Below are 144,179 nucleotides of genomic sequence, written 5' to 3' on the forward strand. Positions count from 1 at the left end.
GAAAAATGACATTGAATTCTGACTCGGCATACGAAAGACACAGCAGGTTACATCTCCAACAAACACTGCGATGGTGCAGGCTACGTTTATTAAGTTACCTTTAGCCTGAAGTTCTACCTATTAAACAGCCCAAGTAACAGGTTCAGGAGCTCTTGCCTGGTACCCTTTGATGGGAAGGAGTTTGTTAGCAGGTACAGGAGACCTTCCCTTCTCCCTTCCCATTCCTCTAAATCCTTCGTTCCTGCAGTAATGAACACCTCCTTCCCTTCTGGAGAGCAGACTTGGTGTAGGGACGTGACTGCTTCGCAGTGGGCCAGCTGATGAAGCCACTGCTCACTGTACATATTGCTGGAGCCCTGGCCAAAACCCAAAAGAGCTTACATTTTACCATTCTCAGCTGCCAAACCCCACCTTTTTGCTGGAGTTTTCCACCTGCGTAGCACAGCTGAACGTGACTGAAGAGGGTCTGCCCCCTCAGAAGCCATAATTCATGGTCTGATGAATAAACTGCAGGGCGCTAGTCTTACTTGACTTCTGATGCCTCCCACAAGAAGGTAGTAATTTCTCGCAGAGTTTGTACTTCACTGTGAAGTTAAGCTGCTGAAGTGACTGGCACGCCACCAGGAAGTAATCAGATTGCCATTCATGCCCTTCCTCTTTTTGACACGAGGCACTGGGTAGCTGCAGTTTCCTTCCCTGGAACCCCCTCCGTTTTCCAGAGTGGCTTACTGAAGAGTTAAAAAAATTAACATATGGGCACGATAGCAGTAATGGCTCAGGCTGGTATCACGCTTCCTTCCATAGTTCAGACTGACTTCCCAGAAGGTAAGACCGGTGTGTGCAGCCCTGCCACAGTTTCTCGGTCTCTAATACCAAGCTGCGGTGCAGCACTACAAACCCACAGAGTGCCTCTAAAGAATATTGTTGTGAACAAAATCAAGCCCTCATGAGCAATGCCCCATTGAGTCAGACTAATGGTCCATCTAATTCATGGCAATTCAGCTGCTGCTGGGAGAGAGCGAGCGAGCGAGCCGCTTGCTGAAGTCTGTTCACCTTGTTTTTCCTCAGCATCACAGCTGCCTGCTGTGCTGATGTTAGGGGATTCTACTTCATTTAGCATTTTGTTGAACTGCAACAACATGCTTGTTGGTATATAGTTCAGTAGCAACACTGATAACCTCGATAGCATCAGAAGGCATAAGCTACGTAACAGCATTACTTTTCCAGTTAACTGTATTTATCTACCAGTGCTCTCCTTGGTTAGCCAGTCAGGCATGATTCTGTGTTGCCTCGTCCGTCCTCTTTCTCCCGAAGGTTTCTACCACTGACAGCTCAGGGTGGCTTCACCAGGTTTAGCAGCGATGTCAGCTTTACTGTTGGCTCAACACTTCTGTTTTAGCCATTGTGCTGTGTAGACTTGAACTCCACAGTGATGATTGACATTATACCCAGAACAAAGATGATGGCATTTGGGTAAACTTTCCCCTTCACTGCAAAAATCGTGCCAAATATGGGGTAACATAGGGGTGTGGCGTATGAAGGCGCGAACTCTGGTTGTGGGGCAACCAGAGACACTTTATTGTACAGAGAAGCTGATATTTTTATCTCTGAGCCCGGATAGAAGTTCCAGCTGTATGTACAACCAGGCTCGGGGCAGAAAGCATTTGTGCAGTTACGTAGCTATATATCACTATGAGCATGCAAACACCTTTTGACTACTAAATATCCATGTTTATCTTTCTTACTCTCCCTCACAATACCCAGTTGTTCTCTCATCTCCTGCCAGATCAGACATTCTCCATTCTCCTCTCTTACATCTTTCTTCAGATATTCTCTATCCTCCTCTCTCTTATCTCCTACCAGTAATGGTCAGACATTCTCCATCCTCCTCTCATACATCTCTCTTCAGACATTCTCTATCCTTCTCTCCCACACAGGGGAAAGCACATCTATGTACGAGATCGAAAGCCGATCCTTGGTGTACTTGAGGAAGAAATAAAATGAAAGAGCTCCCGCTCAATCCTAGGCACAAGCATCCTCCTTTTTCTACTGGATGTTTGAGAAAAAGACAAACAAATTTATAGCCAGTCTTTTATAGCCAGTACTTTGCACTCAGAGGTATGCAGTCTGCATCGTGCCCTAACGGTTGTCCTGTTAGTACCAGAAGCATCCCTTGCTTCTCCTCGGCACAGCAAGCGACTTACTACTGCAACAGTAGCTTGTTGAATTAATATAAAGGGTCTAGGGCATGGAGATGTTTTTGTTTTCTCCCCTTTGCAGTCCATCAGAGAACTACATCTTTTAGAAGAGACATTTTTGAACTTGTGAGTAGGAAGTGGGGCGGACACACACAAATAAATTTTCTGCAGTGTGATTTTTGGGTCAATGCACTTCCATTCTTAAGTTCTTGGCAAGTACTAATGTCTTGTTCTTCACAGCATATCTTCGAAGAAGATATCCTGCAAAGGGATAACTGATGTATAAGTATTTGCTAGTGGGGGTGGTGATGGGACACACCTGAATTTAGAAACTCAGAGGTGCTAAGTACCTGTGATTGCCAGTGAAAGCCACGGAGCTAGCCATTCAGCTGAAAATAAGAACCACAAAATCTTGATGCTAAGTCAAAACACATCCAATTTAAAGTTGTGATCTTCAGTTTTTATTTGTGAAGTTTGTAAATGGTTTCTGGTTCATCTGAAAATGGCAAATAAAAAAAAAAGATATCTGAAGTTACTTTTCTGCCTCCAAAGAGCAGATCAGTACACCCAACCTCCTGTACCTGGAGAAATCGGTGCTCGGTCAGTATCAGCACACCCTCATTTTTCTTTGAAAACATTTCTGATTGTACACCAAAGCATAGAGTGCCTAGTATGAGGTGTTGCTGACACAGTGGTTTATAATTTCTTGAAACAACAGAAAAGCTTGTTAAGTGTGATCATGTCAACTGGTTCAGCTCCCCCCTGGGGGGCGGTTGAGCAAGGAAAACAAAAATTGGTCTTAACTGTATTACGGGAGTGTAAATCTTAAGACAGCTGACAGAATGAGGCTTACCGTCTGCACGCCTTCCAGATTTGTCATCCTAAATCTTGCCCACATTACCAATCTGCTATTGTCGTTGTGCTGGTGAAGTCTCCCACTGTGGGCATGAAGACAACATACAATTTTCACCCAGTATCTTACACTCTTTCCTTAGAAACAAGCTAAGCCATCGAATACTTTTCAGAAGGCGTTAGCAAGACAGCGTTACTATTAGTCAAGCAGGTAAACTTTCTGACCCAGTCTCTGAAATGACAGTTTTCCAGAAGAATGGGGAGATACATGTTTAAATTGCAACAGCACACGTTAAAAGGATGAAATGGGAGCATACACAGAACCAAGTCAGTCTAGAAAACGTTAAGAGGGGAAAAAGCTGCTTGCAGTTACGTTCACACATTTTGAATTTAGAGCTTATGTTCACCTCTGTTTAACTCACTCTCGCTGCTTCCACTCACTGTACCAATGAGGGAATACAACCTTAAATACAATCTGAGAAAGCGTTTCGTTTTTTGTGTGGTTGGGGTTTTTGTCATTTTTTAAGTGTCCCTGCAGAGCTCAAAAAAAAAATAGTAAGTGGCCCAACCATGATCCAAATCTTAAGGCACAGGCAGAAGTTAACAACAGACACATCATACAGAAGCTTTTCTGGATGCAACCAGCCCTCAAGAGTCAGAAGAGACACCGACACATAACGGAGCTCATGTGATATTAGTTTCAGTGTTCAGGTACTCTATAAACACTTTTTAATTAAAAGTATAAAAATAGATATATAGAGAATGTGACATTTTCCTTCTAACAGCCTGCTCGCCATCATCTAGTAGCCGGAAACAAAAGGCAGTAAACACGTCCCTCTTGCCTTCAGCCCTACCCCCCCCCCCCTCTGATTTGTAAGCAAGGCAGAAGTGGAACGGAATAGCTCCTATCACCCTTATTCCAAGGCACCTCTGCTTCTTTAGATGGATTTGCCATCACGTGCAGAATTTGAAGCACAGCAACATGCTTTACCAAAGCACGTCAACAGCAGGTTTAGGAGTCTGACACAGGCACAGCTCAGCTGCTGCCCTCCTCGCAGCCCACGGAGAGCCGAGCCTTGTCATCCCGGAGCGACCTGGTTTGTCCCCAGCGACCTTTCAGAGGGCAGGCCATGTTTCAGCAAATTCTCAGCTTAAAGTGCTAGAGCAGGCAATGCCTGCAGAGAAGCTTGCTAGACATCAAGCTTTTATTTCTTTATTAGACTTTTAGAGTCTCAGGCTTGCTCTGCTCTTACCCAGTGCTTACTTAGGCAAAGTAGGAAGCGCGAAGAATTCTTCAATATATTCTTCGACATCGGCCAAGGCTGTTCTGTTTACTGTTAGAATACATATAGTTGTTTGAGAACAGCTTATATATACACACCTTCCTCATTACAGCGTGTCTGAACAGGACAATAAAACTCCGCGCTTAGTAATACAGTCAAAGCCACATAGCTGCCAACATTAGAAAGCCATCTTCCCTCCTCCAAACAAAATGCCAAAGTTGTACCTTCACAGAAGGGCACATTAGCTGGTCTGTTACTTTAACTCCTGTCCCCACACATCTCCAACAGACCTCTCAGGGCTTCGAAGACTGAGGAACACCACCACAAAACGCAGAGGCTTGTACACCCATCCAAAGACTTTCTTCTACAGCTGCCACCAGCTGCTAGATCTTCCCCTCTCAGTGCTACGATTTCTCCTCTAGCAGAAACACAGTCCCTCCCCACACCAGATTTTGAAAACCTGTTCCCTTTTCTAGGGCCACTTGTGCCTCCTCTGCTTAGGGAATTGACTTCCCTTAGCCTCCCTCAGCTCATCCCTCAAAAAAATCACTTCACAGAGCTGCACCATGGCCTTTCATACCAGCTGCTTCTAATAAATGATCAGTTACAGCTGGAGGAGGCAACAAGCTCCTTTGTAGGCTGTTGCCATGAGCTGCATTTACTTACACCTTAGCAGAGGTTTCTGCCATCACGGATCTGTGGATCAGAGATTGTTTCTTTCATGCCTCTGGTTGACAAAACTACGCTTAGTCCATAAAGGCAAAACTTAATTGAGACACTGACCCCGTGGTTCCCACGACCCTCGAGCACTCAGTGATAATGAGGATGTCAGGCATTCCTACTTCCTTCCCATACCCCTGAGTGCTCGTTCCATGTCCCTGTGCCACCACGCTCTTGCTTTGCAGTTGTGCCAGTTCCTTGCTGTGCCATTTTAATTATTTTTTTCCTCTGCTGGCTAATTTTTAACCTGGATCAGTTTCCTCATCTGGTTCGTAGGGCAGCCGCACAAAAGATGTGTTAGTGTGACTGAAAGAGCTGACAGGAGTAGAAATAAGTGACCAGAGGAGGAAATGCTTCAAAACAACATTGTTGCCAAATGCTTTGTCATGTAGAAAAGTCTCCAGGCTTCCTTTTATTGAAGAAGAATTGGCCGTTGCTAAAATGCACACCCCGCTTGCTGTAAGCAAGCCCTAATGCTTGTAGTGTGAAGATATCCCGTCCTAGGGCAGAGCCCACCCCTTCATTTTTCACATGTGTAGGCAAGTTTGACCCGATGCTTAGGTCTCTACAGGCTGAATAATAATTTGAACACAGAGTACTGATTCTTAAATAGCTCAAAAAGGCCCCTAAAATTCTGAAGGCCAGAGCTGCTCTGCAAGGGCAGGAGCTAAAGGAGTACCTTGAAGTCACACGTTCTGTCAGTACTACCTTGCTTAAGTGCTTTTTAAGTAGTAACATTAATCACTTGGACTGCCACTGTTATGAATCACAGCTACTCAACTGTGAGGAGGTTCTGACAGCAGCCAAAATATTGCTGGCTCTGATCCATGAAACCAAGGCGGTTAACAAAATATCTGCACTGAAAATACCAGTTAGTCTCCCTGCACGCGATGTGCTACGTTACCGACCTGAAGCAGAGCTTTCCCTAGCACTCCCATGAAGGTTTTTACCGATTACTGCTGCATCGGAGGCTATAATGTGCAGAGGTCCACAGCAAAACTGTATTCGCTTCTGCAATGTTAGTCTTGATATATGCGGGCACCGGAGAGTGAAAAGGATAAAGGAATCGCTCCGGAGTACGCCAGGATACAAATATGCAGTGTACAACCATGGCACACCGCGCATGGGCAGCCAGCGCCAAGCAGGGATGCGCTGTGGTGTGTTTTACTCAGTGGTTTAGACAGTCGCACGTCCGTAAAGTAAAAATGCTTTTGTGCAAAGGCAGGTTTGCTCCACATGGGATGCTCGCTGCCACCCACCTGCTATAGCCATTCCTCTGCGCCCAAGCGCGCGGCCCAGCGAGCCAGGCAAGTGTCTGCCTCGCTGGGGACCACGTAGGGCTGCTCTAAGGGCAAAGAGGCTACAGCCTTCGCGGAAAACCATGGGTGTGCACCACGCTGTCTGAGGTCATTGTGTGTCCCCTCTGGGACCCAGCATGACAGGCATCAGGCAGATAAGATGAACCTTTGCACTTTTTTTGCCCTTTTGGGTTTTTTTTGTAATTTATTCTCTCCCCCTAGATAAATCTTAGGGTTGTTTTTCACAGGACTGGATGGAATTTGTAGCAAACAACTCCAGCTCAGTTTTGGCTGTGTTCTGCCTTCCCAGCGAGGAACAGTGGATGCAAACTCGGTTCTGAGTCGCAGCCAGCCTATCGTTTATGAGCAGTTAATGTGCAGTTCCCATGCTGAGGCTAATTATCGAACTGGCAGAGCTGTGCTGGTGTGAGGACCGCTGGGCCATCCGGGCCCCTGGCTTTGAGAGAAAGGAAGATGGCAGGAACGAGCCAGCCCAGCTCATCCTGTAACGGAGCTATAGGACCCTGGGCATTTATTGCCGTTTCTAACCTGTGACCCATTTCCAGAGCTCCTCTCCGCTGGAGTCTTCATGCTAAATGATGTGTAGCCTGGGAGTCCTGGGCATACCAAGGTTCTGACAGCTGCAAACGTGTAAGAAAAATGGGAAGCTGTGCTTATAGACCGGAGCCCACATTTTCCCTCAGCTGCTTGTTCCTACTCCCTGCCTTGCTGCTTTGGATGAAGGATTGTTTTTCCATGTGAAGCATCACCTTCCACTACAAATCTTCCTAGATTTGCAATATGACCTACTGTCATCAGCCATCTCATTTCTCCCTCAGACGGGCTCTAGGCAGATTAGTAGTGGGCACATCTGTGTCCCTGTGGAAAGAAAACATCTCCAGTGAGACGCCCCCTCGCACCGGCTATACCTGCCGTTTTGCTTGCGCTGTCTTATGGTAGGGGCAGAGCTGCACGACGGGCAGAAAACAGCGCTTCCAGTTTACAGAGGTTTCAGACAGCTGCGTTTGTGCTGGAAGGACGGGTCCTTGCTCCGACCCGCCTGGCCAGATGGAGACGCGGGACTGCTAGAGGGTGAGGGACCAACACCGCCTTCATTGGATACAGTCTGTAGGCACCAGGGATGGTTTTTTCCCAAGAAATTCAAGCCCGGCCATGCTGCAGCCAGCCCCTGGCAGCGTCTGTCCGGGGCTGGGCTCAGCTCCTGTGAATGTTTTCACTGGCCAGCTACCAAGGTGGTGCTGATGGGTATCAGCTAATGTGAAGCAGCTTCACAGTACCTTCAAAGCCAAAGCGATAGTATCTCCGTCCACATCACTGGGATGGTTTGGTAAACATATGAGTGGTCAAAGCAAGTCCCCTGCCCTGCTGCCAAAGCCAGCTGAAATCAGAGATGCAGCTGGAGGATGCAAGTGAGTAACAGTGGTGTAGAACTACAGGGTCACTTTCTTTTAGACCCAACAAAGCAACAAGACCAGCAGCGGAGGTTAAGCTGTGCAGCTTGTTCTCTTTCCATTACTGTAGACCTCTGCTCCAAATTTCCAGATCCCTCCTGTCCAGTTTCCAGCTTTGGCTTTCAGGACACACTGCACACGTCTTTCCGAATGTTGTGGCAGGCAATGTGCTGTGTTGGTATCAGTGTAAATTGCTAAGGAATGAAGAATACAAGGGCACAGGGCAGAGACACTCAAGGTAAATCAAGCTACAAATGCTCTAGGTCTGCTAAGGACCTTGAAGGGAGAAATTGTTCTTCTGGGTTAGGGACATGATGCGATTTGCGCTCAGCTGGGGCTCTGTGCCTCCAAGGCAGTGATTTAATGCTATCTTAGCTTCCTTATCCTCTAGGAGGTACAGTCTTTTATTTCAGTTAACTGTTCAGATAGCTTAATTTCTTAACTGTTTGAAAAGGACTAAGGTGATATTTAAATGGGAGGCGATAGGAAAGGTTAAAGTGCTATCCTGAAATGTACAGGCCATGAGTTTTTGCACTACCCAACAATATCACATCACCTGGCATATACCTTAACTCCTAGGTGGAGCTCATACATTTGGCTGACTTGAAGCTGGACATTTGGAATCAATTACAAAACGTAACCAGCATGAATTACCACTGATTTTATCAAACGTGTTCCGTTGTTCCCACATGGAAGTGAAAAGGAAACTCTCCCTTAGATAGGAAATTTTTGTGTGGGAGATTCCTAACATAATGGGGCTTTTCCAACAAACTTGAGGAGGAGGAGGAGGCTTATATCAGGACGGTGACTATCACCAGCTCTGTCTCGGGCTGCACTGTAAAAGTTCCTTTTCGAAGCCGAAAGTAAGGGATGTAGCCACAAGAGGGAGGCAGAACTCCGATGCCAGTACAGTCACTCCCGCAGGAAACAAACCAGAGAAATAGGTTGTAAAAAATTCCCTCTGTGCTAAAATTGCCCAGTAGCGCTCCCAGTGCGAGCAATGGCTGTTAGCTGTAACTCCTATACAAGCAGGTTCATTATGCACAGTGTACGTGAAAATTAATAACTAGTACATCTTTGTCTTAAACCTAAAAATTAAGTAAGAAATTACTTCAGGACAGATTAAGACTGATTTTCCTGTGCTTTTTGTGGGCACTGGAAAGGAAAACTGTCCCCACGCTGTAAGGGATTTATTTCAAAGGCAGAGTTGTGTTCTTGCCAGGCTCTAATACAGAAGGATCGTTTTGTTGCGGGAAGGAGACTTTTTTTATAACAAATTACTTCTCAGAAAATACTGCACGAGGAGGATGTATTTCAACATTTCTTTTTCCATAGCACCTCAGCAAATAGATAAGGCGCTACCCTCAAAGAGCGTTGTCACTTACCCTGCAGAGCCCATCCCCTGGGCAGCAGGCCCTCTAGGTTGTGGAGGGCTGGGCAAAGAAATCTGGCTGGAGGGGAAGGGCGGGTCTGGTGCCCAGGTCTTGCTCCAAGGACTGTTTCTGTCATTTGCTCAAGAGCATTTCAGCAACTGCAGTCCAGGATGGACAAACCTGGTCGGTACTCCCAACCCTCAAAGCCTCCAGTCCTTCTTTTCAGCCTTGAACTGTCTGCACCTCTGCCCTGGCCCTCCTGGGCAGCTTCAAACAAGGGGGAGAAAGGCAGCCAGACCCCGTTTGCTTACCAGCGTTGCGGCGCTCCCACCAGCCCAGGTTTATAGCACCCAGTGCTCCTCTTGAGCCGGGCAGCAAGGCAGAATCCTGGAGGGAGGGAAGGGAGAACGCCTGGCTTGGCAGCCCGGGCTGGCCTTGGCTGTCCAACCCTCCAGGACTGCGGCGGTCTGCGGCACACACAGGGGCAGCAGGTGTGTGGAGGTGTCTTTCATGACATCTCTGAGAGCTCCGGGGAATTTTGGTACTTCCAGAATGAGGCGGCAGCTGCACGGGGGTTTCCAGACGGGGGTAGCAAGCCTGGCTGCCCGGGCTGGGTCTTAGCCCCAGTGCTGTACCGCGGGGTGCTGGGGTGCCCGGCGTTTAGAAGGGTGGCCAGCAATTAAAAAGGTCAAACTACTGTTCTTCCCATCGTACAGTGCATAATTGTGTAGGCCTCTGCACGCCTGTACAACACACGTGTATGCTTTTATTTTTCAATAGACAGTAGTTAAAAGTTACCCTTTCGCAGCACTTTCTGTTGGAGGTACTTAAAGGGCTTTATGGATGTAAATTCACACTGATGCATGAACGTGCGGGCAGGTAGGTACTCCCTGGGTGCAAAGAGCAGTCAACACCACTGAAAAATTATTTTGTCTGTTGGCCTTTTCTCAGCTAAACATGTGATCAACCAAGGTAGTCGACACCTACACTCAGTTTTGAGATCTGACTGGCTTCCAGTGTGTCAACCACGGCCAAATTCTGCACGGGGCTCACAGTGAGAGCTGTGTGTCGATGCAGCAGGTCAGTAGTCCAGGCAAAAACTTGCAGCGACCACTAGAGAGCAACAGTCCCTTGGCTCCTGCCAACCTAGGGAACACCAGCTCAGCACCCCATCCTTCCAACCTGCAGGTTACTTCTCCAGGTAGGAGCCATACCGCAGACTACAACTTACCCAGCAGAAATGTCACAGTCAGCTCACTTTCAGCCTTCTGAGTCTTTTAGGTCCTCTGGCCCCGTACAATTTGAGAGCTGATGTTGACGATGTGGTTCAGTTTCAAATCCGATTCCATTTGTTCACAAACCTTCCAATCTTTCGTAATACTCGTATTGGGTTTTTTACTATTTTCTCCTTTGTTCCTAGGGTCAGTGTTTGTAGACTGGGACTCCCCAAGTCATATTTTTTGCGTAGTTCCCGACTTGTCACTTCTTAATGTACTAGCACATATTTTTTCTCTGTTGAGATTGTAACTTCAGCGTATCCTATTTTGCCACCCGCACTCCCCTGTTGTTCCTCTCGCGCCAACTGTCACTTCCTGACTGCCAGGGACATTTCTTCCTCCTGGGCAAAGGGTACCTGTAACAGCTTGGGGAAGGAAAAAAAAAAAAAAAAGCAAAAAAAAAAAAGCCGGCTGCCCGATGCAGTGCCATTTAAGCAAGATTTTGATCAAAAGGATGTGGGGACAGCGGATGCCGTAGCGGTTGAACTCCATTAATCTCTTAGTTGAAAAATGTCTGCAATTTTGCTTTTGTTTCTCTTTTCCAGAAGCCACAATTCTGCTACAGTTCTGCCTGCATCTGTGCAGTGACACGAGGTTTTCCCATTTCATTCCCTGTGCTAACACAGTTGCTGAACTGACCCTGCCCTAACGCATTTTTTTGCTTCCATACAGAGGAGTAGCGCTGTCCTTTCCTGTTCTGCATGAGGGAAACCTTTACCGGAGGCTCTCACCTTAGGAAATTTCATTTCAGCTGTATTCACCCTGTGCTCCTCTTTTTCCTGCAGAAGCTCTGTAGGCCAAGTGATCAGTTCCCAGTTTATCTACAGCCCCTGGGCAGTAGCATCTGGGGAGATGGCAGAAGGTCCCGGAGCAGGGAAGGACCAGTCTGCCCACAGCCCTGAACCCCAGCACGGCAGAGCCGCTTGTTGCAGCACCCCAGTGCAGCCACAAGCAGGGGTGTAGTCACCCCTTTCCATCAGGCTTTGCTGTCCCATTATTGAGAAAGACACCTTTCACGGCTGGTGTCTGAAATACTACTCCAACTACATTTTTATATATGGCAGTCGCTGTTGGGCTTCTAATACCCTGACAAAAACAGACAGGATTTTATTCTGGGATTAGCACACTCCACGTTTCAGATGCATCCACAGTGGCACAGACCTGCACCTGGGTGGCAAAAAGGAGCTGCTGCTCTCTCTTTTGCTTTACCTCACCGACCTTCAGCAGCTTCTGTCCTGCTCATAAATTTACAACATATCTGGGTTAGATGGTAAGGGCAATCATGGCAACCAAGGGCACTGAAAGAACAGCCGTGGTGCTTTTTTCTCCCCAAATTGCGCTATCTCGCTCTAGTGATGTCTTTTGTTTGGGTACATGCTGCGCTGGCACTCTGACTTCTGCATCTCCTGTAGGGTGTTATTTTGGCTTGTCTGGAAGGACTGCGCTATTGCCGAGGAACTCTGAGCTCCCCAATTTCAAACTTTCTGCTTTTTCTATAACTCTCTTCTAAAAAACCATTTTGCGTACTATCAAGCTATCATGGTTAATATAATGCCACCTTCTCAATTTGATAGTATCATTTAACAAATGTCACTAAACACATGAATTATAGTAAATAAATTGCTATTACTGACAGCCCCTGAATCTTTCTATTTAACTTTCCTTCTTCTGGCTGACCTGATTTGAATAATGAACATGAGGCATTGTTCCCTGCATACCTCCATTTTCTTATACGGTAAAATTATTGACTTACTGTCAGTTGTGCTGAGGCACACTATGGAGAACCTGCCGAGCTCAGAGCAATAATCTGAGCAGCCCTTACGATGGGGATTTGCTTTTCTTTGGTCAATGAGACTGCCCAGCTCTTTGGGCTGATTCAGGGAGTGCTTCTCAGAAAACCAGCAAGCTGCAGCTCGTCTCAGGGACTGTGAGGGAAGGAGAAAGCTGTATGAAAGATGTTTGGCTTACTCGAGTTTGCAAGAACACAGAGAATAGTAAATAGTTGAGACTTTTATCCTTACACCTGCTTTGCAAACAGATGTTCTGATCACAGGAGGACGCAGCCCTCACATGTACTCCTGGCTTTACTGGTCAGAGAACAGAAGACACCCACTGAGCAGAAGCTTCAATTCTCAATCACCTTTGTTTCAGGATGGCTTCATTCAAATGCTGGGTCATCTTCTATATGATGTCAGCACTGCTCTGCACATCTGTTCTGTGGCTCAGGCTCTAGGCCTGCTCCATTTCCTTTGTGTTCTATTGTTCAAACTGGATGACCAAGTGAAATAATCTTTTTTCTACATATAGTCCCATTAATTCCAAATTATTTCCTTCTTTATGCCATTCAAAGCACTCCCTCTTCCTCTTTTGAATTCAAGACTTCTGACTTATCAGAATATACAGCACATATACAACTTCAATTTCACAGCAAAAATGTGGATATGCTGCTTCATCTTAACATTTATTTAAGTATTCCCATAGTTCAAACAAAACATGACATCCCGTTTCAACTGATAAAATAAAAAGAAAAAATAATAAACCACTTCTACAAAGTTAGCCAGTGTATGGACTTCCTTATTTTACAAAACAAAAAGGTAGGAACACGTTACAAAATAACCATCAAACCAACCAATGTCAATAGTGCAAAGAATGAATTGCAAGTACGGGAGAGAGGGAGGGTGGGTAGGACGGATGGGAGGATGGGTGGATGCACGGATGGATGGGTGGATGGATGGATGGATGGATGGGTGGGTGGGTGGGTGGAGGGGTGGGTGGATGGGTGGGTGGGTGGATGGCTGGCTGAACAAAACAGGAAGGCTAGGAAGAGCTATGCCTGTTACCACACAAACTGTCATATCTTGGACAACCCATGACGTAGATTTCGCTTTAGTGGCAGCAGAGGGCAAGTCCTTCACCAATAAGTGATCTCTGTGTGCTGCAAATTCTTGTGCTGGCCAGTTCTGGAGATGAATACAGCTGTAAACAAGAGCTGCTAAGAGTCACTGAAAGGCATTTTGCACCCTCTGGAACAGAGGTGAGCTACCAAGGACTTGATTGGTTTGTGTGCAGTCAAGGGCCAAGGAAATTATGGAGAATTTCATGCAAGCAAAAAAGTACCTCCAGGCTGAGCTTTGTACACCTCTTCCTCTTGCCTTCATGCTTTTTTTGCAGGCAATTGCTCTCTATTCTGATAGGTGAATGATCAAGAGGGAGCTCTAGCAGCTACAAAGTCACGTAGACAGGTAGATCAGCAGGTCTTGGAAGTCCTGTCAAGTAAACATGTCAGCCAGCAACCCACCAGAAAAGGTAAGTTATTTCCCCAAGTGTTTCTTATGATACTGCTATATCTGTCTCCTTCATAATATAACTAAATTTGAGTCTAAATAAAATAAAGGAGAAAATACCCATCAGTCAGTTACAGTACTTCTCAGCTGGATTTGCCCATTTTGCTAGCAGTGTCCATAGTTAAAGGCATTCACTAAAATAAAGCTCAGCTGCCCAGAGATATTATCTTTACCCCTAGCGATCAAAGACTGTTTATTTTTCCAGGCAAAATTCCCTGCAATGCCTCAAGTCTTACCACAGTACAAAAATGAAACAAAACCATAATGAGAAATAGAAAGAAGGCTGAAAGTGGGAATAGCTTCAGGGAGTAAATGTATGCTTACCTTGAGGGCACATTTACTGCATGGAGTACTTAAGTACTACAAAGCTTTCAAATAAGCCAAAGGACAGTGATTAAATCTTTCTCAAAAGGAGCATTAAAAGGAAACTATTCAAAGATATTTTTCCCCAAGATAAAATAAAAATCATCCCCACTACCGGCATAGCTTGTATCTAAATCACTTCTGCTACTCTAAAACTGACAAACCTCTCAAGCTCTTTTCCCCTCACTCCCATCAACAGTCTAAATTACTACACAACTCCTATGGATAAAGAGTGTATGGTTCGTGTATGTAACACTGAAAAACTGGCATTGTTTAACCAGGCAAGGACAGTGGAAGCCTCAAAAAGGGCACTTAGGATCCCAGTGTTCAAAATGCTCAGCGCTTGTAATGGTGCTGGGCTGAAAAAAGAATTCAGTGGTGACACCTAATGATACCAACACAAGATTTCCTAAAGATTTCGGTTGTTAGTGCTCTTTTGACAAATCAAACTACTTACTCTAGTGCTTCAATAGGAAATAAGATCTTTTGAAACTCTGGCTGAGGTATTCATTCTAAAGTCTTAAAAATTCAGTGGCAGATACATTAGAAAAATATTCTCCAGAGATCAGGATGGATTGAAATAGCTTTTTTTATAAACCAGAACACTTTTCCAGTTTTGTCTGCATAACTCCATGAGGACTGGAGGAGATACATCGGTCGTACACCTAACTACATAAGACAGATCAGAGTCAAGCCCATACTCTTTCTTTCATTCATTAACTTTGAATAAAAAAAAAAATCAGTGATGAAGAGATAAACAAATCAGGTAAATCCAGAAACCTCCAATATGTTAATCTTTTAGTTTCTGGGGCATGAGATTTTCTGTGGCTGGAGTTAAGACAGAGACTGAACAGTTCAAGAATTAACAGAAATGGAAAATTATATTCCTTTCATTTTCTCCCATCTTTAAGGAGTACAACATTTTTTTGGTTGCTATTACTTAGTTGTGTTTTCAAGAGCTGGGGGCAACAGGCAGAGAAATTCAGACACTGAGCCTGCAGACCAGAGGAGGAAAGCTCCCGACTGTTTCTTTCACAAAACATTCTCATGCTTCCTCAGCAACACCTCAGCACTCCTTCAGCTTGGTTTTGTTGGATTTCTTGCTGGTCCTTTTCAGAAACTGTACACTAGGAGCCGCAGTGAAAAAAAGGAAAAACATCCTGAAGTTCTTTGAATGCCTTTGAAGAGTGAATTTTGTAGAAAGGAGTTGCTATGCAACTCATCGCAGCCCGCCTGTGACAGAGCTGAGAATCAGCCCCACGCTCCCATGTATTTCACAACCTATACAAGTTATCCTTTAATAAATAAGTCTTTGCACTTTATCAGTAATTTTAATCCACTGATCTCAAAATGCTTTATAAAAGTTAACGGCACGTCTCCATTTACAAGGACGTTGCAAATACTGGTGCGCCCCAAGGAGCTCCCTGGGCTTCAGTAGGACTACCTGCAGGAGAATGTTACATGCTTATTAAGAAGTCCTAGAAGGACCAAGACTTTACATATTTACAGTGGCATGCTTGTGTAAATACATATCATTAGGTTGGCATGAGCCTGAAATTCAGGTGTATATAAAAAGGCATTCATAAGTTCCCTATAATTTGTTTTAAATTCTACCACTACCAGTTTTAGACTCGATGTAATTAAGCTCATGTTTTATGTGGGATTTTAATTTTGTAGTGATTTTTTTTATAGGAGTCACAGTAAAACTAGCAAATTGAGAGTGTATTAATTCTCTGTTATATGAAATGTAAAATAGAATAAATTTATAAATTTATTAAAAAATTTTAATTTTAATTCATTATGATTTAAAATTACAATGTTAAGGCTTCCAAATGTGTGATTTTAAAGTCAGCAGTAACCTTTCAAAAGGTAAATGATTTAATAATATTTTTTTTTTTTTACATTTAGAATTACCTTGAGACAAAATATTACACAAGCCATGGAAACAGCTACAAAAACTGGGTACCTTGAACACTGCTATCTCTGAAAATATACATGAATGAGTGATTCTTGCCTTCTGCATTTTTATTTAGAAAGAAGTTTTAAGACTTGCTGTTACTTTCAGCTAAGTGGAGATAAAAGAATCTCCATGATGGGAGCTTGTTGTTAATTTATGAAAGGAGATTTGGGGTCCCAGTTAGTGGGGGTTTTATAAACATACAAGTTACCTATATTGGAGGTTCAAGATAGAACATGAAAGTAATATTGTGCTGCACAGAATTCCAAGGATTTTCAGGAAGGCAAGCACACATTGTCTGTTAAAATAACCACGTTCTGACATTTTCAGTAAACACCCACCTTACCCATCCAAGAAAAGATATTAAAAAAACAAACCCAAAACCAAACCCCAATGCTTTTCCCTTAAATACCTTTCTAGGCAGACATGGTCTGATCTTAGCAAAGTCCCTCCCGCATCACCTCTATTGTAACACACATTCCCTGTTACTAGCAGCCGTAACCATGTTCAGACAAGATAACAGAACAGCCCAGACTAACAAAGAAAAACTTTAAGAAATTCCAGAGGCTTTCTTGTAACTTGTGCAGACCCCACGAAAATGTGCACAACGACCTGCTGTTGTTCAGGGGATGAGACAGGAGGGGGTGAACAGAACAGCTACATGATTAACTGTCCTGTCTGTAGTTCATCTGCTTGACCATTTACTATGTTTAAGATGCAGAATTTGTTGATTCTCCAGAATAATGCTCAGAGTTTTCACTCTGTTGTCCACTTCAGAAATGACATTTTATATCATTTTTCACTCCGTGCTCCCTGGGTTTTATTTGGCAGTTCAGAAGGAGGTGAATCTGCCACTGACCAAATCAACAGGCTTACAAAAAAACTGCTCAGCATAGGAGGGCAAAATTGTAAATGAGATAAAGGCTGCTTTCTGGTTTGGCTGTGGTGGTGGCCAGACCATACTTCAGTGCAGAACCTAGATGAAGAGGCAGAAAAGGCAGGCTTGACTGTAGTACGAGTCATTCTGTCTATACCCCAACTGTACTTAAATAGTTCCAGCAAAAGCCCACGTGTTCGCTCCAAACAAACCACTGATGAGCTTCTTCTCAGAGTATGGATCATCACAAGGAAAAATAACACTCTTCAGAGCATTATTTTAATAGTAGTATTCCATACTTTAAAAAAGAAAAAATACCAAAACCCTGCAAGTCCTTTCTTCCAGGTCTGTTAATTTGACCACCCCTCTTGGGACTTGCAGACTGATCTTCCTTCACTGCGTGGCACACTCATTGACATTTGCGGTATCTTCTCCCTTCAGATCCTCATTCAAGCTTTTTTTGTGCTCTATTTCGACCTGGCAGAGGAAAAAGAGGGAGAACATTTGTAATGAGAAAGGAAAACAAAAGATTACAAATATTCCTTAGTGGCGGTTCATGTCCTGCTCAGGTGAAGAAACTCTTGGTAAACTGAGAGGGTTGTGAAGAGAAATAGACTGATGAGGAAAAGCTGGATTTTATTTACTGTAACTGTTTTCAGTCTAATCCAAACAGTATTACAATTCAACTGTGTCACGACATCATTTCCAGAAGAGATAATACGCAGAGTACTGGTCTCACAGGATTTTATATTCATTACCATCCCCAGCTGTACTCTGAATCCAAACCCAGAACCAAATCTGCAGAGAGTAGGTGGCTTCCTAAGTGACACACCAGCCTCAATTTTAAACTCTTCAGACTGATGTATGAGGCAGAGAGATTTAATTTTGAAAATGCATATAGAATCATAGAAGATCTCGAGTTGGAAGGGACCCATGAGGATCATTGAATCCAACTCCCTGCTCCTCACAGGACTGCCTAACGCTAACCCTGCCATCCTCGGGCTACAAATGCCAATTAGTACCGGGACAGGGCCAAGGGGATCGACGTTTGTGTTCTAAATGTCAACATCTCTGAAAACTCAGGGATAATCCAATATTTAATCCTTAAAAGGGATACTTAGGAAGATCAAATACCATCTCCAGGCAAATAAGAGACTAATCACAATTACCATTAAAAATATTTGCCACGACAATCTTCCCACTATGTCTCACCATTGCTCTTAAAGAAGGCAGGTAGGATGCCAATTTCTCTGCTGAGTGATCAGCTAACATGCAAATTTTGGCGTACTGAAATTCTTGGCAGGTGTATACGTAGTGCATTTCCCCATCTGCTCCTCTCTTCAGGGCAGGCAGGAAGAAGAAATATTTAAGCAGAGAAATAATGTGAACCTTTTGTTTGCTGTAGCTGCTGTGAAGGGCAGCAAAACTCCCTGTTCACACTCTTACTGTACCAGCTAACCCCCAGTAGCTGCCTGGCGGTACGTTCCTCCACAAAGCGACTGCAAACAAGCTTATTCCATCTTTGCTGAGGGATAATTCACTGCTTGTTTGCCAAATGAATCAATAGGCTGCACACGGGTAGCTACTGCACAGAGCTTGGCATGTGCTAAATTCCCACTTCAGCTGCCCGTGGTATTTTATTTGTCTGCCCACACTTTTTTCAAGACAATGAAGTATGCAAAGTCACCACGGTGACTGCCACGTGCTCAGTTTTACCTTGTAACTATAATGTGCTGAATAGTTGACCCACTTCCTCACATCGGTCTTGTCCTCAACAGAGATGGAGCGAACAGTGGCTTTGGACGCAGAAGTGGTGGGCATGTCAAATTCCACATCTACATAGCGGACAAAACTGGAAGGCACTTCCCGGTCAGAGCCAAGCTCTAGGTGACAGAAGAAGCAGTGAGGATGGCCAGAAGCTGGAAAAAGAGAGCAAACAGGCCTGAAAGTTGCATTGGACGGGTCAGAAAACACAATATCCAGGTGGAAGCAACATCACAAAACTGCAAGAAGCCGAGAAACTGCCTGGGTGAGCTAGTTCACAGCCAGTGACAATATCTTACCTATTCCAGTGCTGTTGGGAGTTTCCAGAGGAATTAGGCAAACTGCAAATCACTCTAGTTTGCTTTTAGGGGGTGACAATACAAGGTGTAAATTAAGCATATTAGGCTAAAGGTATTTCCCCTCTTCTCATTCCCCCAGTGTATGTAACATGTACGTACATTGTGGCACATCCCCCCGTGTAGGTACATTGTGGCACATCCTTCTGAAATGTCATATGATAGTAAGGAAAGGTGGAATTTGGCAGGTATTTCACGTTTACTTGAAACTGTTAGCCCTGTTCTTACCAAAAGAAAATATACTGCATAAGGGTTCAAAAAGTAAATTTGTGGACAGCTTAGCCATAACTGTTATTCCTTACTCTAACCTATGACAAGGTGGCTAGTCACTAAAGATGCAAGGTGAGGAAGTAATCACGTTTAGCGCTGCCTTCTGTAAGTGATAACCTTTATTATTTTTTCCCCCATGTTTTGCTTGACAGGAGTGATGTTTAAAAATTAAAGTAGCGACTGCTACTCAGGCTAGGTTGGTTTTATTTCTGACTGCTGCGAGCTCCCTAAGCTCTTGAGTAAGTAATTTCAGGTCTGCACCTTAGCTTCTCTGCCTGCAAAATGAGGATGAAATCCTTCAAAGCCACATTGAGCTTTCTGGTTGAAGGTATCCTGTTATCTAAGTGTGTGTAAATGAAAGTCATGTACAAATAAATGAACGAATCCTTGTCTGCCACTATTATAGGCTCTAGGATTTCTGATTGCTTGTTCATTGGGAAAATTCTTCTCCATGCAGCCCAGCAGGGTGTACAGGACAGAGAGAAGGAAGGGAAAAGGCAGACAGAGTAAGAATTGGGTGGCGAAAGCCCAGAAGTTCTCCCTGGCAAGAAGAGGAAAATACCACCTGCAAAGGACCTGCAAGCCTGAGTCTTGAAAAGGAAGACAGCTCCTCATCCAGAGCTTAGCCCAAAAGTCAGCCTTGGTGTGCTGAAGCTTGAAAAGCAAGATGTGGGATTTTGAGATACTGCTTGTCCCAACAAGATGAAACTCAGCAGTCTTTGGATGGCTTAGGGATTGGAGCATCCCAGTTAACCTTTGAAATAGAACTGAAAAAAAAATTCAACTCGGTGTAAATCTGGGTAAAAAATTCATCTGGAGTCAGCCTCATATTTCCAAACAGTGTATCCAGAGTTCATAAACTCATGCCCGTGCAGCAAATCCAACGAGAAACTACACAGTTCAGCAGAGACTGCAGAGATATGCAATGCCGCAGCTGGAGCCAAGTTATGAATGAGTGGGTGCACTATCAAGCAGATATAAAAGCTCAAGTTCTGCAAGCACTAAAATACATCACCTGCTTTTCATCAGGATTAGTTATCCCAAGAAAAGTGCTGATTCAGTTGCCCTCATTCTAGAGCCAGCTGGGACCTCTCTCTGACAGCGCCTCCCAGCTTTTCATACCTGCAGCATACCTTTTCCAGATTAAAAGCAGCGGTGCACAGCAGACCTTTGAGATGATCCCACCCACCGTGGGCTAGCAGCAGCCCCATGTGGCTGTCTGGGAGATCCTTGTGTCCTCCAGCACCGCAGGGCTCTTGCTTCTGCCCAGTGCTTGAGCTTGGCTGTGGTGGGCACACCTGCCATGGGACACTCGGGTGCCACTGCCCACACCTGGGAATCTCTGTTCTCTGGTACTGCGTTATGAAGATGCCTAAAAATGTCATTCCTGGCTCAGAAATTCTGTGTACAGCACTAAGAACTGGCAACCAACTCCCAGTCTCAGGCTCCCCATCCACTCCTCTCTCTTCCCTCACCCTGTACCAGTCTCAGTAGACCCCTCCTTGTAACCCTTCCTGCTCATCTGCTTTGCCCTGCTTTTCCTCGTCTCTGGCTTGCCATGGGTTGCTCCCTCCTTCAGGCTGCCTGGGTTGCAGCAGAGGCCCACAGCAGCCCAGGAGAGGCAGCTCTCTGCTCTGGCGCAAGCCATGTCCACAGCTACAAAATGTTCAGTTTGCGCCACTACACCCCTGAGCTGGCGTGTGCCCAGTGCTTTTGGGATGGACGCATGTGAAGGTACCGCTGGGAAGTGTTTAACTGGGCTTCAGCACACTGCGACAGGTGCTTTGGAGAGCTGAGCTCTGAAACTCTGCATAATTTCAACTGGACACATGGAATCAGCAACCACTCTTCTAACACAGCTGAATATGGGTGGACATTCACCCAAACCTGGTGGATATTCAGGCTCAAAAAAAAAAAAAGCGGGTAGAGGGGAGGTAAAGGGGAAAAAAGCAAAAAAAAAAAAAAATTAAAGAATTAATGTAATGCAACTAACAAAGCAACTTCAATACTTTAATTTCTTCTAGTAGGAGCACCCGCTGACAGAAAACACCATGTACAACACTAAAAAAAAAATGGAAGTTATTAATTTAAACCAGGTCAAGCGTGCTAGGCAACAAGGTGAACTGATTAAAAAGTAACTCCTGCACCAAAGCTATAGCGAAAATACCAAGCACATCAGTGTTCATTAGTGTCCTGAGCATGAGGCGCACAAGGCACAACTTCCACAGACTTTCTGTTTGTTCAACAGGCCCATGCAGAGCTCTTTCCCTGACAGACAGGTACACTTTTTAGTAAAATCCGGATGAAATCAACAGACTGCTTTTGTTTTGCATCTCTTGCTTCCTTGAGCTACTGACATTTCATTCAGACAATCGAGGGTCTGATAATAAAATTCATATATATGCACGGGTTACCGTGATTGGAGGGAATATGTTCTAAACGACTCTGATGTCTCAACATGTTTGCATTAACTGATTTAATTTACTTCAGAAAGTATACCAGGCAGCATGCCTGGGATCCACAGCCAAACTAGAGCAAAGGTCAAATATCCCGATCCAAGGCTCTGCATAGAGGCTACATCCCTGCATCGCTGGGAGAGCGTTTTCCCACGATTGAAGACCGGGTGGATGTTTTCCTAATATTCTGCTGGTGGATTTAAAAACCCCCACCACAAACATGTGGAGCCCAGCCATCTGCAGCTGAAGCTCTGCAGAGCCTGTAAATAGGCTTTCTTCCTCAACTGCTTTGATCATGTTAATGGTGAATATGAGAAGGGTAATAAAGTTTAGCATGCTATTTTGGAAAGGATTTCAGCAATGTGCTCACTAGAACCCAGTCCATATTTTTTTCTCAGATCAAATCATAGAGTACACACAGTCCTTCATGTGTCATATGTTTCTCAATGTCCAGTCATCAGCAGACACTTTGGCTACAAAATAACGCAGACAAGGCTGATAACAAGTTCCTACAGCAAGAGTGCCAAGGGCCCATCCCACTAGAAAGCACAAAGAGAAAACATATGGATAAGACAAGGAGGCTGCTGAAATAATCCTTAACCATTTGGGTGCTACAGCCTGACTGTAAGCAGTGAGCTCGGGGGGGACCGGCTCTCCAGCCCTGTGGGGCTGTGGTACCGGCTGTCACGGCAGACCGCAGGCAGGGCTGATGGAGAGGCAGCGCGATGCCGCTACCTCTCTCCTGCTCTGGAGTCCCGGGCACCAGAGCAGTTCATTAGCAGACCAGGCATTTACAGAGGACCCAGAATGCTCTTAGGGGTCAGTCGCAGGTGCCACAGCAAGACAGCGTGAAGTGCCAGTCAAGGGACTATATTTATGCTTGGTGGGATTCCCTCCCTCTCAGATACCTCATGTGTCCTGGCCAAGACAGTGCTTGCAAGGCCCTTCCTTTCCCTGAAATTACATCTGCCCTGACCGGAGGGGTGAGGACACTCTCTTCCTCTCAGGATGTAAACAAATACTAATTGCCCTGTGTTCTGCACAGTGACACTGATGGATAGATGCTCTGTGGCAGGGCTCCAAGAGCACCAAGTCTGTCATCTGTTTCCCCCTGACACAGGGTATATATGATAAAGCCTCATACTGGGAGACACAAGACCAAGGAAACAAGAGATATGGACCAGCATTGCCCTCAAAGTAGCGGTGGGTAGGCAGAAGAGCCAGTTCTGCCTCTTCTCCTGGTTTGCTATCGGCTTATTCCGTGATTGTGTTCAAGTCTGGGGGCTTTCATTTCCCCAGCTGTAATGTCTATATGGTATACTGAGATCTTTGGAGAGAAGATGCCACAGAAGGCCCAATTTCACAGCATCTTGTTCCCAAAGCTTGTGCAGATGGCACAGTGAGATTTTCCTCACAAGCATCTTATTGCTCATAAACAGCCTGAGGTTAATTTTTCATTGTGATAATTCCTCTTGAGTTCCCAAGCTCTCTCCTCCTATGCCCTGCACTACAGAAAACACAGAGCCTTCGCTTTTGTTGCTGGTATCCCTCCAAATTTGTAACCTGTGGTGTAAGCTGGCGTCCTTAGGCTGAAATGTGATCCAAAAGATTAGAAGACTTGGATCTCGGTTTTGCTGACACTATAGCTCAAATTCAGGAAAAACGTATGTCCTTAGAAAGTGCCAAACCTGGTACAACACTGAACTTTCCTTCAGGGAACACCAAATACAGAAACCCTCCCAGTCACCCAGCTGCAGTATTACTACAGCATTAATCCTAAAAAGTCCATCTCGTCTGTAAAAAGCTAGTCTAGATCAGAGGAATCAAGAAGTAGAATTCACTATGAATAAAAATAAACCTGAGTTGTCCAGCTTTATTGCACACCATGGATGAAAGGCAGGAAGTGGAATGACTGGCAGCGATGGCCAAAGGGAACAGTAGCTTGCCCATATTATTTGAATGTTTAATTATGAACATGTTAGTAGAAATACAAAGACCTGTGGGTTTTATGTTGGTATTCTCTCTTCAGTTTTAAGCTGTATTTACCTGTCTGCACCGATTACGGTAACACAGCCAGAAACTGGAATTTAGAAATTTCTCTTTTTTTAATGGTTGCACAGTATGTTGTCCTCTTACGGTTCCCATTCCAGACACTTTATAGGCATTAGCCGTGGTATATGCATTGAAATATACAGCACTGGCCCAGTACGCTTGGCAATCCGTGGAAAAGAAATCACATGTGCTAGAACTATAGCGACTTATCTGATCCTGTCCATCAGCCCCATAGCGTAGTATCTTGCTTTTGTAAGTTAGCTGAAAAAGCCCCACCTCCAGTAGCAGTGCTAAGCACATAGAGAAGTCTGATGCCCAAGTCCCGTAATGTAAAAGCAGAGACAGAAGGCATATTTTTGCATCTGGAAAACCTAAACCTGTTTTTATGACTAGCAATGTTGTAGGATATGTAAAATTCCTGCAATGAAGGGTCAAGTAAATGCTTATGCATTTGGGATGCTACAGAGGATGCTTTATCCCTCCCCATGTAAACCTAGTATTCCCTATCTTCCCAAATACGTAACTCCTTTTAGTTTACTCCTGCAGAGATGGAATGCACCACTCACCTGAGTTTTTGTCAGGCAGTCGGTTTATCCTCCATACGATGGAATTAAAGGCATGCTCATATTTGGCAGTTCCCAAAGTGACTCTCATTACTGGCTCAGAACCAGACAGACCGGTTGATCCAAAAGTGGCCCCCTTGTTCACCTTGGCTTTCAAAGATTTCTCCCCCAGGACGCTCTCCCTGCGGAAGTTCTTCACCCATTCGTTTGGCACTGGGTAGCGGATCATCACATTTTCACAAGGGACCTGAGTTAAAGGGTCACGGTTGGAAGAGAACCCAGTGGACATCATCAGCCAGCTCTGCACCTCCACCTCAGCACCATTGATGCTGGCAGCTGTCCTCAGGGTAAAAGGCAAAGTTTTCTCAGCAAAGACAGTTCTGAATCGCATCAGTTCAAACCGGCAGGCATCCAAGGGGTTGAACAGGATAATACGGGAGTTATTAAACATATCCTCATCCACACATGAATGGAACCGACAGCTGTATAATTTAATCCACTTAGTGGTAGTAGTGGGCATGATATCCTGCCTTGCAACTATTTCATTCCCTTTGATCAGGATATCATTAAGGCCCAGTCTGCATTCTGCCAGGCCCGAAAGGAAGCTCAGAACATAGATATGGGTCAGCACACTGTGCTGGAGAATCACACTGTCTCCTTTGGCCAAGATGCCATGAAACTCATCCCTGACATCAACCGTGATTTCTTCTTCTTGATAGTTTAGTCCCACTGTGCTCAGATCTGTTGATGAGGCTGGCAAGTTCATCAGTGTGTCTTGCACAGCATTGATGAAGCTAAGGAAGTCTTCGTAATCTGTAGTCCCGAGCTTGATAATTTGCTCTCTCTCTGCTGTGTGAGTAATGGCTGGCTTGGGCTGATACTTCCTTTTCTCCTTGTAGGTTGTGCGGTCCAACCGCACACTGTGTATCCTTCCACTCTCATCATAGTTCTGGAGTTTGCGCTCTGAAATCTCATGATTGATTTCAAGTTTGAATTCTCGGAAAGGTTTCTCCAGTCCCTTCTCATAAAAAAGCTGTATACATCCACTGTCAGTCAGCTTGACGTATATTGGTCCCCAGTGCCTGGATGACATAATATTCTTCTTCTCTGGGATCCTGAGCATCATTGGCCAGCCATCCTTTGGCTGAGCTGGTGACAGGTTAAATAAGGCTGCATCCAGATCATACGGCATCATGGGGTCATCATCAGGCAAGGTAGGGCTGCTCACATGATCTGGGTCTCCAATCTGGAGTTGCTTGAGCTGCTCCACAGCATCTGTGTGGGTTACACTTTTGCCTGCCTCATGGAAACTGATGGTATCAGGCTCTTGGTGGAGAATAATGAGAGATTCTCTTTGGCTTTTGCCTGGAGCGCTGGAGACAGAGGAGCTTTTGGAACGCCTGTCTCGCTCCTCAAAGAATGAGCTGAAAGGATTGATGGGTGAGGGTTGGACATCTCGCAGAGATTCATCTAGGAAGGGATTAGTAGCACTCCATGGTGGTGTTTCAACAGAAGGCAACTTGGTTAAGGAGGAGAGATCTAGTTTTTGAATTTTGGAGAGGTCCCCCAATGTGCTTTTAGGACGTTCTCTTTTAAAGGATGTAGTGAGGTTAAAGTTAACATCTGGCATCTGTGTTTCTGCAGGTGGGGTGTCTGTCTTCAAGGGAGAAAGGTTCTGTGGTGAAAAACTGACTTCATTGTCATCAAAAGTCACCCAGCTGGGAAAGCGAACTGTGGTTGGGGTAGATGAATGCCCATTCATGGAGGTGTTGTTCAGCTGCCAGTTGACAGCCTCCATATCTATCTCTTCATCTTCCTGGAGAGACGAGGAATTGTCTTTAAAAAAAGAGGGGAGGGGAGGAAATTTCAGCAATTTATTCTGATGTTACCTAGTACTCTCCACAAAAAGAAAACCACAGTCTGCACAATAGTTTTGCATGCTCATGAAAGGCCTATTCATATGCTGGCCAAGAAAGATAGTCAAAAGACTTGGCTAAAACACTGAAGAGTCTGGCAAGAATTAATGAAGAAATAGACAGCTGAACACAGAAAAGGAATGCAGGAAGAAATACAAAAGGAATGACAGCAATGATTGTATTGCTCTCATTCCAACATAATGACCTAAAAAAGAAATTTAGCCCACATGTTGCAGTGATTTGTTAAAACTTCCCTCTCTAAACTTTCAGGCTGCATTTCTTCTCTCCACTTATCTTCTGCCACTTGCCTGTTTTGTTCCCTCTTACTCTTGTTCTCATATTTTTTTCCCTTTCTGTCCCCATACCCTTTGCTCTAGAGAAGAATCTAGTAGGGAGAGGGAATGAACACTGAGGAAAAGCACTTCTCCACTCTGTCCCCACATACTCGTCTGAACATTTGTTGTTACCACAAAAGCACGTGGGGATATGGCAAAGGCACCATAAAAGGTGCCTAGGGGGCATTTTTGCCCAGGATGTGTTCAGCAAAGAGACTCTGGCTTACTCAGTGGGAAAAAGTCTGCCAGTTCTGGGATGTCTCTGAAAAATCTCTCGGAGAAGCTGTGATCTAGGGATGGACATTAGGATAAGGAAAAAAATATATTTGCCTTGTATTGTGGAAGCTGTCCTCACTCTCTGTCAGGACATGGCACCTTTGACCACTATTTTCCCAGTCTCAGGCTATGCCAAGACACTTCCCAGTAGCCTGCATCATACCGTGCTATTTCAATCCCATCTCTTTCTGGAGGAGATAGCTGCAGTGGTAATAAGGTGTTTTCCAAAATGAGCATAAATTCTCACAGTTCAGAAACTAAAGGGTTTTCTTCCCATTTTCTTCCCACTGGGTTAATGAATCAGAGTGCTCTTTAAAATGAGCAGCCAGCATGAAATTATACTTTGCAGCTGCACAACGGGTTGGCTCTGCATATGGTACAGTAGTGCTAGCATCTGTGCCTTTTGCTTCTGACAGACATAGAGATCCTGTGTTTTACACAAGTCAGTGTTCTTCAGTACAAGCAGAAAAGTGAGTGTAAAATGTAGCACATTGCTATGGCTGTACACCTGTGGTTTCAGCATATTTTACAATATTAACAATAACAACCTATTTAAGTCATTATTTCACTTGCCACCAGCTACCCAAAAAGATGTGCTTGATTTCCGTTCCGTCTCAACCATGATAGACGATTTGAATTTTTATTCCAGTTACCATTTAGAATATGAAATAGGGAATATTCATGTTAGCCAAAGTCTTGCCATTAGCTCATTATAATGTCTTGGGCAACTTGATTTTCTGGGCCTCTCTTCCCAGCTGTATGGAAGTTCACCCAACCTTTTGATCTAAGGACAAAACACATCATGTAAGCTCTAAGGGTTATTACAATTGAGAGTTATATATGAAGCAGAATGATACCAATTTGTTTTTCAAGCCACAATAATAACAAAGCAATAACAAGAACAGACAGCTTTTACAGACTATTAATGCATTTCAAAGTGTATTTCCAAAGCAGTGGCCCTATCTCAATCTCTCAGATTTTCTTCTCTACCCTGCCTTTTCACTCCTGGCCTTGCACAACGCCTCTCTGTAGTCCCTGCTACTGGTTGCACCACTGGGTATGTAGTGGTGGGTCTTTTACCTATTAAGTTTTGCCACAAGACTATAAATAGATTTGTGGGGGGAAAAAACAAGCCAACATATTATCATCCACAACCACACCCTAAGTGAGAAAGTAATAAAAAACCCACCAGGAATAATCTGACATTCTGATCCTCAGGTCCACACCAATACCTCCTATCATGCCTTTCCAGTACTTTGGTCAGCAAGCATGTAGTCCTTTGAGGCAAAGCAAAGGCAATGAAAAGATGTGGCAAAAGTCCCTGTTTTTATGGTATTTCTGGGAAAACATTACCCATTTCTTTCAGGACTTCTAAAAGTCCTATGTTTTTACCATCAAGGTTTCTTAGGAAAGACCACCTCTTGTCTGCTTGCAATTATAATGTCACCCTTTCCTGTCTCTTAGCTTTTGAATTGCAGAAACTAAAGGTGGTTCCACAAATAAAGTATTAACAGTTCTGATAAATTTGAGAGAGGCAGATGAAAACACCTCCTTGAGAGTCCATGTGAAAAACACACAGAAATCACTTGAAAAATTTCTTTCTAAATTGAACCAGTTTTATAAATTGCTTTTTTGATCCAGATGCCCAGAAATATAGCAGAAGCATTAAGAGAAGATGGTTTCATATATGTAATAATTTGTGTGCCTTTATTTTCTAGAAAATATCAGTAAAGTGTTACTTGATTTGATATGTGGAAGTGTCAAACCTGTGAAGTGAAATAATCTTTCTTTTCCAAACTATAATCAAAAGTAAATTCTTCTGCTGCCAAAGAACCATATGGCTGAGTTTACAATTGTTAGAAGAATACAGAGGTGGTTCTAGAAAAGACAATGTTGTAGCTTTGTCTGTAAGGGAATGACTAATAGCAGGAAGGATAAAAATAACAATATGGTAATGCAGCTTAAGCATACAAAGAAAGCTCCTGAGAACTAGATGAAATAGTGTGTGTATCCCAAGAGAAATATTGGAACCTCTGCTGTAAAGGCAAATACAGCATGGTGAAAAATCTTGATGTTGCTAGAGGATGGCTTAGACAATTACTTCAGGGTTTTCCTTCCTTGACTTTTGAGGAGTTCCTGGACATGGGTGACAAAGTTTAAAATATAAATGTCCTCCAATTTGGCAGCATCCCAGTAGGCCTGGGAGAAGATACCTAAGAAAGGGATCCCCTAGATGAACTTCTTGCAGCCACAACGGTTTTCAACAGCTTGCTGGTGGGGTGTGGACAGTCTTCAACCCAGAGTGACTCCTGACAGAGAAAGACTAGATCTGCATAAAAAAAGGAAGAAGTGATCAAAACAAAGCTCTTGGGGTTTTTTTTCCCCTTCTTGACCGACTGACTTTGCTTTCTGAAGCAAATGACTTCGATAGGCGTGTACTTTGCAAAATTAAAATATCTTTTAATTGTCTGACCTTTCCAGATTCCAACCTGGCAGGTTGCTCCAGCCAGCTACAAAACACAGGAGCTGATTTACCAAGGAGCTGAAGGGGACAGTAGCTCTGTCTTCTTTCCCAGTGCCACCAGCAACCTGAGCTCTGGGGCAAGCAGCTTCAGGCTGCCCACACAACTATGCACCTGCATTCATTGCCCCACGTAAGTGGTGTCTGCAACCAGCACTGGCCATACTTTGCTACATACATGCCTGAACATCATTACGAAGCCATTAAAGAATTTGCAAACCTAAGTCCTCAGTGAACAATAAAATGCCAACCTGCACTGTAAGGTTATTTTTTGTCCACAGGCCTCTTAATGTTTTGTTGGCTTTGCAAGTATTCAGCAGCAAAATGGTTAATCATTTCAGTATGATAAATTGGAAAACAGCATTGTTATAATGGATGTAGAACATCTCGCTGTGACCGGCCTCTTGTGACTTGGTACAAGGAAGGCATTTGTTCTCTTTCTTGTATTGTCTTTTAATTCTTCTATTTAAACTATTTTGGCCAAACCCACCAGGTAGTGAGGATAACAGTTATTGCCTCCACATGCTTCCTGAGTCCCTATGCTATCAATCAGCGTGTGGAGACATTAAGGGAATACCTGGAAGTGCCCACTCCCAGCCTGCAGGACACCTTCCTCCCATGAGCTTCAGAGCAGACTTTGCAGACAGAAGAGGCAATCGCCTTGCCTCCTTGCAAGAGGACTACGGGAAGGGGCTGGAAAGCCCCACACTACTTGACCACCAACACCGGACAGGCTGAAACATAGATTTGTAACCACTCCTACAGATTTTGAGTGTCTCTGCAAGATCCGAGCTGTGGAAGAGATGACTGCTCACACAGTCCTTGCCCTCATACTCCTGCTGCTGAACACACCATACAAAAATTTAACAGCAGTCTGGTTCTCCAGCATGCTGAACTGTTAATATAGAAGTTACATTTTTAACTTCATACTTTATGGCACAGCTAAGAGACATTTCAAAATCATCACAAAGTAACCAGCAGGAGAAGCTGCAAGATGAAAGACTTAAGTCGCAGACCTGTTCTCTATGGTTCCCTTTCTTAATCCTTCTCCTTCCGCTTGACAAAGTTCTCTGATCATGTTGAATGGATTCATCCTTCGATTACTTTTCAGTTCATCATACTCTGCCATATTCTATCACTACATCTCTTTGAACCTGCGTGCCTAAATGTAAATCTGTGGCCTGATTATCCCAAATCTGCACTACTAGTCTGTTCCCAGCAGCAGGTTAATGACTCCTTAAATACGATGCCTGTTGCTTGGTTAACTATTGCAAATTCATCACAAGTCCCAAAAGAAGTTTAATTGTCAAAAGAAGTTAAATCATCTCAAGTTACAAAGTAGTTCTATCACAAAGCTTCCAGCTCTATTTAAAACACAATGAATTTCATCTATGTTCAATTAATTTATCCCCACGAGTCTCTAATCTTTATAAGAACACCTATATTTCATTTTAAATGTGAGCCATCGTGCAGATACTAAACTGACGATGAAATATGAGCAAATTATGACTCAGCCCCTCACTGCTAGATTGCAGCAGCCCTCATACTGCAAGAGAACTGTTGAAAAGGACTGTCCTCCATGTACTATCTTAAAGGACTCCACAAGTTTTTGTGGACTTCGTCGTTGATGTTTTGACATTTTCTTATTATTCTACATCTACAGAAACATATGTATTCAGGGGAAGGTAGAACTACTGTATTTCACACATTCATGCTTATCGTGCTTCACTGCCCTGAATTATTTGCTTTGTGTCTCCTTCACTCACGCTGCCTCTTGCTGCTTGGAGAGGGGAGAGAACGTCTTCCCAGCAACTAAGCCTGACCGAACCATACCAAACTGGTATCAGGCTACCCATAAGAACAGTGGTAGTTGCAGTGGGAAGTCTCATCGCAGCCAGCTATGTACGATGCTATTTGAGTGCCCTTTTTTGTCTCACTTGTTTTCCTCTCCTCTGTTTATCTTTATTCAACTGGAGAAACTAACTAAATGACGACTGAAATTCAATCAGAGCCCTGTCATTACTCCTTGGGTAAAGAAAATGTTAAAGATATCAAAATTAGTTTAAAAGTTAGAAATAATTTCCTGCATGACTTAGTTTAAAATATTTTTATTGTGTTATGTTTATTGAGTCATTAAAACTCTGGCTCATAAAAAAAAATTCAGATGTGGTATGGAATAACTGAAACAGTATTTCAGCAACTATAATCTATGTACAGTTAATTCCCCTTTTTCTTGCACAGATCTTATGCTGTCTGCTCTTGGCTGTAACTAGTTTTATAAAAGTTTCTTACTGTTCTGCAGCCTGTATTGTGCAGTAGGCTGGGTAATCAGAATGGATCTGGCTAGTCTTAAAACAAACCCAAGCATCTGTAACTCACCTCATGCACCCGACTGGTGAATTAAGATTCCTACAACAGATACCTGTATTCAGAAAATGTGCTTTCCAAATATACTGCTTAGGTTTTAGTCAGTAAACACTTAGAAATTAGTGTACTAATAGTCTTCGACAAAATAACAGTCAAGAACAAACACACAACCTATCCAGGAATCACCAAAACATTGCAGCAAAGATACACACACGCACACACATATATGTATACATATAAAAATAGCTTTGAAAGGTAAGTGCCTGGGTCTCCAATTAATACCAATTTATTATTTGACAGTAAATTCCAAATTAGGCATAGTTCATGCAAGTCATGGACAAGGCTGTTAGTGTCTTAAAGAAACTGTTACATCTTCACATCAGGTAGGAATTACATAGCAATAAGTTAGAGGCAATAAGGAACTTTAAAGGAAAAAAAAACTCTCCTAGCAATAGCTGAAAGACATTAAATACCCTAAGGGAAGGCACTCTTTATCACATAAACCCAGCTAGCTTTGTTGTTGGTTTTGTGGGGGTTCTTTTCAGTAAAGAAGGCTACTTTGAAGAGAAATCAAAGTAAGAAGTGGAGTTCTTCTCTAACGTGTAAAACAATGGTAGTGAATGGGTCCCAAAACTACTACAGGAAAGACAGCTTTTTGATTTAAACCCATTTGAGAGTCACAGATCTAGAAAGCACGTGCTCTTCCTGAAGATCAGTTCCTGTGCTTCCATTAGCTGGCCAGAAGGTGGTACATTAAGACTGACAGAAATAGAAGTCGTCTTCAAGATTTTTACAAGATTTAGACAAGACTACGCCTGTTCAAAGCATTCAAAATATATATGTGACATAATACTATTTTATACATAAGAATCATTTGAGCCAAGCTGTGAACAGGTCTCCCATAAGTGGTGGAGAAAGCATGGAAACCTGCTTGGTTTTCCTTAGAACTTATTTCTACTAAACAAACACAATACACTCATAAACATCTTAGCAGCTAAGCATACCTACATGATTCATTACAAAGCAACTTTGTTGTCATCCCTGAAGACATAGCATAGACGCGACTGACATATTTTGAGCACTGTGTCATCTTAACTTTGTTCTCAGCAAGGTGTGCTCAGGCCAGAGGTTACCAAGCCCAGTACTACACCCTAGCTTTAGTCATCATTACTGTGTCAGGGTATGCGTCGGAGTACTTACAGTCCCAGTTTGGCAAAGCTAGGCAAAGCCTGTGTGTGAGGGGACAACGCAGAGCTGCGAAACACAAAGCTGAACCTGTTCCAGCAGAGGGATCGATAAGAGAAGGCAGGTTCTCTGGAGAAGAATGAATCTGTCTGCTTCATCTTTCACCCAAAAGGAGAACAAAGAGCAAACAGGAACAATGGAAGACAGGCACATGGCATTTTTCAAAAGCAGTTCCTTCCAAAGTACATTGGCAAATATAAATGAAGTCGGTTTGCCTCTGAATGTACTTTGGACTTTACTTCTACCCGCAGAGGTCTGCTTCCCTCTCTGATTTTAATCAGCAGTACATACAGCATATCCTAGAATTGTGGAACTGCCACTGAGACGAGACCTTGGAGCTCATGAAGAAATATTCCAAGAGCGAATAAGGAAAGAGAAATGTTCCTGCTAGCCCAGAATGTTTCAGGAAGTTAATGATATTTGGCAAGCAGAACAAACCTGTAGGCAATCCTACAAATCCAAAGACAATCCCACCCCATCTTGGCAGAGCTGATACTAGCATTCATTGAACAAGCTCTCTTTTGCAAAAAGCCATTGCATAATTCTCTCATACACAACTAATATGCTACTTTATTATGCGGTAATTTGATCAGCAATATATGATGGACAAATACAGAGGTTTGCAGACCTCCTAAGTTTTGTCTTCAGTGCTTGAGATGTGACCTTGTGGAATAAGCCTGACACTTGCAGCGCCAGACTGCAGGTGGAAATGTGCCAGCTACTGGACCCTCTCAGAATCTGGGGTCCCATTAAGCAGCATAACCTTTGACTGTAAAGCAACACACTACGGTCTCATGCATCAAGCTGTGGCTCCAAAAGGCAGCTGCAGAATGCATAAGCATGGGGGGCTGGCTCAGCTGAACAAACGTGGAAACGTTCCCATAGCCATAGGAAAACTGAAGGCAGGAGACCATCATGTACGTCAGACACCTGAAATACTCTGGGTCTGCTACTGCCAGTCCATCAGTTCAGAAACTGTACTGGTAGTGACCACAAATGCTAACACCAGCTGACAACAACTTGGTAGTCAGTGCAAAATAACTCACTGATCTCTTAATTCCTAGGTGAGCAGCTTCTGCATGACCGAAGCCAGTATCACCCCAACTATCTGCTCAGTCTTGTGCTGATTCTGTCGCAAAAAAACCCAAGTCAGTACACAGGGATAAGCCTGTACCAGCACTCAATTCACTGCTCACAAAAATAAACACTGATGTCCACCTCTGCATATCATTTGGTAAGAAAAAGGCAGGGCAACATATACCAGGGAAAGAAGGAATGTGTTTTGCTTGACGACTGATGTAAAAAGCTACAAAATTAAAATTTATATTGATAGACAAAGATTTAGACCCTATACCGCAGAGAATAAAGTGTGGGGGGAAGGAGGGGAAAAAACAGACATTGTTATTTTACATCTTCAAAATACACTATTGCCAACACTTCTGGCTCCCCACAACATCTAAAAATAGCAGCAATAACTTCCTCATTCCTGCCCCCAAGGCATTTCCCAGGATCAAGTTTTCTATCATATCAAGTCAGCAGCTCACATCCTGTCTGCCAGATTTGTCTGCATATCTCAGGTTATCCGGGCAAGAGGTAATCTCATATTTATACACTACATTTACCCTGAGCAATATCAAAATGATTTACAAGTTATGCGACTGCTGTTATTTCAAAATACCCAAAGACCTATTTCCCAATTTCTAATGTAGGGCTCTGTGGAAACTTCAACTTCAGCTTTCCATTCATATTTTAAGAATTTAGTTACCTGATGAACTGTAAAGACAGATTAGTTCCATAGACAATACACCTGATGAATACTTATAAATTATGGAAGTTACCAGTGCTCCACTTCTGCCTGAAGCTTATGCTAAATATTTTTTCCCCCTGTAGCTTGTTATGCAAACATTTTCCGTTTGAAGTGCAGGGAAGACCATGTATCTACACGAGGGTAGCCAGTCTGGCCAGTCCTTCTTGACCCAAAGCATATAGGAGCTCCAGGCTACAGTGAAGTTTTATGAATTAACAGGTGAGGTGTTCAATGCAAAGGTGAGAGCAGCTCTAACAAAGCCATGTGTAGGTGAATTTTTTAAATTTTTTTTTTAATTCCTGGAGGGATTTTTGTCTTATAGCACAAAGGACAGAAGGAGACTGGCTGGAGAGTGTAAGAAAACAGGAGCGGACAGCCTGATCTACAGGTAATGCCTGACCCACGCAGATATCACTGAGGATGCACCTGCCAATGCAACACCTCCACCCTCAACAGATAATGATAATTACAGGTGCTTGAGAAGAGCCATGGTGCAAAGGGTATGACATAGGAATGGGCTGCAAGAAGCTTAGGTGCTAATCTGAACTATGTGATTGTCTAAGTGACCTTCAGCTAGCAACCGATATCCTCTGCTCCGCAAGTTTTCTCTCTGTAGCAAAGCAAAAATACTGATGTAATGGAAAGTGTTAATGGCTGTTGCGAAGTGTGTTTGATGAATAGGCTATCATAAGTCATGTGAGAGCTTGTGGGCTTTCTGGAGGCCAGGCAGGATAAATGGAATAAGCAAGGGAGCTCCTGTAGGGAATAAAGTAACTGGAGACAGTAGAAGCTGTGGCCCTTGGCTGAGCAAAACTTAACTCATGCGTGCCAAGGAATTTCCTTGTGCACTGGCTGCTTGCAAGTAGGTGTATCAGCACAAGAACAAAAATAAAGGTAGAAAAGCTGCAGTAAACAGCTAAGACTGGATGCTTAAGTACAGGACTAGCCATGAACTGCAAGGAGAAATGCTGGGCATCAGCTTCTTACTCTTTGTTCCGCTGAGAAACAGAGCACTGTGCCCAGTATTTACAAGCAAGAAGGAATCCACCAAAATATTGGAGGTGAGCCAAAAAGGCCTCTAGTACCAGTCAGCAATAGTCTCACCTGAGATCTAAGTATGACAAATACTATCTTTTCTGGTGAGAGAGTGTATGGCATGGTTCCCTCTGCCAAGACTGACCTGATATTAACTGGGGGCAAAACTGATGGTAGAAAGAATGTATCTCTCCAGCTCTCAATGGAAACTATCACATGAATTAAAGATTTTAAATTCAGTTATTTTTTAATGCATCTACCTTGCACAATGTTGGAACACCAGAAATTATGATCTGGGAGACCTGTTCTTATAGAAAAACAAAATGCAGAAAATATCCCTATTATTTTGTTAGAAAACCCAAAGTATTTCATGCCTCATTTTGCTTCAAATAAATTGCAAGAACAGGGACAAAGAAAGGTCTGAGACACCCAGATCAAGTGGTAAGGTGGGTGGAGCACATTTATAAAACGGAAAGAGATTTGGGTTTTTTTTCCAGGAGCATAAGGTGAGCATGGGGTTGTTCCTCATCCTGGGCTGTAAGGGTGTAAAGACTATTTATAACTGCTATTTTAACTGTGCACCTGAAAGACATAAATATTTTCTTAGGTAGAAATTGGGATGACAAAAGTAGGTTGCTCAGAGATCCCAAACATGAGAAGCTTTATATCGACCAAGAATACTGAGAGAAATCTTGCAGTTTCCAAACACGTACCAAGACCTTAGAAAGCAAACTTGCTGCAATAGAGACTGAAACAGCCTTGTTATACTCAGGTAGGCACCACTTCATTCTGGAAATAAACTTTGTCTTCAAAATCCATATTATGCTCTTGCTAAAGTGTTGCAGGGTAGAGCTAGGGTGCTGCATCGCTGGTTTTCACTGCTTGAGGCCTTTAAAGATGTGTTTTGGATACATGCTGTGCAAGACAGTTTAGGGAGATAGGGTGTAGTAAGAAGAAATATTCCCACTGGTGGTAACCTAACTTCAGCCTCCTTTACAGTGACACCATTCTCTGATTTTGCCCATCCAGGAAAACTACAGTGATGTTACAAGGGCTGTCTCGGAGTGTTTCTAAAAGCATGGCTGTATTGGCAGAGTTCACACCTGCCCTGCCAGTCTGACTAGCGCAACCGTACTACAGCCAGCTCGGGGAACAAACGGAGCTGACCCAGCTCACACTGCATCTGCATATAATGAAAGAACTCCCAAGGGTGGCGGAAGACAGAAAACTTGTCAGCATGTTCATCCAAAGATGGTTTAGTTAACAGCTCCTGCTATACGGCTCTCTGACCCAGTGAGAGTCTTGTTATCATCCCATGGTGCTATCAGCGCCTCATCTCCAACCCCAAGGCAGCTGCTGACCAGCCCGGGAGGCCGTTAGGAGGGAACGGCTTGTTTTACCATGTATTGCTCTGACTGATGAGGCCATTCCCCTCTTTCCACACTCAGCTGTTCCAGGCCTGGGACTCCCTTAGCTCAGCCCTTCCTTCAGGCCAGGCTCCCACCATAAAAGCCCAGCTGTTGCACAGCTATTTACAATTGCAGGAAATCAACAGAACCAAATACTGGGCTGTTATCTATCTTATGTTATTTAGAGTTTTGTTTTTCCCTTTTGTATGTGTGTGCAAAGCCACCACAGTACACGGGATTATTCAGGATTGCTCCACAGAAGCAGCCAAACAGAAATGATCCAACAAGCAATTTCTTCCTCTCTCGCTTGGGCCATGCTGGTGTGATTACAGCAAACACAAAGGCACTGGCCTCACTGTTAAATGTGAGAGTCTGACCAAAAGAGACCCACGTGTGAAGAATGGTGTTATGACAGTGCTCTGTGGTGAGAAGTGAAGAGGAAACCCACACTTCCTTCCTCTCTGCACAGATTGCAACTTCGCATCTTCCCATCTCTAGCAGGCATCTTCCCTCTGAACTACGATTCTGCCTGGGGGCAAAACACCAGGTATCCAGGGCCCAAATTCCATCGTGCTAGTCCTGCATAACTTCTCAGCCATGCCAATTTCTTACTGTCAAGTTTTAGCTTCCCCCATCATCACCTACTCTTGGCTATGTGTCCTCTTTCTTCCCTGAATGATGCTCTCCATTTTTTTGATGGGGATGCAGAGGGGCAGGAATTCAGCTAGTGGCTTTGCCAAGTCATCGCTTTTTCTTTGTAAGATAGAAACAATCGGTGGAGAACATTAAAGTAATCCTGTGGAGAAGTAAAGAAGAGACCCCAAATGTCAGCCACCAGAGTTAGTGAGCCCCTTGCCATAGATTTGTGTACACACACACACACACACACACACAAGAAAGTTGTCAGCTTTAAAGATGATGAACAAGGAACCCTGATAATTTCTGTCCTGGGGTAGCAGGTACCAGGAATTAGGCAGAGTACAGAGGCTTGAAGGGACAGGGCTTTGACAGTGTCAGGGCAATCCCTATACAAAATACACTACAGAAAGCCAAGTGGAAATAAAACTTCTGCATTCTTGAAATGTGGAAGATATAGCAGGTCTTCAGGGTACAGGACAAGATTAGGGAAGGGAAAAAAAAAAAAAAAGATGGACAGTGTGATAGGAAACCTTACTGCCTGTATCACCAAACTGCATAGCTGGTTTGGTGGCAGCGGAGAGACAAGAGCTGAGCACAGAATGTGACCGATTTGAAAGAAAACAACAGGGGCCCCACAGCTGCTGTGCCCTGTAAACAAAGCATGGCTTTCTGAAGGGCCATGTGAGATTTTGCAGAAGAGCCCTGAAAGAATCAAGGTCTGCCCAAAGGAAACAACAGCAATTAGAGAAAGGAGGAATATGGGACAGTAAGATAATATGAGGACTTCATTGAGCTTGAAAAGAAAGGTACCCAAAGTATAAAATGAAAAAAATAATTATTAATGTATTCCTACAAACAGATCAAATAGGCATTCAAGAAATGAACGGCCAACAAACATTAGACAGGTGATTAAAGTACCCTAAAGCAATATCTTATTATATAGTGACACTGACCGCTGGAGATTTGATAGGAGCTGCCTACAAACACCACCACCACTGCTATGGACAAGAATGACTGCCTCAGTTCACTAGTGAGCGTTATATTCTAACATTTCAATAAATAAGCTGATCACTTCCTAGGAAAAGAGATTTTTTTCTCCTCCATGAGATGATGCTGCATGATTGTTTCAGTACTTTACGGAAATGAAGGGTGGGGGGAATTTTTTTGCCCACTGGCTTACTTGTGTACAGTGGATAAAGTATTTAGGTAAAGTGTCAGAAATAGATGTCAGGTGAAAATGTACCATCAGTGGACTTATACTAGGTTAACGAGTCTAGAAAAAATATACAAAGGGGCTTAGGAACACAATGCAATCTGATCTTTTGCACTGCATCTCCCCAGTTCACAGGTTCTCACCACTCATCTAGGTCACATCAAGGTCAAATGGCAGAAACAAAAAGGCCAGTCATGTGGACAAGGACATGCCCCTTATGGAAAGCTTTGAATTTAACATCTCATGTGACATGCCATTTCTTGTAGGATTTGTTAAGAAACACACATATGAGCACTTGAAGTTACGAAGGAGGATTCTGCCCTCGCTCTGGCTAAATGAAAGCGTGTTTCTGCTTGGGACATGGAAAGAGATTGTACTGGAAGGGAGTGTGTTTATCTGAATGAGAATTTTAATGCTTTAGAAATGCTGACAGCTTTGGAGATTAAATCCTGTATTTACTGACTTAGCAGTATCCTCCCTCCTAAATATACCCCATCATCCCTGCACCACAACATAAGGGGGAAGCCCTAGATATCCACTTACCACAAGGCGAAATCTGTGCTTGAGCGATCCGAGCTGCATCTGAACAAAAATGTTCCTTGGGGTCAACTCTGCTGATGATTTTGGATATGAAAATTGGTTCACCCATAAAGCAAACTGAAACCCAACTCTTTTATTATAGGATCCGAGCAGCTGTCAGATGGCAGCAGCCTGACTCTGCTGGGGTAAAAACGGTGCCACACAGCCCTGTGGGCAAGCCAGGCTCCTTGTAAATAGTTTCATGAGGCATCAGGAAGCAATTACTGAATCCCAGCAAAACCTAATTATGCCCCCTTCTCCTCCTTCATGAGCTATCATTTGGGAGAAGCCAGAATTATTTTTCTCTTCTCTCCCCTACAGTTAAAACATAAATTAAGGGGATTCTTTTCCCCTCCCCTTTAAACTTTTAGCCCTGTTTAGTCTCATCTTTGTACCGGGGTCTTTTGTCCTCCTCGGGAAGAGGCTGCTTTGCTGGAAGCTGACGGAAAGACAACTGTCCGGCAGACAATAAAGCTGTCTGCAGAGCAGGCATCTGTGGATGGAGGCAGCGCTGGCCCCGACGGAGGCATTAGGCATTCCCAACCTGTTGCCATAGCAGCGAGGACCGGGCAGGACCGCAGCCCCCCCTGCGCCATCGGGGCTGCCCCTGCGAAGGCATTAATGAATGGGGAGAAATGTTAACCCCTGCCTGCCCTCTCCCAGCAAGGGAAGGAGGCCGGATTGCTGCGCCGGGGATAAATGGTGTCTCCTCCAGATGGGGAAGGCAGCAGAAAGAGCAGCTGTGAAGCACGCTGCTGGTGCAGAGCGGGTGCGGGCTGGCTCCCCCGAAGGGCGTTCCTCTGGAGCATCTGCCTGTACAGACAAGCCTTGGTGCTAATTACAGAATTTTCAAATAGATCAAAATAACATGCACCAAACAGGTTAAAAACGTAGCATGCCTGGAACCTGCATCCTTCTGGGTCCACCAGATAGAGCAGAGAAGAGATGGGACGTGTCCATGGTTGTAGCCATTCTCCAGGAGGCTCCAGCTGACCAGGGATGCTGAGTGGCAGTTTTACAACTTTCACATACAGCAAGAACTAATCCTGCATATTTTATCTCTTCCTCCTGCACACATGCTACAGCGTGAACCATTAGGAAGTCATTTAATGGAAGTGGCAAACACTTCCCGAGCACAAAGAATAAATATAGATAGCATTGGTAGCACTATCCTCTGTGAATTCAGGGTAGAGTTTAACAGGAGGGCAGTGACTGGAATCTTGCATGCTTTAACTCAATTTTGGCGCTCAGCATTGAGTGTCTGTATGTACATGCAGCTCTAGAATATGCAGATTTATATAGCCCACACCTAAGCCTTGCTGTCCAAACTGAAAACTTGTGGTTGCTTTTGTGATAGGCAAGACTGTCTTTTGTAATCTTTGAGGGGGGGGGGGGGGGAAGAGAGAAGAAAAAAGATCAGTTGTTCTCTTATTTCCCTTCTTATACACTGTAATGTCTGGATACAGAAATGGAGGGAACAATGTCCACAGACAAAGCAATTCCCTTCTCAGCCAAGAGCAGCCTTACTTTTGATTTGGTTGGAGGAACAAGGATCCTGCCTGCTGCAGCTGTCTACTCCAACAGTTTGTAAACTACGTTCATATCAGTACACCAAAGTCTGAGTGTTTCTCCATCGTCTTTTTGGCCTGCAAAGCAGACTGAAAATCTCTTGAGAACAGGAGCTCTCATGAGAGTTATCTGAACTTCAGGTCAGGACAGAAAGTCTCCTGGATCAGCATTCCTGACAACATTTCAGTGATTCTCTGTTGGTCCCAGCTGGAACCTGTACATGCTGAGGCAGCTGCAAAACACACAATAAGCTAAGCTCAACTGAACAGCTTCCAGCTTTGGAAGAGCTTTGCAGTTTAGCTTAAATTTGGGAAGGAGAAAATTCAGGTTGATTCTTCTCATCTATGTTACTTCATTCATTTCCTACCAAGGGACCACCTGGAAAGGGGATCACCGCATCTGCCCGTGGGTGGCCAGATGCCAATCAGATTTCAGTACTCAGTGAAGATGCTCCTTGGAGAGTTAGGCTGTCTACACTCTGCACCATGCAGCAGGTGAGAGAGATGTAAAGCGGAACTCCCGTATTCTGCGAGCAGCAGTTTTGCTGAAGAGACAAGAGGGAGCCTCTCCTGCTACACTGAGCCAGCAGGAGTCACTTTTAGACAGAAATAATTTTTGTACATCTCATTTACTGTCATCTGTAAATGTGTTTTACTCTGAATGGTACGTTTGGTAGTATGTACTTAGGAATATGTGCATAGGTTTCACTCAGATAAGGAGGGTGAGAGGGAAGTAGGGCAACGTTATGGGATGGAAGGCACCTTTAGAAGCAGTGATTCTGAAAAAAAATATGGATGATTATCACCTCTGATACAATCCTGAGGCTAAAAGTTCTGATGTAATATTAGGGTTTAGGAAGAGAGAAACGTGAAGCAGAAGGAAAATCATTTCACTTGCGTATGCAGTGTGGCCTGGTTCCTGGTGGACCACTACAACCCCATCTTTTGTCCAGAGTTCAAGGATATAGAAAAACTGAGGAGGGTTCAGAAAAGATCCGCAACAACTATAAAGGAATCAAAACCCTACCACACAACGAAAGACAAAAGCTCAATATATTTAGTCTGCTCCACAGGAGATTCAGAAACAATCAGTCTGTAAGCACCTACACAGAAAATTTTAAAAGAAAAATTGCTGTGATCTAATAACTGGAAGGCAACATGGAGAAATTGAGATTAGAAATCATGCAGAGTTTTAATAGCAAGAGCAATTAACCATTGAACTGATTTACCAAAAACTCTGCGCAGTGAAGTCCCATGTCACAGGAGTGCTTTAGGCAGGCAAGATTATTCTAGTTCTCACAGGAACTAAGTCAGGGATGTGATATGGTTTATGATATGCAGAAGCTCCAGCTACATGAGTGCTTTAAAGTTTTCTGACCTCTTAATCCGCATGGGAAAAAATACAGCAACGGTTATTTAAGTAGCTCCATCTCATTCCCCTGTTGTGTGATGAATTCAGAAATAGCCAAATGAATTTTAGTGCTGCTCCCTCACATAAAAACACTAACGTAACTAGATTAAGTGTGGAGAGTTGACATCGAATTGAGCATTTTGGAATTGGCTGTAAGGAATGGAAAGTAAAGTTACAAAGTAAGCCAGGCCAGTATTCAGGAGGCCAAATGTATCTGTGAGGATGTCCTCACGCAACCTGACCTGAGAGTGCTCAGACATACACGTTCCTACACATGATAATATTGCAGTACAAACTGCTGTTTAAAAATAACAGAGAAAGAAAAAAAGGAATGGCATCAAATTATCCTTTCTTACAGATCACAAGAGTCAGCTGAAATTTGCTTTTTGCACTTCAGAACTCTGTTCCAAATATATGTTTATGTGTAAATCCAGCTGCTTATTGCCTCGTACACAAGGGCAATGAGTTTCTTGTGTTTTCAACAAACACCAAAACACTGAAGTCCCCTAACAATGCAGTGCTTGACGAATCTGAATTGCTCACTCACCCACTGAAATTCTATACAGAGCAGCTCTGAGCTGTTAATCTCACAGCAAAACCTGCTTCCAAACCTTCCCTTTCTTGAACACCTCAGCGGGTACAGACACAGATTTCCATTATCCCTTCAGCAATATTTGGAGAAAATTAATATAGCTCTTTTTGTATGTTTCAGTTTATCTTCTTATACCACAGAGAAGCTTTTATCAACAAGGAAACAGCCTACTTTTTCCTCCGTCCGATCAGAAAAGAAATAACCTCCCACAAAAGTTCATGAACCAATTGCCCTCCTCCCCCACATCCTCCTCGGCTTCAAAACACGGTGCATTTGTACTAGTGCAGTAGGCACTATGAATAAGGCACAGGGGGACATTACATGCTGATTTAGTTGTATACATACAGCTTACAATTCTCTTTTTAAAATTACTTGTTCCTGGAAGACCAAAAGTCAACCCTCTGCCTCATCCTACCCATGTTCACAGCATCAAACTCTTTCTGTACACAAAACTTTCCCAAGCCGGTGGTATCCTGTTAGAGGTTCCCTTGGACTTGATGGGATGAGACGTTTCTTCCAGTCTTCTCCCTCTGTCCATCAGCCATCCTACCCAGCCACTCACCGGCCCCTGCTGCTACAGCACCTTTCTTCCACATGAAGTTGATACGCTCCTCCTCCCACCGATATAAAAAAATAAATCCAGACCACTCAGATGAACGGATTCTCTCCTTGCTGCACTTACCGGGGGCTCAGACAACTTCAGTTTGGCGGTGGCAGCCGCTGGCGTGTCAGTCCGGCTGGCTGCCTCAGCCCGTGTTCATCCATGGCTGCCTGCTGTGGGAGCTGAGTGGGGAGGTATGCACCCTGCGTGCCGGAGCAGGATCGTGGCTCGCCGCCTGCCAATCAGCCCCTCTCCGCTGGGTGGGCAGGGCAGAGAGATGAAAAAATGTGCAGGTTAAGTTCAGATCTGGCACACCCAGCGAAGCAGGAGGTGGGAGATGGACAGAAAGGCTGGGAGCAGCAGGCTGGATGGGTGCAAAACGTCACGTTAAACCCTGCCAAACAAAAACCCTGAGTTTTGTTTTTTTCCTCTCTCATGCAAAAGCAAAGCTCTGGGGCAAAACTAAACCAAACCAAACCCCAAAACATTTCAACTGATCACCTTGCAAGAAATGCAGCAGGCTGCTCCCTGTGTCAGCAGCTGAATCACCGTGTCCAGTTAACTCTTCAGACACCAGTTGGTTTTAGGACTAGGGTTTTCTTTTGTCCCCTCAGGTGAACTGGTTTTGATTTAACAAATTTCAAAGTCAGTCATTTATAATCTCTACTTTTGCACCTCCTTGGAAATATTTTCCTCTGTCTCCCTCAAACTAAAGGACAGAAATTAAAAGGTGGTTTCTGGCCACTGGAAGCAGATGAGATTCTAGTGCAGTCTTACAGAAGGAAAATTAAGGGCATAAAATTCCTGTTTTAAAGACCAAACAAGAGAAATTTATGGCAGTGATAACAGGATACATCCATTTGTGACAGCAGGGGATTAGACGTCACAATCCAGGAAGTTCTCCCTATAAAAACCAAATGAAAGAAGGAAAGCTAACCTACTCCCCAAAGCAGCAGGTCCACCAACGGAGCACTCCACCTGCCAAATACACCTCTAGGTCTTTCCAAATGTCCCATTTTAGCCTACATTGTCTCTGTCCTTGCCCCCTCTCCTGTCCCAAGCAGTTTGGATGTAAGACCGAACACCACAGGGACAATCTGTCAGTGCCTCTGAGGAACAGCCAGCATCCTTCCGCCTCGTTGTGACATTTCTAGGGTTACTCAGGTTTTTCTCATTTCCCCTCAGTGGTTACTATGGAGAAACAAAGTGTACTTGGGATTTTGACACACTAAGGAAAACAAACAGATTGTTTGAAGGGAAGGTTATCCGGATAATTTGGAAATCATGCCAGAAGGTACGTGGCTTACAAATAAATTATTGGTTTGACATTTAACCATTAAAATAAATCAGTATAGAAATAATTTTAAGGACACTGAATTAACTGCAGAAGGTAAATGGCTTTACGGTTTGAATGTTAGAGCATGACAGTATGCAGAATCAACAAGGAAAGACCAAGCTACAACTTTTGGGTTTTGGTCTAATGATGTGAATTAGATGATGAAGGAGGGACTAGATGATGGAATGGATGACTACGTGATTAGGTACTGTAGGGACAAGTGTGTTGTGCAGGAGTCTTTCAGGTGGGAAGGGTGCAGAACAGCATGCAGCAAAGCTGGTGCCTGCCAGCCTGCGGAAGAGACGTGCCTGCCTTCCTAACAGGGTACATTTGTGTTGGCAGGTGAGGGGGCAGATCAGTGGTTAGATGCGTGCCTCTCCTCAGGAAAAAACAAATTAAGAGTGGCCATATACTATCCTGCCTGGTGCCAGCCTCTCCACCTAGCCCGTTGCAAATTTGAACCTATATTACTCATCTGAAATTAGGTAATTAACGGCAGAGCTGGAACATTTGTATTCTAATACCCCCAGCTCTGCCAACCGTGAAGCCGTCCCTTATGTGATGCTGTTACTGCTCACTTCCCTCCTGCACCTTGTTGTAACAGCTTCATACAGCAGATAGGGCTTTCTCTGTAAGTGCAAGAAAAAGCACTTTTTGTTTCACAGAGGCTAGACATTCCCAGGCTCGTAGCAAGTTGAGGCTAAGGCAGAACAAGATGGGGAAATTAGCCCAAGGACAAACTGCTTGAACAAAGACTTTTAAAGGTGTGAGGCTTAAACAAACATGCTGGCTGGAAAAGATGAAAACCCAGACCTGCTCTTGTGACTTTCCAGATGAACAATGATCCTTTTCTCATTTTATTCTTCCTCTCCTCAGCCAAGGGAAACCTTTATGTAGACAAGCTTGTCTGCTGTTCCGTCTGCTGCCTCGATCTTTTTGTGTGAAAGAGCAATGTAAGATGAGCAGAGAGATGAAGTCATCCTCCCCTAGACTCCCTCTTTTGTTTCTTGTTCCCAATTAAAGTCCATAATTAATCTGGCCACCACGACAGAGCACTGCATGGGGTGCTGGGATGTCATGGACATACTGAAGCAAACTTGTTTCTCAGGAAACAGTTTTTTCCTCACATGGTATTTGTCCCTTGACCCTTTGTTTGATACAAAAACTTCTAAAATGTGCACAGCAATTAAGTCAAATTACAAGTAGAATCAGATTCGTGGAGAAAAAAATAATAATCTGCTTTCCAAAAAATGCATGCACTAAAGTGCTGTTGTTATCTCTAAGCTGAACACCTCAAAGACTCTCAACAGCCTTTGTGAAAAAGCAGAAGGATAAACTCACTCCAAAGTGCCTGTTAGGCTGGTGACTCAGGCTTTCTGCTCGGCTGTGGGAAACCTAGGTGCAACTCTGTGCTTGTTTATGCAAGAGCTCAGCTTCACGTCCTTCATCCCAGAGAAGGACCCTACCCACCCTGCTATTGCCAGTTTGGGTCCAGTCTGTCAAAACCCTACCTCGGACCTTGATGGAAGTTCCGTCCAAACCAGTATGGCCACAAAACTTTTCCAACCCCCTGCAGAAAAACTAAAATCAGCTGATCAGTATCGGGTGTCTGGTTCACCTCTTCCAAGATTGTCCTTTTGATGTTTGACACTTCTTTGGCAGATACTGCTGTAGAGAGCTAACCAGTGGAGTTTTTACTGCAGGGGCTGTTTGACAGCCTAATGGATCTCACTGGAGAACAAATCGCTGGAGGGGCCCTAAGCTCTCCCAGCTACCCATGACATGGTCTACTTTTCATCACACCTCACCAGGCTTTACTCATATTCATCCTTACAAAACACGAAACTTGGATGAAAGTCTGTTTCAGCTCAGTTTCCTGAGGCATCTGAAGCCTAGATAACAGATAAGGACTTGCTCTTAAACAGTATCTTGTCACTGCTGGCCTGTGTTCATCCTGCAGCAGTTGAGAAAGAAAGAAGGAACCAAGCCCAGCCTGTACAATTCAGCTCAACACAATCCCATCAGCTGCATTTGGCCTGTGTTCACATGTAATTTGTCTTGCAACCAGCAACTTCTGAACAGGAGCCATTCTAGGATCCTTTTCTTGGGAGGGAAAGATGGCAAAATTAAAGCTCGGTGGCCCAGAATGTGTTTCTAGGGTACCATCCTGGCAGGACAAGATGGAATAGGTCAGGATGTAGCCAAAGCAAAAAAAGCACTTAAGGAATGAAAGGCATCAAGGCACATTGGGAAGAAAGATTAACTGAAAGCCAGCTAAGCCTCAGCTATATAACATGCAGCTCAGTCCAGGCACCAGTCAGAGCTAAATACAGCTTCTATGACTGAAAGCATGAACAGCCAAAGCCACTAATATCCGGGAGCTCTGTGAGGCATGGTCTCGGATGGGCTGCTGCTTGTTACATGTTTCCACATGGCTGAAGCAGTGTTTTGCCAGTGTTTACGGTCTGGGAGAAGAAGAGTGTGTAGAAAAGTTCACAGGCCACAGATTGCTGCCCAGCTGGTCCAGTTCTCATGCTGGGAACTCTGAGAGATGCCCCCTTCACCCCCAAGGGCGTTCTAACTGTGCCTGCCATTCAAATCCACACCAGCTTTGCTGTGGTTTGAAACGGATCCCTTCGGCTGCATCTCCTATCACATGTAACTAAGCCCTTCTCCGACTCCGAGCTGCAGGCAGGACCTCTGTGCCCCTCAAGGCTGGGGCTGGTTCAGAAAAGTCAGAGAATGTTATTTTTCTCATACCCTGGCCGGATGCCACCTGACAGGAGATGGTTCTCCTGGTGCTGTGAAGCGATCTGTGCTGCGGGCTGAGGTCTGGATCTGTATGTGTAGAGGACCAGGGGTGGGCCAGGAACCCGGGGTGGGGGGACAGGGTTATTATTTGTAGCACCATTAAGGCCTGATTCAACAGCCACTGGGTTGGGTTTGTCTGATGCTCACCCACCCCTTCCAACAAAAAACACACAACTTATTTTGTTTGATGTCCTGCAAGGACCTACAAATAAGAGCATGTATACATGCACACACATATAGAAATATGTATAATTATATGCACAGGCACACAGGGAGCACCTTGGCTCACCTGCTGCATGCTTCCACCACCTTGTGACTTTAAGGCACAGAAAAGGGAAAGGCTTCAACCACTGCCTGGGGGAAGAAACCTGAAATCTTAACTCCTGACAGTACTGAATGGAAATCATACCACTCCCTCCAGTGCAGTAACACTGAAAGGAGCAGAGACCTAATTTGAAGAACCAGCAAAACCAGTGCCAAAGGAAATGCATCATCCTCGGGATTTATGATGAAGAAATATAATTTAAAACTCTGGCCTTTCGTTCTTCTGGAGCAAAGCAAACTCCGACATGCTCAGGGAATTACATATTTGTGAAATAGCTCCTAAGGCTTTAATGACTATATCAAAAAAGCTGTCTGCTCTATTTGGTATTGTTTGTAGCAAGTTTATCTTCAAGTGGAATGTGATTTTTAATCAGACTTGTATGTAGTCTGCCATGATACGCAGAAGTCACACCTATTGTAACCTACTCCTGGTTGAAAAAAGAGGTGGTAAGCATCTGGACCACAGTGTTTGGAAGTGGAGAAAAGCCTCAGTCACCCTTATGATAGGCATATTGCATAACTGAGTTTTATTACCAATTTAGAAGAAATTTTGGCCTATTACATTTCCTAGCAGGTTGCCAGCACAGAGTGGCTATGACAACTGGGTGTAACCAGCTTTATCCTCATCTGCCACTCATTTCCATGGGATCAGGATTCACACAACTAAAATCACACGCTGCTGATTCACTTGAAGGATGCTCCAAGCAACTTAGCTTGAGAGCAGTAGTTACACCAAGGGCAGGCGTGACCCTATCTTGCCCAAGACAGCTAGCTGCAGAGCTATTAATTGTGTTAAGAATTCCAGAAGCCAAACAAAGGCTTTTCACATCTGAGGCATCACAGTTGATTGTCCAGGTCATGGCCTGAATGGGTGATGGGGCCAAATAAATTCTCCAGCCCAGCAACATGAAGTTTAATGAAGACTTGTTCAGTCAGCCTTATTAGCAAAGAACTCTGCAGTGCCTAAGGAGGAGGGGCTGCCCTGCTTTCAACAGGACACAAAGGGTGCCAATTTCTAATCTCTGCTCCATTTGATGCTCTTTAAAATTCATAGCCAAATTATAAAGTATGAGAAGCTGAGGAAAACAAACAGTTGATAAAGACAGCCTTTGTACTCAGACTTCTGCAGAAGAAACCACAGAGTAGAAAATTATGTTGAAGGATCTTCACTGTTCCCACCATCTTACCTCATCACAGGAATTAACAGTGACTTTATCCTTATAGTGCTAATAATAAAGAGAATTATCAACAGTCCTGCCATTCATCACAGAGGACAGTGAGATAGCAAGGAACATGCCATGGCTGTAGTTCATTGCCTTAGTGATTCTAGCAGTTATTTTTCAACAGAATTCATATTTTCACCATGTTTACCATTTTGTACAGGTGTTAACTTGAAATTTACTTTAAAATAAACTATACCAGCAGATTCAGCATACAGCTTGGAGACCTTAAACGTGTCTGTATATTCACCATCACGTTTTCCTCCTTTACAACATCTTCCCTTTCAGTTGCACATAGTCAGTGTGGATGCATTGCAAAGCTAACTCCATTTACACGACAAAATACAGAATATAGCATTTTCCAAAAGGAGCTGTGATTTTCAGAGTCAAAGGCTTTTAAGACAGAAAACTAAAGGAATATAAAGGGATAGTTCAGTTCTTAAATTTTTGAGGATAAATAGCGAGGAGTGTTTACCTCCCAATGATTACTATGCAATTAGATTAAAAATGGCACAAGAACCTCTTCTACACTCTCATTTTGGTTACGTGACAGGGTTGGTGTGAGTCTAGCAAATTTGCCTGTATTATGTGGCTCTCCAGCATGCTGCATGGGGCACTGTAGGTGATTAAAATTAAGTGTAGTAATCAGTTACCTCCAAAACTTCTTAACTGACTTGAGTGGCATTTTCCCAATTTACACTCATTTAAGTGGGCCTAGAGTCATGGTGTTAGAGTATAGGAAATAAAAGATTTGGGGGAGGGGATTGAGGGATGACTAACTGAATTTTGAAAAATGAAAATATCCATAAAATTTTCACTCAGAAAATTGAATTTTAAAGATAACACGCTCTTCTCATGCAACAGTAGAACTTCAGATACAAGAGCCAAAGTACTAGAGCAGAATACAGAAAGAGAAAATTACTAGAAAAATATTGTAGGTTCAGATTTCTGTAAGTTACAAAAATTATCATCACTGATGAAATCTAAATGACACTGCAGAGCACTTCAGTATAGCACGAGTTACTGCTGGAATTGGTATGGATTTTCCTCAAAGAGTACCATTATTTCATTACTTTGCAACAGCGCTACTGTAATTATCCAGTCAATGAACAGCAATTTAAGTTATGAAGCAGAATATGAAGAAATTCTTCTGCACACAGAGGGGTCTTCTGTCAAGTAAAGGGAATGACAGCCCCTTTACCCATTTCACCTTCAAAGCAGAAGGCAAGATGCAGCAGGCTGACCCAGCAGGAACAAGTTGAAGCTGCCTGTATCACAATTCTTAAGCATTTAAGTTATTTTAATTTGGAAAAAAATAATGCAGCACCCAGAAAAGGAAAAATTAACAGGAAGAGAGAAAATCCTGAGGTGAAAGAAGAGAAAAGGGATCTTGCAGGTGAAAGAGCATTTCTTTGAGCTAGGTGACGGATTTTAGAGATTTCAAAAATGGAAAGAAAAGTTTTATCTCTGTCCAGAATCTCTCTGCATCATAGGTGTCTAAAAGTCATGTAACACAGCAAAAGAAATCCTGGACCACACTAGAAATGTGGATGAAGCCCACAAAGGTAGAAGTTTTACCTGTCTTTGGTAAGATGGCATTTCAGTCCAGCTTGTACAACAGACAGGCTGTTCAGCTGTTCAAAAAATGTATTAAGAATGCTTTATTAAAATCTGGTAAACGTGCAAGGCTGGCAATTCTGGAGGAAAAGAATGACCTCACTTATGATCTTATCTACCTACAATACAGCAGTTTCCAACGAAAATTATTCCAGGAAGTGCTCTGGACTTCACTGACTTAAATAAAAACTTTGTATCTTGAAGTAACAGTCACCTCTGAGAAAGAATAAAAAGTCTTTCTAGAAGTGTACAAAGATCAGCAAGCAAAAAATAGCCTCTCTCCTTAAAACTGCAAGAACCTGTAAGGAGGCAGTATAATTTACAATTACTGTACCTGAAACAGAGCTGCCTTTCAGCAGGAAGCCTTTGCTGGCTCCCTTTTCTCTTCAGAAAGTGCTGGCAGCCAGGAGGCTCAAGAGCTACTGAGAAACTCTTCTGTGAAGCAGGGGATGGGCTGGAGCATGTACATTAAAGCTGTTCACTACTTAACATAGTAAGAAAGAATTCAAGCACAGAAAAAGTATAGCCTAGCCATCTGTTCTCATATTTCCTTTCTCCTCACTTCTTCCCTGGAAAAAGAAATCAAGAGGCACCTGAGCTGGGTTTCCAGGTCCCGGAGAAGCCTGACAGGACCCGGTCCCATGCTGTTTGACTTGAGATGTCCTTGGCAGCGAGCCCAGGAATTAATGGGTTACTCTCAAGTGCCTTTGCTCGCTGAAGAGCAACTCCTCTCCCAGCCCTCTGATGAGGGAAGTGTTGATTCCTACTGACCTCTTTTCCTTTTACCCAGCAGACAAGGAGCTACTGGCTCAGGCAAAACCCTTCTCCTTTCACACCTGTTTGCTCCATTAGTTCAGGTTTGGGTTCCTCAGACACATAAAACAAACTGGTCTTGTTCTGTGGATGCAGCTGGACTGTCAATCTCAGCAAAGTACAGCTAACCCTTTCGCCCCAGCAGCATCCCAGCCCCCTGCCAGGCCTGGAGCAGCTTGGCAGCAGGATGGAGGGCAGAGCTGATGCCTTAGCTGCAGGCAGCAGCCAGGTCTGCACAGGTATGGGGAAGCCTTGCAGGGCAGGGGGCACAGCTGTGAGCATGCCTGCAGCTCTGCATTACAGCCCCTAGGAACCAGCAGCGCTCGGCATCCTTCGCTGCTCAACTCCTGCAAAATGCACGCAGCCAATGCGAGCACACCCAAGAAAACTGCACTGCCCTTAAGCACCCAAATCTCTTGCTAACTGAACCGCCGGGTGAAAGAAGATCACACTCAAGACACCTTCTCTGCATTTCCTTAACCCTCCTCTTCCTGCCAATAGCCCCCCATTACCACCAGCATCACTCTCACCGGAACACTAGTGTGCCTTGCCTCTGACTCTGCTCCCTTACTGAGATGCCATCTGGTGTTGATGCCTTAACTACTGGAGCACTAACCTGCCTTGACCTTTATGGGAGATCAGTTCACCTGATGCTGTCCATCTCCGGACACATACGTGACTAATCAGGAAGTCAAGCTTTTCATGATGTTTTAACTATGCTGTGACATATAGGCTGGTCCCTGTAAGCTCAAGACACAGAACAGTCAAAGGAGCTGAAGCAGATTTTTGAGGAAAATCATTTAAGTCCTGTAATTTCAAATGGAACAGAGATGGAAAGCATACCTGCAGGGTTTGACCACATCATGGAAAGGCTCTCGTAACACTTGATCATATCTAAAGAATTTGCAGTGGCACAGATTTTAGCAGAGATGTAGGTTCTTAGCAGAGCCCTGAGTACATACCCATGCTGTTAATCCATGTCACTGTGTCTTCGCTGCTTTTGGGGCCATGCTAAATCAAGTGGAAAGCTGCTCATGATTGATGCAATCTGTATTTACCTTGAGGCCAGATTTACCCTGAAAGCCTGAAGTCTACCATCAGCAAGGACTGCCCTGTGTGTACAGAGATAGCAAGTGCACAGCCCCGCTGTCATTCCTCACCTAAGCATGGTTTCAAATACAGCCTTTAAAGCAGTGCAGCTCAGTGGCTTTACCAAGAAAAATATATTCTACTGAGTGAGACGAAGAAACAAGATGAGGACTGTGGAATCCAGCTACCGCATTTGCCAGAGAGACACACCAACATTCAGAGAAGGGGGACAATTTATATGCAACTGCATCAACAGAGTGAAATGCCTTTGTGTCTCTCCCTCCTTGGAGACGAGGAACTCAAAAGGTTTGCAGGGAATCCTACAGGTCTCCCAGGATACACTATAGTCCAGCTAATAATGTGTTGCTGGAGGCAACCAAGCCTGAGCAAACAAATCAATCCAGGGGAGAGGGAGTGTTGGGTTCATGAAAGCAAAGCCTCCAGTAAAGCCCCCCTACTTCTGTGTAAGCTTTCCCACCCAGATCCTCCTCCTGGCTGGCTGGAGAAGGGCCTGCTGCAGAGGCGCTGCAGTGGAGCACCCTCCATCCTCCTCGTGTCCCACTTCCAGAGCCAAGTGGCTGTGCCGGAGACAGCGCTGTGCTGCCCTGAAGCACAGCAAAGCACTGAAGCTGGCGTGGCAAACATTCACACTCCCCACATGCCTGCTCTGCTGGATGGACCACATGCCTCTGTGCCCCATGCGCTGCCATGTCCTCCCTTTCCATCCCCATCCCTCCCGGAGACACATGCCTACCATAAAGATACAAATGCACGTTTAGTGGAGGCAGAACATAGCAGGCACAACTACGTAGAAATCCTTGTGCTTTTTTGCGCTAAACAAACATTTATGTTGGGCTTCTCAGGAGGAGAAAATTTTCAAAAATATTCTTGGTGCTTACACAAGAACATGAACTTACTTCACTTAATTGAAGACTTCCACTCTTCTTACCACGCATTTCTTGTAAGAGCAGCACCACACTCACCATTATGCAACCACATAAAAAATTTTCAGAAAGAGGATTCATTTTAAATTTGGGATATACTTCAAAAAAATTTTATGGAAAATGGCCTAAAGCTTGTCAGCTGCCTGTGCTAGACACCTATTCTTTGTGTAGAGACAGAGTTGTACAGGTAGTTGTACAGATGATTTTACCTACTGTCAGACATCTGCAGTTAATGACAGTATGGCATGTACCCCATCTTTTGCAGACTCACAGATCTACCAGACCAGTCCGAAGACAGACTCAGAGCTACCTTGCTCTCTCCAGCCATGTCAGGGTGCTGTGGAGAACCATCCTCTCCACGTCGCCAGAAAACCAAGACTTAAAGGTCCGTTTTAACATAACCTGGAACCTGGGAAAGTGGCAAGTCTAAGCTTACGCATTATCTGCATTTCAGATAATAATCAAAACAGCTACTTGCTGAAACACCTACTTCAGTGTGTTTATTTTTTATTATGAGTTACCGTGGTGGGTTGACCCTGCCTGGATGCCAGGTGCCCACCAACGCCACTCTATCACTTCCCTCTCCTCAACTGGACAGGGGAGAGAAAATATAACAAAAGGCTCATGGGTCGAGACAAGGCCAGGGAGATCACCCAGCTACCGTCAGGGGCAATACAGACTTGACTTGGGGAAATTAGTTTAATTTACTACCATTCAACCACAGTAGGATAACGAGAACTACAACCCACAACCGAAAAACACCTTCTCCCACCCCTCCCTTCTCCCTGGGCTCAGCTCCCCTCCGGATTTGCTCTGCTTCCTCCCGGCGCAGGGGCTGGGGCAGGGGCAGTGCCTCACGCTGTCCCGGCTGCTCCTTCCCCCTCACGCTCTTCCCCTGCCCCAGGGGGTCCCCGGCGCTGCCCCTCAGCCCGGCCCGCCCCGGCGTGGGCCCCGGGCACCCCCTGCCCCGGGCTGCGGGGGGAGCTGCTCCCCGGGGGGCGGCCCGCCTGGCCGCGGGCTGCTCTGCTGCGGCGCCGGGAGCCGCCCCCCCCCGCCCTGCCCCGGGCCGGGGCCCGCACAGCCGCCCCCCCTCGCTCCGCCCGCCGTGGCCGTCGCACGGGCACTTGTCCCCTCCTCAGAGCCGCCCCCCGCGGCTGCCCCCGCGGCTGCCGGGCTGGGCCGTGGCCAGCGCTGGCCCCGGCTGGGAGCCGCTGGCCTGGGCTCCTGGGGCACGGGGCGGCTCCGGGCAGCGCCGCGCACGGCACACCCTGACCCCAGACCCAGCCCTGTTCCTCTCTGGTAGTAACCACTGATCTCCTCTTGTCCTACACTGCTCACTTTTGGTGTGGAACACTGAAGACACCTAAGCATTAATTTACCTGTTTATGCTGCTCATACATTAAGTTATTCCACTGCTCCAAAATCTGCCTTGGGATGTTGCAGGAAACGGTGCGCTTTGTAATTACCAAGTTTGTTTAAATGGGCAACAAACCTTGGGGCTGGGGCCAGAAGGTGTCTGTTCCAGGCATCTACCTTCTGAGATGCTACCCACACCGAGCCTTCAGCAGTCGGTGGCACCCACAGAGCTCACAATCTCACAGCCCGTGCTCAGGGAGTTTGTGTCTCGTCCGAGTGCCAGCGTGCATGTTTGTGTCTACGTGTGTGCAGCCAGCTGAAAGCAAAAAGCAAATGGCAGCCAAAGGCCCCAGGCTGCCAGGAGCGGCAGATGGCTGGCTGCCCTGTGCCAGGGATGGAGATGGCGTGCTCTGCCTCCAGCAGCTGATCCCTACCTGCCACAGCCCCCTGGTCCTTACCCCAGGCCTGCCAAGGGTGCGGGAGCTTCCCTGGCAAACAGCAGTCCCCACACCCTTAACAGCAGGAGGACCAGAAAGCCTCTGGCTCCTGCTCCTGCTCTTCTCCTCATCTTTCCTAGCCTTGCTTCTCGCCTCTCTGCAGTGGAAACGGACCCTGTCCCACCCCAAGCACAGGATGCTGCGGAGACAGGTCCTGTATCCTCAGGCATGGTGAAGCAGAAGGCAATAGGGAGAGGAAAAGAAGCAGTGGAAGACTGAAAAGGGATTCCTGACCACATCGATAGCTCCCTGGCACATCAGACCCCTCATCCGCATGGAACCCCTCTCCCCACCACCAGATGCCTCTGCCCAGCTCCCCTCATGCTCCTTACCTGAGCAGTATGTGGCAATACGGTTCTGCCACTGTGCTAGTGCAAGGGTTGAAGATTCATTTCTTCCCTTTACTCCTGGATGTTTAGTGATGGACGCACTAATCAGCACATAAACCTGACAGAAAAGGATCCTGCCCTCATCTTTTGATTTTCAAAGGAGGTTTAGCTCCATCCCTAGCCTAATATTTAAGCCACAAAAATAAGGGATATTTTTTTTTGTTACAGAGATTACTTATATTGTCAGTCTCACTGTTTAATTCTCCCCTACAGCTAGAACTCTTATTGAGGATACAAGCTCAATAAAGCCTACACAGGACTAGTTAAACCTGGAAAGCTGGGTCCCAATGGGCCCTACCTTTCTCAGAAGTAATCTTTGGTGGTAATGTTACATACCAGAGCTAAAGCAAACCACGTATATGCATATATAAAGAACAAGGAAGCAGGGCTGTGGTGAGAATTAAACATTAACACATCTAGACATTGTGCCAAAGCTAATGAATACTTTGCCACTATTCTTTAGTAGGAATGATGATGCAGAGCATAATGATAAGGGCACAGGAGGCAGGTTAGATAATTAAAAGGTGGGAGGGGAAATGGAAATTAACATTAATAAGGTAAGAAATCATTTTGGAGAGGTTCCTGTGCTCAGATCAGGAAGTCTGATAAGCTCCCTTCCTAAACTCTGAAAGAACCGACATAAGTAATTACAGCTTCATCACAAGGATTTTAAAGCAATTGGTTCAGAGGGGGATAGCACCATACAGCTGGAGAAGAGCATATATAATAGTAACCATATTTATAAGGGGTAAAAATTACTTCGGAAAATACAAGGCTGAAGTGTGACCCCAACGGTATGCAAGCCTTTGGAAGGAAAAAAGTGAAAAGCGTAAGCTAAAAAAGGGGATGGAAGCTAGCTTTAAAAGAGGTTGTTTGTTCCAGCCAAACCTAACAGATTTCATTGACATTAGATTTTCTAGACCAAAATAGATCTGTCTGTATTATAGAATCATAGAAACATTTAGGCTGGAAAAGACCTTTAAGGGCATCCTCAGGACTGCAAGTTTCACCACTAAACCATCCTTAAGTGCCACACGTACAAGTCTTCTAAATACCTCCAGGAATGGTGACTCCACCACGTCCCTGGGCAGCCTGTTCCAATGCTTGACAACCCTTTCAGTGAAGAAATTTTTCTTAATATCCAATGTAAACCTGCCCTGGTGCAACTTGAGGGTATTTCCCCTTGCCCTGTCGCTTGTTCCCTGGGGGCAGAAAGCGACCCTCCCTGCCCACAGCCCCTGTCAGGCAGCTGCAGGGAGCGACCAGGCCCCCCCCAGCCCCCTCCTTTCCAGGCTGAACATCCCCGGTTCCCTCAGCTGCTCCTCATCAGACTTGTGTCCCAGCCCCATTGCCCTTCTCTGGACACGCTCCAGCATCTCAGTGTCCCTCTTGTAGTGAGGGGCCCCAAACTGAACACAGAATTCGAGGGGCAGCCTCACCAGTGCCAAGTAAAGGGGGCGATCCCTGCCCTGGTCCTGCTGACCACGCTGTTTTTTAGGAAAAACATTTAATGTGATGCCACCTGGAAAGGAGTTAAAATGAAGACTGAGGCCAGTATTAAGACAGAAGTAAAAACCAAGCTAAAAGGAAGATAGCCACTGAGTGTTAAGACAAATCCTGTTAGAGCAGCTACAAGTAGAATTTCTCGATTAAGACTACAGGATTAGCCCTATGTTTGTCCTTATTTTTAAATAAGGATAATGGCACAGAAATGAACATGCTAATGGTATTTGCTGAATGCACACAATTAGGAGGAACTGGGTCTATGAAGGAAGCTTTGAACATCATACTGAAAGGAGTGGTTCATCTTGAGAACTGAAGTAACAGAAATGACATGAAATGCAATTAAACAATAAAAAGTTCACAATCAGGCAATTGTTATAATGAGGGAACTCATCAGTTATGTATGAGAGAAAGTGATCTAGGATACAGAGAGTTAATCTGAATACAGTGAATGGGTACTTGCCTGATGCACTAGCCCAAAAGGAAGTAAGACCCTGGGATGCAACAAGGAGAGAATTCCAGAAGATGGGGAAACAGTAATATTTTGGTACCAGGCTATGGTGAGACCTCAGTCTGCAGTTTTGGTCACTACATCCAGGAAAGATTAATTCAAACAAGAACACGAGCTGAGAAAGGCTTGTTAGGATGAGGAGAAGAATTAAGAACCAGAATACTGAATGCTTGTCTCATTCAGTTTAGCAAATGACAATAGAGAGATATAAAATTACACTGTCTAAATATATTAGCGGGCTTACACTGGAGAGGGCAAAGAGCTATTTGAAAGGCAATTTTGGCACAGGAACACATGGATAGGAAATGGTCGTGAATACATTTACACAAGTGTCCTGGGAAATAGCTTCCATTCCTACGATCTTAAGTGAGTCATGTTTAAAGCTCTGTGAAATGTCTACATGTGAAAATACACCAGCTTCAATAAATTGGTCACCAAAATCTGCACTTAAATAGCATAATTTTCACAAAGCCTGTGACGTGCATGAGGACACGTTGCTACAGGACATATGCTGACATGATCTTTACTCTCCTTTTAGGTGCTAAGCTAAGTAACTAGATTTGGAGAGGAGCAGACTGAGCTGCAGCTAATTTGAAAATTTTGCTGCGCCATAATAGGAATAGCTGGGATGTGACTATTTTGTAAGCAGTTTTAGGTGCCAAACCCAGATGTGGACTCTTTCACAATAGGTGCTGAGCAATTTAGGATTCAATTTTTAAAAACTACTTAAGTGATTAGTTCAAAGTAGTCTCCACAAGATTTACTGCAATACCGCTAGGAAGTTTACGACAAGTAAATTAGACTTGCATCCATGTCACAAAATCCAGGATCACAATTCTCATTCTTGGTAGCCAAGAACAGAATGAAGAAAGTAGTGTGATGTCTCCTCTTCCTCTCGTAATAAGCACGGTCATAATGCAAATACCAGGTTTTATCTGTTCTAAGATTAGGCAGAGGATTTCAGTCTCATCTGTCAAGCACAAGGACAACTAAGACCAAATTGCTTCTAATAACAGATGAAAAAGCTCACTATGCAAGATTCATCTTATATCTGTGCTCTAGCAGTATTTGGTTTGATCAGGGGTAGATCAGCTAGAAAACGGAGATACTGAATTAAAGGCATACATCAGCAATTGCCCTACACTACTCTCATCCAACTCTGTTCGTTTCTGGCTTGAAAGAGCAGAAAGGGTGGCATTTTTTTCCCTAACACTGGGGCTAAATAAAAGAATAAATGAGGCGGAAGTTGTGATAAAAACAGACATCAACAATAATCACAAAAAGTTTCTAAGCACAAAAAAAAAAATAATTATCAACACAGAAGCTGGAAGTTTTGCTTAAATGATTCCTACATTCTTCCTGTTTTAAACAAACCTGCTTCACATGTTATCCCACACTGTTCTTTGAGAAAACGACTCTGTAACTGATCCCCAGAGGCGTTACTTCCCACTTTTCCCATTCCTGTGCTGCATAGTCAAGTGATCTCCTGAGCCTTTTTTAGGTTTCAGATGATACCACAGTAATGGAGAAACAAGCAAATCCATGCATCATGAAAGTTCTCATTCGTACTTGCTGCCTGCTCCTGCCAGCCTTTTCACCTGCTGTTTTACACTGCCAATTCTATTCAGCCCCTTTGTATTCAGACAGGAAATACCACACAGAATTGGGATCTCTAATTAGAATCATAGACTCATTTAGGTTGGAAAAGACCTTTGAGACCACAGAAAATTATTTAGAGCTCCTGTTAATTAGTACTACTGCTGAAACATTGCTTACTTCTCTGCCACGTAGAATCGAGAGTGGAAAATATGAGTTCTCAGATGGGTAATTTCCCCTCATGGTGAACCCTGATGTTGTCCAAGAGCAGCAGAACTGGGTTCCCCCGGGTGCAGCCAGCTCCGTGGGGCACTGGCTACATCACCATGCAGCACGAAGCAGGGAAAGTGCTGCACCACTGCTATCCTATCGCTATAGTGCCATTCTTGCCTCCCATCAGTGGTTCGGCATCATGCTGCCAGGAACTGAATGCAGAAGGAGAGGTAACTCCACTGAATATTACCACTGGCGTTTTCCACTTCGAAAGCACTGGATGTGGGGGGATGCCTTGGTTCTCTTCCCTCCCAGCAGCTTTAAGTTCAGAAGTTATTTAGCATCCTGCAGAACCGCTCAGAACAAACCAAGTCTTTCCTCTTTCAACACAGCAATCACAGATAGCCGCTGCACTTAAGTGTTCCATCTCCAATTATGCTTCAACTTGAAATGTCCTGCCCAGCTGCAAAATCTCCTACTGAACTCGTCTGGCTTATCACATAGGCATGTGGCTTTCTGCACTGCATTAGAGAGCAACTGGAGCCAATGTAAACACCGTGGCTGAGGAATCACAGCCTTACAAACACAAACAGAGGGCTTCTTACCACCTAGTCTGCCTCACTGGCATGAGATAGCTACAAAGCATCTACCCACATCTATTCTCTTGGGGTACTGCCGACATAAAAGGTGATCAGCAGGTCAGTTCCATGACTGGGGCTGGAATTCTGTCCACTTTCCTTCCAGCTGGTCTGACTATATAAAACCGTCAGTGAAAAGGTGTGGAAAGAGTGAAATTCATCAGGAACACCATGTAGGCTCAGCACTTAGCTCTTTTATGACAAAGTATAACCCTGCTACAAATCCACAGTTACTGTAGCCTGCACTTCAGAGTGCACCTGAACCAAGGGATGCTCCTTTAGTGCTTTGCAGCACAGGACCAATGACATGAACGAAAGCAGAACTGATTCTATGCTGGCATGCTGGTAAGAAAACGCTCCATTAAACAGCAAAATTACTATATTGTTTATATTTGAAAAAAATAAAATTGTTTTTAATTAAAACATGTATAAGCAATAATGAAAATCAGACTTACACCTTTCATGTTCTCCTCTCACACTATGCCTCCTCCCTATCTTAGACCTCATGTTCTCAGAATGTGGAGGAGCAAGGGAGGCTTGATTAATTGACACAAGTAAGCAAGATAAGACACTGCCTAGTAAGAATTAGTAGCAGCAGACTCTTTTGAGGTTTCTTCTAACTCCTTTCTTGCTCTGAGAGCAATGTTATATCCCCTCCTCCTGCACCCTGAAATTCCTCATCACTCCTGAAGAAAAAGCAAGAATCTGATATTCTGAAACAGCAGTTTCAACCACACTTCTTTGGGAGGCAGGGTAATAAAGAAGATAAACTAATCAGTGTTATTTTCTGGGGCACAGAAGAGGCAAATACTGAACCTTTAGAGACTAGGTACTACATTTATCCCCAGCTGATGACACAAGCTGGCAGAGCTGAGCTCTGTGACATCTCAGTTCCACTTTAAGTATTATCACTAGGACAGTCCTTTTTAAAAATGAAGTTTTGAATGGTTGGAGATGGCTGAACGGGGGCAAACTTTGCTGCAGTTGATGTTAATCAGAAAAATATTATGGAGATGTTTGCTCAGAATATGCTATATATCTCAAACTGAAGTTATGAGTTTGGTGCAGGAATGACTGGGTGAGGTTCTTTGGCCCGAGACATGCAGGAGGCCAGATTAGATGATAATAACGATATCACAGTCCTCCCTTCTGACCTTAAAGTCATGAATCAGACGACTACAGCCCAAGTTTATTTTGTAATTCTTTCTACCAAACAGACAGAAATAAACTTTTGCTTATTGTTGTACCTGTTCTTTCCTCATTCTAACATTTCTTCCCTCCCCTTGGCAGATTTTCTGTGCCTTTCCTTCCTGCCATAAGGAGGGACTGAGACAGCGACTCTGTTCCACTGCTTACACTTGCAATCTTCACCTGCTTCAAAGAGCAAGACTGCCAGGCTATACTGCAAAGGTCTTTTCTACTTCACCTAGGTCCAGCCTGCACAACTGAGCTGCAGGCTCCCCTACAGCAAAACAGGGAGGAGGATTCAACACTGCTGGAGAGGTCACTGGGATAGTGTGGATTCCTTAAAGCAGCCATAAAGTGCTGAAAAGGAAGCAGATTCCAGTACACAGATCTGACACTTGGGATCAGAACTTTCCTAGTGCTGTGAATCACCAAGACCTAGCTTCCCAGTTCTGCCCTACAAATGCAATACTCTTAAAGAACCTAGAAATGCCTTGAGAAAAATAGGGGATGCCAACCAGAGTATAAAACTCCTGAATTGCTAGCTGGTGGCTGTTATCAGGCATAAGGAAGAAAAAAAAAAACCCTGCCTCATGCTGGATTTAGCCCTTACAGGTTGGAGTTGTGCAAGAACACATTTGAGGTGCTATTTGCTCATGGTATTCTGGAGTCCCCTCCTCCCTGAAGAAATGGTTAGATGTTCCTCTCTGCAGTTTCTCCTGCTGGCTTTGGTAGGATCTCACATACAAATTTTTCCACGTGTATGGGACTGGCACACCAGGCCAAGTTGGTTAATAGTTATACAGCATAACTGAAACGCAGTTCTGGGTGGAACCAAAAGTTACTGGTGGTAACCATCAGAGCATGCTATTTTCCCCCTTGCTCTGGTAATTAACACGGAGTATCTTCAGAGCTTGTTTCTGGTATTCAGTGCACAGGTGTATAATCTGTTCAAAACTGCTTGTTTGAAACCTAAAGAACACCATTCCTGTAACTATCAGATCGGGACTTGGTACCTAGCTGGCTACAGTTACAGAAAAAAATATTTGCAAAAGAAATACTGCAGAAAAGCATCAGGAAAAGGTTTGAAAAGTTCATATTTTCCCTCCATTACTTTCAAGAAGTAGCTGGAGCTCAAGCTTGCCAGAACTGTCATCTCTAAGTTTTAAAACAGAAGCAGCAGAACGCCCTTAAACCATGCAATTTACTTTGAAAATAACAACATTCTCAGAATTAATTCCTTGTGCTATTTATTAACTTTCTGGATTTTGAGCAGTTAGGGGTCACACATGCAACCTTTTATTTCCAAATATGCAGATGTTTTCAGAAAACAACAACATAGCGATTTCCTCAGTATCCCAATAGTCCCAGAGCTTCAAGAGAATGCCAAACAGAACAACTGGTCAGCAAACTGAATCGTCCACAGCAAACATGGCGTAGCTGCAGCTGTCCTAAGATACAAATCACAACAGAAACAACAACAGAACTAACATCAACACACCTAAAATAGCTATCACAAAACTCGTCTACAAGGCTCATCAGCTTTTTATATACGCACGCACACAGAACATTCTTCTATTACGTAGATTATAGTCTATTAAATTTATAATACAACATGTAGTTTATATAAGCTATATATTTGCATATATTGTATTTTATTGTATGTGTATTGATAATATGTAATAATTTTTATTTTGTAAGTCAATATTTAATTCTTATTTATAAAAATAAAAATTAATTTAGAGATGAATGATGAAACGCAGAAATCCCAATCATTCTGGAAGGTATTTGTGCACAACCTCAGAACAGATCCCAGCGCTCCCAGATCTATAATCACAGATACAAGAAGGTCTTTCCCTTGCTCCTAAAATAGCGCACACACACACACCCCCAACAAAGATGAAGATAATATAAATGGCTTCTTGGTGCCAGAGCTTGAAGTGTACATCTTCCAGCTACACTTAGATTGAAAAGCAGATCTTCTGTTTCAGCTCTGCTCGTGCAATATTTACCTTCACCGCTTGAACTCTGCTACCTTCACAGGGTGTCACTGAGCTTATCCCAACCTCCTCAGTTGGGAGGATTTCTGTAGTTCCCCCACCGTAAGGGTAAAACTCTCAGGCTGGGATCATTCAGGTCTTTACCATCTTTCTCAGGTATCTTCCCAGGTCATATCTTACATAAACACATGTGCCAGATGAAGCTCAATCCCATGGAATTGTTTTACACTCCCATCTTGTGTCAGTTGTGAGAAAGTTGATTCCTGGCCAGTTTCACCTGCTTGGAGCCCACCAGCCCTGAGCACCAAGATGTGCATTCTCACTGCTGGAACTCTGCTCCGTGTGTACCTGCAGTCAGAGCCGCCTCAGGCACTCACACAAAACCCCATGCCCTGAACTTTGACAAGCAGTTCATGCTTAAGCATTTTACATGCAGGATAAATTCAAGCCAAGTCCTGAAATTATGGAACAGAGTATTCTGTATTCTCTTCTGTGTGGTTCAGGCAACAAAAATTCACCATGGCTAAAATAGTTATTTTACTCAGTCTCTGACTGCTGAGTAAAATTTTTCACACTTTTTCTCACTTGAAACAATATTAAACCCAAGCTATTCTTATAGACCCGACTCTTTACCATCACTAAGTGGATAAAAAATAAATTATTTCTTATTTTCATTGGGTTTTTTAATAGTGAAATGAATCTGCTGGTTTTTTCCCTCCATCAAGCTTGACCTTGGAATCAACATACTGGCTAACAGCCAATGTGACTTCACCATCACATAGAGCGTGAGGATTCCTCTCTTTTCCTTCATGGGAAAAAATACATGTTATTTCATTGCTTTGATGGAGCCTTCAAACTCCACTACAGATTGAGGCAACCAGTCTTTTGAGAAGAGAAATGCAAATCAAATGCTTGAATCAAGTCAGGCTTGAATAACTGAGTTTCTGGAGAGGGACAGAAAGGAAGGAGAGAAGAAAGTTATCGTGCATTTTTGTCCACTTATGCACTGTGAGGGTGGGATGAAGGTGGAATGAATATCAGAAAAGCAGCCAGAACTGTACAGCAGTTCCATGGCCACCAGGTCCTCAGCTCCCCCACCTCCACAAACCTTGCCTGATGCCAGCAGGCACCTTGTAGTGTGGGCTGTGAGCCGCTCCATGAACAGGAACAAGCAGATGCACTTCGTTCATGGTGCCCTTGTGCAAACTCCATACTTAGTGGTAGGAAGACTCAATGTATTTCTTATTTCAAGTTCCACTACCACTAAGATAGTGTATCTTATGTTTTAGCTAATGACACAGCCTTGCCTATATTACCTACTTCTTTACTTTTAAAACATTGTAAGTGATTGGAATGATTTTTTGTACCTGTTTTGCTAACAAATGTGTCAGTTTGTGACTGACTGGGAAAGAAAGAAGAGTAAGAAGGCTGCACATAAAGCTTTTACTGAAGTATCAACCTCTCTTTTGGTCATATATAGTAAATAATTCCATATGTATGCCTGTGATATACAGCAGCACTTTTGCTTTTCATTTCTCTATATGATGTGAAGTTATATATAAACTGTGCCTCCGTCATTTCCCTTGCCCACGTGGAGACAGTCCCAGTGACAACAGCCACCCTTTGGCAACCTATACCAAATCAACAAACCAAAACTATCCAACACATACCCCAGATGAAAACTCTTACTACACTTCACCCTAACAGACATGAGCTCGTCAGGATAGAACTGATGCCCATGCTGGCATCCAAACTGCTGGCACACGATGCCAGCTTGCGTATTCTACCTTTCTACCAGCGGTTTCCAAACTCAGACACACAGACGAGTATGCTAAAATAAAAACAGTCAGACAGACTTGTGGTAACTATTATCTGAAGAAAGAAAGGTCTCTACTTTTCCAAAGAAAATACTACTTCTCCACAAATCTTTTGTCTTAAGCACCCAGCCAGATACCTACTGTGCTGCTGAGTATGAACCTGCCTTGATATCCAACCCAGTTTCACTGACCCATCAATATTCTTTTCAGGTGATGTATGCATATGTTTCTCACAGAAGGGACATACGAACTCTCTGGGGCTTAAGAAGTCCATTCTCCCCAAACAGATCTTATTTTGCACATATTATATTCACCACCTGAGAAAAAACATATTAAATACCTCCCATGTCTGAGCTATCATGACACCAGTGAATCATTTCTCATCACCAAGCTGGGTAGCTACTGACCTTCCTCAGCTTGACGTGAACAGCTTCCAACATACTGCAGGTGCTTCCTCCTGGAGCTGTGTATTTTTTCCCTTTTTATGTTCCGACATGCCAGCTCTTTTTAAGCTCTGTGAAAGTCTGCTTTGTCATTTAAGAGTTCTCATCTGTCCAATTCTGCATGACAGGGGTAGCATCACTCTGCTTTTTTCTCCCTGCTTCAGAGACCATCTAGAGTACATCCAGGGAGCAATGAGCTACAATGCCATGCAGCACTTTTTTCCACCACAGTCAGGATGCCATCTGAATAGATCCCTACAAGGTCAGATAAAGGATCCTTAAATGATCAAAATTTGCTGCTGAATCACCCTCTGTCATCTCTTACACTCTCTCTGCATTACCTTAAAGTAACAGTACAAAGCACAGTGCAAAGAATACATCCAGCAGCCTGGATCTGTGACTTGGCACTCACTAAAACAGAGAGGGGCATGCAGAGCTAGACCTGCCTCAGCTGAATACAGTGGTGAATTCAGAAAACTGCTGCACAGAAGTTTAGGAAGGGCATCCAGCCTCTCCCACAATACAGTGAGACCTAGCTCCTAGATAAGATGATGTGGTATGTGAAAACCTGAAATGCTCCAACATATCACTCGGACAAGTCCACCAACAGGTACACAGTCGCATTAGGATCTCACTTTGGGAGCCTGCCTATATCAGGCATGTGTCAAAACCAGGTGGGACTTTTTGGGAATTGGACTAGAATGAAGTGTTAGTCTGCCTAATCCTTCAGTTTATTCTTTATGCTTTGGATCTGTTCCCTGTAGCTCACTTCTGAGCACTGAGTTTGAGCAACATCAAAAAGGTCAAGATGGAAGCTTGAAGGCTTCCCTCTTACCAGCTGAATCTGCTGCAGATGTTCTACCACTGGTCAAGTCCTCAGTATTAATTGACTGCAGATCTGTGTAGGAGGGAGCAATGCTTGGGCTGCTGGTGTCCTCCGAGTTGGTTGTCCAGCTGCTCTCTGAGGCACGGGCTTGCCTCTCAGAAGAGTTGGAGGAGGGAGAAGTCCAACTGGGTGCTTTCGATGGAAACACTGGATGCAGAAAACAGATAGGTATTGGTTAGAGACTTACCAGGCAATCTTCCAGATCACAACTATTCCAAAGACACACTGTAGCAATGTATTGAAACTCTGTAAATATAAATTCCAACACCCACAGCAACACAGTTATGTTCTAACAAACACACAGAGCTTCACCAGTGCCTGGCATCATTACCCTCCAGTACTTCTTAACTGTCTGCCTTAGATCCCATACTGCTGGCAGCCATATGTGTTCCTGTTCAAGTACTGCAGAAGCTGTGACTTTTCAGAACAGGAAGATTTCATGTTTCTGCCACAGCTGACAAGATCTGAATATCTGTGTTGTGCAACACACTGGAGTTTTTATAGTACCACATATTTTTATAAAGTGATTTTACTGTATTTAATTAAGCATTCCCTATCTGTGACACCCACTCAAATGCAGTCAACATCTCAGGAATGCTCCACATGGGAGGAGCAGTATAAAAATAAACTGAGATCGACCTATTGATGTGAACTAGAAATGGCTTTTGTTTCTGAACATGCAAGATGGAGTGCCCAGTCTGAATAAACTGCATAATATTTCTGCTCAGTGTCGGGCAAAAATCCTGTTCTACTCACTTGCCAGACTTGTATGTCAAACAGTTAAGTCCTGCCTAATCATCATCCAGAGCTCAGAACACAATATTATACATCCATTGTTATGAATTTGTATTGTATACTCTTTGCCCACAATATCACTCAAATGTTAGGAAGAATGGGTGACTCCAGTGAAGAAATTTTTTTTTAAATAAAAATTAAAAAAAAAATCTGGTAAAAAAATAATCTTCCTGAACTAAGGAAAGGTGTATTGGTAGAGACTAATACTAATTTAATGTCAGCATAACTGTTTTCTAAGTACATCTTTTTTTTGTTTGTTTATCTTTTAAATTAACAAAGATCTCCATGCACCCCAAATCTTGCAGTTACAGCACAACTACTAACAGAGAGGTTCTCTTCTCAGCACGTAACACATAAACAACCCCTCTTAAGTTGACAGATACTTTGGAAGAAAATGGCAAATTAATGTTAAAGGAGGATTTGGCACACTCTACTCCAACCACGTCGTGTGATGGGACACCACCTCATTATGGAAACCTTGCTGTTTGCACAGAGGGAATATCCAGTGCTCTCTGCCTTGCCAGTCGAGAAGTGCAAATTTGTTTTATACAGCTGCATTGTTACCCTCAGGTAAGCTGGCACTAATACATTTATATTTGTACAGCTGTAAGCCAATGTACTAAGCTGCTTCTGAGTCGAGTCATCCCTAAGGATAAGGAACTGAAAGTCAGGAGATCTGTCTCATCACACACATTGACAGTTGTGTCAGTGACATGACCAAACCCCCCTCATTTCTCCCTCCAGTAATTCTGCACTGTGTCGTGCTCGATGGCTGCAGAGAAAGGATGACAACTGTACAATTACAATCTGTCAGTCCCTTTCTTAGCCCTTTTGTTAAACATGGCATGAGGCATCTGAAAAGCCACCCTTAAAACTTCACCTGAAATTGCTTTGACAGAGTGTTTTATTAGGACACAGAGGACAAGCTTAAAAGCTGAGCTCCATACCTGAACCAGTAGCAACAGCCAAGTTATTCTGAAGTGAGGTTTATATCTGGAATTCTAGAAATTGTAGAATCATTTTAGAAAAACATCTTAGATTTGCAGTGGTTGGGGTTTTTTTTCATTTAAAGTCAGTCACAGCAATATGAAAAACACAAGCTAATTATGAAATGTTATGTGTTTCTAAACTCACATACTGTCACAACTTGTTTTGTGCTTTCCAAAAGCAATTTTTGACTAAGAGGGAGACCGACTGGAATAGTGTTGCAGAATACTTCTTAATAAGGGCAAATTAATTTTATTCCATGGAAGCGGTGCCACTTTGAAAGAAAAGATTTATTCTTTTTCTAAAGAAAGAGACTTGCACTTTGGAAAACCATAACCATGGACAGGGTTTTTTGCCACATTTGTTCTTTAAAATCTTACCAGTTGACTTCGCTCTATAACTGTTCTAGGTTCCCCAACACTAACTCTTGGAACTAGTAAAAGAGCATTTTCCCCTGCGCTGAGCCAAACAACTGTATCAATCTCAAAATGCAAGACAAGCAAAACTAAACATCTACAAACGTTTAGGTCCTCCTTCAGATGCTCCTGCTTTCCAGATTCCTGGAAATGCTCAAATTCCTAAATAATGTAAGGGTTTTTTTCCCCTAGAAATTTGGAATTTGGTATCTTATGCCAATAGATGCAGACTCACAGCCTTTCAGCTGCAGGAATTTCTCAGAGATCTGTTTATGCTGAAAGACCAGTGCCAGAACTGTCCCTAACATGCAAATCCTGTAGCATCCTGAAAATCAACTCGTTGTTTCCCAAGCTGAAAAATGTTTCCTTCCACATGCATTCTACTTTTCTTGAGTGTTTGTTCCTAATATAATGGATTGGCTTTTAATATGCAGATTTACCTTCAAGCACTCATTCCTCTCTGATGTTTTGAGGACCATTCCTTGATCCTTACACTGTATTACAATCAAACTTGTTAGGATCATTTCCTATCGCAGAGGACTTCACATTTTTCTGATTTTAGGGCAGCATCATAGTCTAGTTTTCAGCTGCTGATCTCATGTTGCATGTACGTCCTATTTTCAGACAGAACAACATAAAATGGTTAAACCGAGATTTGCCTTACTGTGGGATAGCCTCCCAAGGAACATGGTAGGACTCCAAGTTACTTGAGCCTTTTAGAACCAGACAAAGCTCTTGGGAAGAAGCGGGGGGAGCTGGGGAGGGGGTGCGTGTGGAACAGATGATGTAACAGATCTTGCCTTGCTCTAATTTTGGTGCTTTGCTGAATACCTCATTGAATTTAAGAGTGCAGCTAACACCGATACAAGTATGAGACTGCGAGCTGGAGACCCATTGTGTAACAAATGCAAATGTTGTGTCACCAGCTGACTGTGATCATTTTACAGATTATGTAATGTTTGTGATAGGAACTTCTGAGGGACCCTAAAAATCTCATTTTTCACTTCTGCAGTATTAGTTTGATGAGTTTGACTGCCCTGATAGTAACTATGAGAAAAATCAAATTTCTTCTTTTCCCAGCAAAATGAAATGAGGAAGAGGGCACCACAATGCATCATTTCTGTGACTAAATATTTCTGTGGCGTTGCTCAAGAGTTACTGCTTCCCAGGGAGAAAGCCATATGATTTCACAGCTGTCAGTTATCTATGCATATAGCTGAAAAGCAGAAATATTTTGAAAGAAATATTTTGCCTAGCATTTACTCAGGTTCAGGCAGAGAATTACAAGAATGTCCTAAATGATTTCCACTATGAGGCTTACAATGGGTGCTTTTCATTTATATATCTCAGGTTTTGACCTTTCTTCTCACCTTCCAAATTCTTTGCCTGTGTTTTCAGCCCTGTTTCTTGCTATCAGTCCCCCTAATTTCTGCTCCCTTAGTAACATCTTCATTTTTTCCAGGACAACAAGGGTCCAGCACCAGCCTTGGTTTTCTTTTGAACGTGCTTCCTATAGGATAACCACTACATGGCAATTGTCTTTAAATTACTGTTCTTTTAGACTGTGAGCGCTTTGGGACAGAGACTTTCTTTCAGAGGAGCCTGCACAAAAATACTTTAGCCTTAAGGTCAGAGTAAGACAGCACATCTCTCTTCTAGGCCCCATCCTCTCCAGTCTCACAGCACTCTGGAAATGCCACTTCGCAAGCCCTTTTCAAAATGTGTTTCCAGGCAGCCTGGCCATCAGCCTGGGTAATTATCTAGTCAGCAGTGCAGCTGCTTCAGCATGGACAGAGAGACAGATGATTTCCTAACAGTGTGGGAGCCCCAACAGGAACACGGCCGGGGATGCTGAGCCGTCAGGACATTGCTCTTCACAGCTGCCTGCACAGGAAACAGATTTCAAATGTCTCCATCCTTCTCACACACCAATCTGTCTGTCTGTACTTGGCCTTCATACTCTTCGCCTCCACATCTGGCTATTTGCTGTTGTTCTTATGTGGGCTCTTTGCTACTGAAAATGAATAACTGCTGTCACCACAGGCTTTCCACTGCGCGTGTCAGTGTGTTGTGGTTATAATACAAAGTCTCCAGCTTTGCTGCCACCCACAGAAAAAAAGACATGGCCTGTGGATTAATTGAGAACAAGAAGGCTGAAGTTTATCCTACCTTTTGCTGTCAAATATCCCTTAGAGTAGAGGGCCAGAGACAAAAAGCTGTCACCTCTTCTGCCCCACCACCTCCCCTTTAGAGGCTGTCAGTTGCAATGATCTGGCCATTTTTAATACAGGGTCCAGAACAGGAGCGGGACTAACTCATAAACAAGGATTTTAAAGTATCAACATCACCATCACCTCCTTAGGGTTCCTGTGTAGTTAGAGAGTAACAGCCTCCTACACAAGAATTACATGGAGTACATCCTGATCTGGCTGCCGGGGGAACCATCCTCCTCCAAGAATCTCAGTCAGATGTTAGAAGTTAGTGTGTAAATACTCCCACAGTGGCACGGATCACTTAGGACAAGACTTTATGCTGGCACAAATTAGTGTCTTCTTCAAAACTGCAATGCTTTTGGAAAGACTCCTCTGATCACCTCTTTTGGATATCCTAGACCTCTGCCTACAACCTAGCATCCCCTGTGACTGAAACCAAGAGGCAGTGCTTCTGCTAAGCACATACCTTAAGACTGGGCCGCATCCCTTTAAGGATGGGAAATCAAGTAATAGACCGTGAAATTAGTTTTACAGAAGTCTCTTTGTTATGACTAGCTTTGTTTAGGCTGAGAAAATATTTTTCCCCCCATTTAATAAGAAGGTGCACTTCAGAGTTTTCCAGTCAACAAGGACATCACAACATCAGGAAGAACATACAGTGTCAGAGTAACCAACAGCTCCATTTGAAAAAGTATGTGGCTGTATGAATAAAAGTAAGGATTAAATTTAGTAATAGAGAGGTAGAGCACCTCAGTTTTACAGATTTAGTTACAGGTGCTCTTCCTTTTCTCCTCATCACCAGGATCGGTAACATTTACAAGTTAGAAGAATAGCCAACAATAAAGATAAGATGGTGTTAAGCAGATCTTAAGAGAAACATCTTTCTGCTTGAAGATTCACCCACTTCTCCTGCACAAAGGTCTAACCACCATCTCAGACTAGCCTGTAGCACCCATAAAAAGAGCAGATGGAAAACTCCTCAGTTTTACCCAAAACGCAACCCAAAACCACCAATCCAAGTTTTCTGACACAAGTACTGTTCATGTCACGGGGAGTATCTGATAGACTCAGTGAGCAGAGTAAAGCTGCAACTCTTTAAACTACTTTAATAACTAGTAATGAAGTGGAATTAAGAGCAAATCTCAATTTAAACATGAAAAAGTAAACTAATGTTTTTTTGAGCAATTACTTCGTAGCCTGATGTGAGGAGGGACAGAAGTCTGTTTGTACAGAAAAGCTAGAAGTTCATGTAGTTCATTATCTGTTAGCATAAGCTGAAGAGGCAAGCCAGAGCCTTTGCATGTGTGTTTAAATTATATGAAAGAACTTTTACATTTGAAGAAAAGTGCATGCAGTCCTGGAATTCGGCTTAATTTCAGTTGTCTTTGCAATTATCCAGCTGCTAAATCATAGCATGAAAGGACAGCAGAAAGTACCGATGGGCACTGGCACACTAGTTGTTAGTCTCGTTAAGCTTCTGGCAAAAACCGCATGGGGACTATGAGCAGATAAAGACTATGAACACGGAGGTCAGTGATCACCGTTCTTTCCGTTCCAGATTAGAGGGACAAACATGGTTCAGACTGTTCAGATGGCTGTTCATACCTGCATGTAAGAAATGTCACTACTGAAAACACAACTATGCTGTTTTCCCATGAATGCATTTTGGCAGTCTCCAGGGTCAAGGCATAGGTGGAATGAATCATAGAAGCCTTTCGTTTTCTTCATGAAAAGAGAAGTTCAACCCAGAACAAAATTATGAGCCCTTTTTGAAACTCTGATAACATCAATTGTGTTAAAATACAGTACAAACTAGTCAAAGTTCAGCTTTTCAGAAATCAAAGAGCAAGGAAAACATCCTGTAGCCTCTCACTGTATTCTGTTATGTTACTGGAATGACATTTTCATGCATTTGCCTCACCTGCTTGTGTGTTGGTCGATGAAACACTGGTCCATGGTGCATCTTCAAACTGAACCCAAGCACTGATGGATGACGACAGATCAGTGCTGGGACACACATGGTTCCCAAGCAAAGCAGCATCCACCTTGGGTTGGTCAGCTGCATCTTCTAGCTCTGTGTGGGAGAGGTCTTGACATTCTCCATCCACGTTGTGGTTCTCTTCTGAGGAGGTTTCTGAGGAAGAAAAACATTTCTCCAGAGGCTCCTCAGCACTGCCTAAAATAGAGACAAAATAGAAAGATAGGTAGGACTCACCGTTACTTCATGGGGTTTTTTTATTGAAATATCTAAAGTTTTCCATTAAATGTAGGTAGAAAAATTTCCTTCAACTAAGGTAGTATTTAGACTAACACTGGGTATAGTTTTACACTCGACTATAATAGGTGCGACTTCCTCTATGATTGGTTGGATACTGCCTTGAATCTCAAAGGACAGATCCAAACCCTGTAATAGACCTATGCTAAGGAAATCTCACATTAAAAGAATATTTTACATTTTTGGCCCAAATTCTATTATATAGGGACAGCAGGAGATAATTATACCTGTGCACATACTGCTTCCACTTAGAAGACAAGCTCTGTGAAGCTAGATACATGACAGCAGATGGTCTAATTCAAACAAGGTCTCACAAGGTTCAAAGAAAATCAGATAGCTTACCTTGGGGGGTAACAGGGAGGAGCAGCTCATCAGCGAAGGACACCCACTCAGACTGGTGGGAGGCAATGACACTAGACAGAGACGTCATATTCGCAGCAGGCTACTCATCTTCACTTGGGGATTGTAAGGAGAAAGCAGAATGGAAGAGGTACGGTGAAGATGAGCCGCTAAGGGAAAACACCTCCTTTGCCCTTCCTTTTCTTTTCAAGTGCTGTTAAGATAAGAAAGGAGTAAACTATGTCTTTCAGAAAATTAAATGGGAGAAATGAGTGCCACCATTTTAATAATACAGAATACTAAACCAATTTATATACCACAGGCACAGTACTGTCAAAAGTACTGCCACCTTTGAAACAGGAATGTCACCTGCATCCAGGAGGGCTACACTTGAGCAACTCTTTGATTAAAGTACTGAGGGTCTTCAGACATCCTCATGTTACAACAGTCGAACACTAAAAACAATGTTTTATTCCTTATTCTGGGAGCCATGCTTCTCATAACCCCAGCAAGTGAGGTGATGAGGAGATTCTCCCAGTTTTAGCAAATTTGGTTATGATGTAACTCAATCCCATCTCCAAGACATCAATCAGCATGTCCTTGCCCACCTTGCTACTTAAAATGTCTGATCCTTCTCAAGGGCAAGCAATAAGCTGCATGGCTCATTACCAGTAATATTAATGAAGCTGGTTCCGGGATGGGTTGCCCATGATTCTCACCATGATCTGGGTATGAAGGGATGACCCTCTCAGCTAGCTGCACTTACAACTCTGCCCGCATGACTGGAATTTCACGTTTTCATTTTAAAAACCAGCGTCTTAGATCTTGTCTGGAGGTAAGCATGATTTTGCTGTTGCTCAGCAAATATTTTCACATGCACAGCAACTTTAATTAGCATGCACTCCAATAGGACTTACTCCACACAGATCTAGGAATCTGCTAGGTGGAATGGGGCACTGCAGAGTGCTCTGGTTGTTGGCCAGTAACTGGGAAGATCAGGTGCAGGGAGAGAAATTCCCCCTGACAAGCACCCATGACTGCCTCAGATTTGCAGACCACTTAAAAACTCTCAAGAGGACTATTGCCTCCTCCTAGGGAAGCTGTGAATTCCATCCCCTATTATCTCAAGCATTGAAGCTGTTGTTGCCATGGTATTCAAGTACCAGAAAATACTAAAACTCAGACTTGGTTATTTTCAAGAGCTTGAAGTGGCATCTCTTGGCCTGCTGTCTCTCACCTAACTAAAGGTGGTTTTGGGAGTGAAATCATGTTGGTGTACAAGAACGAATACTTCACTGAGACTTCTCTTTACCCTACATTAACAACATTTAGGTCCAAAGAGCAGACTGATATTTAAATGCATTCACTCTTTAAGAATTTTCTGCAGGAAGTAGATCATTAAATGGCTTCCAATATGATTATTCTCTTCAGGGTCACAAAGTTGTTAGTCTGCTGAAGGCAGGTCAGCAAATAAAAGCTGCATGAAAAAGCTGAAAATTTCAAAAGTGTGAAGTCACAAACCAGCCTGACACCCAGAGAGAATTCACGGGTTCATGTTCATTGTATGAAGATTAATCTTTTCAAGCAGAAAATGTACAGTTTTCTGCAAATGCAGAAAAGGATTCCTGAAGACAATCCTGATGGTGAAGTGCAATTTGCCAGAAGATTGAGCCCCTCTCTGTAGACTTCCCAGAGCCTATGGCCATCCCACAGCCAGTCAGTCACCTTGCATCTCTTTCCCTTGTTACACAACCAATTCCCAAATGCTGGAGGAACAGCTGCATTGAACCTCATCCCCTTTTCCTCCACTCCCACTCCTTCACGTGGTGTGGGCAAACACCCTTGCCCGCCTCGCACAGCACCCATTTTGGGTGCTATTAGCAGAAACTACAAAGCTAAACATTGAGGCAAGCTAAGAAAAAAAGAATAATCAGATGTTTAGGGTCACTTGGATACCATAGGAGGGATGAAGAGGATGACCTCGGTAACTTGCTTTCTTCTGTGACCAATTAAACTGTTTGTTTTGGGCATGTTTAAATAGCTGTAACCAAGCCTTCTTTTCCCAAACAACTGAATACTGACGTCTCCTTTCTCCTGGAAAAGTCCTGACAGAATCATGAAATGGCAGGAAATGAAAAAAGAAAACAGTTTATTTTGCCCTTAATGCACAGGGACTGCAGTAGAGCTCCTTTTCTTTAAATGTCAAGGGGAAAAAGCCCCATGAAAAGCAGCAAGAAAATGGCCTGCCTGAGTTGTTCAAATATGTGGGAAAATTACACTATTATTTCAGGATGAATTTGCTCTTTTACCCTACTGCCCTGTGACAAACTTATTTTTCTAAATCCACTCAGTACCAGACAGCAAAACATAACACCTTAACATGGACAGTGAGAACCACGAACCCAGACAAGCATCAGAGCACTGTGCAGTGCAGCACAAAGCACATACTGCAGCTATACAACTTCCCCACAGCTGGAATTTTCTACAGACTTCCCAAGTTTGGTAAATAAAAGATTGTGTTGACTTATCAGGGTTATCACAACTTTTAGACAAGCAGTCTGAAAGAAAGTCAGCCTGAGTAGATCATAATATCAGAGATGCTCAGAATAGAGGCACTCTGAGGATGCATATATTAGGATAAAAAAAAAAATATTTAAAGGACAGACTTTTGCATTCTGTCTGCTCTCACAAAAAAGCATCAATCCCACCCCCGACCTAAATGTCTGTACAGAATTATGAATCATGTATAGCTAACTCCTGTGCAGACTATGTGGAAAGGATACAACTTCACCCCCACATTATTTTTCACCTCTCTTCACTTTCCAAAATCCTCCTTAGAAAAAAGCCTAAGCCAACCCCACTGTGAACCAAGGAGCCTTACCCAGCACAATACCAACAGCATCATGTATTCAGTTAACACAACTGAATCTGCAGAACTACTACAAAAGTACACGTCTCCAGACTCGTACGTTTGTACATCTCCAGGCTCCATATTTGACACTGTGGATAAACCCGAATCCTCTCCATAGCAAAGCAATCAACACCTGCTATTTCAACACTGCATTGAATATTCTGCAAGTAAATTCTGAAATCTTTCTTCCTGTCCTTCAGACTTCTCAAACATCCATGGCTATTCCTAAAGAAATAGATTTCAGAGCCTACAAGTACTAAGGGAACAAATGGACCCTCTGTAGTCCAAGTAAGCTACAGTTAAAGCAAAAGTTTATGCTGTAGAGCCCAAGCAAAAGGAGGCAGAAACACCTTTCTTGGAACAAGATATTCCTAGGCCAGGCCAGCATTACATCTTTCTACATTAACGGGATTTGGATCTGTTTAGATTTTGTTACTTCTGGATTTGTATTATTAATGTGCATTAAACTTTTGGTGCTGATTTGGTTAAAAACAAAAGTGAACTAATTTATCAGAGTTTTGGTAAAAAAATTGTGAATCAAAAGTTTGTTTGTTACTATTACACAGTAAATACAAGGCAACGCAGATGTCATGCATGTTGACCCCAACGATCCCCACCATCAATTCCAGTGCAGTGACTTGACCATGAGGCAATGAAACTCTTTAAGAAGCTGAAATTTCTGCTTCAGGTGTCCCTTTTTTACATTACAGTTTCACAGTGGGACATGTAAATCTGAGTGACAAGGGGGTGTCAGTTATTTACAGTTCTCCAAAGGGCAGAGATCATAGGCATTTCTTCTTTGTACAACTCTACTCCAGCAACAGATGAAAAGATGTATCACCACCTCTCTCCCTTTAGTTTGCCAAGCCACATGTGACACAACTATCTTGTGCCAGAAGTCTCACACTCAGCACCTTGTACAATTAGCCCTCTCTTTAGGTGGGACTTTTACACACCAGATGAGTACAAACACCAGCAGTAGTAACGGCTCACAGCACTGCTGTGAGACACTTCAGAAGTATCTGTATGGAACGGTTTTTGTAAACATACCATTTAAAGTATTTAATTACTCATGTTTGGATGGCAAACTCGAACATTGTTTCTCAGTATATTTCAACTCAGTTTAAAAGAAACAGCTTAGCACAGTTAACCATTTTAAGCACTAAGGGCAATTTCTCCAATTGCTTCAAGTTAGATACATATAATGCATGCTGCAGTAGGCTTTATGACTGCTGCCCAGAATCAGAGATTACAGTTGCACGGAAAAACAGAAGGAGAAAAAAATAGAATAAAAATTGAGCGGATTAAATTCAGGTTTTGTTTTGCAAATGTAGGCAGCATCAATAGCAAGTTTGTGCTAAATTTATAGACTAAGTATATTGCCTTACGTGGCAGCAGCACACTGGAAAAAAATCCCATAATCCATACAGTGATACTGGTTTTCTTGCTTATACATGCCCTTAAAACCCTGGGGACCTAAACATTAGTTGGTTACTGTACTTTGCATTTGGTTACTGTAGGAGACGATGGAAGAGTAAACAACTAGACAAGCTGTTAAGTTCCACATAGCAGAACAAGAAACTAAGACAAAGGGACAGTAAAAAATGAGCCTCTGACCATGGCTTTTGTTGTAACAATCAAGTTTCACTAACACCAGGAAAGTCTCAAGGAAAAATATGTAATTTTATCTTGATCACGTGTTTGGCAAACCTGTACAGACAAAACAAAGTAGCATGAACTGAGGAATGATTGCTGCCTTGGGCAAATCTCCAAGTGAGAGAGAGCTCACAGCTCTTCCTCTCAACTTGGCGTGTAACAAGCACTGACCATCAGCACATCATGACCTGAATAATAAACAAACTCCAAACTGGAAATCGGTTCTCAAGCATCAATAGAAAGTCCCAAGTACTTCAGGGTGCCACAGCAAAAACAAACCCCAGTGACAAACAACAGGAAAAAAACCCCAAAATTTGAGAAACCCAATGAAATAAAGGAACTGGATTTGGATTTTATTATTATTTCTGAATTTAGGCTCAGGCCTAAATGCCTGCGCTAAGATTACCTTATGAATGACCTAGATGATGACAGGAATGAAGTCATATTCGGTTATTCAGTTATTGCATTCTTAATATTGTCAGTCCTATTTTTTCCATGTGTACAGTTCCCCCAGCTTACAAATTGCCCCAAGAAAACCTCTGGTAACATCAGGTTTTAGACCTTATACTGGTTGTAGCTACTTTGATTCATATGTGCCTTTATGTAAACTCCATGACTATAGATGTAGCTTAAGGAGCTCAGTCGCTACCTGGTGCACGTCATGCTCACTTGCATGAAAGCTCTCAATATGTAAGGAAGAACCAGGGCTCAAAGGGACATCCTTTGTGAAACTCCTGCAGCCTCTCTGGAAGCAGGGATGGCTTTGCCCATTACAGGTTACACCTAAGTGTATGGTAACGAGAGCTTTGATAGTGCTCTGTCCTCCAAGCCTGGTCAAACCCACTTTGTGCCATTACCAGGTAGGTCATTACTGCTGTCCCCTGGCAACTTCAGACAGAGATGGAGTGAGGCAGAGTGTGGTAGTAACAGTGCCTAGAGCCATCTGGCATGCTGGACGACAGAAAAGGGGTGAGGGTCTCCCTGAGCACAGGACCCAGTGCAGCCACACCAATTAATGGCCATAACCAATTATTCCAACAGATATGATCTGTTTAAATCCACACTGCAGGTCAGTGGCAGCAGCAGCGTTACAGCTGACGTGACCTGGAATGCCCTTATTTTCTCTAGGCCACAAGAACCCAACCACAAGTACACATCCCAGCTTTGCTAGAAGCTCACATTTCCTGAGAGTAAGAGGAGAGAGCCTGCAGGGGATGTGTTGGTAAGAAAGTGATAAGCATCTCCCTCAGGAATATTTGTGTCAACGCTACTATCTGAAAGGTCAACAGCTGCTGTTTTCTCTATGCCACAATTTGCCTGCCACAGAAGCTCCTCTGTTTTCCAGACAGACACAGGGAGAGAGGGAAAACACCAAAGATGTTCTCCTGCAGGCAGTACCAGGGTATTTAGGCAGTTCAGAAGGCAATGGTCTCTCTCCTTCTGCCAAGGCCATGCCTCGGAAATACTTCATGGGTTCTGGATGCCTCCTAATGACAGCTGGTCAGACAAGATCCTGTTTAGAGGGATTCAAAACCTGATACTGGAGGAAAATTGTACAGCCTCTTTCTCTATTCCTTGTACTTCCCAAATTTGAGAAAGGTAGAAAGGCACTATAAAAGAGCAGCAATACAGGAAAAGAATGGGAATCTTTTTTTTTTTTTTTTTTTTTTAATTAGAAGTAATGTATAACAGGCAGAAACCAAGAAAGCATGCCAGACAAAATGTTTGGCAGTGATAGTTCACATCTCCAGTCACATCAGGAAAGTAGAAGCTCTACATTTCAGGACTACAAATGTAGCTCACTGTGGGTCCATGATGCATTCAAAGTGTAACTGAAGCCTCCAGTCATGCATTAAATCTTGAAGGATAATTTCCCAAACTACCAGCCTTCCAACTCAAACTGAGGCAAAGATCAGTCAAACACTTCTCTTACCATATAGAGCAACAGTGCTTTAGAACTAGACTGGGAAAAGATCACTGAGGGGGCAACATGCATTGTTTAGCAGAACATTTGCATCTCTAAAATCTCGGCTTTTTTTCCTAATCAGTATTGCACAAATAGGAGAAAAAATAAGCAATACACTAATTTAAGGGCTTGACTTCCAAAAGAAAGTCCCATTAATTCAGAATCACTTCACAGATCATTTTTTTCCTTGTTCAGCAAAATCCTGTTGGTAATAACAATAGGCAACAAGAAATCTAAATGCAGTACAGGGGAGGGAAGTTGGTAGCATCCCCTTAGGAAAGGGTGGGTGCACGATCGTCACTACTCCTTGTCTTCTCAAGGCCTCCATGAGGCAGGACTCCAAAGCAGCATCCTGATCCCAGAATTCCACACCTGACCATTACATGTGTCACAGCTTTTCTTTGCTTCAGGATGGTGAATTTGCAATAGTCACAACTACTGCACAACGCAATGCTACAGTAAGTGACATTCCAATCCACAGTATGGAGAAGAACTGGGTTTAAAAACTGGCTGCTTCTTTCAAACCTGAAAAAGTGAATCATACAAGGAACATGTTTTTCAGAAGAAAGCTCCCACTGAGCACCCTGGTTTGCACATCTGATATCGATGCTTTCATATGTTCTTGTCTAAATCGTGCACAGACAAGCCAATCACATGTATTCCATTTACCAAACCCTCCAAAGCTATTGTACTTTACTTGCTGTTGTGATGATTATCAAGGTGTGTTTTTTGTTATCTCACTGACATAAAAAGCATAACATTCTACAATTAATCACCCTTGAACCAACTATGTCACTGCAGCCTGGCATCACTGAAGACAGCCATCAAGAGGTGAACCCAGATCACAAAGGCTTGTTCATATCTATCCTTCTTCTAAACCACAACTAATGACAAAAGAAACAGGGAAGCGAGTGAGCGATCGTAAGTTTACTGGAATATTATGCCGGATGATAAACACTCTTCTAGTAAACACACATCCTGGCTTGTTTGAAACGCCATCCTGTTCTGCCAGGTACTAACATTCCAGCACTGCCTGTATGTGTTGCAACAAATCACTGCTTTACAAATATTCACCGTACAACTCGAAACCAGATCCTGCCTCCATTAGTAAAAAGAGAGCCAGCATAATTCTTCCTATGCCTGAGGACTGGTTTCAACTGCACAGATGAAATCAGGGCTTTATCTTCTGAATTACAACAAAGTTCATGCTAGAAGTTAGGTGAAAAATCTGCACTGAAAATGGAGGGCATAATTAGTTACCATCAACCAGCATCAGTTAAACTCATTTTATACTAAGAAAGCTGGGGGGAGGGGAAAGAAAAAAAAACCACCACCAAAGAAAGAAAGAAGTCAAGCCCTCAAACACTAGTTACATTCAAGACAAGGGAGAAACTGGATTCTGTAGACAGAGATGCTTCACTGGAGGCTGTATGCCTACAGAGAGGATAGGCATTCATCTAGCTGAGCTGTGAGTACGCACAAAACGGGAGAACAGATTCAGAGCAGTGAAAAAACCACAGAATCCAACTGTGAAAGCATCAGGAAGACAAGGACTATTGAGGAAGTGATGCAGCCCTGAAAGAGCGAAAAGAAATTTTCCTGTGCTGAATGTCGGCTGGAAAGGGAGATTAGGAACACTGAGCAAGAAAGCAGTTTTCTGTTCAAGCCTTCTTTGTATTTCCATATAACTAACAACCAATATATATATATGTCTAAATAGCTTCTATATAACTGTACTTCTATGTAACATCTTTATAACTTCTAAGCTGTATCAGCAGCACCTTTCCAAGGAATAGATTTTAAAAAGGGATTTTCATTATATATAACAATCTAAAAAGATCTCCCTTATAAAGGCAACCTTAAAGTGTGAGGCTATCTCCCAGTTTAGGGAAGTCCTGCTTGATTATTTAAAGCCAGACAAAAAAACAGTACTCTGGAAGAGGTATCACAGGGAACAAGCCTGCCCTGGCAGAAAATTCCTTGGATGATCCAACTGGTCTTTCCTCGTTTCCAGTGTCTGGGAGAGTCAATTGAGATTATGCAACATAGTGTGACACCAGGACACTGCAGCCCTTCAGGGCAACCCACAAATATCATGTTTGTTGTCACTCTCTATTTTAGACACTCTAAATATAGGCCCATTAGACTTGATGGTGCTGTTAGTTCAGCATGACTACCCCTGTTTCAAAAGGATGAGAAGCAACTCTAGAAAAAAAAAAAAGCTTGAGCAAAGATTGAATTTAAAGGGACACAGTATATACATATATATACACATACTACTACAAAAACTATATATGAAATAGAAAAAAAGGTCTTGACAAGTCAATTTCATACACAGTACAAAATAGTTTGTTTGCAACACTGTTGTCTTTTGTGTCTAATTGTATTTGTCTAATTGTCAGAACAGAGTAGGAATGCACGGTATACTAGCATGATGTAGAACAGAAGGTATGAGAAAATCCTTCATTTTCTGTTGTTTGGGTTTATAGTTTTGTTTGGTTTCTTTGTTTTTACTAACACAGGCTAATAAGTGGTGTTAGTAAAAACAAATCACATCTCGTGCCAGAAAAAAAGCAAACCTGTTTTGTAGTGTTTCTGTCAGCAGGTCCATACCTAGAGAGCAGGGTTAGTAAGATGACAATAAAGGTAATATTCATTCCTGAGTGTTGCTTGCTCATCTCTGGAAGTTCACAGGGAACAGAACACAAGAGGTGGCTTTCCTCTGGTGCATAGAGGGAGGGCTCTTTGCTGAAAACAAAGTTCAGAATACTCTGCTTTCTAACTACCAACGCTTTGGCATCATCTGGTTCAGCAAGCAGCAGCTGCTCATCTTTATGGGACTACCCCACTGACAGCTAGCTGTGCCCGTCAGACAGCAGGCAACCTTGTACGTTCCAGAAGAGGAATCCAAGATACATTGCCATCCATCTACATGAGATCATGCAAGTGCTGCTGGGGTACACAGTGAGAAGCAGACCCCTGCGGCATATGGAGGCAGCAAATCACTCGTATTTTGTTACACACTTGGTATTTTGCTGTGGAAGCTACAAGAGGAGCCATGACAAGTCTGAGTATCAACAGCAGGAAGCAAGACCAGTTGCACCTCATGCTCAACAGCATGAAATAGTTAATACCAACATTATTGTACTGCTTCTGTGAGATGTTAGTCTTTTAATCTGACACAAAAGTCCAGATACAAAGCATTCAGGGTGCTGACAAATATGCAGTATCATACATTGAAATTCATATGAATCAGCTCCACAGAGTGTATCACAGTCCTTGGTTTCACAGTGCCTGAAATGGCTCAGTTAAAGTCACTGCACCAATGCACTCGTGAGGCTATCAACCAGCAGGTCATAGAATGATTAAGAATTCAAAAAAAGACATGGACAATGGCTAATCACTCAACAGTTGGGGCATATTGTCAAAGTAAACTGTCAAAACTGGAATAGCAAGGAGCACTGCACAGCAGGTACACCGACGGCTGTGCAGACACGCTGGGGAGAAGGTGCCCCGCAGACCAAGCTGTTTGCTGGGGAAGCTTCTGCGAGGGCAACTCCTCATATACCTGGCTTGAGCCAGTGGCACATAAGTGCTGTAGGTGTATGTACTTGCACATGGTACATAGAATCTAAACCTAAACAAACTGCTATTTATAGGTGAATGAAAAAAACTCCAGTTTTCACACAGAAAAAGGAATGTGATTTGATCTTTCAAAATCCCATTTTTTGAGGATATAGAATAATTTAGCTGGCTACATCAAATCAGTACTCTTAAAAAAACCCCAAACAAATAACAAACAAACAAACCAAGGCAAAACCTACAGTGAGACATTTCACTATTGTTTCCTTCTCAGACAACTAACTACAGTTTCAAATAGCAGACATTTATTCTATCATTAAATCGCGTACAGTTTAACTGCATTAGGTGACCAGCTACTGTATATATCTGGAAGTATGCTCTACTCACCTACACTTCCAAATTATGCATGTGGAAACTAAAAGAGTAAGACAAAAATCACATGGTATGAGAAATGAACTTATGAACATACTCAGCTCTCAGCTGGACTTGGGTAATGCAGTATCTTTTCTCCCAGATTTTTAGACAAGAATTTCGTTCACGTTACATTTCTGAGTGCTGTCAAACGTTGTGTAATCCAAAGCTAATTTTCTGTAAAGGAAAGCACCAAGTCTGGTTTATGCTTCACCTGTTGTGTGTCATCCATGTGCTTTAGTAGACTAAAAACCCCCCAAACCCCCCCAACTCCAGCCCTCCCTTTCCCACCCAAGCCCCCAGAATTTTAAAGCAGGGTTACTGTTGCCTTGAAGGCTCTGGAGTCTAGTCAGGAAAACAAAGCAGAAAGAACATTATGAAGACTTCACTCACGTCATTGAAAAATCGGTATAAAGCACTGCAGACAGAGACAGGTGGTGGGCACTCCAATAAATACTGGCAAGACCTTTTTTCATTAAAAAGTTTGGAAACCAAATATCCTTCTCTACCCGTGCCCTCTTACATAAGGCAGGGCTGCATGTTTGACAGCATGGCTGCTTTCTGAGCCCGCGCTGGAAACACAAGTAACACGGTCAGGTCACCCCACCTCTCCAGCCAACCCCCTGTAGCTGTAAGCGACCATGGTTATGCTGCTCCTCAGCCCACAACACGCCTCAGCTGCGCAGCATTGTGATATGTGGAAATACCAGTTCACAGCAACATTAACGCAGCACTGCAGCTCTCTTGCCAGCTCTGGGGAAGCTGAGTCCAGCTAACCTTTGGCAAAGCAGACAAATTTTGGAAACGGGATACAGATAAGTTGACTTTAGAATATTTGGGATATTTACCTCCCTCTTTCATAAAAGCACAGACCCACAGAGGGACTGGGACTTTCTGTTTCTGTTACCAGGACAGGCGGTGACTCACTGTGGCAGAGTTGTAAATCTGACACCAGCATAATTCACACAGACACAAACAAAAGCGTGTTTGTTACAAACTACTGAAAATTAGCAGAATTAGAAGAATTTCAGGGGGTTTTAAGACAAACTTCCTGAAAAGAAGTGAGTATTGCTTGAAAGTTAGGGCCTGTTTCAGGGTCACTGAAGAGCTTAATGCAGCTGTTTCAGAGCTGCAGCTCCTAAAGATCTGTGGTCACCCTCAATCAGTCTTAGCTCCAAGCATATTCGTATCAATAACCTGGACTGAATACAGGGAGGATTTGCAATCTGAGCACACATATAGTGTGGTAAACTGATACCGCTACCTCTGTTCAGAGAGACTTCGACAATTAAACTGCAGAGGTCAGAGATGAGTTACTTAGGAGGGGAAAGCCCAGATCTGCCTCATCTTATTCTACCCTCAGTTTTATCCCCTTCAGTAACATTAGATATTCTGGCAGTGAATATCCCCCAAAAATCCATACTCCTATCAGCTAAGAACTTACTCCTCATGCTGAACTCACGCACGTTATACTTTGGAAGGATGTTTAGGAACATGCACCAGATGTTTCCACCACATATAATTTTTATACATGGGATATGATTTTTAGCCAGGTAAACATCAGAACTGCAGTGAACAGGAAACAGCGCTGCAAGGATCAGAGCGAAAGAAGCATTTTTGGTGGTAAGTGTCTGTCCTCAGAGGCAGCTAGCAATTAAACAGCAATTAATCATTAAACTTCATAGGCCAAATTCTTCCCTACAGCTGTTCCATTGAAACCACTTCATTAGAAAATAAACTGTCCTTGTGCTGTGGAGCTTGACCAGCTCGAGTTTCAGTTATGCAACTAGTAATACCTTTTCTCATCATCAAAAATGCTTGGTTGTGCTTTTTCCATGTGTTTCCATCACCCACACAACCACAAAACCACCATGCAGTTCTGTAAAGTGGTACCTTCTGTTCACAAGAGGCCCCTTGTTCAGATAGCAAGAGAAGAAAATTACTGCATCGTATACCCGCCCCTGTTTTCAAAAGTAAATTAAAGATAATTCTTTCATTTCATTTCACAGCTGGCAAACCCAAGAGCCCACAGAGAGAATTAGTTTCTATAAATATTCATGTCTATAAATGCCAACTAAAACTTGGCCTAAGAGTGCAATGAAACAAGAAACACAGCTCAGCAAAAGACATCCTTTCTCTCCAGCTCACCAGGCAGGTCTGCTGCCCTTGGACCAGGAGCTCCACTTCGAATGTCCACTCCAAAGCACGCTGCCTGCTCTTCAAATATTAGGATAGTTTTGTGCTGCTAGAGCACCTTCGTAGGCTCCTGAAGTGTACTGGTCAGTTCCATCCTCTGTTGCAAGCCGAAGGAATTGTGCCAAGACATTTAGTTCAGTTACCTTAATAAAGCAAGATGAATCACATCTCATTTAACACCGGAACCCCAGTTAGATATCTGAGATAGTCACCTGATGCTCTGTTTATAGTCAATAGAAGGAACACACCACCTCCGGAGGATCCTTCGTCTGATCTATTTTCGAAAGAGGTGAATCCCCCTCCAGAAAGACTATAGCAATTAACATAGGCTTGCATGTCTTTTTTCACACCAAAATTAAGGCAACTGAATCACAGCCAAAAATAACATAAGACCTATACTCCCCCTTTCACCGATATGCTGTGCTAGTCTAGATCCTCCCCTCTTCCAGGAAGTCTAACTCCCCAAACTCTACAGCGCACACTCCTGATCCCACAGAACTTCTATGCAGGGATATATTGTTATTGCCAAATCACCTACACAGACACACACACACACTTTCAGGTTATTTTCCCATGCTGCTTTTTGGCTCCCTCGTTCGGTACTCCTGGGGCTGCTATTTGTTTCTTTCAGGACTCTTTCTAAAGAGTTTCACTTTGTTCTGTCTTCCCGGCAGGAAATGTCTGCAAGAATTAATATTCAAGATAATTTGTTGTATCTTATATCTTGTTGCATTTTATGCAACAAAACACATCAGTGGGATCACAATGTGTCTATCCCACGTTCCCTGTCAATATCAAGCAGGGAACCACGCCTTACTCTGCAAAGAATGAACAAGAGACACTTCAGCAGTCGTTTGTTACTTGAAGACTTATTTCTCCTTTCATACAAATGCCCCTGAGCAATATGAGATGAAATCACAAAGTGCTGAAATAGCACAACTAATGAAGATGTTCCTATAGCATTCATCTTCCAATAAATAAAAATGTAAATTTCAGGAAAGCCTTACACACATTTCTAGGCATTTCACTGCAGTAGACTGACAGACCTTAATGTATCATTGCTGAGAAAATATTTTCATTCATTTTAGGAAATATTTACTGTCAGAAAAGTACCTGTTGAAGGGTTTTCAGGATGGGTAAGCACAAAAGCTCTTTAATGTTATGCTTGCCTTTCATGAACTGTATCTCTATAGAACTGATATTTAAGAAACCTATATATTTCAGTAACCTACTTTCTTTATGAGTATTTTCTATTAATAAGGCACTATTTATTCCCGTGGTTATCCAAGGGACACATGCATTGATGCCTTCTCTCAACTTTTTTAACATCACGCTATGATGTTTATATTTTCCCTTGTATCTTTTCTGTAAATATATACCAAAGATTGTTACATTTAAAAAATTGGTAACAAGTTGTCAAGATGCTATCTCCTAAGTTTACACTAGCAAGCAGTGCAAAACCTTACCGATACGAGCAGAGCTGTAGGGTGAAACACCTGGCACTAAGGGCAGAGCTTTCACAGCACTTTTTTGTGGCTTTTACTTCCAGTTATTTCCAATCTCATCCTGTAAACTGAATTTGCATTAGCACTTGGAGTACATTAAATGAGCTCCTGGAGTTCTTCTGACTCAGTTTTATCCCAGACAAAATTAGTTTATGTGCTCTGAGATGCAAACTGAAGTGCCGTAAGTGCAAATGATCAGAACATTCATTTCAAGTGCGTTCCTGCTCTAACCAATGCACTAATGTATTTGCATCCGTAGTTATTCAGAAAAGAAGGGAATCCTGAAACCCTGATGCTTGTCCCCTGCTACCTCCACAGGACCACATTTTCTCAGTTTTTTCAGTCTCAGTCTCTAAAATTTTACACCCTTGAAGTCTGAAAGAAATAGAGCCTCCCACCCCATTCACCTTATTTGCACATTTAGAAGATGGTAAATGTTGATGGCAGAAGTCAAGATGTGATTCATAATCCCTACCTGGGAAGCAACCTTATCCATACAGACACCTTCAGATGGATTTCTGGCCCTGTTTAAGATCCTCGCAAAACTTTCACCATCTAAAAGAGGCAAAGATTTAACCCCTAATGTTTCCAGACATATCAGCCGAGCTGTAAGGCTTCTAGTTATGTTTCCTAGGACTCAAATTCATCTGGTCATAGTTACAGCCATAGTCCTGAAGACACCACATGCTCATACTCAATGTATACAGACAGGCATAGCTTCCTTGAGGTTAACCACTTGTCAAATTATTACATCCATTAGTAGAATTTGCAGTCCTTTAAGAAACCACCCAGCATGGTTGGACTCCAAAGAAAACGTATTAAGAAATCAGAGGACAAGAAAAAAATTATCTAATTTTGCCACTGAATAATTTATGATTTTTTTTTTTATAATGCAACTACCCATTCAGACAAATTGCCCAAGAATTGCCTTCTGAAGGCTTTCCTTTCCTAGCTGACTGCAGAGTAAACTTAAGTAATTAGCTTAGAAACATGCAACTTTCAGATGGCCAAGATTACCTTAGAAGATTGCCATCAACACACGAATCATTACAGTTCTATAGCTTATTTTCTGATTGTTACTTTTTCTAGCTTTCCAACTTTCAAAAGGAAAGCTAACATTGTTGCAAAGCTTCTGAGGATAAAACCTTTACTTTCAGTCTGCCTTTAAGAACAGGGCTTTTCAACAACTCAAAATGCACTTATTCTGCTAGTTTATTGGCAAAGACCATGACAGGTGCTTTGCCCAAAGCCTCAGTGCAGTGCTCGGGCTAAAAGATGCATGAAGAAAGGGTACTACCAGGAGCAAAATGTCAAAGCAGAAGAATCCACAAGCTGTGATCTTGTAGCTGATGCCACCTTGGCAACTGCCTCATTGACTGGAAAAGTCACCATTTTCACAACACTGGCAACAGAAGCGTTGCAGAGCAGAACATCTTGAGAGATTTGTGACACACACAGATACCATTTCTCATCTTCATTTGCGGATGCTGACTTCAGATAGCTGAAAATAAAGGACTCTATGAACATGATGTATTCAGCCCACTCATGGTATGGTTTTAACCCTCTCAGAGTCTGGATTTCTCAACCAGGGAACTGTACCAACTGCTGATTCTTAACAAGATAGCTGCAAGGTAGCCACAAACAAGGACTGGAGATGGGGAGTTCGCCACTATTGAGATGTAGCTGTTGCTTTGTTACTTTGTGTCCCTTGGACTGTTATCTAAATCAACCACACAGCTGAGTTATCAATTATGCCACTGATGTAGCAAGGGATTCAGGGAACTCGGGTAACAGAGAGATCGGCTGTTAAAGACCAAGGTATGCTGTTAAGTCCTTAATGATAATTAAGGACATGAATTGTGAGAGAGTACAGCTAGTCAGAATTGAGATACAGTGCAAATTGCAAGAGCAGGAAAAAAGCTGACTTTTCTCTCTACTGGAAAGTTTAATGGTCATGCTCTTGATGGCATTCATATTTTTAAAATAATTTAAAAGCTACAACTATAAAAAAGCAGCAATCACTAAAGTTGCCAGCTGTACTCCTGTATCTAAGGAAACTCTGCTTGGGAGTTACTGCTACTTGCTTTGTACTTGAGATCTGCTTAGGGGTAACATGAAAAGCCTTTACTGTTATACCGAAAAAGTCAAAGATTTACCTGACAGAAGCATGACATAACAGATTAAGCATAATTCACGGTGAATACAGCTTTATGTTATAATCAATCAAACCTGAAAATTCCTGGAGAAGAGAGAACCTAGCCATTTGGAAACTAAATAATTAGGAAGGTCATAAGTGTTGCATAATCCCATGTAATGCATCTCACTGGAGATGGGGAAAACCACTCTCCAAGCTGCTTCGTGATAACACAAACTTGGCTTACCAACGTAAACGTGTTTATGTGGAAAATATTAAGGCAAAGTTCAGAGCTCGCTTGTCTGCACGTCAGAAGGTATGTTTCAATCATGTCAGCAGAGAAAAAAATAAATAAATAAAGGAGAAATCAGTCATGTGTCACAATTAGCAAACATAAACATTTTGCAACCAACCTGTAGCTTGAAATTTACTTGCCCAAACTAGTAAGTTTACAAAACGCACGTTCCATGGCAGACAAGAATGATTCACAGCCGATTCACAAGAAACGCAACGTCTGCCCGGTTTTTGCCTTGACAATACTAAAAATGCCCTCACACCGATACTGTGGAGTTGTTGCCAGGATAATTCCCAGCGAAAGGCGCGACCAAGCCGGGGAAGCGGGGAGCTGTAAGGCATCGCCCTGGCGTCTCAGGCACCCAGCATTATTTTTTTTCCCCCACTCGTTTCTCTCTGAAAAACTGAAGTCTGAAAAAGGATTAAACCATGGGGGAAGAACAAAATAAATAAACCAGAAAAGCTGAGTCTGGTCATAGGCAATTAGTTAACGAGACAACAAAAACCAGCAGAGAAAAGCCGAGCTGCAGCACGGAAAGGGTATTTCGCCCACCAACCAGGCAAACTCCCAGGGAAGGGGCTGCCTGGCCGTACAGCAACACAAAAACGCACTTTGCACGGAAACGTGCCGGCTGAGCCTTTTAACCCCCAATTTACACAGCGCAGACACACGCCCGCCAGCCAGAGGAGCGGCGGCTCCCCCTCGCCCGGCGCTATCCCAGCCGCAGAAACCCGTTTCACAACCGGCGCGATTCCGCGGACTGGTGAAAAGAAAACCCCAGCCCGGAGTGCCGGCGGGGAGGGCGGGGGGGTAGGTGACCACCGGCAGCTTGCACACGCCGTGACGGCCCGTTAACCCCTCGGCGGCCGCTGCCAGGCGGGGAGCGCTGCCGCGGGGGAAGATGGCCGGGGGTTGCTAGGCTGCCTGCCGTAAACAGCCTGCACCGCGCCGGGCGCCGGGGGAGGCTGTGAGGGCCGGGGGGTGCAGCAGGGGCCGGCCGGGAGCCCCGGCCAGGGAAAGGCGCCGGAGAGCCGAGGCGAGCCCCCAGCGCCGCAGCGAGCTCCGCGAGGGGGGCAGGCTGCAGCCCCAGCTCCGGCACCTGCCTTCGCCTCAGCTTTCCTCAGCTCCGGTCGCCCCCCGGCCGGCAGCCCCCTTCCCCGGCTGCCAGGAAGGGAAGCGCGGGGCCGCGCACCCCCCTCCCCCGCGGAACCTACCTGCGGAACCGCTCCGCGGGGCGACGCTGCCGCCGGCCGCGCTGGCGGACAGCGCGCTGAGGGGAGGCGGTGGCGGCCCGCCCCCCCCCGGGCAGCGGCAGCGCGGGGCCGCCGCCATTGGGCGCTGCCCGGCGGCGCGGGGCCACGGCGGCGCCCCATTGGCCGGGGGCGGCCCGCGGGGCTGGGCGGGAGCGGGCGGCCGGCGCTGAGGGAGCCGCGGCGGAGGGCTGAGGGGACGGCGGCCGCTCCCTCGCCGCCCGCCTTGGCCCGGCCCGGTGGGGTCGGGGCCTGCGCTTACACACGCCCGAGTCAGCGCTGTCGCCAGGCTCAGGGACAGCCGCCTCGGAGAAACGCAGCAACGTGTAGGTGAAAAATTATAATGCGAAAAAAAACCACAAACCCCACAATCATTTTGCTGTGCGTGTGTGTGTGTGTGTGTGTGTGACTCAACCGGCATTTTCATAAATAGCGTCGTATTTTTGTAAATTTGTTTGCATTTATTTATTGGCAACTGACCATTTTGTGTTCCCACTTTCAATAGAAATTAATAGGCGTCTCCATCCTTCCCTCAGACCCTGATGAAGCCCACAGACCACCAAATACCCCCGTAGTGCGTATTAGTAGTTGATTTTAACTGTTAATGTTTAAAAAACTAACTGCCATGTCTGTAACCCAAACCATTTTCAAGCCGTAGTAGCATTATATATAGTATACTATATATGTAGTAATACTGTAGTGGTATTACAGTATTGCTCTATACTATAACATACAGTATTACTAGCAATGTACATCTAAAACACTACTCTTACTTCTGCCCTCAAAGATCTCAGGCTGCAACTTGCACATGCCAAGATATTTATGGAGGCTTTAATTTCTAACCCTACTACAGCTTCAAGGCTTCTGCTGCCAGGCGGGCTGTGGGGGACAAACGCGTGCATCACGCCTACGATGGCGAGCGAGCGCAGATGGGTACATACGCACCCGCACCCTCGGCACATCAGGGAGCGACTCGGGATTGCTGGGGAAACGTGTCACCAAAGAGCTTCCTAGAAAAGTGAAGCCTGCAAGCTGAGAAATGTTAGTAACCTTAACAGCTGCATGCCGTTATCGTAACAGCCTTAATTAGTAGTGTGGGCTGACTGTCAAGGAAAAAAAAATGTACACAAGTGTATCTCTTCCAGGTGAACTGGTTAGAAAGTGCTCTTGTAAAACACTGGGAAAATCTCAAATGGAAAGCGCAAGATAACCACGCCATTATAACTGGTGACACACTCGGCTGCTGCGCGTAGCTGGTTCATCTGATTTTGTCTTGACGGAGCTTCCAAAGGGGTCTGAAGGTTTAGAATTGGTGCGTGCTGATCTGCGGACATGCATGAAGCAGCACACCGCCACCCCAAGGAAATACCAAAGCCTCCGGGATACGAGGCGGGGGGGGGGGGTGGTGGGGCGGAAATCTCCACTGGCACAAAACACTGACACGAGTGCCAGCTAGAGGTGGTTGCGAGAAGATAACACACAACTCAAAAACACTCCCCAACAGTAGTCGTAGGTCATGCATAGTGTTATCCAGCAGTATAAAACGCCGATTTCCCAAACCAAACTAGGGATTCAAGGCTGGTAGCTGTACTCATTTACACGTGTAAAGGTTAACTACAACACAAGGACACCGGGTAGTTCTGCTCAAGTACAACTGGTGTCTTTGTTTCTTCTCATAATTATTTTATGAGCCAGGAGAACTACAGATCAGTTTCCCAGTTGTTTCCCTCTATCTTCCCCATCTTTAATAAATCCTGCATGCAGGATAACATCATCGACCTCCACTGTGCTGGCCTGGGAGAGATCCTGACTAGAAAAAGACTCCAAGGCCATCAGCCCTTTCCTGGTTTCGGTCAAGTCCTGAACCCCATTTCTTCTTTTCCTTTTTTTCCCTCGTTTATTTTCTGAATAGCAGCATCAGGATCAGCCATTACAGAGTAACTCTTCCCAACAGCGCTATGACCCTGTAGTCACAAAGGCAGCTACAAATGCTGTCACAAAACAGTCCAGCAGTGGCAGTGGTTGCTATATCTTGCATCACTTAAGCATACAGTATGAAATTTCATCGATCAGGTTGTAATTAAGACTCAGCACCAGAAATACAAGTTACGTTTTCCATCTGTGCTGTCTTTTTCCCCACCAAGCATGTTGACTAATAGCCTTTAGATAGTTTAGAGGTTTAGGAAAGGGATGTTTCTTCATTTAAAAACTCATTAAAGGCAAAAGGCTTGCACATAATGTATTGCTCTTTTAGCACTTTTTCCTCTTCTTAAGCTGGCTGTAAGCGCTAATTACTTTTGCTGATATTAAGTAAACTGCAGTTGCATTCAACATCCTTTCAAAATGGGGAGGGGGGGGAAGATGATTTAGAACATTCGGTTCTCTTAAACTATTTATTCCATCAAAGTTATTACACCATTACCACAGCATCAGACAGCTCTGTTTAACATCATTATTATATTTGGACTTGTAAGAAATGTTTACTTTTTTGTTTCTGAAATACTTTTGCTATTAAGATCTAGAATGGAGGAGCTAGCATATGACAGATTCTTAAGTTTTCCTGAGTCTTCTCAGAATTAAAAACACAGAGAACACTTTTGGTCAGCCCTGAAGCAGTCAGGCAGTTGGACCAGATGATTGTTGTAAGTCCCTTCCACTGAAATATTCTATTCAGAATATTGAATATTGTCAGAACGTTTCACTATTTCAGTATTCTGGCATCAAGAGTCAGAAAAAAAGGTACTCTGTTTCAATGCTTGCACATTAAATTTCTGGTGGAAAACTGCTATTCATACAATAGAAAGGGAAGCTAGAACATATTCAAACTTCGTTCTCCCCAAAGTAAGGAGAGGAAAAATTATTTTTTTTAAAAAAATCAAATACACTCCAGAGAGTCTGGTTTGCCCACTTCAAATATTTTGGATTTAAAGAACAAAAATTATGTCCCTCCATTTTCTAGAATATGACATAATGGTGCATATTAACCATAAAAATACAGCATTCTATTGCAAGTATTCTGACCTATGTTGAAAATATATTTATGATGGGACTCTAAAGGGTTCAAGCATGTGAGATCATAACTATAAATACAGGTACTGAATAACTAAAGGCTAGAACAATCCTGATTTTAATGTATTTTGAATATAGACATCACCTGACTTTTTGTTCTTTCAACTTGACAGGGTTTTTAACGTTAATATTTCATTATAAAGACAATATCAATAATTCATTACATCTTGAGAAACTCTTAATCATGCTACCTTATTCTAACATGAAACAATGATTCTCATGCAAGCTTTACTGCAGATTTGACTGAAATCATCAGTTAACAGAATTCAATGTATTTCATTGTATTAAATGAAGTGAGGAATCGTGATTTAATCCTTCATGATATCGCAACAGAGGCCCAATTCAAAAGTGTACAGAAGCACTTCCAGAACTTTTTATCCATCTGGACCCACTTCCATGATGAAGTCTGTACTTCACATACTTCTTTATGCCTATCACAAAGTACAGCCTCACAGGGGTGTTTGTTCATGTGTGCTCCTCTGCCCATGGGTTGATACCGACACAACACAAAGAGCAGTAAGAGAAAAATAAACGCCTTGTGCCCAAAGATTGTTTGCTTAGCTTCCTTACCTCATAGACATGTGGATGCACACAAACAGACTTGGCTTCAGCTGACACAGCCGAGCCTGAAACATCACGCGTCAGGAGAGAACTGTGTGTCTCGCTTATGGCAAGACTAGTTTGAAACCAATAGCTCTGGGACAAAGACACTGTTTCCAGCATGGTAGGTCATCACCTTCATTTCCCGTTCATAGACTGGGCATTTTCCCCAAGGAAAGAAATTGCTCAGGTGTCTGGGTACCTTTGTTTTGCCATGTAACAGCAAACCAATGCAATCAGTAGCTGCAGAGCACATTCTGCCAGCAATTCGAGTAAGTGAAGAGTTTGTAGAACAGCAGTGCTAGGAGTGTTATGGCTAGTGGAGGAATCTGAAAGCATCAAATGCTTAATGTGAGAAGCATATGCAGAGTTAAAGACCTATCAAACATGTTCATTTACGTAATTTGAAAACTTCCTTTTCTGTAGCTGCAAGATTTGGCATGTAGAAATTCTGAGGAGACAGTGGAAATGAGTATTTTGTCATGCTTACATAAGGAATAGTATTTGAAATTTACAGTCTATCTTTTGTTCTAGCATCTTTCACAGTATCAAAGAGAAGACTAACGAGACACTAATGTGAAATGTTAAAAAAGAGGATTTTTTTAAAAAATATTTTTTTTTAGTTTACTTCTCTGTTCATTTTCTGTATTTACCATAGATTCTTCAGTTCTCAGCCAAAGGGTTATTTGCAAACTGTTTGCTCTAAATATGAGAGCTGTATTCTATGGTGCTGAACTGGCATCACCAGAAACATTTAAAAGTATTTCCTATCAATCTATATTTTGGAACCAAACTGACAAACATAGTGAGGAGCTAACCTTTGGGGGCTTGTAAACTCAAAAGTAATAATTAGGCCCCAAAACAGTAACAGAAAGAAATTTTATATGTGCAAAATCATATAAACAGTTTTTCTGTCTCTGTGGGGCTTTTCACTGAATATGCAAGATACCAGAGTAAGCAAACGAAGTTAATAAATTGCACTCGCTAAAGTGTTTGTTAGTTGAGAGGTAATAAATGAAAGCAGGTAGTACATGAAGCAACCCTTCTTCCTGCTCTATTTTGAAAGGTTCCTACCTACCTGCACCCTCTTTCTTCCACAGAGTAAAAGATCAGACTCCTAGTAGGAAACAGAGTAAGACTGTTTGTTTAGCAAAGGGGCAGAAAAAGCCAACACAGCTGCATGCAGTGAGATCACCACATTTATCTCACTGGGTCTGAATTCTCTTACTGCAGTCACCTCCCTTCTGTGCAATGTTTCCCAGGTTTCAACAATCAAGTCAGATTTAAACTTATTTGTAAGAGACATGAAATCCTTTAGTTACCCCCTTACATTTAACACTACACTCTGGATTCCACAATAAAATGTATACGTACTTTGGTGTGGGTGTTCCTCCTAATGGACTATGCAGTCCTATAATCAACGTGATGAAAACCAGAGATGAAACTAAATGGAACCTGGAAAGAATTAACTCAAGTCCTCTCGATCTCACAGCACCAGTAATGAACATAATCAGCTACTGGAAAACTCACCAAACATGTAGATTTTCAAGCCTTTAGCCTTTGAATTCAAAGGTGGATGATTCTCCAAGAAGTATCGTTTTATTATCCAAAGTTATAAGCCTCAGAATGGGACATGCCACATGATTTGTTAGTTTTAACATTAGCTAGAATAATGACTTTAGGGTCTACGAAATGTATTTGATCTGCCCCCCTCCCCCAATCCATTTTTAATACTAGTAATGCAGCAAGCTTTTCCTTTAAACTTGTTGTTGAATAGACCTGGGGAAACTTTCCAAATAAAGTTTTATTTAGAAGCACTTAAAATGCCATTAATGGAATTTCAGTATATAGCAAAGTCCAGAACCTACTGGACATAAAAAAATACTGTAAAATATTGTAAAATACAGATTTCAAGTTATTTGGATAGCTCAAATATTCCATCAAATGGTCTCAGTGAAGAAGTGATTTTATAAGACATCTTTGTCACATGTTGCTAAACATTTTCACTTGCTTTAGTTGGAAAGAATTTGTACTTTAAGAAAATCTGGATTGAACTTTGCAGAAGTAGCCAGTCCTGGAAGCTATGCCCAACCAATCCACGTTTTATCTGTGCATAATAGCGCAAAGTGTGTTGCAAGGCAGACTAGTGTGACGGAAGGTTGGTGGATATACATACTAAAAAAGCTTTAACAGTCCAGGGAAGGTAATTCTTTACCAGGTCTTTCCAGAAGCTACAGTGATTTTTGATTTTGGAATTCTGCTCTGCAAATACATGAGAAATGAGAGTACTGAATTATTTCATTTTGATAAGTAAGTTTCTGAAGCTCCTGCAACCACTCTTTTCTCTCTCAATGTATATGTGTGTCTATATATATACACACACACACGCATACATACATCTCTAGATACACACACACACATCTTCCCACGATGTGACAATGACTAGAAGTGTGGAAGTTACTTCTTTCCTAATCTTTGAGATCTAAAATACTTTTTAGCAAGTCCGAGTCACCATTTAGCGTCTGGTGCCACCTTGTGGCTGCAAACACACATCGCCGGTATAAGTTTTTTTGCAGCAGAAGCCATTAATTAGAAGTAATAAAAAGAGAAAGATTTTTATTGAATCGTGTACAGAAATGGAGCTATATTCATAAATAACAGATGGAAAATGGAACATCTGATTTTACAGTACAGTTTATGCCTATGTTTAGGAGGAGGGATCGGTATGAAGAAAAACAAGCATGGGGGAAAAAAAAAGAGGAGGAAACGGGGAAAATGCCTCACAACAGAACTGGAGAAATATAGTTTAAGTGTCTTGCGAGACAAAAAGTAATATTATGCCAAAATATTTTCAAAAATCTGGAATTGCAACTTGTGTTATGTAGAAAGCCCAAAAAGCTGGGTAGCAAAGAAATAAAAAGTGCGAGCAACTTATCCCTTAAGTGGAGGTCTGCCTGAATGCTGCTGCACTCAGCAAAGCTTACCAAAACAAGCAGCAGCAGCACTGATACCTTTCAGGGTAAAAACATTCTGTCTGTGACTCGCTACAGATTTCAGTTACTGTGCTGTGGAGCTTAAATCACATTTACCTCTTGCTACATGAAAGGCAACTACAATGGTGCTCCATCTCCACTTTTTTTCTCTCTGAAAACAAAAATTAAGACTATACATTAAAGTATTCATCACATGGATAGATGGTACAGCACCCCCCTTCAACATAGCTTTGGAAGAAAGTAATTTACAAGTCTTCTGAATTTTTTGTTGCAGAATACAGTGATTTTTCCTCAATTATTCTTTATAAAAACAGGAATTGAAGTCAGATTTCAGAAATGCTATTAAGCTCATGGTCATTTAGAGATGAGGAAGAATTTTTTGGCGTTATACCAAATAACACATTCTAATCAAGCAGGTGCTGCAGGTTTGCAAACTATAATTTTAATATTTTAATTTTAAATGAAGTGATTTAGACTTAGCAGAATAAAACAACATAAAAACCCCCAATAAAAACAGACAATCCAACAACCAAGCCACAAAACCAAAAGAAATATATGAGTTATCAATGAACGTTATTCAGTGGCTTCTTCTTTTTAATAAGCCAACCAACCAACCACAACAAAAAAAATCCCAATACAAAAAACCCACCCACAAACTAAACCCAAACCACACCTTCCCACCGCAACCCCCCCAATCATTCATAAACCTGGTACTCCGTTCCAACCGTAGCAAACAACTCCCTATTGACCACAGGCTACAAGTAAAACAAGGTTTTTGGCACTTCTGACCCCACCTCACTTGAGCACATCAAATATCAAGCCAGCAGCTCTTTTGGAAGGTGAGGGATGCCCTCACTACACTTAAGCTACATTAGTCAGACTGAAGCTGGGTTTAGTACCTGCAGTTCCTACCTGCAACAGGTGCTATTGGCAGCAGCAGAAAACGTGGGAAGCCTCCAAATACTTCAGAAAACTACATAACATGGGCTGATAACCGAGACAGTTCCCTTATTGGTGCCTTCCATAGCCATTACCATTGCTCCCTCACTCTCCTTGTCCCTGTTTTCTTCCAAATCAATAAACACGTTGGAAAGCAAGGCAACATAATACATTTATGAGAGAGGACTCGCTCCCAACAGGTGGAGCCTGAAGGGATGAGTGGGTTGGAAAAGGCCTGAGAAGCAAGCAAAATTGGCAGTTTGGAGTAGTCTCTCCCCCAGTACGTTTCTAGTCACTGTATTATCTTTGCATTAGTATTGCAAGTGCAATAGTAATCCTAAAGCTACCGGCCACTGTTCTTGAATCACACAGTAGTTCTGCATCTGCCACACACGGTACAGATGCTGTAGATGCTGAAGAAGGGGTCACACACATACACAACACACGCACACAGAGGGCAAATTTCTGGCACAACTGAAGATAAACCACATAATTTTCCATTCCCCTTTCTATGCCACTCAAATTAAGAGATTTACTTTTCGAAGAGGAATAGAAGTGAAAGAAGTGTGAGTATAGAAAGGGATGCATTTAGCAGCGGCATGTATCAGTGCATATGACTGACAACTGACATCCTCTTGTATCATAACCACTGTGAACAGAGGGTAACCACACAGGTGGTATCTTTATTTCACAAGATTAAAGATACAGTACAAAATGAATCTGTACATCTTTCTATTAACAGAATTTGTTTACACAATTATATTACATTTGACCAGCCTTTATACTGATTTTAAATACAAAATAAATTTACAAAACTCCTACAAGACCCTTTAAAGAACTGCAGCTGATAAAAACAAAGGGTTCCCCCAATAGTCCCTATTTGCCATATGCATTTGCAGTAGTTCAAATCAAACTAAATCTTTTTAGTTTAATATTCTCTGAAACAAAAATAGAATTTCAGTTCATTGTTGCCTATATAAAAAGGAAGCAACTTGCAAAGGTGAGTGTGATCCCCTTTTATAGGCCAAAACTAGCATATAATCGGTGGAAACTAGATAATGCATAGTCTTAAAAGTCCTTTCACAACCCATCTTTTAATATTCTTCTCTGAAAAGGGTAACAGTTGATAGTTTTTATTTTTTATTTGAATAAAAGTAGTGGACTTATGGAAGATGCCTAAAAAAAATGAGTAAAACTGTCTTGCAAGTGTCTCATTGGGATGTTTGTATCAAAGGCCTTTTCTACTACGCTGTCCCATAGTGGACAATACAAAGCCAGGAAAATTATTTCAACAGACAGTTCTGGGACAAGTTTCAGAGTGATGAACTTGAATCCTGTTTTCTCAACATTCAGCATTTCTTTCAACCAGCAAGAACAGCCAGTGCGTGTGATTAATAATTTGAGGTGCAGAACAGTGTTTCCCCCCCTGACTTTCCACAGTTTTCCTACATTTAGAACTCCTAAAACCAACAGTTACTGCTCTGCAGTTCCATTCTCTGTGCAGGGAGAAAAAAGCATGTGTCCAGGAAGGTCAAACAGGCAGGCTCTGGCCTATGTTACTGTAGACAAAGAATACATGTTTTTCCATTCAAAGCATACTGAACATACCCAGAAAGGCTTCTCTCAAATCAGGTTTCCCTTCTAAAATGCTCCTGCATGTACACTGTAAGACAACCCGTGTGCTACCAAATGGGAATAGTACTTCACTGCAGTAAACTGAGCAACCCAGCTCCTTCAGGAAAAGAGCTGCTTGACAAACTGAGTGCACGAGAAACGTATTGCTAGTAAGAGTTAAATATACTCCCTTCGAAATGCAAGTTTCAGAACAGGGTAGCAAGGGATTGTCACAAAAACTTAAATCATGTTGTAGACAACTGATTTAGAAAATGTACTCATTTCTTTAATCCCTGAGTTAACTCGCCATTACTTATGGTAAATACCTTTTTACTACTACCACTTCACTCAAATGAATGTCATCTGAAAAAGTTAGTGGTAGTAATTTGGTGGAAAGGAAAAAAGCAGGATAGACTTCCTTATTGCTTCTTCATAAAAGCAGTTCTTTAAAGTGAAATAACTTGCTGATCTTCAATCGTTTTCTTCTGCTGATTTCTTGGATGTAAAAATGCATCAGGTTCAGTGAAAGTCAGCTGTAAGGCTGTCACATAGCAGCAATGATGAGAGGTTCTCATGCAAACAGAATTTAGTTCTAGTAGATCAAACAACCAAAATATTTTAATAATGCAGTAAAAAATTTGTTAAACATCCTAAGAGACCAATACCAATGAACCGATGGTATTTAACTGGAAAACGTTTTCCATATAATCTTTAATTTATTCATGCCAAGCTAATAAAAGCTATTAAGTGACAGAGGCAAAAATACTTCAGAGGGAGTGTTCAGAAGTCACAGATATCTTAGAAATGCAGCTGGGAGTGCTGTACATTTTAGACACTACATTGAAGTTCAATACTGTTCCATCTGCTAATGATGATGAAGTCTGAACAAGACATTCCTCTATCACATGCTGCAACCCTCCACACTAAAATGAAAGATTTGTCTTCACATAACCAGCATAAGCATTCTGAAGTATTGAGAAGTTCTACCTCTATTTCAATACCAGTCATCCATGACACTTCAGTTTACAAAAGAGTGGATTGCTTCTTTCCCAAACAACAGATCTATTTGCAGCACTCTCCTTACAAATGTACTAAGTATAAAACCATACCAAAAATCTCCATTCTAAATAAAGCATATTGATATGTTGCTGCCAATCCACTGGAAAAATATTTGCAGGGAAGGAAGCCCTTAATCCTTTAAACACAACAGCTTTTGTCAGAAAGCAGCTAAAGCCTCTTCATTTGTATTTCGTTCAGCTTTATGACAGTATATTCAGAGGGTTTAATGCTAATACAGAAACAAATATTTAACCGCCACTGGTAAATAAGAACAGAAACTTCTGCATTTCTTGCTTCTAAACTACTCCCCCACTGCTTCCCACTCCCAACCCCTGAAATTATAGTTCAATGAAAATCGTTACTAAGTGAATATTCCTCTTGCAGTCTAAAAACATCAGTCCACAGGTCGTATTCTTTACATTCACTAAAAGGCCTTTGCACTGACCTGGTGGTATCAAGAAGCCGTAAACGATTAGTCTTCTTTCTCTTTGGATTTTCTTGTTACAAGAGATCCTTAGGATAGCGCAGCCAGAGACGTTACTTTGACTTTCTCATGTATGCCAGGTACAAGAAAGGTTAGTGACAGCCAGAGCACTGCTGTGATTGAACGTAGGATTGTTATCAGTCAGCCAGACTTTGGAGGAGCATCACTGGCATAAGCCCAGGCCTTTTTGTAGAGAGTATGCATCTTTGGGGCCCTTTGTTTGGTCAATGCATTAAACAGATGCATGCATGAGATGCCACACACGTTGCCCTCTTGCAGTGCACATCACCTACAGGACTGCTGAAAATTAAATACAGAACTTTCACCTCTAAAAAGAAACAAAGAAAAAGGTAAGCTAATTCACTCACCTTTCTGGCTCTGTCCTTTTTTCAGTGGCCATAATAATACTGGTGCTTTCTGCAATCTAGACTCAGCCTCTTTGTAAGAGCAAGTTTAAATAATTTAGGAACACTACCAATTTGGTTTTAAGTCATGAAGTATTGCAAAGTACAGAGGCTCCAAAAAAGTTTTAGAAGGATGCGAGAACTAGGCACCGTGTAGCTAGTTTTCAACTGATGAGCTTTACAGACCCAATATGTCCCAACCTGCCTCCTGGGCTACATACTGTCTGCTGAGAACTGTCTAGTCTAAGGGGAATGGAGGAAAATACTTGAAACAAAAAAAGCACAAATGGAGAGTGGCATGTTTGCTGGCTTAGTTTTACAGAGTTTATAAATAATCCATGTTAAACCATCCAAGACAGCATAAAAGACCCAAACTGTAAGAAATACTAAGAAATAACAAAATAAGGATTGTAGAAATACTTGGGATGTGGACCAGAATATAAGTTCATACAGCTCTAGTCTTTTTAGAGTTTGAATATAGTTCAGCTTCTTGGACTTAAATTGGCCATGAAATTATTATTACTTTTATATAGGGCAACTGCTATCAAGCAGGCAAAAACCTTCCAAAGCTAGCCTTCTGCTCTCTCTAGCAGATGAAAAGGACTGAATAAAGAGGAACTAGATACAGCAGGCAACATTTTTGTAGTAGCACTCTTGTGTTTCCATGAAAAAAAGCCATAGTGTTATTCCATTGGCACTGAAATAACATTCAAATCAGTTTCAAAAGAATTTTCTTATCCCTGAAAAAAGGCATCATTCTAAGCAGCTTTCAGACTTTTTTTTTTTTAACTTCTTTGCGCCTCTTTTGGGGGAAGGACAGTTGATCCAAAGTCCTAAATCACAATGAAAATTGTTCCTTTTGGAAAAATCCAGTTCTTTCACTGAGGCTCTTGTTGCTATTGCGGTGGTTGATGCTCTGGTGGTGGTTCTTGTTGAGGCACAGCTGGCCGCAGTCCTGCTGGTCTGGGAATTGCCTGATGCTGCCTTTGTCTGTAAGCTATAATTGTTCCCAGAAGCAAGGCGATGATGGTCATAAGGTAAAGGTCCCATTCAGGCCCCAGCAGCTGGTCCATATCAATATGTGAGAATACCTCCCTTATCTAAGAAACAAGAAGTTTACATCATCATGTCAAAGAGCAAGAATGGGAAGTTACTTTGATTTTAAATTTGTCTTGTAACATTTTTTCATGTACAAGTACCAGTTTTAAAACTTCAGTAGCTCTCTTCCTCTCTGAAAAAACAGTACCACATCAGTGACATTCTTAACAACTAAATGCCATTAAGACTAAGAGCCATGCAATACAGTATGAGCTATCCTATTTTCTGTTTTAGAGATCAAGGTTCACGATACATAGCTTTATGGCTTTCACAGAGCATTGAAGTACAGAGTTTAAATCAGAAGGAGGTAGGTATGTAACCATACCAGTTGTCTTAAAGTTGAGCAAGTACTACAGACACAGAGGTAGTGAACTGCTCAAGCCAGCAGGAGGCTACCATGAATGACAGAACATTAAGCCCCGGGATGCTTATGTGGCACAATGCTGAGGTTTGTGCAGGTATGGTACGGGGAAGGTAAAGTGACTTGCTGTTAGTTTTTGACTGAACTGCCTTTTTATCAGACTTCCATTCACATTAGCATTAGCCAACACACAGTTTATGCTTCATTACTGTATCTGATGGCACTACAGAGTCATTGCCAACTTAAGTTTGCATCAGCAGATTTAAAACTTGGAATATCTGTGTTCTGCATACTAGCTTCTGTGAGTGCTACATGGATGTTTGCTCAATTGATTTAGAGTATTTCAACTGTCTGCTCCTGAAAGTCCCCTGTCTCAAGACTATTAAATTCTGTCAGACTTACCTGGATTGCTTGAACTTGCCAGTGCTGTAAGTGGTAATAACTTCTGTATCATTTGAATTTATTAAGTAAACCAAAAGGCCGGAAGATGTCAGAATACTGACAAATATTTCAGATACTATATAGAAAGAATTTACCTAAGTTCTAGACAAATACTTTTTTTCACTCAGTAGAAGCTCTGCACAATGGCTGAACCATCTAATACAAATAATAATTTTTTCCCCGACAGAAATTAAAGTACAACTCAAGTGGGATTGTTACAGCTGAATATAAAATAGCATCAGAATTAGGGCTACAAAAAAGTATTTATTTTCTTGAACACTGATTATGTCATTGTAATCATCTCCTTAACATTGCTAGCAGATGGTCATGGATAAGAACAGTCAAACAGGTTAGGGAAATTCTTTTCAAGGGAAGAACAGCACAGAAGAGCACAGGCTGTGCATATTTCAGTTTCACACAATTGCACAAATAATAGGAATCACAGCTTCAGTAATTCCCTTAATATGCAACAATACAAACACAACTATCCTGTTTTCAGAAGGTTCAAGTAAGACTTCTGCTTCAGTAAGATTACAACTCATGTTTCTTTGAAAACTAGCCATTTGTTGTTTTTCCTTTTAATTCTGGAAGACTTACATTGATATCTCGTACATACTGCAAAGAATAAATCACTCCAAGCTTGCAAAGTGCTAGGAAGACTGGAACCTGAGCATCTGGGCTTGCTTCAGCTGCCATGTCATAGAATCGTTTTGCAAGATGAATATCCTAAAGTTAAGAAAATACAAAGCTTAATTTTGAAGAAATTGAAAAATTAACCATAAAATCTAGAGCTTTTTCTAGAAGGTATTGTATACTGTCATTTCAATACAAGGGTTTTGGTCAAGTTCAACTCTTTCTTCCATAGTGGAGCTATAGGAGAGGGAAGTATTATTCACCTGCATAAAGCATGGCTGCATACACCCATTGTGAGCCCCTGTGTACTCATTTCAGCTACCTATGTGTAGCCATCCCTGCTTCGGATTGGAGAATACTCTGTGCAAACGATAGCACTAGGACTCACTTTTCTCAAATTCTTAGCAGTTACAGTAAACATGATGGAATAACATTTTTCATGTTTTTATTACTTGCTCTGAATTGGGTTGATTTCAAGGCAGAAGCAAAAGTATAAGTCCATGCCTGAAAGGATTTTTTATTTTTTTTTTTTAAAGAAAACATCCCAACTTTAGCACTGTTACTTTTAGCTGCAGGCTCACTTTCAAAAGTTAACTAGTTTTGAGGACTCAGTTAAAAAGAGAAAACAGTCCTACAATAAAATCTGAAGATAAACTTCAGAAATAATTCTGTTTGCGTACTGTATTTTCACTTCTACAGCTAGGTGAGCATGCAGTTTTCAAATGCTGATCGCTTGCCGCTGCCCAAGTACCAATACTGAGCTAAGACTTGCCCTTCACTGCTCTGACCTTTTGCCAAGAATTTAGGGGAAAAGAAGCAAAAATTGGTCTTTTACTGAACCAACACAATTAAAAGGTGCATACCTAGCCAAAACTCAATGTTGAAGCTGACTGAAAATAAGAAAAATTAAACCATTTCTTACAGTTTCAGGTCACCCAGAAGATATTACTAAAATCATACATTAATTGCATGAATTAATGATACATTAAGGTAAGGTAGGCTGCTCAAAATTAGTATGCAAATACTAACTACATTCTTTTGACACATACAAGAACATGGTGCTCTGGATTCCCTGTTTTAGTCAATTACTGACAGCAATATGCCATGGGCTTCCTTGGAGGACCAGATATACTGCCTTCTTTTAGGCAACATAGTTTGTAAAGGGAATTGTGGCCTAGCCCGATTTGAAGATCCATAGCTAAAAATTGTATTGTTGTTGGTGCTTATGGCTTGTTACTTGAAGATGCTCAGAACTTGTTTGCAAAAGGTCACGATACAGAAAACGAATTATCAGCGTTTCAGAGGACGAGAACAATCTTGTGCCAAAACACTCTGAACCTGGAGCTGATGTACATTAACTTCATTACACTTCAAAGTCTTGAAAGCATTACTCGAGCATATGGCACTCTTTTTGCCTATCTTCACAACTGTGGGCAAATAGCTTTTTTCCCCGTCTGTGCCTTATTTCTTCACGTAGGTAAGCGTGAAATGGATATACATATCCATCTGCTACTGGAGAATGTATTGGGAGACATGCTAACTCCTACAAAGTGGTTATATAGTGCCTAAAGCCCAGTAGTGGTTATGGACTTAATCTAGTATTAGTAAATGCACTGCAATGGAGCAGACTATTAGCCTACAGCTTACTCACCTGCTTGATTCCCAATCCCTTCTCATGCATGTAGCCCAGATTAAACATTGCTTGGGCACTGTGCTGTTGCTCTGATGCCAGTCGATAGTGAATAAATGCAGTTTCGTAATCAACATCAGTACCAAATCCATAAAAATGGTAATCTCCAAGTTTAATTCTTGCAACTGTATATCCTATAAACCAAGAAACAACAACAAAAAAATAGCTAGGCAAAGAAAGCCTGATATGGGCTTTAGTATTACTTTCCACAGTTTGCATGAACTGTTTCCCTTTTTTCCTCTCACATAAACTCTTTATAATTTATTTGGGTTTTTGTTTTGTTTGGTGGTTTTGTTGTGGGTTTTTTCTTTTTTTTGTTTTTTGGTTTTTTAAATTTGGTTTAGCTAACCAAAATGCAACCAATTTCTGTTTTCAGGGAAGTCCTTTTCCCAGTAATGCTACCAACATTTTTATTGCTATTTAGTGGGATAAGTTGAAAACCTGTGTCATGTTGTTCATAGCCACTTATTACAGGAAAACTTTTCATTTACTATATAGCCATTAAAGGCTTCAGCTTTGTCTTTAAAACAGAGACACTGCAAACCTGAAAAATAAAATTTTTCATCATCATTTGGTAATTGAATACTTAGCCATTCCATCCTCTCGATTTCTAACTTCCTACTAAAAGCCAAGTAGGTCTGAAGATTTTCAGACAAAACCCTTGGGATCCACTGCATGATACACTTGCTCTTAAGCAAAAAGCTAGCGTCGAGACATTGATGTAGATGCACCCATACGAAAGTTAGAGACCTCACACTGAGATATTTAATTATTAAGTTTAGTTTTACTTATTTTAGGATAGATCACAAGCACCAGAGTTTAAACTTGGGTTGGCTGGACACGAAGATATCACTCTTCATCACTGAGCTTTGCTTGCTTTGAATAGGAAACTGCATTTCTTATAAATGATGACAAGTACTAAAATCCTAGAGAATACTTTGTACCTATTTTTCCAAATGGATTTATTTTTAGAAAAGTCAGTGTAAACATTCCTTATGCTGTTTAACACTGCTCTATAATTCCATATGGAATGATAAAAGAAACACACCATACATTGTTTTAGTCCCTTTAATCTTCAGGATCTCAGAACAGCTCAGAACTGCAAGCCTATTGCAATGACTTTATAGCTAACAGTGGAACAAAGAACAACTACCCTATGTGGAATATAACTAATGTTGAACAGAAGGAGGTAAGCTTTCCTTCCTTCCTTCCCTGTTTCATAAAACCCATGAAATTAAATGTTAATGGCTCTACTAAAAATAAACTGTAATCAGAATTGTGATGTATGGAACATACCTTGAGAGGCTGCTCTATTCCAGTGAAGCAAAGCCCGAGGATAGGTTTCATTTTCTCCTACTATGCTAGCTTCTTCTAGAGAAGAAAGTAATTCAGTTAAATAGGAGCATGGCACACACACACAAGACCACAAAAAACCCCCACGCTCATACTCAGACTGCTGAAAGGAATTAAAAACTTGAAGTAATCTGTGCTATAGCACAAACAAGATTCAACTCAGCTGAAACTTTTAAAAACCAATTCATTTATTTGGTTTTTCCACATATCCGCCCACATAAGAGCTAGGAACACACTGTACCATTTCACCCTGAAATACTGCTTACCAAGCACCTCTCCTATTCCTGCTGTAGGAGATTCTGGGGCATACTTGAGGAATGCCAGAAGATGCCAGTCTTAAGAGCACACAGTTTGGGATCTGACAAAGCTGCACTCAAATACAAGGCTAAAGTATAAGCTATTTTAGTTTGAACGTTTAAAAAACAAGACTAGTGAAGTAAAATGAAGGCTTAAACTCCTTAATCAGCCAGAGCATGCATATTTGACACAGCAGTGCTACAGCTACTTCAGAACAGAAGTTACTTTACTTGTCCATAAACCGAGGGTTGCTGAAGTATCAGAGTTCAGACAGCTCAAAGGATTTGTAACTTCTTCACTTCTAGTTTAAAGTATGGTTTCAGCTATACTATCTCAGAGTTGACATACAGATTTTCTGTATAAACTGTATGAAGTAATTTTAAATTAATCTCCAGTCGAGATGCAGACACATCTGAGTAATGACAATCAGAATTTTAACCCAGGGAAAGACACTATTTCTTTGCAAGAATGCACTCCCAGCCAAGACTGCCATTGTTGTAAGCTCTTCTCAAGATGAACCACTAAGACACCTTCAAAAAACATTAACTGGAAATTAAGATAAGCAATTAAGACAAGCCTATTAGCCACCAATAGCTGATTTTTATATACAAAGCCCTAAAGCTGGTAATGAGACACCTAGATTTCTGGATTTGAGATCCAGAAAGTTTAATACACTGGGTTTTGTAGTTTCTAGAAAGATTTGTCACTTGTATTTCCATTGTTTCCCTGTGACCTCAAACTCTTAAAAAAAAAATAATATCCAAGCTCTAGCCATCTAGTTGCAATCAGAGACCTGGGACAAGTTTTTTCAAATATAACAGAACCAACTACCCAGCTCTTCATCCCTGCTTCAAGAGTAGTATGAGTAAAGTTAAAAAAAAAAAGTTTGGAAGAAAACAGTGCTCTGAGAAAAGATGCTACAAAATAAAGAGCAAAGGAAACTGAAGCTTATATGCATAGTAAAGGCTAAAGGTAAAACTAATGTAATTCCTACTTCACAGATTTAAAAATAAAATGTTAAGGCTGTGTTTCAGAAGTCCAGGGAAGAGAATTTTCACACTGTACAAGTTTCTAAAGCATTCTCTCCCTACCCCATAAGTCAGAATTTAAGTGTATTCTAACTTTTAGGCCAGAAAGTTAAGTGAAAATTAAAACTGACTGCTTTCCAGTGTGAAGAGCAGGAAAGAGGACAAGAGTCTCACTGAAATTCTGACTGAACAAGAGCTATGTAATTGTATCTTCAAGCACTCTAGCGTTCTACTAAATGGAGGCCAACTCCAAAAAATCCCAAAATACTTTCAGTACAAATTCAGGTCCTTACTCTGATCAAGTATGAAAGCAGCATTGCTTTGTGCAACTTCGTAGCCTTGTTCTGCCAGAAGAAGATACTGAACCACAGCAGAATTTGAATCACCATCTTTATAGCTGTTGTAGGCAGTCATCAGTCTTTCAGACCAACGCCCTCGTTCACATACGTTCTTAAACAACTGCATAGGAAAAAAAAACAAAGGAGGAGAACACTAGTCAAGAACTTTGGAAATTTCAGTTTTGCAAGAGGTAAACCTTGTTCAAAATGTTTACATATCAGAGGAAAAACCTGACAGACCAACTCACTACTTAAGACAGGGTTACTTTAAGATACAGGTTACGAAGCAAATACATGCCACGATTCAGATGCTTTTTCAGACTTATTCTTAATATCAGCTTTTCTGTTACACTCAAACTCATATCTAAATGAAGAATTCAGTACTTATAAAATACCAATGTTTGCTATTACATTCTTTTGTTTTTCTTCTGTTGATAAAGCAAATACAAACCTTCCTTATCAACATAAAAATATTTTTCTCATGAGATACAAAGAGTTTGATAATAACCACTTTTCCTTTTGATAGCCTTGCTCTGCAGTCACCAGTGGATTTTAGCTAGGACAAATTTCCTATATAAGCTGATGTGGTTATAGCCAACCTTTTGCAAGTCAGTATCATGTGATCTTTATAAACAGATGACCTTACCTCAACAGCAGTATGACAGGATCGCATCACTCCAGTGCCAGTAGCATGCATCTGAGCCAGATTATAAAATGCCAGAATGTGGCCACCCTGGGAGGCCAAATTAAAATATTTCAAAGCTTGTTTATAGTCTCTCTTGACTCCAATGCCATCTAAAAGAAAGAGCAAGTCATTGCTATTCATTCCTTTTGAAAAGCAGAGTTGTAGAAAATGCATTGTGTACTTTCTCTTTAAAATTATTAACGAAAAACGTTGTGAAAGTGTTAGGAAAAGCAGAACGAAATAGAAATTCAATGCTGTAAGGCCACCCCACGTGCAGTATATATGCACTTCTACCGCCACCTAGCGAACAGTTACCGGAAGGGCAGATGCTTAGACCCAGCAAATCATTTTCATACCACTTACTGTAATACATGGAACCCAGTTGAAGTTGTCCATCAACCCATCCCTGTTCTGCAGCCTTCTGGAAATACTTCAGTGCTAGCTCATAATTCTGCAGAAAGATTTGGTCCAGTCGTTAAAGCCTTGCAATACACCCCAATTTCAGTAACAAAAGAAAATATGTGTGCACACATATGTGTAAGTGTAAGGACAGATCTAAATTACAGAAAAATTACAGCAAGATATATAGTGCTAAAATATTCACCTGGTCAAAACATGGAAACAAAAACCCCCAACCAAACAGTCTGCACTGATATTAGCATGTCTTAAATCTGTAGCTGTCTCAAAGCTGGCATCCACATAAGCATTGCTATAAATAGTTATGCTTAACAGAACGGATGCCCTCTTTATTTCTAGAACAATTGTTTAACTTATTTCATCAGCTTTGGGCTAATTAACTTCTGAATATCTGTTTGCATAGCTAAATACAAAACATTTGACAAGAAACCTTCTTGTGGGAAAAGCAACAAGGCAAATGAACTAATTAAAAATTTCAAAGTGTTCCTCCACTGTCACAAGAGACAGAAAACGGGGACAGTTAGGACTGGTTTTAGTTCACAAGAAAACTAAAGCCAAGTTCAAAACTGCTGCTAAAAATTCACACTGCTATAATAGCTAATAGCTGCTAATTCCATAATGATTTTTTTATTATTATTATTATATGTATTACAGATTTCCTCATGGAGTTTTCAGTTTAACAGAAATATTCACAATTCAGTACTTCCCTCCAGAGAAAGTCTTCCAACAACAAGAAATTACACAATCACCTATGATTAGAAAAACAACCGTCAAAAGCTTACCACTGGAACACCTCTTCCGTAGAGGTAAGCCATTCCTAATCCACTCTGTCCAACTGGATTACCCTGAAAACACAGAAAAACAATTCTGCAAAGAATGGCAAAACCTGCAGCTACGTCTTTCAAATCTGGTATGTCTCTAACATCACTAAAAATAAATAACAATGTTTCAGATAGATTTGCTTTGTAACTTTGCTCCAAGTAAATAAGTTATTTAGGGAGAAAACAGCATCTTTGGTAATTTTTATTCAGTAACTACACAGGTGGTTAACAGGAAAAAGAAGCACTTTCAGTACTGGTTATGAAAGTCTACTGTGCACTCTCAAAATGTTGTACAAGACATAGAACCCCCCACAGCCCACAGAAAGGTGGGGCATTAACAGCTTATTCATCCGTACTTTTTCCAAGTTTATGATTTTCCGGATGCTACAGAAGCTTCAAAAACAACTACAGGAACTCCAAGAATCTGTCTTAAGGCATATCGGTGGCTGTTCTGTAGGCTGCATTACTGACCGCTGTCCCTGCGAACCAGGACAGGCAATCGGGCACATCAGAAACCTCCAGTTAATGCAGGAAATTAGCAAGCTGAGAGACCCTTACTCTAGGACAGAGATGAAGAACAGCAGTCTAGTTGTGGAATGCAAGAACCATGAAGACAGTGATCTTAGAACAGTCCCTGCAAAATTTCATCTACTATGTTCCACATGCTAAACATCATTCCTGGAGGATACTCATGCTTTAACTGTACATACACCACCATAAGGGATAGGTCAAAGACAGACACAAGGGATTAACAGCTCAAAACCAAACACTCCAGTGAGATGAGAGGTATAAAACCAAAAACATTACCTATTCCCTGAGCACCAAACAGAACCAAAATAACGTTGTATCAGTGCATTGCAACTTCCTGTGACAAGGCAACTTCAGATTAATGAAAATTAACACTTAACAGAATGCAGGCTACTCAGGTGGACAGTATTTCATACTGATGCCAGCATTTATGAGAGACTCCTTGTGCTGAACACAACTTCACGAAGCGCCGCGATCAGAACTGCAGGCAGTTTCTGACATCTTAGACAATGAATGTTTAATTATGGGCTAATCTGGGACAGAAGTTGGGAGTAGGTGTATGCACACGGAAGCAGACAAAAAGAAGCACTTCCAGCATTTCTGGACTAATCAACTGTTTAGTGCATCTGCTGTATTTCTAGCTTACAGATAATCATACCATATCAGCAGCTTTCTTGAAATACTGAAGAGCTGTTTCATTGCTCTGAGGTACAACATCACTTCCTTCCGAGTACATCTGAAAGAGAAAGGCATTATTGAAGAACAGCTGAAGGAGTTTAGGATGAAGACCATGGAGCATTTTCACTTTGCCTATGAGAGGGAGTCTATTGTACTTCAGATGAGTCTGACTACTGCTCTACTAAACAACCATTAAAGAACTTGCCCAGGAGCAGAAGACATGTCTACACTGTAAAATTCAGATTCAGAGTGTTTAACTTCCTAATGGAGAATGATCTGCCCATAAAATTAAAAAGTTTTCAAGACAATACCTTTCATTTTTAGGTTCTACCAGTGTGGAGTAAAGATGACATAATCAGGCAAAAATCTTCTAAGACCAGTGAAAGTCCAACTGTATTAGCAGTTACAATACTTGAAAATAAAGCAAAAATTGGCTGCTAAGCCCTGCTCATTTCAGTATTTATTAGATACTAAATACTCAAGCAGAGACAGCAGGAACCAGCAATTTCTCCTGTCAGATGCCTTGACCAGTGCTTTATGCTATTTTTTCATGCTCTACGGACAAATTTGGCATCCTCTACTGCAGGGGCAGCCTGAAAAAGATGAGCTAGAGCTGCTGCTTATTGCAGCCTAACCTTAAAGGGTACTCAAGTTGAATAATCAGGATTTAGCTCCTCACAGGGTGAAGGTAGCCTGCAACCCAGATCTCAGGCAAGTGACCTTCTAAGCAGTAACACATTAGCATTGCTAATAGCGGCTTGTCAATCATGTTTTAGATTAGAAAAAAGGACTTAAATCTGAGAAAACTGCTATACAGTAGCCTGCCTTGCAGATAGACTCAGGCTTTGGTTCAGAGCAGATGCAGACCTGCTGGCAACTCTGACTCAAGACACCTCAGTGTTCTACACAGAATAAGAATATAGATGGCTTTCCCCTTTCCTTCCTGAACTTAGTATTTCCCACTAGGCAAAACTTCTGAGAAGCCTAGCTTTCCTCACACACTGTATGGAAAAGCATAATGGCCTACTCCAAGTTTTGAACTCCACCACAGAATAAGAACATTTAGGCATTCAACCACTTTTAAAAAAAAATAAATTAAAAAAATCTAGTTCAAGCACTATCTGGAAAAAACAAAAGTTCCTAAAGTGAAGGAGCAATTTAGACTAGACATAATAGACTATGACACTCAAATCTTGCAGGACAATTTAAAACAGTAGCAAACCAGAAGTACTTAGATTCCAGCATTCAAGTTTTAGACTGCCTGATACCAGAAAGTGGGAAGTATTTGTTATTTTTCTTTGAAAGGCAGTCAATTTTCTTACTTTTAAGACTCTTCATATCTTACCTTTCCTAGAAAAGCCATGGCATGTGAATTGCCAGCATTAGCTGCTTGATTGAAATACTCAAATGCTCGCTGTAGGAAAAAATACAAAGTGTTTTAGCCACCATGACTATGATTTGAGTACCTTTTCTTGCAAATGGAACAGAGGTAAGTACGTTGTTTGCCAAGTTACCAGGTTCTTCTGGGAATAGGAGTTATCAATCCCACCTAATTCAATATATGTAACAGGGTTTCCCACTTAGAATAGGAATATTGAGCAGCAGTCCCTCTCAACAGTGGATTCCAGAAAACAGGAAAAAAAATATGACAACTGCTACTATGCACAAGCTACACAGGTGAATCCTACTTCTTTGTTGTACCTCCAAACCTTGCTTAGAAGAGGGGAGATCTGCCAGTACCTATTCCAGTTTTACACAGAGCTTGGCTATACTCGTTCTGACTACTTGATATCATCTCTGAACCCCTCTAGAGCTGTCACTTTAAGGTATTTTAAAAGTCACGACCATTAAAAAATTTCTGGTTGGTAGCAGAGTCTGAAATAATCCTCAGGATGCACATCCTCAGCTGTCCATTTTTTCAATACATATTTTAAGAAAAGGTTAGCTATGTTAACTTCTATAAGCAGTAGCTGGGTTGGCTTATATCAGCAGAAGTTCTATTTTCTGTGCACACTTAATATCCTTAGTGTTGAAAGTTGCACTGTTTTGTGTCTACAGAAGCAAAATATCCTTGCAAGCCACAGAAACTGGACTAATTACTAATGCATACACAATGTGTCATGAAGACTCTACTACATGCACAAAAGCTCAGCCACTTTCAAGTACTACTTGATGAAAACCTGGTCTTTGTTTTTGAGTTCCTCATTTCTGAGATGATTAGTCTTAAACTAATTGTGTAAGAAAGCCAGCTCCATGTACTAGTCACATAAAGATTAAGTTTTATTGAATGAATTAAGTTTTACTGAACAAGACTGAAGTCTTTTATTTATTTGGTTTTTTTACTGAATTTACTGAAGTCATTAAATACCTTGCAGTGGTACTTAAACACTTTTGCTTCACTGTGGTCTCAGCTATACTTCCTCCTTTTCTGCCAAGTGTAAGACGCATCAGAGAGATATAAAAAGGGTACCTGATGATTTTGCTCTACTCCTCTTCCTCCATGCAAGTGTAACTGTCCAAGGCCAACCTAAAAACAAGTTTTCCATGACAAATAAGTCACTGTTCTCTAGGGACTGTTTTTTCTAGTAGTACAGATACCAGTGAGCTAATTACACGCAGAAAGACAGACCCTATTAGAGTTAAAGACACCACAAAGTCAGAAGACACAGATTTGCTTCAGTAACTACAGTACAGTCCTATTTTTCCACATTAGCTTAAGCAGAAATTTTACCCTAGATAAGAGTGATGTGACTGTCCTAGATACAAAGTAACTGTTCATTCAAATTCTGCCTGCCTAATTCTTAATTCACATATAACCAAGCTGAACTGTGACAATTTGCCTGTACCGGCATCCTCCCCTCCTGCACTGCGTAGAAGAGGTCAAGCCTGCAGCATGCAAAAGTCATGTAAGAGCAGAAGCAGCAAGAAATTCAGGTCCCCTGTCACGACCAGTTCTTTTGATCAAGGCTTCCTCCACAACACCTAAAGACAGCTATCTTAAGCTAGTGTGGCTGGTTTCTAGTGAAAGTCAAGATCCTCTTCCCTAAGATACTAAAATTGTTAAGTTTTATTTTCCACAAAATTTGAATTTACTGTCAAAGTTCTATCTTAAACACTCTAAAATATAAGCCCCTTCTCATAAAAACTTATCAGGAAACAACAACCAGGTTGCTTTAGGAGGAAGAGGAAACTAATACTCCAGCATCTTTCCCTATTTCATAAAGCTGTTCCGGTAATTCCTGAAAACCTCTGCATGCCAGTAGGTGAACTTAATCTTACCTGTGCTTGTACATCTCCTTTCTCTGCTAAAAACTGGTAATACTGAATCAAGTCTTCCTCTAGCATCCCACTTGCCATTCCTGGATTTTCTACTTCATCTGCTAAGCGAATTCGCTGAACCACTGTGCCACCAGTCAAAGAAATGTCACTAGCAACTGGAAAACAGATAAGATAAATTTTCAGAGAGTTCTGTTCCATACAAATATTACACTGCAACTTAGTAAAAACAGATCTTTACAGAGCTTCAGACTGTTACTCAGAGCGAATTAATTATTTCGACACTCTCCAAGAATTAAAGACATGTCAATAGCGATGAAAACAGGGTATCATGATTCAGGGCCAGATAACAGCAGGAATTCTCTGGTTTTATACTGTTAGTGTTGATAGTACTTCTAGTAACTTCTAGGTGAACAATACAGAAATATATAGAAAGTCAAGAACATTAGCTCAGTAAAAAGTTTTTACCGTGATTAGCTACAAGTCGGTAGTGAGTGAGAGCAGATTCACAACTCTGAAGGACTCCTATCCCAGCCCAGTACCGGTAACCCTAGAAAGGAAAATAAACACATATGGGACTATTAGTTATTTGACAACACACTGCTTCCCAGTTTACAAACTTTTTTTATGTTACTTGAGCAAGATTTGACCGACACCATAGGCAAAACAAAGGCCACAAGTCCATCGTGTCCACATTAAAAGCGACAGACTGATACCATTAAAGGTTAAGCGTAGCCAGTATACTTCAGATATTACTGAGGAAAAAGCAAATAAGCAGAATGATACGAATGGGTGAAAACCTAAAGCCTTTTACTTACACACGTTGCACTTTGTCTTAAATCTCACAATACTGATTAAAACAGCATCTTCTGTAAAGATCTCTGGATTTCACAGTTCTCATTAGCCTATAAAAATTAAAAGTCTGACACTTCTGCTTTTAGAGATGTAAATATGGTCCATCTAAATTCATAGTAGTATACAGCTTAAAACAAGCAGACTTTTCCTTAGGTTAACAAGAAGTAATAGGAGTCCTACTGCCCACCCAATGCATGCATGATGTTCTAATATTTGGCCAGTGTATGCAAATCTCACATAAAAAATTTAAGAGTATAAAAAAGTTCTTGCATGTATAAAGTTTATTAACTACATTACTTACCAAGATCATATGGGCAATCAGATTTCCTCCTAAAGCTCCAAAAGTGTAATACACCAGGGCCTTTAAAAAAAAATAATCATTGGTTATCTAACATCTGCCTCCAAGATAAAATACAAGAGCACACACTGAAGATTTATGAGTTACCTTAGCTTGACTAGAATTGACTCCTAGACCAGATGCATATAGAAATCCAAGAGCCTAGAAATAAAATGAAGTTTGTTAGCACACCCTTTGACAAATCCAGAATCAGTTTTCTTGGAATACATAAAGAAGTCGAACGACAGTTCAAAGTTGCAAATAATATACCAAGCTCTACCTTCACTTTGGTACCTCCTACATCTAGGCCCTTCCCTGCCCCTTTTAACGTATGGATTTTCTAAATTATTCAGTTGCCTAGGACACTAACAATAAACACATCTCACCAGAATTCACTCTAGTGGATCGAATGCCAAAAAGAAACTACTGCTTCCCTGAATGAAAAAAATAGATCCAAAGGCCCTGAACAGTAAAAATATCCCAGTTTAAAGACCCTCAAGTGAAGATCAGCAACATCTGTCAGGTTATTCACGTGTCCTATCTGACTTGTACACCAGGGCAAACACAGATGAACCATGACCTTCTTTGGATTGGTCTTACTGCTTGATTTACTGTCTAACACATCCTATGAATTTACTGTTTTGCATCTGTCCTGCCACGGGTTAGTTGCATTTATGACTATAAATATAAGCAGTTAGAATGCACAGAACTGTTTGGCTGAGGTGTGGGTTGTTTTGGTTTGGTTGCGGTTTTTTTTGTTTTTTGTTTTTTTTCCTTCTCCAAAAGTTATTTTTGATCTTAAAATTTACATAATTATTGCTCTATCTGTAACACCTGTTACAGCTGCGTGGTTCAGAGGAGAAACTAGTAGCACAGAAGGTAACAGCGTATATATAAAGCTGTCAGATTTCATGGTGTTCACACACCCCCTGAAAAAACCACCTCATGCAGGCAGTATGGAATTCTAGACCAATAGAAGTCAAGGTCTTCACCAAGATACAAAGTTTCTAGAGAAAACACCTTCCTGCCTTCTATGATAAATCAGCACTCCAACATTAAACAGGCAACAGCATGAGATTTGGTAGCCTAAGAACTAAATGAAACTGGCTAATTCCTAAAGAAGCTGACACTTCCAAATAAACAGTAAGTACATGCAAATATTGAGGCATTAAAATTATTCACACCCACATTTTATGATATTACACATGATCATTTATGTTTGAACAATTCTATAATTTTCAAAGGCAAATGGACAAAGTGAGTCCCGTTCCACTAATCAGCTTTCAAGATTCCTAAGGAGTTTATGATTTCCTAGATTAAAACCTTGTGTGTATCTACCCATCTCAAAGATAAAACTGCAGATGAAAAGCTGCAATATCCCAAACAAACCACAAGAAAAGACACAGAGTTCAGCTGTTTGCTGTCTGGAGTCACCTGTATCTACCTGTTTTCTGACTTACACATCCAACCTAGTCAGTCATACAACAGAAAAGAACTTAAATGAAAAGACCACCACCATACCATATTGCTGGTGGTTTAATGCCGGGTTTTTTTTACACTCACAGAGAAGACTTGTTTCCATGTGTCTTCCGTGTGTTTACCTTGGGGTGCAGGTGACATTTGTTACTGCACCCTCAGTAATGCCAGCAGCATGCAGAAGCAGAAGCATTTGGGGGACAATCTTTGAACAAAAGCAAGGCACTGGTGAAATTCAAAAAGGTAAAGGCAATCAGTAGCCAGGATTAGGAAATGCTTAGGCCAGAATTAATAAAATTTATTTCTTGAACCAGAACCAAACATTTTACACCAAGTTTTCAAACCATTTAAAAGAGCAGTACTCTGCCCCTTTTTTTTTTTTTTTTTTTTTTTGACCAGGCAACAGATAGCACTTACTGTTCTCATTCTATTCCGGACACAAGAACAATTTATATAACCACCTTAGAGTAAGCACAATCTATGAAGCCATTTATAAACCTATCAAAACTTCCGTAGAATCTACGGACATACATACCATTTGTCCTTTAGGAGAACCTTCTTCTGTTAGTTTTTCAAATAGTTCTTTCGATGACTGGATGTTCTGCTTCAAGTAATCCCCAAACAACAAAGCATAAGACACTTTCTCCATTGCCTTGGTATGATTCATGTCAGCCGCTTTCAGAAGATATTGATATGCTCTTAAAAGAAAACAATTTCTAAGTCACCTTGAGGCAAAGATGCAGATTCCATTCATAAGCCTGAAGATCTGGGGTGTGTGTGTGTTTTGCTCCCCTGTTTTTGCTTCTATTTCCCACAAATACATCTAACTACTGTAATTTGTTCTACTCCAAATCATCAATCTATGCAACAACCCATATGATTTAGCTAACAAACTGCATTTTAATGTTCACTCTGCTCCATACCCAAAGCAATGTGCATTTCCTCCCCTGTAAGACAGATGAAAAGTTTAAGGACAAATGATTACGGTTTTATAGCAACAATTTTAAGCCCCGTACTAGATATCTAGTAGGACCGCTAGTTTGATAGCTTCACAGATCATGACCGAAAAAAGAAGCCTGAAAAAAAAGACTATGGAGTCTCTTTGATTTGTTGAGCACAAAATCATTCCAAACCCCAATGCTGGGTCCAAGACAACTATATACATGATCAATTTTGTGATGAAAAATGAGGAAAAGCATTGTAACAATGAGAAAGTTCTCTGGAAACTCCTCCTTCTACTTCAGCCTCAGAACTTACAGTAGTCCTCCAAAATAGGTTCACAGCAATTAAAAAACTGTCCTTAAACATTGACACAAGCACGGTACTGTCAAGCATGCTTCAACTCGTTTTCTCATGGACCTTTGATACCATTCCAAGATTCTTATTTACTTCTCCCTTCTATTCTCAGATTTGATTTCTTTCTTTAGGACAGCCTGAGGCACACCTGGTTTCTCATATAATTTTGTCTTCTAAGAAAAGTGTAAGGTGTTCAAGAGAACCAAGATCTATTATTGTTTTACAATTCCTACATTATTTTATATAAAAGAATACTAAGCAGAGTCTAACAGATATTGTTTCCCTTTGCCTTCACCAAGGTGTGATGGACAACTTCAGTTTCCCTGATACATAAAGTAGAAATACACTCCCTTATCTCCGTGAACAAGTTTAACATGGTAATAGCGCTCACATAATAATCAGCAGCCTGAAGTCACCACTTACTGATGAGAATGTCAGTGTGAGTACCAGGGAGTTCTAAATTACATAGCTACTCTTAATTACAGTGGTAAGCTGACAACTATTTCATCAGTAGTTGGATATATACAGAGTAGAAAACAGACCAGAATGAACAGAACACTCATTTAATTCTCTTTTTTGGTTCCACCTAAAAGCATTACCCTTTTCTCTCATACAACGTTAATTATTAGTGTTTTAACAATTTGTTGAGATCAAGTTTAATACTATCTTTATGATGACTGAAAACATTAGAAAGCAGGAACAAAACCAGAGCAGGACAAGAAATGCTGATTTTGCCCACTTAATCTTTGAAGCAGAAGGAGAACCAGACCGTAATAAACATTTGAAAAAGGACAAATAAGTGGTATCATGTTCTCAGTTTTCTTCTGGGCAGTTGCCACATATAAATTGTGGCTAGAGAACTGCAGTGCCATCTTGCATTAACTCAACGTTTTGATCACCACTCTTCAGAAATCAATCTTACACAAATTTTCGTGAATTCAGAGGAAAGCAGGCATAAATTTGTTTTTCTAAACACCCTGAAATTACTATTTATGTTCAGTGCTATCACTGCATAGTTTGATTCTAAGTCCAATGAAGTGCAAAGTGTCAGGGCAACTCATTTAAGTTGTTTTTCAATTAAGCCAGAGTGACCAGCCATGTCATCATTCTCTTGTGGGGGTGGAGGAGGTAGACTTACTCTTTCTTCTGAGCCTTTTTATTGCTTTCATTAAGGATTTTCATTCCGGTCTGATAAACATCCTCAGCTTCTTGCATCTGCCTTCTCTTATTAGACTGCTCTTCAGCTAAGAAAAAGAAAAGAGTACATTAAGAGCTCCAATTACACAGATCAAGGCTATTCTCTCAAAATTCCTATTGGTTCTAAAGGGAAATTACAGCCAGAAATATGTTTCTGGAACCAGTAAACAAACCAAGTGATTATAAAAAGCTGTCTAAAGGAGGTGTTGGATATCTTGGTAGACAGTTTCTTCCCACGTGACGTTTATCATGTACAAGTTTGCTGTTAAAATGTAATTTTCATTGCTCCAAAGCAAGCTGTGCAAGGAAGAAACGTTCTTTCGGGAGGATGTTTCCTAGAGAAGGATGGCCTTTGTGCAACAAATCAGCAAGTATAAGGGGAAACACTGTCAACCCCCTACATTCCTACAGCCTCAGAAACTAAGAGTTTTACAGATGCCTCCACTGCAAGACTTCCCAAATAGCTTTGGGAATTGGCATTAGCATTGTAATCTTCTAGGTCATTAGAACTTTGCCTTTATAATTACTTGTGTATCATAGTACAAAGTGGCCATTAATGTATAGCAGGGCATTAAGAGGACTGAAAACACTAGCTTAAGAAAGCATTCCTTGGACCAGAACTAGAGATCAAGGTACTTACTTTCACAGAAGCCCCACTTTTGGTCTTTCTTGTAATCATAGGTTGTTGCACACCAAAGCCTGCCATCTTCCCTCCCATCGGCAGTGCACTCTGCATACTCCTTCTCCATAAATAGAAAGGGGAAGTGGCAAGGTTCACCATCTGCTGTGCCTCCAATAGCTGTCAAAACTGAAAATACATTTCCGGGAATTAGGCTGCTTTCCTTTATTCCACAAATTAAAATCATCTACTACATACAGGAAAGCACTCTTATGTTGGCTTTAATTCCTATGAACTGCATTTAATAAAAGTTTTCAGTAAAATTTCAGATTTACAAAAGCCTGGAAAGCAATTATTTTTCTAAATAGCACCTGAAAAAATACTGTTCTTATTTTTAATTAGGAAACGAAACAGAAAGTATGTGGTTTCTAAATTTCCTTTGTTCTAAGCAAAGAAAACATTTTTGTTTAGATTGGAGGCAGCAAATCTCAGTTATATTTTTATTGCCTACCAAAATAAACAACCCTTCCTTTCACTTGCTCTTCCCTGCACACCCTTCCTCATGCAAAAACTATCCTTGAAGAGCATAACGGTGCATATATTCATTTTAGCCCCAGGGTTAGACACAGTCATGACAGAACTGCTCACATCACCAAATGCGACACAAAGTACTTGAATATCAGCAGGGAGTACACTTAGAACATACAACTATAAGGAAAGACTTAATGAAATCATTACGACTCCAGTCATATTCTATTGTTGCAAATACTTATATTGAAAACTTTATTTCACTTTGCCAATATATTTGGTACATTCAAAGTTATTTTGAACAGCACGATTTATCATTTCTCATGCACCAGAACATCAAAATTTACTGATTCCAATATTGCAACATTTTTAAATAAAATCAATCTTCTATGAAGACTAAGAATTATCATTGCTTTTTGAAAATGAATTTATTTCAAATACCCTTTTATAAAGGTTTTTCTCTGCCACTAAGCTAAATCCACCCGTTGTTTTCCGCTTCGTTTGAAGACATTAGCATAGTCATGCAATTGAGAATGTCAATTATACAGTGTTTTTTCAAGTTAAGTTTGTAATTCTTGTGGTTATAGATAAAGTTAGTTCTTTTTTCTAGGGTCTATAATTGTAAGGCTGGAGATCATACTAATTAAAAAAATTTCATGTTGATTTTTTGAAGCATAATGAAGTCTCCAGGATTAGTTAGCCTGTTCAAATTGCTCTTCATAATTTGATTTCTTGGCAGATGTTCCACCACACCACTCCAAGTTAATTATCCCGTAACACACAAGGAAAAATGTTATTTTCAGAAACTGAATTAAAAAATAATGTGCCCAGATGCAATTAGCCCAGAATCCCTTCAGATGCCTGTTAATCAGAGTAACGTACAAGCTCACGCTAAGGTACATACAACTACAACTGACGAGACCTCTTATCGCTGTCATTTGAACAAACTCCAGGTCCAGGAGTTTAACACCACTTGAGAAGTTCAAGTTTTAATTGTATTGTTTAGTACTCGTCTCCTGTATTGAAAGCAATTGGACACAAACCATTTACACGCTGCTCTGCACGACAGTTAGCTGTACGCTAAAGCTAGGAAATTACTCTGCCCCAGTCCTCCCTCTTGCCTTTTTAAAATTCTAAATTCACCTACAATGCTGTCTCCCCGCCACACACACCAGACAGAAACAAATACTAACCCCTGAAGCAACACAGCAATATGATCACAGGATAAAATGCTCACCAGTTATTTTATCATGTACCTAAAGAGTAATAAATACAAACTGAGGCAAATATTTTACTCTAAGGATAAACGGCTTTTTGTCAAACTGAGCACGCAAGTAGCAATTTACCTGTTTTAGTATGTCTAAACAAAGTATATAGTATTTTATTATTGTATTTCATTCTTATTTACTTATATCTCATCTCATACTTTACCCTGCAGGACACCCATATACAAACTGCTTATAAGAACTGGTTACATTCCTGTAAGACCCCTCCAAACAGGAAAACAAACACAGCAGGTATTTCCAACTCTGTATAAACTCACGGGCAGTTTTCAGCAAAAACTGTTAGTATGGAACTTTATTGTTACAAAAACATACAACACAAAAGATAAATAACTAAAACAACCCATTTTACCACACAAGACCTCCTGACTAATCAGAAGAGACCAGGACAACTTCTTTCTTAGACGGTAAAAATCCTTAGTAGTACTAATTTTAGTAACTTAAGATTAATTTTTTTTTTCTGCTCAATATCCTGCAAAACACATGTGGAAACCTGAAGAATATTATTTTTTCCATGCAATCTCATGACCATACACAGGAGCCAAACTGTGTTTAGAAAAGCTTTAATCTCCTTAATGCAGTCCTGTCATCAGTAGCTCATTCAAGTGCTATAACATCTGTACCAGAAGTAGATTCCTGTCCTGCTTAAAGAGTTTGCCAGTAAAGCTGTCCTTAGTACTTTTCCTTCAGAATTGCTTTTTAGAAAAAAAACAGCAATCATTCCATTTACATCACTTATTTGCTTCATAAGAGGTTCCAAAAACTGCACCAGACTTAAAATTTATGGTTTTTGAAAGTCACTTGCAGTACTTTGACAGGTGCAGCACAAAACCTTAGCTGCCAAGCAGCAAGCCATCTGGTTACACCTTTTTGATGCGAGTTTAAAAGTATCCTAAAGTTTACTTTTGAAATAGACTGCACTGACTAAATACGGTGCTTAGCTCACTGTTTTGTGGCAGCAAGCTGTTTAATGGATTTTGTATACCCTTTTCCTGTACAACACCACACCTATCAACAGCAATAGTTAATCCCATTACTCAGTTTTTACAAACTGTATACTAGTTCTGCATTAATAAGGAAGGCTTATTAGAAAACCCTGAAAGTTAGTATATAACAGAGCTCATTTCGTAACATCTGCTTTTTTTTTTTCACATTCAAATCTGAGTTTAGAAGATAGACAAATACGAATATTACCCAAGTAACTATATTTTTTCAGTAAAGTTGAAGATTTACTTTTTATGGACAAGTGAAAAGGAAAAGTCTTTGCTGCACAGGCTAGGGTACTCAACTGTGCCATCTAGTTATCATCTACTACTAACTGCAGTCAAAAAAAAAAAATCATACTAAATTTATATTTTTATTAATAGTAGTAAAAAGGAAATACTAGAACTTCCTGGGAATTTAGGCACAAGGACATAAAGTTTACCTACGTTTAAAAACTTTCTGAAGTTTATGCGCAATTTAGTTGCTCTAAGGCTCCCAATGCTGTCCTAGGAAGCCTGTCTTTGCATCACAGTTTGTTCCTTCTCTGCCAACTGACTCTCCAGGCAAACAGCCAGTAGGCTAGAAGACTGAGGCAATTTCTTCTTCTACGGTTGGTACACATACACACAGCATGGTATGTGCACTTGAGCCCTTTTTTAACAACTCAGGGCTTTCTCCACTCGACAGTTAAAGCTTTCCAACAAGATGGAAACCACGAGAATTATGGAAAACCCTTGCAAATGATCTAAAAAACCCCACTCAGATTGCAATCACAATATATTTGCAAACGTTTTGATGTTACTTTCTAATGGAAAAGGCAGCAACTACCATTCCATTTGAGAAGGGTTAAGACACTAGTTATTTCATATGTTCAAAATTACTATTTGTGTTCATCCACGTGCCAAAGCTACTCAGACGCATCTTTCTTGCCACTTATTCAAAAGTCTGTGAGCAGTTATCTGTGAGCAGTTACCTGGACTCTGTATTTCTGCTTCTTCCAAATCCTTATTTAATAGATTTGACATTTCTAGAGAGTTCAACTCTTCCAGCGAATTCCCTTTTTCCTCCTCTTGACCGTGAAAGTTCTCTTCATTCTCTGACTGAGAGTCAGATTTCCCTGATTCAAGGAAGATCTGACCTGCTACCACTCGAGTTCCTGTGGAATGGTCCTTTACCTGGTCCTCTGCAGATAAAGTCTGAAGGAAAGCAGCCACATAATTTAGAAGATTAGAAACTGAACAGCAGCAGCTGCCAAACCCCATGTTACTTTTAAAGACATAATGACTTACCACACAGTTTCAACAGTAGCATCAAAAGTAAGCTGAGCTACCTCTACCAGCTCTCACTGACTCTATCCCTTTCAGTTCTTTAAAACTGTACTTCAAAGATACAACATTAATTCTTCTGATGTACAGAAGAAATCAATGAGACAGCAAGAGCTACAGAACAGTTTAAAACAGGAATCAAATCATAGTTCTGAATTTCAGACCTTTGTTCTCACTCCACAAGAAAACCAGAATGACTAAAAACTTATTTCCTTACCTTTGACTCCAGTGATTCATCTTGATTTCCCTCTTCATCTAGAAGAGATATTTTAAGTCAGTAAAAAGCTTCTCCATGAGTAATTTTCCCAAAACTAAAAATAAGTTCAGCTACAATATTGTACCATGGTTCTGAAATATTCCAGTGTACTAAGTTGACTAATGCATTTCAGAAAGACCTTCCTGACAGGAAGAATCAAACGTTTCAGAGATGATCTTCCTCTTCCTTAAATTATGCCAACACAACTGTGAGCCCAATAGTGGAAAAAAGTGTGGATTTTTTTTTTTAAAAAGCTAAATCAATCCTCTAGATTACTACACAGTCTGAAAGCGTTCCAGTCCAACTACACTGCTCAAGTGAAAAGGGCCTACGGAAACTAAGGTTTTTCATCACCACATCAGCTTTAATATAAACAGCTTCAGTAGCAATCAGAAAATGACATTAACACCACTCCACTCACAATTAAATGTTCTTTATAGATTGCCAATTCATTCTGCCTGAACAGCATATTGAAACCTTGATATAAAGGTCTCTTTGGAACCATGAGAAACTGGTTTGTCTTTAAGATACTGTTCAAGAGCTTCAAGCCTTGTTTAACTGCCACCTTTCTTATCCAAATGGGCTATATTTGATTAGAAAGACTGGAAAGAGAAGAAATGGTAAAGAACAAAGGCTATTAGGCAGAAAGCTAAAGAAATAGAAGTGAAAAGGAGGGAGAAGATAGTAAAAAAGCTTATTCATTACAGTTTTACCATTGTTTTGCAGAATTGTGTCTCTTATTTTCTTTGTTCCTGTAACTTAAATGAGCTGCTCACTGTGCTTCAAACAACTTGGTTTGTACTGTCACCTCAGCTGAAAGCCTCTAAAATTATCGCAGCCAAAATGTGACTGTTCTCAGTCATCAGTATCTGATACCACCTCATTTAGGCAAACACTCCGAGCCCCATTTGTAAGAAGATGCTACAGGCCTCCGCCTCTCCAGTACACAATTCACTTAAACGGAAATAAAAGCTCAAAATGTAAACAGATGACTAAGCAAAGCTGCCACTAACTCCTACATTTTAGAAATCTCCCCACCCCTTCTGACACTCTGTGGTGTGTAATGCCCTATTGCAGTGGTAAGGTGTTGGCAGGCTGGAGACCTGCACTGTGACTAGTACCTGAAGTGCTAGAAGTGAGCGCCCTGTACATGAGATACACCATTCAGTGTGTTGTGGTTAGCTATTAAAGGCTACCTGCACAACTACTGAACGCCAACAGAGCTCTCCAAAACTTTACAGAACTCCACTGACTTTCAGTAAGTGTTTGGCCACAAACAAAACTGGCATAATTTTCACCCCCACTCAAGTAGAAGTGTCTGACCAGAGATAAATAATCTCTGAAGTGTCAAACTACAAATACGACACTTTATTAGTTCATGTTTTGAAGACTATTATTATAACAGAGCAACTGCGGCTATTTGCAATGAAAGGGCTAATCTTGGAAGCCAGATTCCAGAAAGCGATTTCATGTTGTTATTTGAAGTATAACCTTTGATTAGAACAAGTAAAAGGATGAGGCTCAACTTCTAAGCTGTAACAGCATAATATTTTTTTTAAAAAAATCATTAAAAAAATGCTAAGACTTATAAGTGAAGCTGCAAAACTAAGGTGACAAGAAGTTTGACAGTGCGGGTGAGACAAATAGATGATAGTCTGTTGAGATACTGAAGAGGATGTAAAGCTCAAAAAATGTGACTGCCAGCAGAAACAGGCTTAAAGAGGATCTGGAACAGTTGACACGGGTAAGCAGCTGTACCCTGCAGGTCCAAAAATGAAAGCATGTAGCGCCCTTCAGAAAAAACTAGTGGCAACAGCAAAGAACACTCCAGATGAAAAAGACTCTGCAAGCAGCAAACAAGAGAGCATAAGAACAAGCACCAATTTGGAAAAAAACACTGAAAGAGGCATAAGGAAAAAACAAGGCTAGCTGCATTTTTGGTAGAGACTACCGTGCTTCTCAGCTTGAGAAATCTAACAGATAAGGCTAATTCTCCTGTCATAAGAAGTTCTACCACTGAACTTCAACACTTCAGATCACCATGTAACAGTTGGCTTTTAAATACAGTAAAAGTACATATGCATTTAGGATACTTGCTAGTCATTTCTATTTTGAAACTATGAGACAAATGTGAATGTACCCTATTTCCCACAAATTACATTCTACTATCGTAAATAATTTTGATCTAAAACCGAATGCCACCCCTACAACTTCAAACTCCAGAGCAGATTCAGACATGCTTCCGGGGTGAGGGAAAACCAAGACAGGGTTAACCTACCCAGCAGCTTATATGCTGCTATGAATATGTACAAAGCACTTACAGAGTACCTGTTACTGTAGTAACAAACATAAAGTTATTTTTAACAGCTATACCAGCTAGGGTGTCTGCTCAAAACCAGCCTATATGCCTGACAGCACCAGACCATTCTAGCTTTTTGGTAAAGGCCCGAGTAACTGATTTCAATTTGTGAAAAGTTGACTTCACAATAAAAGACCACACAAGGTCAAATGTAAATAGGGTATACTATCTATGCACACTTATGAAAGAACAATTTTATTGTAACTTCATATGCAAAAGGTTTACTAAATTGAAAGTCAAGAGATGTCCCAGCAAGGTAAGGTAGAGCTGATTAAAGCGTTTGCTTTTCTTCCTTGTAAGTAAATAAATCTATTTCATTTCTATTGCATCATGTAAATTCTCTCTGAAGGAACCAGCTTTGTTACTAAGAAGTTGTACTTGAAGAATAGCTTTCAAAACAGTGGTTCCAAAATAGGACTAATGCAACAACAAAATACTAGCTTAAATGTTCTCAGTTGTGGGACTTCCTTCTAAATTAGTCAGCTGAGGTTGCAGTGATGACTGATAACGTGATCAGAGGAGGGATCATTTACAGCCTTGTTATTTCAGAGAACTGCTGACTAATATGCCCCCGCTACTTGCAGAAGTGTGTCTACCTCTAAGAAACAGTTAATAAAACTATTCTGAAAGTGTTAATGAAAGACCGATGGAAGGTCACAGTATGACCCAAGAATGACTTATTAGTCAAGGCTCAACTACTGAACAAAGTCACAGATGTTATGTTTGTGCACCTGCTTGAGAGATTAAAGCTGATAGTTTAGTTTGTTTTTCCACTGTTAAATTAAAAAAAGTTACTGACTTTTTTTTTTCCAATTTGGGTCTGTTACCAAGGCTGCCTAATTCTGTAAACCTCTTCTGAAACTGACAACTGGAAATTAATCCCACCATTTGTTAAACAAATTAGGAAGATGCAATGATATATTAAAAGGAAGAAGCAGGCAAAAATACTTGTGGCTGAAACAGGCACTGCTGTACAGAATGCTTCACTTACAAACAGTGCTGAGCTGCAGACACTGCTGGGTGCTCTCGTGCCCAGCTAAGACTCTACAGCACTTCACAGAGCTAAATACTTGTTTCAACCATCCACCAGTTCATATATAATTAAAATCTGCTTCAAAACACATTCATTTTTCCTCAATTAGAAAGACCATTTTTCAATCAGTCTATTTAAATATAGCAAAAGTACGCTGACAGCCTATGCTAGACAAAAAGATCCTACCGTATGCTGGATAAAGAACCTACCATTTTGTGAGAATTCCCATTTTCAAGAGAGCACTCTGGAGAGAGGGGCAGAAATTGGAAGAGCTATGCGGTGTGATTCAGCGAGAACAATGTCAGCAAACACTTCCGAAGTTTTTCTGTATTAGAACAAATCAACTGACAGCCTATAAAGCTAAATACTGTTACTACCAGACAAGAAATACTATTAGTTTCAAAGTTAGAACGGTCACTCACCTTCGGGAAATAGCCAGCCAAAAATTCAGTATGTGCAAGCAGTTGGCAATCTCCCAAAGCTCTGATGAATGACCTATCTGATCACAGTAGTCAGTTTCCTTCCAGTTTTTGCCAAGCCCTTCAAGCTTCAAACACTATCACAGCAAAGCAACTAGTAAGAGTTTGCACGCTCCAGAGCGGTGATCTCTGAAGTGGGGTGCGTACATCCCAGGGGGCATGCTGGCAAACCCACTGGGGGTGCAGGAAAAAAATACTTTTTGTACCGTTAATAAGTAAAACTCTTCTTAATACAGGGTTTATTTCATCTTTATCTCATTCTTTTTTTCATTTCTGTTTTTGTGCACATTTTATGATGTACATAACATGTTAGTACAGTGGTACAGAATGTATATTTTTTACAAGTTAAACATTGAAGATGCATGCTCAATTTTTTTTTTTTTTACTGAGGGGATGCATGAACTGAAGAGGTTTGCCAATGACTGCTTTAAAGCAAGCATCTGAGATTTTCCGTGGTACCTTTAGTTATTCCTTTCAATATTCTTTTTGCACAAGTGACTGCTTAGACTTTGAAAGAGAATGCAAACCCTGTTTATCCTGTTCTTGCAGGAAAAAAGGAAATCTTAAGAAAAAAAAAATCATCTCAGATTGCTTCTCATCAAGTTTTCAACTGTTAAATTTGGCACAAAACCAGACTCCATAGCACAGATTCTATTCCTATTTACATGAACCTCTAAAACCTGCAGTGAGTTACACAAAATCCACAAAGTTGCACCTATACAGCAAGACTAGTTTCAAAGTATCCTTGGCAGCAAGCAAATCACTCCCAGCTATGATCTGTGCAGCACACTCATTTTAGCACAACTACAAGTCTAAGATATAGGTCAGCCCTTGCCCCGAATACAAATCATTTTTCCAGTCTCCTTGCAATTGCTAACTATTTACAAAACTTACTCTCCCACAGTTCCTCTGTAGGAATTGAGAATCCCTATCAGGCAACAAGTTTGGGGAATGTTTTTCAGTTAGGTAAATAAAATCAGAAGGGTCAGGGAAAGCAATTAAGCTCACTTTTGAGAGAACAGGGACGTAAGTTTCCTGTAAGTATATCACTGTGCTCGCTGGTCCTACCAGTTGATGAGACAGTATGGAAATCTGTGCCTGTCACTGAAGTTTGCCACAGAAGGTGCAGGATAGAGGAAGAATCACTTCCTCTCTTCGGGCAGAATGACCGAATTTCTACCTTTTAGTCTGCAAAGTAGGGAATAAAAAAATCGCAGGAATCAAATAACACTGGCAGTCAAAAAAAAAAAAAAAAAAAAAAAAAAGCAGAAGATATTTTCCAGTGTTCTTAATGAATGATCAAAAGAAGCAGAGGGCCACTGCTGCTGTGATAAGCAGAAACAGGCAGCTTTGGCTGGCACACACACAGAGTTACCATTTCTTAGCTGCTTTAGCCAAATACCCATGGACTCCATAATATTCCTTCCCCAGCCCCCAGTGTTCAACTTCTTAATAATCTGTATTAATATTATACCTTTAAAAAAATAGCAACCATTTCTTTAGGCCTGTGTTTTCTTGCATTCACCTCAACTTTTCAATAAATTGATTCAAGCAAAGTTTATGACTACAGAGTTAGGGTTTAAAGCTATAGTTAAAAGACTCATTACTAAAAAAAATATATATCCGCATTAAAAACATCTTCTGAAGTCATGAAATGTAATGCTTGCACCATTTTTACTCATCCTTCTTAAAACCCCTCCCTTCAATGTACTCACATTCCAGATGACTGTTTCCAGATCAGACATTAGGAATGAACAAATATTCAAGGAAGCATTTTACATGCAGTCTCTAGGCTTGCACCAGACTCTAATGAGTCCTACTGCTACTGTAGGAAATCAAAACATCAATGAAGTGATGACAGCTTATTCTATTTCAGAGTGATTCTTGACAAAAATTGGAGCAAGGTAGGTCTTCCTATTATAATCTGCTGCCAAAACCTGGTCTCCAAATACCCTCTCCTAATTAGTTCTGGGTATTAACGAAGAGTTTTACCTCACAGTAGCAATATAAAGTTTGCCAACAGCTCCTAATCCTTCATGTACTGCACCATGTGCTTTCTTGGGTCTACTATGTGTATCAGTTCAACTGACTCTAAACATACAGTTTTCAAAGGCTGAATTAGGCTATCAGAACTTCACAGTCACAAACACAACCGTGACAGTGGACAAGCAGTCAGGGCGTCAGAGCTGCACGCTAGCACAGCCATAGATGTGTGCTGGAACAGCTCTTAATGTTGTCACCCAACTTCCACATGAACAACAGATAGTTCATCTGACATGAACAGTCTCATCACACCTTAGCTTTTTGCTCTACATACACTGTCAGCGAGAACATACTATTCAAAGTCTGGGTACATCTCTCTGGATCCGCAAAACTTCTATCTTCTCTACACCTTGGGAAGTGCCCTGCTGGCTTATGCCACCACCTACAAAGTGCATATAACTGTGCCTGGTATCTCATCTGAACTCCAGTAACATCTTGAAATTTCAACTTCCTACTGCGTACATGAAAATGAACCTCAAACCACAGAACTCACCTCTAGAGAAAATGTAAAGTTACCTTCCTGAAATATCACTGCCAGCCTAAAAGCACATCCCCAGTAGCACTGGAGAGGGCTGCTGACTATTAAAGGAGCGCTCGCTGGCTTTAGAAACACTATATAAATAAATGCAGTGCACATCCCCCCCTCCCACCCGCGGTGCGAAGAAGCGTGTGGGAGGTAGAAACCCCTGGAAAGGAAGTAGATGACAACACATGAGAAGCACACTAGCCCCAAGCTGCTTAAGAAGAAGCAGGGGGAAAAAAAAACCGAAAAAAAAAAAGAAAAAACTATTTAGTAGGGCCATAATGCAATCCCTAGAAATGCTCTATGTATATTTGTGTGAGAAAACCGTCCTAGCAACGCTAACATCAGCGCCACCGGCTCCCCGGCAAGAAGACGCGTAATAGGGAGGGGGAAATACCTCACCGGGGTTCTGAGCAGAGCAAGCGTTACCGAGCAGGCTCCAACCAGCTGCTCGGAGGCAGGAGCCAGATGGAAAAATGCGTTGGCCCCCACCGGGCCTACCGAGCAGCCCCCGGTGCGGCAGGGCCGGCGGGCAGGGAGAGCAACGGCCCCGCCGCCCCCGGCCCCGCCGCCACGCAGCTGACAGGCGCCCAGCTGCCCCCTCCCGCCGCCGGCCCGGCGCTGCTCCCAGCCCCCCGAAGCCCCAGCAAGGCCACAGGCTGCCCTCCCCCGCCGCCGCCTCCGCGCCCCGGTGCGGACCCCCGGCGGCAGCGGCCCGCACCCCCTCCCCCGCAGCAGGCCACAGAAGGGGGGGAGGGGGCGAGGCCGCCGCAGAGCCCAGGCCCAGCGAGGCGCGGGGGAGGGGCAGCCCCGGTACTAACCGGCCGCCGTCAGCCCTCCGGCCCAGAGCGCCGCCAGGCACAGCACCAGCCCCAGGCGCGCCCGCCGCCCCATCCCGCCGGGCTCCTCAGGGGCCGCCGCCACCGCCGCCGAGGGGCCCCGACTCCGGCTGCCTCGCCCCGCCCCCCGCGCCGCCGCCACCAATCCGCTGGGCCGCGCTGCCGGCCAACGACCGACTGCTGGCGGCGGCGCACGCAGCCCCCCAGAGAACGACTAGTTCTACATGGCCCGCTCCGATTGGCCCGCCGAGGGGGGTATGGCGCATCCGTCACGCCCTCGTGTTGGCCAATGGCCTTCAGCGAACAGCCGGCGACGCGGACACGCCCTTCCGAAACGACGCCTCCTATTGGCTGATGGGGCCGTTCCTACAGCACCCACAGTGCCTTGCGGGAAGCGCCGGCGCACAGGCCTCGCTGGGAGCCGGGGCGGGGCAGGGCCTACATCACCCACAAGCCCTTGGGCCGTGCCGGTAGTGGCCGTTCCGTTCAGTGCCGTTCCGCCCGCAGGCCGGGCCGTGAGGGGCCGGGGCTGGTCGGAGCTCTGCGCTCGGCCCCGAGCTGGGCGCTGGTGCCTGGCTGCAGCGCCAGCCTTCCTGTCGGAAGCGTTGAGGCCGGCTGTGGAGCGGGGTGGCGGTTCCCTGCGGTGGGGCCCGTGCCGCTGCCACCGAGGGGCGGGCGGCCTATCGGTGGCCGCTTGTAGCGGTTGGAAGTGGGGGGCAGTAGTGAGGGGTGGTGGGGGCGTCATCCCCCGAAGCGCGGCTGTTGCGTGCCGCGGGGAGCCGGGGAGGGGAGGCCCGGGCTGGCGGGCGGTGGCCCCAGGCCCTCTGCTCGGGGTGGGGACTGGGACGGTGTCTCCTCGCCACAGGTTCGGCAGTACAGAGCCGGGCTAAGCCAGAGCCGTACCGCTAGTCTTTGTGAATTTAATTAATCACCTTCCAAATAAAAAAACCCTAGATAATATTGCAGACTGAGTTTGTTGCAGTTAATTTGATGTACACTGTACTTCTTAAGAGTGCGATAAATTTATTGCTGCCTTTCTGTTAGTGTGCAGTGGCCATAAAATTCCTATTGCTTTCCTTAATCAGTTTCGCATTTTCTCCTATGAAGCTTTAGACAGAGGCCAAGGTGGCTTTGCTGTGTTCCTCCTCTATGCCAGAATGTAGTGGCCTTTGATGCACCAGTCCAAGTGAGCAGACAAATAGTAAGGACTCAGACTGCATTCTTTGTGTTTTAGGTACACTTAGATTTAGTTACTGAAAGTGTTACCTGAATTTTCAAGAGGTTTTTGAATTGGACTTGTTTAAATACTTGTATGGCATCATTAGTCATTCCCAAGGTAGGAGAATGGAAGTGTGTAAGTTTTGAGTAGTTCAGCGATATGCATAATTTTCTGAGTATTTCTCATACTCTTGCTTGTCTTCTGTCTCAATAGTTTGATCATGTAACTTTCTGCTTTAGAGCAGGACTGCTTTTTACTTTGATTGTGGAAATGTTCTTGCCTGACTTTTTTTTTTAATGTAAAACTGCAGAACCAGAGAGGTATGAAGCTTGGTACATTCTGAGGAGCAATTTCCCAAGAATCATCCTTGCAGAATATTCTCAAAATTTTTTTGGCTTGCTTTTAAAAAAAAAAAAGGGACAGGCTTCAACCACTTCTGGGGGAAGACTTCTGTCCCAAAATAACACTGGCTTTCTGACAGATATTTTTTTTGACAGAAAGGACATGTACTTTTATTTTATGAGTGCAAAATATACAGTTTTAGACAGGCTACTTTTCATAGCTTTCTAATAATTTTTTTTACTTTGTTTTAGTATGTGTTTCTGGACACTTATTTCTGAGAAAACAATTAGAAGGTGATTAATATTCCTAAATCTCCAGTGTTTGTGGCTGAAGGAGGGTTATAATTCTAGCAAGGCCCACATGCAAAGTAAGAGACTTAGCAGAAATGTTAATTAAGTAACCTGAGGGAGCACAGGTGAAAATTACCAAGCTTAATATCACCTGATCGGTGACAATTAGGTGCCCAATCACAGGGAACGAGGGAGAGAGGAAAGAATATTCTTCTGTTTTATGTTAGAAAATAAGTTGTTGGCATGGCTTTCATGAGAAATTTAGTCAGGAGGAACCAGAAGGATGTAGCTTTAAGACCTGTCAGCCAGTCAAGACCAGTTACAAATTGTAGAGGTTAATTAGCCAACATCATGAACTACCAGCAGTGACCTAAAGCAAATGCAGATAGCCCAGTCCTGTTTCTCCTCTCTAGCTGGTAGGGGTTGAAGCTCATTAGTGCAAACATCAGCTCTTGCTCTCTAGCTTCCCAAATACACAGATCTTTCCAGTACCAGTGTGGGCTCCAATATCCCTGCCGAGGCCCTTGCCCTTTACCCAGTATGCAGTGCCTCCCCTGCTTACCAGGTAGTTTGACTTGATGTTCGGTAGTGAAACAGATGCACACACATGCACTGCTCTCATGCATCCCTCAAATATTAGCTCACCAGGTGGTGATCTCATGTCCATGCATGGACCTTGTGCTACCTGGTTACTGACTCAATCCTGGAGTCTTTCCTGGCTAGTGCAGCTTAAGGTTTAAGGCTAGCAAAGTATGTGTCTGTGTGCACACAATTCAATTCCCTAGGGAAATATAAACAGCCTGTTTTCTTTAACTGCTGACTTATGGGCCCTGTGAGCCACAGTCCCTGCCCCAGTTGCTGGCACTTGGACACCAGCAGCACACACCCCACTCCCAGTGGTGCATGATCCCTGCCCCAGCTGCTGGCACCCACATCTCTGTTGTGTTCTGGTCTCTCTGTTGCTGGCAGCCATATCCACAGGCCTGGTGACCCGTCGTCTGTTCTCCAGCTGCTGGCAATTGGACATTGCGGCACTTGCATAGGATAGAGTGAGATTACAAAGGCAAAGTCAATAATAGGATTTAATAAGATCAGATACACTCTGTTGATCAGGCTTAGGTCTCAGACAAATGTCCCATGTTTGTTCCTGTGCTATCCATCCTTATCCCTTACTTTCCTTGCCTTTGTCACATAAAGATCCCATCATTTTTACATAACGCCACAAGTTCTTTCTAATATTCCATGGTTTTGGTACACTCCCACAAACTCCTTCAACTATCCCATCACGCTCACAAAAATCTTCATCTCCCCCTACCCAGATTATGCCTGAGTAGTTCCTTTTAACAGCCCCTCAATCTGACTGAAGAGTTAGAGTTCTGGTCTTTGTCTGCCTTATAACCTGCTCATTAGCATTTGTGTGTCTGTTTGCTTTATTGCTTTATCACTTTCCTTGTTCCTTGTTATTTCTATTACACTGAATAGTCCTTAACTAGATAGATGCTCTTACACTCCACATAGTCTTACTGTGGCATAGGGACTAATACCCTTGTTTGTTTAAGGTGGTGGAATCGTGCTGCTTTTTGTATTGGTTCTGGTTTTACCTCTGCCATTGAGTTACTGCTATCACTTGCTTTTTTTTACTGCTCATCTTCTCAAGGGAAAAACTCCAGTTATCTTCAGTGAGATTTCCTACAGGATTTAATGAAACCTGAGTATTACAAGCTTACCAGAGTTGTAATGTTACATTCCCAGGGGCGTGAGTTACTTGCTTGTATAGATTTCTTAGGTCTGAATTGTGCTAAGAGCTTCAGCTCTCTGCCTAGTGTTGAAACATTTCAGCAAGGGCAGTTGGTGTGCTTGCACTAAAAATAATGTTATCCGGCAGGCGGTGTGCTCAAGGTCCTGTCTTTAGATGAAAATGAGTAGCAAACACAATGAATTTGCAGTGTGTTACAGCTTATCTAGAGGTAAACTGTAGTGATGTCAGGCTGATCTGTGTACAAGTATAGTGAAAAAATAGTATTTATAATTTTTAAAAACATTTTAATTATTGAAGTAATGCTGCATAAAATCAGTAGAATTCTGTTCTAACCCCTGAATTTCAGAAGCTGGGCAAAAAGAGGAAAATAGTTTTGTTATAGAAAAATCATAATCTAAGATTTAAGGGTCTATAATTGGAAATCACAAGAGCTAGTCTGTTCCTTTTCTGTACTGCTGCACATGCATGTGAATTTAGGTATATTAGAATGTCTTGGACATGATTTCCTGAGTTGCAGTGCAGATGTGGAAGGAAATTAAAACTAATGCTTTCTGCAGCCTAAAAATTTCATATATGTGGCACTTGCACTTATGGATGTAGTGGTGTCAGTTATATTAATGGCAATTTCTAGAATAACTTGAATTACTTTAAAGTAAGAAAAGCTCAAAGGGACTGAAAGCCTTCAAGGTAAAATAGAACAAGATAACTAGTACAGCATGGAGAGTTCAGGGGTAAGTAACCTGGATGCGATGTTTGACTTTCCAGCTTGTGAGCCCTGGTTCTTGAAACATTCTGTGCTGACTGCAGCCCCAGGACCAAAGCAAGAGCTCTGGTCCATGATCAGGTGGGCGGGCAAAGATGTATGCAGGATGTTCATTAGGGGAACAGGGTTGGGTATTAACTGGGAAACATCCCCAGAACTGTAATTCTGGGAGGAGTGCAAAGCCAGACGAAGGCGAGTACATCTCTGAGAACATGGTGTTTTGCCATTTTGGCTGTCCCTTAGCTTTCTGTGAACTCTTGGGTATCTAATTTGTGTTTACATCGTGGCAACTGTAATTTACGCTGCTTTTTCAGACTTAGCTCGTAAGTATCTTTACTATTCATGGTACTTTGCTTAGAAAATTTGAGTCATTCAACTGGAAGAACAGAAAACAATCACAAGGTTTAAACTATTAATCATAAATAAACAATCTTACCACTCATGCAGGGTGTAATTTATTTAGGAAAATGATTCAACAAACACTTGCAAATAATGAACATGCTTGGGGGAGTCACTGTTTTCTGAGGTGATTTGGGGACAGGAAATGGTAAAAACTTAGCAGCTGTATATGTTTAGAAACTCGTATGTAGATATAACTTGCACCTAAAAGAACCTAAGACTTGATAGAGTAAGAGGTCAATATGTGGGACAGATGTCAGCCCACCCAGGATTGTTTGAAGCCCATCATCAGAGAAATAACGCAGGGTGTAAAAACTGGGACTAGTAGGAGGCTGAGAACCAGCTTGCTCTGAGGTTGGGCTCTGCCCCTCAGGGATGGAATAGCAGCACAGATTTTTCCAAGGGATATTCAGAAGGGTTTTGAGGACTTCCCCAGTGCAGGATTAGCCTGTTGTCATGTCTGGGTTCTGTAGCTGCCACGAGTGAGGTGGTGTGACTAGTTGTGTGGCCATTGGGCAGAATGGGCCACTGGACTTTGAAGAAGGCAAGAAGAAAGTCATTGGTTAGTGGCAGGTGTGCAGTTGTATTTTATAGCTTTCAGCAAAGCCTGCACCAGTCTTACCTTGCCACCAAATGATATCATCACATCGATTCGCACAAAGTCTCTTCTGCCATCAGTTTCTTTGCCTTTCCCTCTCATGTCAGGCCCCGATGTACTAACGAACAGGCCTCTTTACTGTGTTCAGACATGTTTCTGGTGGTAAACACATGGTAGGGAGCAGGGGAGTAAAATCAAGCAGAGTGTTGTGCTTTTTTACCTTTGTTCTGGCTGTGAAAATCAAATGTTCAGTATACTAAAAGCCATTAAAAAGGCATTTCTCTGATGAAACATCCGAGACTTGAAGGAAGGCTGGCCTGTTGTCCTCGGGGGGAAATAGTTTGGTGATCAGATATCTAGTGAGAGGTTAATGGAAGAGTATACAACCTATTTCATTTTAAACATACTTGCTTTGGTGAAAATGCTGTTTTCTCTAATGGTTTAGCTGCTTCTGTCCATGTTTTACCTGTAGTTACAAGTGTAAGCTGCAAAGTGAGAGGGTCTCACATGCAGAGTGAGAGTGAAATATGATTGAGTTTATACTGAATTTGACGTCCATGGATTCATATAGTCTAATAAAGGGCTGAGTAGCTTCATTTTCACTGCATGATGCTCATAGGCTCAAGAGACAACTTTACATAGTTCTTAACTAAAAAAGTCTCATGGGAGGGAAGTAGAAGGCTCAAGGACAAAAGAGAAATCAGTAATTGAACAGGAAAATGAATAAAGGAAACAGCAAGGGCATTGACAGCAATAATAAAAGTATTTGGGAGAAGAATGTGGTTGGGGAATGATTGCAAGAGCTGGAATAATGTGGGGGCAGATAGCTGTAAAATTCTTATAGGAGAGACTGCCCAGGGGGAGTGTGGGGGTGTGGAGGTAAGGTAGGGAGGATTTACAGAAGCTTCAGCTTTCCACTGCTTGGTGTCAGCAAGCGTGCCACAAACTCCTGTGTCGCATGGCTTGGCTGTAGCCCTACAACAATCTTTGAATTTTCTTTGATAGTTCTCTCAATATGTCAATTTTGCGTTCAGCAAAAATAAGGCAGATTGAATATTCCAATTTCCTAGGAAAAGAATAGAATATAAAAGGGAATGCATGTGTAAATCTTTACATAGTTCTGTTCACCATATCTTAAAAAGGATATAGAGGAAACTACATGGACTGGAACTTTTTGTCTTGGGAAAGAGGCAGCTGAAAAACATTTTTAAAGGTTTATGAAATTAGAAGTAGTATGGGGAAGATATGTAGAGAATGTTTACTCACCATGTCTAACACAGGAGGTTCAGCAGGTACCCAAAGGAATAATGAGCAGGAGAGAGGTTTTTTTTTTACCCAGTGTGGAATGACGGTTAGTGGAATTTTTTTTTTTTCCCCATAAGTTCTTGTGACAAAAGTATGAGGAAGGTTGTAAAGAGCAAGTCTATTGTTGGTGATTAGACTTGATGACCTGGATCTGCTCTTCACCATGGATAGTACACACTTCTCTGGTCATAGAAAGCTCAAAATGGTGAAGAGAAGCTCTCTTACTGGTAACTTTGTTCCTTAGGCATTTTGTGCAAGCCAGTGCTGAAGACAAGTTATTGACCTCCGCAAACAGCTGAGCTTGCACAATGTGGTTCTTGGTGTATTCATATATTCTTGGTGTGTTAGTCTGTTCCAGATGATTCTCCTTGACAGGTCAAAATTCTAATGCTGTAGAGCCATGTGCACGTAAAGTTGGACAAATAGGTCAACATAAACAGTGACGTGTGGGATCCAAGATGCCGAATTGGGAAGTAAAGCCTGCTCATGGTTTCTATCCTTAGCTTAAATTTTTTTAATTGTTATTAGTTTTTTTTTCAAGGGATCCAAGAGGTAGCAGTACATCAGAGGCTGAAAACACATTAGCGAGTTCAACTGAGAACATGCAGCAAAGACGCAGTTAAAGCCTGTTATAAAAAGACAAGGGACAAGAGGCTTGCCATAATTTCAGCTGGCTACAAAGTGAACTTTCTGTAGTTGATTGAGTAGAATTATCCAACTCGCAAGCCTTCAGGATAATATGGCAATTAATCATAGCAGTAGAAACAGGGAAATAGGCATATTAAATGAAAGAAATTTGGGCTCTGATAATTATTTTATGTATTTATTCCATCCTATCATACAGTTTCCTTGGATACTGTGAGTGTGTTTTAAGTAAAAAATAAGTTTGTTGTTGGCTATATGGATGATTTCGCCACTAAAATGTGTCAGTATTTTGGGGTATTTTCACACACCACTATTTCTATGCTGTCCTTAAAAGCAAGGGTTTAACCCACAAAATGTCATGGTGAAACAGAAGGTTCAGTTTGGGCCTGGGGGATGGGGGGACTGAAAGTAGTCACGGGTAGGGTATAAACTGTCTGAAAGATAATTTAAGTACCATAAACCTAATATGATAATAATAAACATAAAAAAAAGAGGATGAAGGTCTTCAGTAATCCCTGTTTGTTTATCGTCAGAGCTCTAATAACCGTATTTCTCAGCAAATAATGGCCTTAATGACTTTGAATTATGACTCTCAAATTTCTTGAGGGTGATGATGGTGTGCCCATGGAGCACTTCAGTCACTCTGCAAATGGTTGCTGGGATCAGCATTGTAACTACCTCCTGAACAACAGAAGCTGAAAAGCTGGAAGAGTAACTCAGTAGTGGAATAAAGTAGTGGCTACTAACCTGTGCTGTGGGTCATGCGATAGGTGCAAAGCTTCTATTTCAGATTATTGCAGCAGGTAATGTTTTCATAACATGGATGCCAAGCAGAAACAAAGCTGGATATGTATGCTTTTGGGTTTGGATTCATTAGAGTATAGACAGGCTTAAGAGTTGGGGTTTGGGTTTGTTTGTTGGGTTTTTTTTTCTTTGTTTTTGCTGGTTTGGTTGTTTGTTGTTTTGTTGTTTTGTTTTTTTTTTTTTCTCAGAGTGTGTGTCAGATTCTGTATGGAACTCGAACTGGTTTTTGGTGAGACAAGCTGCAAAAAAAATGCATGACTATAGCTTGAAAGTAATGACACTTTAAAAACGTAGTTGTGGTATCACCTCTACTTGCTTTTTGGCCCTGTGGAACGATTCATAATGTTTTCATGCTTTTGCTGCTGTGGTTAGAAACTTGAAGAAAATTAAAATAAATTCAGGATGCTAATGTCAGAGGTGTCCAGCAACTGGAGATTTATGATACATAATTAATCTCATCAGATTCTGATATTTAGGAATGAGCTGGAATCCTGAATCTGAACTTCTGGTGAAAAAGGTAAATGAAAGTTTGAGCCAAATTCTCTGGCTCATGTTTCTGATACTATTTATATTTTTATGCTAGTGAAGGCAACAGAAATTGCCACATTGCTAATACTGGGGAGTAATGATACCCTGCATATTCTCATAGAAGGTATATCTGACCTTAACTGGCAAAGCATATTTAATTGGAGGAAGTGGAATCAATTTTCCTCATTTATCAGTAACAGTTCTTGCAAGTGCCAATTGCCTGATTAAGTTTAGAAGGATCTCCTGTGCTCTTGATTTCCCCTGCATTCTGCAAGGATTTTTTTTCTTAATGTAATATACTCTATAATGTAGGTCTTCCTGTGTTTTGGTGTAAAAAAAGTCTTATTAGGCACAGAGCAGATAATTCTAAGCTATGTGTTAGCTCATTAAGGCTAAATGCCCTGTCTGCCACCCCACATAATCTGGAGAATTTACAAATTCATGCCTCAGCAGAGAAATTCAGTATCTCTGGAATAAAGTAGGGAAACATTCTTTTTTTTTTTTTTTTCATTTAATGGACTTCCATTGGTGCCTGAATGAGGTAAGCAATATGTAGATGCTTTTGCCTAGTGGAGAATCACAACTGTATCTCCTACCAAGCACATGAGTGACAACAGCAATGTGTACATGCTTCTAGTCCATTTTGATGGGCTGTATTTCCTGTAACAACCCAGTTACTTTTGAGCAAGACAGAGAATTGTGCCAGTGAATCAGGCTCCATTTGAGTATTCGGCATGTTCTAAGGAGACAAATTAAAGCCAACTGAGGTCTGGAAGACGTATAAGGGTACTGTTATAACACTGTGTTTGGCTTCGTAAGCATGGCCTTTATTGAGATCATTCTCATATGGTTACAGAGCTTTTGGCTCCTAAGTGGCTCATGTTTTTGTTTTTCAAAACCAGTTAGATGCTATGTCTGTAAGAGACAGCGGGGAAATAAATTTGAATTCATTTTGCTTGTTGCTGTGTGCCACCTTGTAAAAATTTGAGCTTTGTTAAAGGATACACGGGTGTTACAAATAGCTGTAGAGTTACGGTGCTCAGGTGAAGGCATTGTCGGTCAGAGATGACTGAAGACAGGTTATTCATCTCCTGCTGCAGGAGTCTGAGCTTGCGTACAGATGCAGCGGGCCGAGCATCTATCAGCTCATGCCATGGACACTGATTCTCACAGCGCGAAGG

The 144,179-nt window shown here is 42.1% G+C and overlaps 2 protein-coding genes and 1 long non-coding RNA gene across 6 annotated transcripts; 1 reads left to right on the plus strand and 2 right to left on the minus strand.

Annotated features, from left to right (window-relative positions):
* Positions 1–12,893: 12,893 nt before the first annotated feature.
* STON2 (stonin 2) lies at positions 12,894–92,148 on the minus strand. 3 transcript variants are annotated; one of them, XM_037395436.1, is made up of 8 exons: positions 92,073–92,102; positions 84,787–84,905; positions 74,206–74,416; positions 73,510–73,764; positions 67,127–67,324; positions 24,479–26,311; positions 18,731–18,933; positions 12,894–17,491 (listed from the first exon to the last, which is right to left on the minus strand). In XM_037395436.1, the coding sequence occupies exons 3-8, from the start codon at positions 74,291–74,293 to the stop codon at positions 17,408–17,410; spliced, it is 2,661 nt and encodes an 886-aa protein (XP_037251333.1). In that variant the 5' UTR covers positions 74,294–74,416; positions 84,787–84,905; positions 92,073–92,102; the 3' UTR covers positions 12,894–17,407. The 3 variants fall into 3 exon arrangements, with proteins under 3 accessions (XP_037251333.1, XP_037251332.1, XP_037251334.1); XM_037395435.1 differs by lacking the exon at positions 84,787–84,905 and having other exon boundaries at positions 92,073–92,148; XM_037395437.1 differs by lacking the exons at positions 84,787–84,905; positions 92,073–92,102 and adding an exon at positions 90,811–90,832.
* LOC119151483 lies at positions 18,943–21,323 on the plus strand. The gene is made up of 2 exons (XR_005105430.1): positions 18,943–19,043; positions 19,862–21,323. It is a non-coding gene; the product is annotated as an uncharacterized LOC119151483 (long non-coding RNA).
* Positions 92,149–100,365: 8,217 nt separating the features above from the next.
* On the minus strand, positions 100,366–134,461 carry SEL1L (SEL1L adaptor subunit of ERAD E3 ubiquitin ligase). Of its 2 annotated transcripts, none has more exons than XM_037394022.1 (21): positions 134,329–134,461; positions 127,032–127,069; positions 126,463–126,685; positions 122,716–122,883; positions 122,017–122,122; positions 120,118–120,280; positions 118,215–118,268; positions 118,071–118,130; positions 117,383–117,464; positions 116,918–117,072; positions 116,109–116,165; positions 114,984–115,052; positions 113,619–113,696; positions 112,394–112,456; positions 111,558–111,645; positions 111,156–111,304; positions 110,465–110,630; positions 108,790–108,861; positions 107,455–107,627; positions 105,768–105,896; positions 100,366–104,370 (listed from the first exon to the last, which is right to left on the minus strand). In XM_037394022.1, exons 1-21 carry the CDS (start codon positions 134,399–134,401, stop codon positions 104,167–104,169), a joined length of 2,370 nt encoding a protein of 789 aa, XP_037249919.1. In that variant the 5' UTR covers positions 134,402–134,461; the 3' UTR covers positions 100,366–104,166. The 2 variants fall into 2 exon arrangements, with proteins under 2 accessions (XP_037249919.1, XP_037249918.1); XM_037394021.1 differs by having other exon boundaries at positions 108,790–108,864.
* Positions 134,462–144,179: the final 9,718 nt, after the last annotated feature.

The sequence above is a fragment of the Falco rusticolus genome, chromosome 7, assembly GCF_015220075.1.
Source record: "Falco rusticolus isolate bFalRus1 chromosome 7, bFalRus1.pri, whole genome shotgun sequence".
Classification (NCBI taxonomy): domain Eukaryota; kingdom Metazoa; phylum Chordata; class Aves; order Falconiformes; family Falconidae; genus Falco; species Falco rusticolus.

Excerpts from the sequence above, each read along its gene's own strand:
- STON2 (XM_037395435.1), bottom strand. The coding sequence starts at position 74,293 with ATGACGTCTCTGTCTAGTGTCATTGCCTCCCACCAGTCTGAGTGGGTG. Across the intron at positions 26,312-67,126 it reads ATCTGCAGCAGATTCAGCTG|ACAATTCCTCGTCTCTCCAG; the intron begins GTAAGAGGGAAG and ends CTTTTTTTAAAG. Across the intron at positions 18,934-24,478 it reads ACTGCCTGACAAAAACTCAG|CTTCTGGCCATCCTCACTGC; the intron begins GTGAGTGGTGCA and ends CTCTTTTTCCAG.
- SEL1L (XM_037394021.1), bottom strand. The coding sequence starts at position 134,401 with ATGGGGCGGCGGGCGCGCCTGGGGCTGGTGCTGTGCCTGGCGGCGCTC. Across the intron at positions 118,269-120,117 it reads GTTCTCCTAAAGGACAAATG|GCTCTTGGATTTCTATATGC; the intron begins GTATGTATGTCC and ends TTTTATTTCTAG. Across the intron at positions 113,697-114,983 it reads CCATGGCTTTTCTAGGAAAG|ATGTACTCGGAAGGAAGTGA; the intron begins GTAAGATATGAA and ends TTTCTCTTTCAG.